At 35.8% G+C, this 144,179-nt stretch overlaps 1 protein-coding gene across 1 annotated transcript; it reads right to left on the minus strand.

The window, feature by feature from the left end:
- Positions 1–62,607: 62,607 nt before the first annotated feature.
- Positions 62,608–62,988, minus strand: LOC141682407 (uncharacterized). The gene has a single exon (XM_074487139.1). It carries the CDS (start codon positions 62,986–62,988, stop codon positions 62,608–62,610), a length of 381 nt encoding a protein of 126 aa, XP_074343240.1.
- Positions 62,989–144,179: the final 81,191 nt, after the last annotated feature.

The raw sequence follows: 144,179 nt of genomic DNA on the forward strand, positions 1-144,179 counted from the left end.
ACGGCTCAAGATCAATAACTGGAATCAGGATTTTGGGTTCATTGCTTCAAAGCACTTGCAATGTAAAACAACAATATCAATCACTACAATATCTCGAGAAAGTTCAAAACACTTGCCTGGTACTAGCTTATTACACTACACTTGCTCTCAATCACCACTGTCTTACTCCTTGACTATCTGTTTCCCTTTCCTACGCCTTGCCTCTTCTGCTCACATATCATAAGCATCTATCAATATTTAACTCATACAATTCTATTCGACACATACTTCTATCTACCCTTCGTTTCACCCAAATCCGAGTAATGGATTGAAAGATACGCAATAAACAAGTAAGTATCGAATATACAGACTGACAGTCAACCAACAAGTCACATATAACACATAGCACGTCACATAATCAATAATATATCATTTATAAATAAATCTCGGGTCATAAACAAGCTTTCTAGTACTTAAAATGATTTTTAAAACATTTTTCAGAAATAAAACGGGTCGTGGGATCAATTTTGGAGAAACAAACAAGGTTCGGTTGGCCAATTCGGGCTTCGAAACAATTTTATAATAATTATCGAGCCTTAAAAATAATTATTTATCGAGCCTTGAAAATAATTTAGAATAATATTTTAAAGCTCGAAACTATTTTTCGGAATTTTTAAATCATTTTTAAATAATTAAATCTCATTAAATAATTAATTAAAATCAATTAATAATTAATTAAATCAATTAATCAATTAAATTTCGAATTAATTGATCAACTAATCGATTAAAAATTAACTGAAATTAATTAACTAATTAATTCAGGTTTATTTTTGAATTAAAAATAATTTTTGGAATTAAAATAATAATTTTTGGAATTTTCAGAAGTTAAAAACGAATTTCTATAATAAAATAAATAGGAAATATGAATTTTGAATATTTTTAAAACAGGAATCCTAAATTTGCAAGTTCTGGAAAGTTCAGGGACTGAACTTCATCGTTTTCAAAACAACAGGGGCTAAAGTGCAATTTTACACCCCCGTCGCCGGAAAACTTCGGGGATGGCCGGAGAATACATTCCCGGCATCCTCACCCTACCACAAGCTCCACATATGATCTTCAGGCAACCAGGAATTGATTCATGCAATCAAAACACAATAATCATCCCTGTTCTGGCCGGAAAATGGCCAGGAACATCGCCCGTTTCCGGCGAATATCGGGAATTTTCAAAACACAACTCCCTTCGATTCAGACATCCTCTGTTAACGAGCTATATATCAATCGATTGCAAATTACATAAGAAACATAATCCACTATAAATCAACAGCTAATAACCCCAAAATCAAAAAGCCCCAAATTTCAATTGAAAACATTCATACGGGTTATAAACCCTAATTTTAAAATTCGAGAATTAAACCCACTTTTGAGCATGTTATTGAACTCCAAATCAGACGTATGACATATGAAAATCATCAGGAAAACAAGCTCTACAACATGCAAGCATCAAATCATACAAACAATCATCCGAACAAAAATTCATATTTTTAATAAAATTAATTCGAAAATAAATAATTTTTCAGAAAATAAACCTTGATTTCTGTAGGTGTATGGATCACAGAATCTGGTAAAGCTCTTCAAAACCTTCAGATTGGTTACTCGAGCTTTCCAAACTGAATTCAATAACACCTCCAAAAGCTTGTTTGATTCTCGAAAGATTATATGAATATAAGGTTTTTCTCTGGAAAATTATATAATTAACTAACTGCAAATGATTTTAATACGAAATAAAATACGGTAAAAGGCTATTTATAATTACGGAAAATTAGTATCCCGTTAGATCATTCCGGATATAAAATGGTACGTTTATTTATAAAGACTGATCCAAACAGTATCGGTTTTCGGGATAATTATCCAATTCAGTACAATTTGTACTGCGGTCTTGGTCTCAGCGCCTGGTTACACGTACTACGAGCTGATAATTGGGATAGTTTAATAAAAAGCTCCCGTTTATCGATAATACAAGTTTTATTGATTTACCGAAATGAATATTGTATCGAAAATGTTGCGCCGGGACCCGCACAGGACAAACTGTACGCCGGATCGAAAAAGTCGAAACATGGAATATGTTCGGAATATTACAATTAGGTTAGGAAGGAGTTCTCGGAAGAGTTTCTGGTTCCAAAAATGTAACAACGGATGACGTCGGTTGGTTCCCGTTTTTATAAAATAGATTTTAAATACCCGAAAAAAGATTTTATAAATTTCATATGATCCTTATAAATTCATAAATCAACATAAAAATAATTAAGAAGATATGACAATTATCTATATTTTATTTTGGACATATAAAAGTTAAAATACTCAATTAATAATATTTTTAAATATCCAAACATATTTAACACTTAACAATTAATTCAGAGAACAGATACGTATATTAATTATTTATTAGCAAAATACTTATACGATATATCCCGGATATTACATATTTCCCCCTTAAAAGGATTCTGTCCTCAGAATCTCCTAAGAAAACAAATGAGGGTACTTTTCTCTCATATCACTTTCCAATTCCCATGTTGACTCTTCAACCTTTGGGTTTCTCCATAATACTATTACTAGCTTTACCACTTTATTTCTTAATACCTTTTCTCTTTCCTCTAAAATCTCAATCGGACTCTCTACATATGAAAAATCTACCTGAAGCTCTATTGGCTCATATTCTATTACATGCCTGGAGTCTGGATCATACTTCTTAAGCATCGATAAGTGAAAAACATTGTGAATGTGCTCCATGTGCGGAGGTAACGCCAATTCGTAAGCTACTTTGCCAACGCGCTTTAGAATCTCAAAAGGTCTGACATATCTTGGGCTCAGCTTTCCTTTCTTTGCAAACCTCGTTAGTCCCTTCCACGGTGATACTTTCAGTAATACCAAGTTTTCTTCTTCGAATTCCATGTCTTTCCTTGACTGGTCTGCATATTTCCTTTGACGGTCTTGTGCTGCTATCAATCTTTTCTGGATTACTTCAACAACTTCCTTTGTCTGCTGTACCAATTCAAGTCCAAGTATTTTACGTTCTCCTACCTCATCCCAATATACTGGAGATCTACATTTGCGTCCATAAAAGGGCTTCATAGGGTGGCATCCCAATACTGGCGTGATAACTATTGTTATAAGCAAACTCTATGAGAGGTAAATGCTCGTCCCAACTTCCTTTGAAATCAATAGCACAAACACGTAACATGTCCTCGATTGTTTGAATCGTTCTTTCACTTTGGCCGTCCGTCTGAGGGTGATAAGCCGTACTCATATTCAATCTCGTTCCCAAACATTCTTGAAAACTTTTCCAAAATCTTGAATTAAATCTTGGGTCTCGATCAGATACGATAGACACAGGAACTCCATGACGAATTGCAATTTCCTTCAGGTACATATGGACCAATTTGTCGAGTGAAAATCTTTCATTTATAGGCGAAAAATGAGCTGACTTGGTAAGTCTATCCAGTATAACCCAAATGGCATCATGATTAGCCCTTGTCCTTGGTAATCCAACTATGAAATCCATGGCAATATGTTCCCACTTCCACTCTGGAATCTCTAATGGCTGTAGCAATCCACTTGGTCTCTGATGCTCTGCTTTAACTCTCTGACATGTATAACATCTGCTAACCCATTCCGCAATCTCCCTCTTCATATATGGCCACAAAAATTCTCCTTTAAATCTCGGTACATTTTAGTACTCCCTGGATGGATTGAATACCTCGAATTATGTGCTTCCTGTAAAATTTCATTCTTCAGCTCCGTCACCGGTGGAATCCAAATTCTTGAAGAAAACCTAAGAATACCTTGATCATCCTTCTGCGTGCACAATTCCTCACCTACCAAACGATTTATATCTTGATCCATTACATCTTCCTGACACTTCTTTATTTTCTCTAGCAACTCCGGCTGAAAAGTCATACTGTACACTTTTGCCTCATTAGGCCTGCAAACTTTAATTTCCAATTCCAGTTTCTGAAATTCCTTATATATCTCTTCAGGTACTGATAACACATTTAACTTTTCCTTCCGACTTAACGCATCTGCTACAACGTTCACTTTACCGGGATGATTATTAATCGAACAGTCGTAATCCTTGATCAATTCTAACCATCTCCTTTGCCTCATATTAAGTTCCTTCTGTGTGAATATATACTTTAAGCTTTTGTGATCCGTGAAAATCTCGCACTTTTCTCCATACAGATAATGTCTCCAAATTTTCAAAGCAAAAACTATGGCTGCTAGCTCTAAATCATTAGTAGGATATTTCCGTTCATGTGGTTTCAATTACCTTGACGCATACGCAATCACCTTATCGTGTTGCATTAGAACACATCCTAGTCTTTTGTGAGAAGCATCGCTATAAATTACAAAATTCCCTTGATCGTCTGTAAATTAATCGTTGCTTCAATTTCTGAAAACTTTCTTCGCACTTGTCGTTCCATATAAACTTTTCATTCTTCCGTGTAAGCTTTGTCAATGGTGTTGCAATCCTTGAAATTTTTTGAACAAATCGATGATAATATCCTGCTAATCCCAAGAAACTTCTTACCTCGGTGGGTGTTCTCGGTCTTTCCCAGTTTGTAATTGCCTCGATCTTTGATGGTCCACTTTGATCCCTTCATTACTCACTATGTGTCCTAAGAACTGAACTTTCTGTAGCCAAAACTCACACTTCGAGAATTTAGCATATAACTTCTTTTTCCTTAAAATCTCCAAAGCTGTTCTCAAATGTTCTTTATGATCCCCTTCCGCCTTTGAATAAATTAAAATATCGTCTTTAAACACAATAACGAACTTGTCCAGATACTCCTTGAAAATTCTATTCATCAGGTTCATAAATGCTACCGGGGCATTGGTCAATCCAAAAGACATTACTAAAAATTCATAATGTCCATACCTTGTTCTGAAAGTTGTCTTTGGTATATCTTCTGGCTTAATCTTCAGTTGATGATATCCCGATCTTAAATCAATCTTGGAGAAATACTTGGCTCCCTTCAGTTGATCAAACAAATCATCAATTCTGGGTAACAGATACTTGTTCTTAATTGTAAGCTTATTGAGCTCCCTATAGTCGATATACAGTCTCATGCTTCCATCTTTCTTTTTGACAAATAATACCGGGGCTCCCCACGGGGATATATTGGGTCTAATTACTCATTTCTCTAATAATTCTTGCAATTGCTTCGCTAGCTCTTTCATTTCAACGGGCGCCATTCTGTACAGGGCCTTGGATACTGGTTCTGTTCCAGGTGCTAAATCGATTGCAAACTCAATTTCTCTATCTGGAGGAAGTCCTGGTAACTCGTCGGGAAACACGTCTGGAAATTTATTCACTACTGGAATATCTTCAAGTTTCCCTGGCTCCTGATTTCTGTCAATCACATATGCCACGAAATGTTCGCATCCTTGCTGTAGTAACTTCTTGGCTTGAATCATTGTTAAGAACTTCTTTACTTGTTTCTGACCCTTGAACGTTACTATTCTTTCGTCTGGCGTTTTCACCATTACCTTCTTATTTCGACAATCTATCTGGGCATCGTGCTTAGATACCCAATCCATTCCTAAGATAAAGTCAAATTCTCCTAACTTAAATGGTATCAAATCTACACAAACCTTACTACCAAAAATCTCAATCTCACAATTCCCACAAACTTGATTAACAGATATTCATTCTTGATTTGCCAATTCCACAGTCATTATTTCATTTAAATACTCAATTGGACAATTTAACTTACTAACAAAATCTTGTGGAACAAATGATCGAGTTGCTCCCGAATCTATTAACACTTTGGCACCTAAAGAATTCACATTAAGCGTACCTGCCACAACATCTGTATCCTGGATAGCATCCTTCACAGACATGTCAAAAACTCTAGCCCTTGGAGTCTCATTTACTGCTGGGGTAGATCCCATAATCCTCAATGCATTACTGACTGGGGCTGGTGTCTTGCAATCCCTGGCTATATGTCTAGGCTTTCCACATTTAAAGCACGCAAATCCAATGGCTGGAACCTTCACTGCTGGATTCTGGATAGGCTGATCCTTATTTGCTGGCTCTCTTGTTGGCTGATTTCGGCACTCCCTTGAATAGTGCCCTTTCTGATTGCACTTGAAACAAACTACATTCAACTTATTACAAACTCCCTCATGCTTCTTCCCACATACTTGACAATCTGGAAAAGTAATCTCAACTGATTTGGCTGGTTCGTATTAACTGGACGGTTGCCCTGGCTTCCGTCACTTGCATTTTGTCTCCTGAAATTAAAATTCCTCCCTGGCTGAAACTTGCCCTTCTTAAAATTTGGAAACTTCCCTGGTTGTCACTGACCTTCATTCCCTTCAAATTTCCTTTTCTTGCTTTCTTTCTCCTTTTGTGACATCTCACTCCTTGTCTCTGCGATCATAGCCTTCTATACAACTCCTGCGTAAGTATCTAATTCAAAAATGGCTACCTTCCCTCTGATCCATGGTTTCAAACCTTGCTGGAATCTTTTAGCCTTCTTCCTGTCAGTATCCACATACGACGGCACATATCTTGACAATTCCTCAAACTTTCTCTCATAATCTATCACCGACATGTTTCCTTGCTTTAGTTCTAAAAACTTCAACTCCATCTGATCCTGGACAAACTGAGGGAAATACTTTTCTAAAAACAATTCCTTAAACCTTTCCCAAGTAATAACATATGTACCTTCTAATGTCTTCACCATTTCCCACCAATAGGTGGCCTCATTCTTCAAATAGTAACTAGCAAACTCAACCTTTCGTTCGTACAACAGCCCCAACAAATCAATATTTCCAATTCATACTTATTTCTCAATTATGAACTAAGAGTTTACTTAAGTTCATTAACTAATAATCAAGATTTCCAACTCCAAAAATATCACAAAATCAACCAATCTCTAAACACACAATAATCATGCCTCTCACCAACTAAACTACTCATAACAAGCTCTAAACATGATTACATACCCATTACACTAACCCATCATCTAAACATTAGGAAATCTAAACAACAAAACTTAAAACTAAGACCATGAAGAGTTATACCTTTCTTGAAGCTTTTAATCCATGAAAGGTCCTTGGAATGCCCATGGAAACCTTAATCTAACCTCCTACAAGCTTGTTCTTTCAAAGAAATCAAGAACACAAAAATTAATTTCAAGAAAGTACTATTCACCATCTTCTTGAATGATTTATAGGAAATGCTAGGAAAGGATTTTGAAGCTAAGATTTCTAGGAAGTATGTAACTTAACTAGGAGAAGCTAGGATAATTACCTTGTAAAATAGCAAGTGGAGGAGCTTGGACTTCCCAATTCTTAAGAAAGAAGCCGAGAGCTTCATGAAGAAATGGAGGGTTTGGTGTTTTGTGATTTCTTTTGCTTGGTTGCTAGGTTTTTTGTTTTGTTTTAGGTCAATTACCCATTTACCCTTGATTTTGTGGGGTTAATATTCCACCACATTTCCTTCCCTCTTATGTCATGCTTGCATCACTTTGTGATGTCATCACCCCTCCTTTGTCCTCTTTCTATTGGTTGGATGACACCATCATCTCTAATCCCTTTGATTAACTTCCTAATTGTTTGCCTAATGACCGCTGATCTGTTATACGGTTCGCTTAACTTTCGTTTTCATTTATCGTTTGAGGGATCATACCCGGGATCTTATTACTTAGGTTCCCTTAACCTTTCTCAATATATTGTATTCCTTTTATGATCCTCTCTTATAATCCTTTAATTTAAATCCTTTTTATCCTGTTACCTTATACTCAATTCTTTCCATATCTAGTGGATTTCCGGGAAAATCAAAGTGTTCGGAAATTGGATTCTGACGATCTTTACATACACTTATATACCACATAGAGTACTAATAATATCCCAGAAGATCAATAACAGAACCCCTACATAGTGTGGCATGAAAAGTTTTCTCATTCAGCATAATCTGCAAAATCACTATTCATAAGGGTTTCAAAAATTTTCCAAAAATTGGGGTTATTACAGTCTCCCCTCCTTAAAAGGATTCCGTCCCGGAATCAGATAGAAAATAAATAGGGATACTTTCTTAACATTGTACTTTCTAACTCTCGAGTAAATTTTCCCACATTGTGGTTCTTCCATCAAACTCTGACTAGTTTGATAACCCTTCCCCTAAGCACTTGTTCCTTTTCACTCTATAACCCTTCCTGGTTGCTCCATATAGGTTACGTCGGGTTGCATGTCTATGCGCTCATATGCCCCTATTTGTCTGGCATCCGAATTACACTTCCTTAACATTGATACGTGAAACACGCTATGACTTGCTACATGTTCGGGGGTAAGGCTAGCTCATATGCTAACCTCCCAATACTTCTTAATATATCCAAGGGTCCGACACATTGTGGACTTAGCTTTCCTTTCTTTCCGAATCTCATCAATCCTTTCCGAGGGAATACCTATAACAGCACTAGGTCCCCTACTTCCTATTCCTTGTCCTTTCGTGTCAAATCAACATATGTATCATGTCCATCTTGGGCTACTACCATCCATCCTCTGATTTGATTTATCATATCCTTGGTCCTTTGGACTACTGCGGGTCCGAGCATCTTGCGCTCTACAACTTCATCCTAACATAAGAGAGATCGACATTGTCTTCCCTCAAGGATCTCATAAGGCGATATCTCAATACTGACATATGATCTATTGTCGTAAGAAAACTCAATCCGCGTTAAGTGATCATTCCAAATTCTTTCAAGTCTATTGCACAGATTCTCATCGTAGCTTCTAGAATTATAGCTTTTGCTTCTTAATACCCACTCTTTTCCAGTTCGTAATCGCTATCACCTTCCGTTCCTAATATTATACTGGTTATACTTTTGCTCGTTAGCGTTTTATAACCTTTTAATAACCTCGTCAACCTTAGTATCACGAATGTGTTTCCATTCTGAATACCACCATAACTTTACTACTCCTTTCTCAGCTGTTTCCATTTTCCAAGGTTTGATCAATCATATAGAAGTAAATGAATTTGTTGAGAGATCACTATGATCATGAACACTTGTTATATCGCATAGTTAGTACAGAAGGTGGCCAGCCTTTAGTACTTGACAAACAATTAAACAATAGATGGTATCCTACTAGGCTTCTATCACACAGATAGATAGTCATTCGGCAATATCTCCCCTTCTGGAAGGGTTGTTCTTCTCAGCTTACATGAAATGAAAAGAAGAGAAAAGAACGAACTGAAGAGAATTGTATATTCGTAAAAAAAAATTTATTGCCATAAAATATCTGGCTTGTAATCTACCTCTGAACTATAGAGGTTTGTCATAGGAGAACAAAACATATATGTATTTATATCAACATCAAGTATTATAGCATCGTATCTCACATGCCTAAATATTTTTGCTATTCGGTCCATCATTCTATAGACCCATGCTCTTGCTTGAGCTTATACACAATCACCTTTGAAACTCGCTCGATATCGAAAATCGAATCTGGGATCTCATTCTAGACATCATTGTTACTAGAATTCTATGCTTGCACTGTAACCTTCCTCGTATAATAATACGACTCTCTATTGATAAGAAAGAATAAATATTCAATAGGTAGATACTCTACTTAATTAGTCTATCAATGATAACTTATACACTACCACGACCCGTTTAGTGGTACTCAATCTCAACATCCATTCCAATACAACTCTCACGGTTGTAATCAGCTCGTTACTCGCAGAATCATTGCTGCCTTACTATGGTCCACCACTGACCTACTGTCATCATTCACTTTCCATGAAATCTTAATATCTAACCATACGGAGTCCATATATATCGTATCTAATTCTTCTGAGGAGTTAACATAATCACCGTTCTTGATTCATGAAGAACACTCCTGAACTTGACGTACATATGACATGAAGCAGATAAAATTGCAGAAGAGTTTCAATCAAAGCAACGATAGCAGGTTAATACCATTCTTAATCGTATGCCTTCAATAGAAGACTTAACTCCAAGGTTCGTTTAGTCCTTTTTGAAATATGGCCCTGGATTATTCTCAAGATAGTACCTTCTAAGATAGATAGCCCGCTCATGGCGATTACACGAATTAAACCTTTACCAACTACTATTACGGTTGGGTATTGCACAGTCATCAGAAGGAATGTCAATCTTCCAAACCATAATACAACCTTCATAGCTTTAACCATCATCACTGTATTCCTTTGGCACAAGCGCCTATAATTATCCTCTTACCTTTAAAGTGTCGGCCACCTCTTTGGCCTTTCCTGATAGTAAAATTTTCCTTACAGTCAATGTCATTTTAACCACCTCCAAATAAATTTTCTACCTCATTTCAATCACAGCTTATGTGAAGATATTTTCCTTAAAATCTGATGAGTAAAAAAAACACCATTTTTCCATAAGTTATTGCCTCAGTCTTTAGAGGTTAATCACTGTCATGACTGACTCTCAATCATAATTAGAACATCTTTTATCTTAGGTCCTAATTGCCTTGAACAATTTCGACCTTTACTGGTTCGATCCATACTTTCTCGTGGTTTAACATGTGCCTCACTTGGCATCAATATAATTATATCATATTTCCTTTATCAACATTTCTATTCTTGAGAATTTTGAATATTACCTTTCTCCTTGTAAAACCTCTAGGGTTATCCTTGAATCGTTCCTCCTGTATTCCTTAGATACAGGGATATCAAAATACCATTTACTAATACCAGAATCATTGTCTATATACTTCTGAAAAATTTCTCCACTGATCCTTAAAGGTTATTATTACCTTAATCCTTTCCAAATCATACTGTCAAAACTCATACTGTCCCTATTAAGGGTGAAATGCCAACCTTTATGCATTCCCCTAAGATTCATTTTAAGTTACCGATGTTCTATCCTTAATTCCACCTTTAAAAGGTACCTGCATCCTTCCATGGATAAATCAAGTCATATATCCCTGATAAGGGTGTCTTATTCAATCATTCCCACCTCGATAGTATATGCCTAATTTCACAATAACATTTGTATTCAAAATGAGGTCAATCAATATAGCCTCCAAAAGATAACAACGGTTATCCGCTTGTCTTGCCTAATTTGGTAACGATAACAAGGATGTTCTGAAAGATATTGGTCGTGTTCAACGTGAACTTCTTCTTAATAATTCCTTATTTACTTTTGTTGTTTATCTCAACAGTCATCTCAATGTTGGGATATCTCTCATACCTGTCATCTCCCTTTCTGGGTATCGAGCCACCGGTCTTACATTTCACATTCTTGAAGGTCACTTCCTTCATCCAATTTTCCTACCTTCTTACTTTCTTGTCTCCTTAGTCTATTCGCGTCTTATTATTTATCCTTCAAACTATCTCAAGGTTTCCTTGAATCCTCCCAACTTACTAGGGATAAAATATATGTATCTCTTATGCCTTCACCCAGCAATTTTAACTCATGGTGAATCACCCTCATCCTGATGATTACATACTTTTCTATTTCTATTGCTACGAGTCTTTAGGGTTTCCTCATACCCAACTCCCTTATCAAACCTCAAACTCTAATGCCTTTATTTTCCTTTCCACTTCAGTTTCTTTTTATTTTCCTTTCTCTTATCCTTATTTCATGAACTAATTCAACATAAGTATTGATTTCAAACATCCCGTCATTCTGGATTCGTGTCCTCAGAACGAATCTTGACAACTTTTACAACTTAGATTCATAATTCATCATACTTATCCGCTTTTATTCTAGTTCCAAAGCTTTTACACTATCTCCTTATCTTTGGGAATTACTTTCCTGAAAACAATTGACTGAACTTAAATCAGTTTATTATAATCTCTTGCTTCGTGCCCTCCTTGGCCTTTCACCGTGGGTGGTCTCTCTCTTAGGAGGGTAAGTGACAAAAACAGTCTTTTGTGATTCGTCAATCATTCAGAATCTCAAATGATTCCTCTATTTCCTTTAGCCAGGCTCTTGCCTCGACTAGGTCAACCTGTTCCTTGGAACTCTGAGAGCTTAGAGACTTAAAGGTCCTGAAAGAATTTCCTACCGCATTGTTTCCTCAAGGTGGTGGTTGGGGATAATAGTCTAAGTTATGTCTAGACAGGTCCATAAATTGCCGTATAGGAGTACCGTCTCGGGTCTCCTTTCCTTACTCGACTTTCTGTTTCCTTAGTATGAAATGTTTCAACCTTCTCCCATAATCGGGGTTATCTTCTACATTAAAAACCTTGTTTTCCACTATATTATGTTATGGGTTCTTTCTTTCTTGATGGCATCCTCCCTGACTATCACATTCTGGGTTTGCTTTAAATCTTATTCCTCAAACTAGCTTTCATCTAAGATTTCATCTTTAAGCTCTTGAACGTTTGGAACTCAAATTCTGTAGGAATACCTCATTATTCCCTTATCATTTTTCTCGATATTAATCTTTTATCTAATTGGTGGCTCTCTGCCTTCATTCATCACTTTTTCTGGCACAATATGTTCTTTTCCAAAAATTCGGTCTGTATTGCAATCTCAAACAGCTTTTCGGTACCGTCTCTGGTTACCTTCACTTCTATTTCCATTTTCTCGAAATCTCTTATAAACTCTCCCAAAGACATTATTATCTTGAGTCTCTCCTTTTTACTAAGGGCATCAGCCACCACATTGGCTTTCCCTGAATGATAAAGAATCTCCCAATCATAATTCTTGATTAGCTCTAACCACCTCATTTGGTGCATGTTGAGCTCTTTCTGCGTGAAAATGTACTAGAGCTCCTATGGTTTATGTAAATCTTGCACTTCTCTCCGTACAAGTAGTGCCTCCAATCTTTAAGGTAAAACTATTGCCACGAGCCTAAGCTCATGGGCGGGGATATCGAATCTTATATTCCCTTAATTGTCTTGACACGGACGCGATTATCTTGTTGTGTTGTATAAGAAGCACCCAAATTCCTTATGCGAAGCGTCACTACAAATCATAAAATCTCCTTTTTCCATCTGGCAACGCTAACATAGGGGTCATCACCAACCTTTGCTTCAGTTCTTAACAGCTGTTCTCACATTTCTCTGTATATTCGAACTTCTCAGTCTTATGAGTAAGCCGCGTTAAAGGGGCTACTATCTTTAAAAACTTGAACGAACCTCCGGTAGTGACCGGCCAATCCTACCTCTGGGAGTTGCCCTAACCATGGTCATCAATTCCTCAGTGGTCCTTTATTCATTCTTGTCAGGATCCTTCACGGGATCCTCCTCAACAACAATCCCTTCTAGGACAACATCCTCAACCGTTACATCCTCAATATCAACATCATCCGGTCCTGCGTTAGGACGCTCTATCGGATCCACAATCCGATCTCCAATTAGTAATAAAACATCATCGCGTTGTTAGTCCTCAACCTCAGGGTTCGGTGTCCCGCTACCATATACGATAACGAACTACGCTTCTATCACGATATTTATAAGGGTTCCCATAAGGGTTTTAACTGTCAGTACTACGTTAGGTAGCCCGACTATGAACTTGGCAAGAGTTCTTATTATCTTAGTTATTATCTTAACGTCACATCATCTCTGAGGTTTATAACGCTTAGCTCTGATACCACTTCTGTAACACCCCCAAATCCGGGGTCGGGGATCCGGGTTGTCACGAGTTCCATTTCCCTTAATATCACCCAATCTTAATACACAATCAACTACTCTGTACTGTGACCCCACAATAAACACACACACCACAAGTTATAGTCTCAGAGATGAATATCCAAAAATAATCACAAGTCATTTTATTCCACAATTATATGTCAATACACCTTAAAAAGGTTTCTGAATAAATTTACATTTCTTTGCCATTATTACAATTCATAAATATACATAATCTGGTACGTCAAAAGTTGAAAGCCTAGCCTATTGGTAATTTATACCTCAGCTACAGCGGCCTCAACGCTTCCCGAAAGCTGCGGAACGTTTCCTATCCGCTTGCAAATTGGGAGCTTGGTCCTGTTCATCTTGTCTATCTGATGTTGTGTGATGAAAGAAGAAAGCAAGGGTGAGCAGCAAGCCCACCAAAATAATATGTATAATGATTAACAATATATGAGCCTTCTCATAGTACTCATGAAAATCTTGGTCAAAAGAAATGAACCAAGTTTGATATCTTAATGCGATGAAGTCACAAAATATTCAGTATATATATATACATATATACTTTTCAAAATATTGGAAGTCCTCTTCCATGCATAATACACACAGAGTTCCAGTGTATAACTGTATAAAAATATCGTTGCAAGGTGATCTCATATATCTAACCTTGTCTCAACGTTTTTCTGAAAATCTTTGTCATGCATAAGATAATCATTTACTAGATATAAGTTTAAAAGATGAAGTTACAAGATACTCCAATATACTTATATCTTTTCCAAATACTACTTGAACTACCACCGTTCAAGTTATAATTAGTTTCAAAAGTTCATCACACTGATGAGACTACAACATAAGACTTGAATAGATTCAATCTTTGAAATATATTTTGAAGGAAATGAAGTTATGATATACTTCAATAAGTCCTGATATATATATACACCTATATATATACATACGTTTCCTGAAAACCTCTGTCATGTAAAGTATGAACAGAATTGCAATATCCAATAAATTTGGAAAGGAAAGAATTTTTGGCATAAACCTGATATCTTGCTGATCAGGCAAAGATACCAATAAGTAACCTTTTCTACTAGTAGATGGACGAATTCCCCACTGGTCATCACCCTGGTCGTAATAGGACCTTATGCTGGACTGCCACTCAGCCACTTATGCATTTGATGGACTCCCACTGAGCCACTTACACTATCATGGACGCCCACTGAGCCCATGTTGCTTATGCCGACTCGATAGATGGACTTACTTCCCGAACGTTGGGTAAGTAATCAATTCATTTACCAAAACTGCAACCTTATTGCGAATATAAAATACACCATAGAGCCGGATCCCTCAGGTTTTGAGCGAGTATTTAAATCCCCTTTTTAAAAGGAAGATCTTAAATATAAAAATGAGTTTTGGGATCCGCTCTAACTTTAAAAATCATTTTGAAGACTCGAAAACATTTTTAAGAATGTTTGGAGTACTGCTGATTTATTAAAATAAATCAGTCCCGATATATTAGAAAATATCTGAATATTATTATTTAAATAATATTCTCATAAAGATAATCCTTATAAAAATAATCGAAGTAGAAGTTTTAAAACTTATACTTGAAATGGATATTAAATAACCAAAGATATACTTATATGAAAGTACTATTTTTATTTGAATAATCGAAGATAAATTTGATTATTGACACCTTATTCTTTAATAAAATAAAGAATATATTTCAGTAATAAGCGGAGTCATAATACCTCGAATGAATATTATAAATAATATTCATTAAATAAAATAAAGGAGTCATACATCCTCAAATGAATATTCAAATAATATTCAATTAATAAAATAAAAGGAGTCATAAGCCCTCGAATGAATATTCGAAATAATATTCAATAATAAAATAAAGGAGTCATAAGTCCTCGGATGAATATTCGAAATAATATTCAATAATAAAATAAAGTTATCGAATAAACCTTATTCGATTAATAGTTCTGAAAACTATAACCATATATATATATATAAATATATATATATATAAAATCTACTCGGGATCCTCGACTCCCGGTTTTAGAAAATGTTTTCACCTTTGGGTCCCTATACTAAGGGTATATGCAAATTACTGTTATTCTCTAGCATAGGTATTATCAACTGAACCAACAGATATATTTGGCAAGAATACGAAACAGGCATGCATATATATATACCATATCAGCATGCTTCAATATATCACAACATTTGCTAATTAACCAACATGCATCTATCGCAAGATAATGCATATACATATATACATCACAACAACAGTATAACGGATAGAAAACTTGCCTGAGCGACTGGGGGTTACAAATGGCTCGGGACGAGTCTGGTAACCTATAAGCAACAAGTAAGTTGGAATTAAACCAAAGTCACTTGCAAATCTATACTCTAACCAACTCAGACTCTAACGCTCGTTTTGCGCTTACTGATTCTCTTAAGTCACTCGAGTACCCTCGGCTCCACCATTTTTATATAATTTAACCATTACAAGTTTTAAGGCGATTCCTTCACGAGTGTCTTACCAACTGCCTAACACTCTTACCATAATTGTTTCATACACTAATTAACCCTTTTTGGTCTTTAACCTATGTTTCAAAGTAAGGCGAGGGGAAAAGTTTCATTCGCGAAACGCCGTTACTTAAAACGGTCGTTTCTCCTAAACCGTACATTGGAATCAAACGAACTACATATCAAAACGAAGCTCGTAACATGAACTATCTAAACATGGCAATGGTCAAAACCTAGCAGTGAGTTCTCGGGTCCTAATGTTATGAACAAAAGCAGTCTAAAGTAAATCGGACATTACGACGGCTATGTTTACGCGATTTCCCAAATTTAAACCAATTCAAAACAACCACAATTCAACCACAAATAATTCATACAACCAACATCCATCCATACCATACTACAACAGCCCCAACAATTCAATATTTCCAATTCATACTTATTTCTCAATTATGAACTAAGAGTTTACTTAAGTTCATTAACTAATAACCAAGATTTCCAACTCCAAAAATATCACAAAATCAACCAATCTCTAAACACACAATAATCATGCCTCTCACCAACTAAACTACTCATAACAAGCTCTAAACATGATTACACACCCATTACACTAACCCATCATCTAAACATTAGGAAATCTAAACAACAAAACTTAAAACTAAGACCATGAAGAGTTATACCTTCCTTGAAGCTTTTAATCCATGAAAGGTCCTTGGAATGCCCATGGAAGCCTTAATCTAACCTCCTACAAGCTTGTTCTTTCAAAGAAATCAAGAACACAAAAATTAATTTCAAGAAAGTACTATTCACCATCTTCTTGAATGATTTATAGGAAATTCTAGGAAAGGATTTTGAAGGTAAGATTTCTAGGAAGTATGTAACTTAACTAGGAGAAGCTAGGATAATTACCTTGTAAAATAGCAAGTGGAGGAGCTTGGACTTCCCAATTCTTAAGAAAGAATCCGAGAGCTTCATGAAGAAATGGAGGGTTTGGTGTTTTGTGATTTGTTTTGCTTGGTTGCTAGGTTTTTTGTTTTGTTTTAGGTCAATTACCCATTTACCCTTGATTTTGTGTGGTTAATATTCCACCACATTTCCTTCCCTCTTATGTCATGCTTGCATCACTTTGTAATGTCATCACCCCTCCTTTGTCCTCTTTCTATTGGTTGGATGACACCATCCTCTCTAATCCCTTTGATTAACTTCCTAATTGTTTGCCTAATGACCGCTGATCTGTTATACGGTTCGCTTAACTTTTGTTTTCGTTTATCGTTTGAGGGATCATACCCGGGATCTTATTACTTAGGTTACCTTAACCTTTCTCAATATATTGTATTCCTTTTATGATCCTCTCTTATAATCCTTTAATTTAAATCCTTTTTATCCTGTTACCTTATACTCAATTCTATCCGTATCTAGTGGATTTCCGGGAAAATCAAAGTGTTCGGAAATTGGATTCTGACGATCTTTACATACACTTATATACCACATAGAGTACTAATAATATCCCAGAAGATCAATAACAGAACCCCTACATAGTGTGGCATGAAAAGTTTTCTCATTCAGCATAATCTGCAAAATCACTATTCATAAGGGTTTCAAAAATTTTCCAAAAATTGGGGTTATTACAAAGGAAGAATAGAACTCTCATTGAAGCTGCACGTACAATGCTTGAAGAAGCAAAGCTTCCAACCTATTTCTGGGCTGAAGCTGTGTAGACTGCTTGTTTTACTCAAAATGCAACACTCATTAACAAGCATGGAAAAACACCATATGAGATGGTGAAGAAAAAGAAGCCAAATCTGAAATATTTTCATGTATTTCGATGCAAGTGTTTTGTTCTCAAGACTCATCCTGAACAGCTATCAAAGTTTGATCTAAAAGCTGATGAAGGAATCTTTGTTGGATATCCACTTTCCACAAAAGCCTTCAGAGTCTATAATTTGAGAACAAAAGTGGTCATGGAATCTATCAATGTCTCTTTTGATGACAAGAAGATTACTGGTCTTGAAGATATCATTGACCATGATCAGCTGAGATTTGAAAATGAAGACTCAAATTCTGATACTGAAAATCCTGACAGTCTAAGTCCTGATACTGTAAACTCTGATGGATTAAACTCTGATGTTATTGAAACTGTGGTGACTACGTCAAAGGAAGATGCATCTATGCAGGGGGAGCATACTCAAGATCCTACCACATCTCAAGAAACATCAGAACATGCATCTAGCTCTTCAAGTTCTGATTCGTCAAGTTCTGATAAGCCAAGTTCTGATAGTGCTGAAAATCTAAATACTGAAGAATCCAACTCAGAGAGCATAGTTTCAGGGGGAGCATCAGAAAATGAAAATGAAGATAGCATGAATCATGGGGGAGCATCCAGTTCTAGAGAAAACCTTCCATCTGCAAGGAAGTGGACAAAATCACATACACCTGATTTGATAATTGGAAATCCTGATGCAGGTGTCAGAACTAGAACAGGTACTTCAAATGAATGTCTTTACAATTCTTTTCTCTCTCAAACTGAGCCAAAGAAAGTGGAATAAGCTCTTCAAGATGCTGATTGGGTGCAAGCAATGCAGGAAGAGTTGAATGAATTTGAAAGAAACAAAGTCTGGACCCTAGTGCCAAGACCAAAGAATAGATCTGTTGTTGGTACGAAGTGGGTATTCAGAAACAAAACTGACAGTGATGGCATAATTACAAGGAATAAGGCAAGGCTGGTTGCAAAAGGATCTTCTCAACATGAGGGAATTGATTATGATGAAACATTTGCACCAGTTGCTAGGTTAAAAGCCATAAGGATATTTTTGGCTTATGTTGCTCACAAAAAGTTTACTGTCTTTCAAATGGATGTGAAAAGTGCTTTTCTCAATGGAGAATTGGAGGAAGAGGTATATGTTGAACAACCTCCAGGTTTTGTAGATACCAAACATCCAGATTATGTCTACAGGCTTGATAAAGCACATTATGGACTTAAGCAAGCTCCTAGAGCATGGTATGAGACTTTAGCTCAGTTTCTTCTGGAAAGTGGATTCAACAGAGGGACAATAGACAAAACACTGTTCTACCTCAACCATGGAAAGGACTTACTTCTGGTCCAGATTTATGTTGATGATATCATTTTTGGATCTATAAATGACAAACTTTGCAAGAAGTTTGCCAAACTAATGCAGTCAAGATATCAGATGAGTATGATGGGGGAACTTAGCTATTTTCTGGGCCTTCAAGTCAAGCAGACTGAGGAAGGCACTTTTATTTGTCAAACCAAGTACACTAGAAACTTGCTGAAGAAATTTGGAATGCAAGATTGTTCAAGTGCATCCACTCCAATGGCCACTGCTACAAAGCTGGATAAGGATACCGGTAAATCAGTAGATATTACTGACTACAGAGGTATGATTGGCTCTCTACTCTATCTAACTGCTAGTAGACCTGATATCATGTATGCTACCTGTCTTTGTGCAAGATTTCAAGCAGATCCAAGAGAACCTCACTTAACAGCTGTAAAAAGAATCTTTAAGTATCTTAAAGGAACAGCTGCTCTGGGATTATGGTATCCTAGAGAATCAGATTTTAAACTAATAGGTTACTCAGATGCAGATTTTGCAGGGTGCAAAATTGACAGGAAAATCACAAGTGGAAGCTGCCAATTTCTTGGAGGCAGATTGGTTTTTTGGTACAGCAAGAAACAAAAGTCAATTTCCACATCAACTGCAGAAGCAGCGTATATTGCTGCAGGAAGCTGTTGTGCACAGATTCTTTGGATGAAGAATCAGTTACTGGATTATGGGTTAACATATTTCAAAATCCCTATTTACTGTGATAATCAAAGTGCTATTGCTATGACAGGTAATCCAGTTCAACACTCTATGACAAAGCACATCAGCATCAGGTACCACTTCATCAGGGAACATGTGGATGAAGGTACAGTGGAATTGCATTTTGTTCCCACAGATCAACAACTGGCAGATATCTTCACAAAACCACTGTGTGAAGCTACTTTTACAAGATTGGTAAATGAACTTGGAATGGTTTCAGGTTCTTTCTCTAAATCTGCTTAGACTTGTTCTGTGTTATCAGACTTTATGCTCAGTATTTACAGAATTAATCTCATTGTATATTCTGTGCTTAATTGATAAATGTCTTTAAGTACTGACTGTTGTCTGATATATGTTTCTAAACTCTGATAAGTGATATGTCTGTTCTAGTACCTATTCAATCCTATGAGGATAACTGTGCTAGATACTGACCTAGTAGTCTTCAATAAACAAATGATTCCATGTCAGAAGTAATTATTTCAGTGGAAATCTTATGACACTAGCAAATTCTGATAATTGAGCTTAGTTAAGTTTACTTTGTATATCTTATTACTAAGTCACAAATTAGAATAATGCTACTCATCTGTTAAGTTCTGATACTAGTAAAACTGCTGAATTTACTAAGTGCTGATAAACCTCACTTATCAAAAGAAAAAGCAAAAAGATCAAAAAATAAAATCAGGTACTCCTTTGAGATCTAGAGTAAAAATGTGGAAGGGACGACCCAAGTGCATTGCTGGTATTAAGTAAATATGCATTAGAAAAGCAAATATTTTCTTGGTGACTTTTCACACTCTATGATTACTGGAGAAATACTCTGATAATAGCATAAATTCTGATAAACAGTCGTGACTCACTTACACTGAGAAGCCACTGTAAAATAGAATTGCAAAAGATGCATAAAATTAGAACAAAACAGTTGAGGTGGACTCAAGCATGAACTCATTCATCAGTAGGTTTCAGGACATTGACAGCTCTTTAGCAAAATTTTAGTTATGCCTTATTTCTAAGATGTACTGAAGTGAATCAGACTTTACTCTTTGTCTGTTATTTAGCTTAATGCACACACTAATCACTCCATCTGAATGATGAAAATTTCTGTGGTGGTCTATGTTATTTTAGATAAACAGTCATTGTGTCATTATTGCACAAATTCTGAGGACACGTTCTAGTTACACGATCTGATGATTAAGTTCTGACATCTATAACTCAGAACTTGTATGAGGATTTACTAAGATGGGCATTCCTTTTTCGAGTTAAGAAATTATGTTCTGATGACTGTTAAGTTCTGGTATAGGTCTAAGTTCTGATTTCTCAGTCTAATGTTTTACTTGACTTATCTGTGAATAAAATTTAATAACAGTCTCAGTTAATAATTGAATATGTTGAAGTGGAAGATTAATAGTCACTATGATTAGGATTAATGGTATTCGTACTTAAACAGTCCACTTTTTCTTGTTTCTTGTGCGTTTTAAACCATGATTCCTCTTTCCAATGACTGTTATTCTTTTTCAAAGTCTAGGGAGACGAGGTAGAATTAATTCTACCTGTCAGCATTCAATTTCTTTGCGTCTCCTGGCATTCTCTTGCCTATATAAGCAACCACTTCACATCAGCCTTCCCATCACACTTTTATCACCAAATCACTCTCATTTTTCACTTATCATCACAAATGGCTGAATTTGGCTGGTTCTACAATTATGGTGATGAGACTGTTCATGTCTTTGTGAATGGAATTCCAACTCCATACCCTATCACCAACATTCCTCACAATCTCTGGATTCAATTTCCAGAGGTTATCAAACGTGATCTGGTGGCCGTTCGAAGAGAACTTCATCTTCAGCGTCTCCGCCAGCAAGAGCGAATCATCCGACTCGCCATTCTATTTGTCGAGAGTAGGAAGAAGAAGAAATGATTTAATCTTGTCTTCTTCCTGTTTTTCTTCATCATCAGCTTTGTCAGGCTTCTTAGCTAGGACTAAGGCTGTTGATGTTAGGATTAGAAGCTTAGGGAAAATCTTGTATAAGTATTGATGTAATTTCCATTTCATAAATGTATTGTCTTGATATATTAATGAAAATTGTTTTTACTTCAAGATTTTGTCTCTGAGTTATTTTATCTTGTGTTGATAAATCCTGATTGATATTCTGATGACCATATAACTTTTGTTTTATATTAAGTTCTGATTCATTTTCAGCACTTACTTATCTAATTTATCTTGGTCATTTTCATGTGATGTATTTTCAGAATATTAATGATGCAGTGAAAAATAATTCAATCAGTGCTAACGGTTTAAATTTTGAATCAAAACTGTTTCTCTTTATAAATGGAATGGTTTTTCCTTGAAACTAGGCAACTGGGTAAGTAATGATTCATGTTTTCTCGAGCCCAGTAACTGTCCGTTATTACTGCATGTCTGACAGGTGTCCAACGGTAACATTTTTGTTCAGAGTATAAGTACAACAGAGAGAAGATTTCTTTAATCTTTTATTTTCTTTATACTTTATCTCTCTCCTTACTTTTACTCTCCTTCTCTTTCTTTCTCACGTTGGTTTTTCATACAGACATTATCTCAAACACCTAACAGGCATACTTGAATCTTATTTTTTTTTCACATGGCACCAAAGGATTTAATCATTGATGGAACTAAGTTTTTCCCTAACAACTATGCTGCAGTTCTTGATCACACTGAAGCTCCATCTGAATTGCACTTTGTGCAAGATCTTCTTGCACATAGTGAGGTTGGGTATGCATTAACACAGCCTGAATTCTTTTCAAGCCAACAAGTTCTGAGGTTTTGGAGGACTGGACTTTTTGATGATGGTGGTCAACGTGGAACTCCCAGTATTATCTTCCAAGTGGGTGATTCATCCTTTGTAGTCACTCCTGGTACAGTACGCAGGGCTTTACATCTTCCAGAAGATTATACTTTCTCAATTCCAGAGGACTCAGCCCTTCGGGAGTTAATGGCTGAATTGGGATATGACAAGAGTCTGACGAAACTTGGACAGTTAAAATGGGCTAATATCAGAAGAGAATGGAGTTTCTTCTTTGATTGCATCACCAAAGCTTTTGGAAACAAATGTTCGAATTTTGATGCCATTCCCATTATGAGTCAGCACATCGAGTATGCAATTATCAATCAAACTCATTTTGATTTTGCAACTGCTTTAATTGGTTTTATTGGGGATAGGATGACAGAGGATCGAGATGTTGTTTATTTTGCTAGATTCTGTCAACTTATTTACACTTATTGTACTGATGAACCTCAGTTAGTCAGCACCCAAACCCCACATTTTAAGGTTGCAAAACGATACTTTAATGACCTGGTAAATGCTGATACTAAGAAAAAAGTCCTTAGACCATTACAGATTCCTAAGTCTGTAAAACAGATCCTGGTAAGTGCTGATCCTGATACTTATAGATCTGTTTACTCTGATGTCCAACCAACTCCAAACACCCAAAATCCATCAACCTCAGTACCTACCTCTCATTCTACTCAACCTACCCTCAGAACATATCTCAAATCCTATCTCTCCACTTCACAGACTGCTCAACCTTCATCTTCAGCACCTACTATGAAGCCTTCATCTTCCAAGCCAAAGAGGACAAAGAATGTTCCTCAAACACCTCAAAAGAGAAGGAGGATTTCCTTGAGAGATGACTCTGATTCTGAGGAACCGGTTCCTGCTAGAGAACCTGTTGTAACTGAAGCTGAGAAAGAAGTTTCTCAGAAGGATTCTGAAATTGGGGGTTCTAGGCTTCTCAAGAGGCTTAGACGAATGATAGTTCCTGAAACTCCTAAGGAATCCAAATCAACAAGGAAGTACAAGAAACAGAGGGCACAAAGGCCAGTTTCAGATGATGAAGAGGAAGCAGCTAAGGAAGGGGATCAGGAATCTTTGATCTCACAAGACAAGGATTTTGCTCCAGTCACTTCTTCTCCATCAACTCCATCTCTGGAAGCTGTATCTGACAAGGCTAACTCACCATCTGTGTCTCTTGTTGATCCAGGCACAAGTGCTGAAATTGATATTCAGAACCTGGTTGTGCCTAAAATACTTTTCTTAGAAGCTCCAACAACAAATAATCCTTTCACAACACCTGTTACTGATGCTGTTCAAACTCCAGAGTTATCAACAACACCTTCTTTGCATCAAGATACTGATGATCAGACTTTAGGTGAGCATCAGGATTTGGCTGTTGATCAGAACTTAGTATCAGATCAGCAATTAGAGGATGCTGAAGCCTCCATTGCTACTCACACTGTTGTCTTATCCAAAGATACTGATTCTTTAAGTTCTGATGCTGCAAATGCTGGAGATACTGGTGATGCTGCTCCAACTGTAGATGCTGATGAAGCAGGACCTTCAGGACATACTCCTCAACAGACTCTTCCTAAGTCTGAACTGGTAGAGAAGTTTGTTACTGGGGCTGCATCAGCACCAGTACCTTGGAGTGAAACTCCCGCAGGTCAGGAGTGGACTAAGGAATGGAACTCAGTTTCATGTGTTCCAAATGCATTACATCTTGCTGAGCACTTGACTAAAGCTGATGAAATGTTAAATTCTGATGATTTTAAAACCCAGCTTAGAGTCACTGCATTGAGTACTAAACATCTACAAGGTCTTCATTCAACTACTCATGCAGAGCTACACAAGATTCAGGAGAACTTTATCAAACAAGAACAAGTTTGGAAAATTGATAAGAAAAAGTTCTTTCAACCTACCATTGACAGGATTGCTTATATTGAGAAAACTCAAGAGAAACAACAAGCTCAGATTGATGACATTCTGACAAATCAAGCTTCTCAGCAATCTCAACTTACTGAAATCCAATCCTCAGTGGAATTACTTATCTCTCTTTTACTACCTGCTGATGCCAAAAAGGGGGAGAAGGTAATTAAGTCCAAATGCAAAACTAACAAGACACTGCAAGGAAAGGATGATGGAAATGATGATCAAGGATACTCTGGAATGGGTAGCGATCATAGTCAAGGTAGAAGGTTTACATCAAGACAAGCTAGTCACAGGACAAGTTCTGATACTGGGAAAAGAATAAGTTCTGCTGCTGGTAAAAGGATAATGTCACAGCCCCAAATTACACTTAACAATATAAATGACTTAATAATAAAATAATATTACAAAAGGCTGTTTACAGACAATATCCAGGATCGCTAGGTTTAGTGTTTGAAGAACAGTCCAACCCTACAAACTAATACAACTTCATAACTACCGGTCCTCATAATAGACTTTCAGCTACCTACCTGAGCTCTCAAATAAGCCTCAGCATTTCCAGTGGACTTACGAGCGGTCTGCTTGAATCTAACCATAGCTGCTAGCTGTAATATCAGGGTGAAAGCAAGTAGTGAGCCAAATGCTCAGCAAGTGCTAAACAATATGATACAAAATATGAATCAAGATACATATAAAAGAGTGACAATGTGAAGATTGAGCTAATAGCAATAAGAGATGAACTTTTGGGTGATGGCATCATTTGTTTGTAACAAAACATTTCCAAAATCATTTCTTAATCCAAAAACCATTTTATGACGCTACGGATTACAGCCGGTGATCAGCCGCGAAGTAATCCCGAACCTCGCTGGGTTCTAAAACATTAATGGGATCCCTAGGCAACTTTTAAGCCTACAATTTAAGTGTGGAAAGGACTCGCGTCTCAGTCCAGATCCACTATCTAAAGAAAACATTTGTCCCCCTTTGGGACTGAAAATCCAACTTTTTAATCATTTTAAAAACTGATGCCGATTGATAATAAATTCCTTAAACAGTAAACATCTTCACTATTCTCAAAAAAAAATTTATTGTCCCTTTGACAATTTGGCTTTTAAAAACTTTACAGTTTGATAAAAATTTGATGCCAGAAATAATAACATTTCAAAAGCTCTTTAGGCATGAAAGGATCAAATACTTCTTTAAAGAATTCTATGCCAAACTCAACAACAGTTGTACTAAGTTAAGGTTTATTTCCAGACGAATTGAACTATCAAGGTGAGGAAATCAATTCAGGGTTCAATGCAAAGGAACAATTTACTGATTTAAAGGAATAATCAGGGTTGAGTAATAATAGTTTAACAGAGGGAAATTCTAGTGATTATAAGTAAGGGTATCAATCATTCCAATTCCGAAGGATTTCAAATAATAGGGTTATGATAAAAAAAAATCAAAGGATTAAGATTACGAGATTCTTATTGATAGAAGAACAATCTTCTCACTAGAGATTATCAAAGATGAATATCAATGGTTTAACAATCAAGGAAGCAAGTATTGTAAAAGAGTTCAAATCAATAAACCATAAAGGTAGGAATCTCAACTAGGGTTACAATCATAGGGTATCAAAGAAATTTCAATGTTCGAGTATCATAGTAAGGGGTAATAAGGAAGTGTACAAATGAATCGTTATCTCAGGGTTTAATGAAAAGAAATGATAAACAATCGAAAATGGTGATATGATTCGAAGGGATTAACTTTCTCAAGTTCACAAGGAAATTCGATAATGTATAATTAATAGGGATATTTAAAGACTAAGTCAAGGGGAATACAACAAGGTATATGAATGATTATTAAAGGTACAAAATGCTTTTGAATGAGTTTGGGGTGATCAAGGTATACCAATTATACTAACTCAAATCAAGCTCGGGTACTTATAACAATGGGCAATATCAAATTCAAGCAAGCTATCATGGTTCCAATAAGTATCTCAGGGTACTTGCATAACATATGATTAACAAAAGGAGTATACTTTCATAATATCAATTCAACAAGGGGGAAACACTCGCATAATGTCATTACGAAGGAAGAGTACACTTGCACAATATAAGTTTACAAGGGAAGGACACTTGCCTTGAGAGGTTTGACTACACACGACTTATCTTGGGAGTGACGGGAGCACTACTCGACCTTGATGGCAAGCTTCCTATCTTCACTTGATCCTACAAAATAATAAGAATCCCTCATTACTACGGACTCTTATGACACCAAACAACCCTAACACCAAATGCACAAATTGACTCCAAGTAACGCTTAGTGTCTTATATTGCGTAAGACACTAAGTTAACACACAATACCATGCACATAAACATATAGTAGCACCTTGGAGCACATAACACATATAGGTATACTCATACTATTATTTAGACTTGGTGCTTAATTCGGGACTTGAATGATCTCACTCTCATATCTCCACAATTCCACTTGCGACACATGACTAAACTAGTCTCGACTCTTGAAGGGCCTACACTTGGTGGTTCCAATTCTCTTAGCCAAAACCTTGGCCTAACACTCTAATGACCTATATCTAAATGTAAACACTAGGGCTCACTCATGCCTCACTCATAGGGTCCACAAAACTAAACGCTAAAAGAAAGCGTTCTCACTTGCATACTTATGGCGACACCTTAGGCAACTCTCAGTTTTTAACACCACTAAAGCTCGAATATTCCTAACCAAAATTGACCTACTGGATTCTTAAGTCTATAAGCTAACTTGTGCACTTTGAATGACACTAAGGGCCTTCCTAGATTTTCTTGGGCCTAAGCTCAAAGTTGACACAACTCTAAATGAGTGTCCTGAAAACTGCCCTGTTTTGGACTAACTTAAACTCATTGGTTCTAACTCTAAACCTCCATGGTTCGACTTAAAACTCTTCCTTAAACTCCCTAGTATCAGTAGTAATCAATTCCTAATGAGGGCTTACTCTTAATCCAACTTTTTGACCTCCAAAACGTACTAAACTCAATCTGTCCCCTGTTCTGGCAGAATCTAAGTTTTGGTGTGTGCACCTCACTAAATGGTTGGGTTTCTCTAATTAATGGCTTCTGGACTCAACTACAACCCAAGTACTAACTCCCCGTGGCTTGGGCCTAACAATGCCTAAGAAATGCCCATTCAAAATCAACACACAACTCACATGCAAATCTGGAAAAATTTCAGGATTCTATCCTAGCCTTTCCACCTTAACTCCCACTTCAAAACCACGAATTAAATCTCAACCAAGGCAAATTTACTTCTATAAGACTCTAAACTAAGGCCTCAACCAATAATGGAGATCATTCATGCCCTATAACACCAACATGCAAACTAAAACTTAACATGCAACTCACAATGATCACAAAAACAAGTTCGACTAAATAATGGGATTATTAGCTCATAAATTCCACTTAAAATACTAAATTATTTCAAGGGCTCATGCACACTATATTTTAAAAACTAAGATCAAGTATGATATCAAGGAAATAATTCGTTTTTAGCCCATATAGGTCGAATTTAATCACAAACCAAACATGCATGTATATTTTCAAAAAAGAGAGCATATATAGCTTGATCATTCTTGAAAATAATGCCCTATCTCTAACATGCAAAGTAAAACATGGCATTACAACTAGAGATCAGTAGCATGCAAGTGTTTTAAAGGAGTTTTAATCAAGGAAACACTTAGTTTAAGCACATAAAAAGTATATCTCATGGAGAACTCTTTAATCCACATGAATTAAAGAGTTTCTCCTTGGAGATCACATAAAAACAAGACATGCAAGCATTAAACTTCATCTCCTAAGCATGGAACTTCTTGGAAAGTGTATTATATATTAATGAGTAGTGAAATTACACTAGAAAGGCAAGGATTTGTTGAAGAAAAAAAATGAAGGGGATGGGGGAGGGGTTTAGCCGAGAGGGAAGAGAAGAGAGGGAGGAGAGAGAGTGAGGTGAGGGTGGAGTGTGGAGTGAAAAATGAAATGATCATGACAACTTGTGCTTGTTTTATGGTTTTGATTTGATTAAATGTGAGTGGAGTTCAGAATTTACAAGAGTGCCCTTCTCCCAAAGCTAAGCCAAAAATGCATGTAAGGTTAGTTTGGTCTTTTGGTGGATAAAAGAGAGTTAGTGGGATATGAATTGTCTTTTTAGCCCTTTAAGTTGAATGGGAGGGTATTTGCATGCATGGGTATTCATGTAAATTGCTAATTACTAAACTACTAATTTCAAAGATTTATTTTTATAAAATAAAATAAAATTTCGAAAATTATAAAAGTTGTACCATAAAATAACTCGATTTTTAGAAATTTTATGAGATCACTTTTGTGATTTGTGAATGAAATGATTTTTAAAAAAAATAATTTCCCCAAGGTAAAGAATATTCTCTATAAATCAATAATAAGAGAAATTAATAAAACTCTCGCTTTGAAAAATTCATATTTTAAATAAAGCAATTTATAATGCAGCAATTTCCATTCACACAAATATACAATCAATAAATATATTTATAGTCGGCTCTAATATTATACAGAGTTCGCAGATAATATTACACAAAATACCAGTTGTAACATTCTCTCCCCCTTAAAGGATTCTGTCCTCAGAATCTAAGAGAACGGATGAAGATACCGGGAACGCATATCAGACTCGAACTCCTAAGTTGACTCTTCGACCTTGAGGTTCCTCCAAAGTACTTTTACTAACTTTACCGACTTATTTCTAAGACTCTTTGCTTGCCAGTCGAGTATTTTGACAGGTTGCTCCTCATACGACAAGTCTGCCTGAATTTCTATAGGCTCATACTCTATTACAAGATTGACATCCGGGTTATACTTTTTTTTTTTTTTCTTTCTTTTTTTTTTTTAAAACAAAAACACATAAAAGACATTATAAACATGCTGATACTGCGGAGGCAGCACTAACTCGTAAGCCACTTTCCTCACTTGGTTAAAAAAAATCTCAACAGGACCTATATATCTAGGTGTTAATTTGCCTTTCTTTCCAAATCTAGTCAACCCTTTCCACGGTGACACGTTTAACAATACAGATTCGCCGACTAGAAAACTCACATCCTTTCGAGCAGGATCTGCATACTTCCTTTGCCTGTCTTGAGAAGCAAGCAATCTTTTCTGGATCAGTTTGACTGTCTCCCTCATCTGTTGGACCAGTTCGGGACCTAGAATCTCTCCTTCTCCAACTTCATCCCAATTCGTTGGCGATCACTTTCTTTTATACAATGCTTCGTACGGTGGTATGCCAATGCTTGAGTGATAGCTGTTGTTGTAGGAGAACTCTACCAAAGGTAAATGTTCGTCCCAACTTCCCATAAAATCAATAGCGCAACTTCGTAACATGTCTTCAATTGTTTGAATGGTCCTCTCGTTTTGACCATCAGTCTGCAGATGATACGCCGTGCTCCTATTTATGTTGGTGCCAAAACTCTCTTGAAACTGTTTCCAAAATCTTGAGTTGAATCACGGATCTCGATCCGAAACTATCGATACTGGAACGCCGTGACGTAACACAATCTCATGCACGTACATATGCACCAATCTATCGAATGAAGTCCTTTCATTGATCGGCAGAAAATACACTGACTTGGTAAGGCGATCAACAATAACTCAAATGGTGTCGTGTCCAGATTTCGTCCGAGGTAATCCCACTATAAAATTTATAGCAATATTTTATCGTTTCCATTCTGGGATCTTCAATGGCTGAATTAACCCGCTTGGTCTTTGGTGTTCCGCTTTAACCCGTCAACACGTATAATATTTCGCAACCCAATCCGCAATTTCCCTTTTCATGTTCGGCTACAAAAACTTCTTTTTTTTTTTCAAATCTTCATACACCTTAGTGCTTCCTGGATGAATTGAAAGTCTCAAATTGTGAGCTTTCTGCAGTATTTCATTATTTTCAGTTCAACTACTTGAGGAATCCAAATCCTTGATGAAAATCTTAATATCCATTGCTCATCTTTTTGCGTACATAACTCTTCTCCGGTCATTCAATTATTCTCTTGATATCAATATTCATTTTGATGTCATATCAAATTAGATATTAATATGAACTTTGATGCTCACAACATCCCATATTGAAGTCAACATCAATCATCTATATTAATACCACATTTGATTTTTAACAACAAACTAAATATCAACATCAAGTAGAAACTGAATCAGACTGTATTTTATTCAAACAACTCCTTTGGTAATGCCATCAAATTTAATCTTTCCTTTCTGTTGAGCGCGTCGGCTACTATATTCGCCTTTCCTGTGTGATAATGTATCGAACAATCGTATTCCTTTATAAGCTCCAACCATCTCCTTTGCCTCATGTTGAGCTCCTTCTGAATAAATATATACTTCAAGATCCTATGATCCGTGTATATTTTACACTTTTCTCCATACAGGTAGTGCCTCCATATCTTGAACGCAATTACTATAGCTGCTAACTCCAAATCATGAGTAGGATATTTCAATTTATGGGGTTTAATCTGTCTGGATGCATATAAAATCACCTTGTTAGCACACAACCCAAACCCTTATATGAAGCGTCGCTATAAATAATGAATTCTCCTTTGTCATCCTGTAATACCAATATCGGGGCGATAACCAACCTTTGCTTCAATTCTTGGAAACACTCTTCACAATCCTTATACCATTCAAACTTGTGGTTCTTCCTTATTAGCTTAGTCAGTGGCGTAGCAATCTTTGAGAAATCTTTTATGAATCTTCTGTAATACCCGACTAATCCTAGAAAACTTCTTACTTCTGTGGGAGTCTTGGGTCTCTCCCAACTCATTACTGCTTCGATCTTTCTAGGGTCCATCCTAATTCCTTCACTTCCAATTATAAGCCCTAAAAATTGAACTTCTTGCAACCAAAACCCGCACTTTGAAAATTTGACATACAGCTTCTCTTGTCTAAGAATCTCCAAAGCTATCCATAAATGTTGCTCATGCTCCTCTTCTGACTTTGAATACATCAAAATGTCTTCGATGAAGACCACGACGAACTTATCCAAATATCTCTTGAAAACTTTATTCATTAAATCCATGAGAGTTGCTGGGGCATTTATTAACCCAAATGGCATTACTAAAAACTCACAATGTTCATACCTTGTCCTGAATGCTGTCTTTGGAATATCTTCTAGCTTGATCTTCGACTGATGGTATCCTGACCTTAAATCAATCTTAGAGAAACACTTAGCTCCTTTTAATTGATCGAATAGATCATCTATCCTTGGTAGCGGATATATGTTCTTAATCGTAAATTTGTTTAACTCGCGATAGTTTATACAAGTCTCATACTCCCATCCTTTTTCTTTATAAACAGAACTGGTGCTCCCCATGGCGATACACTGGACCTTATATTTATCCAAAAGTTCTTGCAATTGACTTGCTAACTCCTTCATCTATGCTGGGGCCATTTTATACGGTGCCTTAGAAACTGGTTCTGCTCTTGGAGCAAGATTAATCTCAAACTCAATTTTTCGATTGGCGGTAATCCTGGAAACTCTTCTAGAAACACGTTCAAAAACTCTCTCACCACTGGAATCGCTTCTATACTAGGAACTTCCTTCTCCGAATCCACTACATAAGCTAGGAATACCTCGCAACCTTTCCTAAGCAAATTGTTAGCCTGAACAGCTGTCAGAAACAATTATTCTTGCTTTTGTCCTTTAAACACCACTTTCATTCCATTCTTTGACCTTAAACAAACTCTTTTAGACTTATAATCTATCTGAGCACTACACTCCTTTGCCAAATGTCCTTTCTTATTGCACCGATAACAAGTCATGTTGACCTTATTATAAACTCCCAGATGCTTCTTCCCACAGTGCTTGCATTCAACCCTTGGCTGCCTATTCTCACTTGCTGGTCCTTGATTCTATTGGAAATTTCCTTTATTATTCTGCTTCTTGCTCACTTCTCCTTTCTTCTGTGAGTTCCACCCCTTCTGGAATCCAATCCTCTTCATATTCTTGTCTATCTGACCTCCTGATTCCGTCCTTTCTCCTTGAAACACCTTCTCTTTTTTTTTTTCTCTTTCCTTCCTGGACTGCACTCAATTACTTTTAATCAAAGTCGCCTTCTGAACTACTCCTGCATAAGTATCAATTTCAAACATCAACACTCTATCCCGAATCCAATATTCAAGCCCTTGCTGAAACCTTTGGGCTTTCTCTTCTTCAGTTCCTACATACTTGGCCACAAACCTTGATAATTCTTTGAACTTCTTCTCATACTCCAAGACTGACATATTCTCTTGCTTCAATTCCAAAGACTTCACTTCCATCTGCTTCTGAATATACTTGGGATAATACTTCTCCAAGAATAGATCCTAAAATCTTGCCCAAGTAGCTAGCTGAACTGCTTCCATGGCCTTCACGAATTCCCACCAATAGATCACTTTTCCCTTCAGAAAATACATAGCGTAGACAGTCTTCTAATCTTCCTCTAACCTAACCAATTCTAAAGATCTCTCCATTTCTCTTATCCAGGTGTTGGCTACAACTGGGTCAGTGGTATCATGAAAAGCTGAAGGGTTCACACTTTGAAAAGCTTTGAAAGTTACTATTGGCTGAGGAGGTAATGGTAGATCTGGTTGATGTTGGTGTTGTTCATGATTCTCTGGGTTTCAAAATTGTTGTTGTTGGGATTCTTGTTGAGTAGTTTGATGTTGTTGAGCAAGTGTATGGGTTTGCTATTGCAAAGTTTCCAATATTCGAAGGATATCAGGGTCGGTAGAGGTACTAGTTTGCCTCGTCTTTTTGGGTGGCATGATTCTGAAATAAAACGGTTTAACAAAACAGTTGTAAATATAACATTTTTTTCATGTTAAGGGGGTTTACAAGTTAAGGTTCTCACATGCAATTCAGATTTTTGGTTATTAGCAATAAAGGTGATAGACAATTCTAGATATGTAAACGAAAGTGAAATTGAAACGAAATAGCAAGGCATTAATCATCAAAGCAAAGTCGGCGTACAACACAATAATTAAGGTTCAAATAAAATACAACGATATCAAAGTTCAACAAGGAAATAGGGAAACTATATAGTTCAAGAGTTTAAAAACTAGGATGATAGCCAACTGGAAAAGAAATTAGGAAATCTAGCTCCTAATCGACCTAATCTTCTGCTTCCTGAGTCTCCTCGCTATTGACACGAGCCTTTGGAATCTCGATCCACTCCTGCTTCTGAAGCACCTTCACTATGTCCTGAAGCTCATTTGTCACTAGCTGGATGGTATGCTGGCTACTGCGATCGCGGTGCGCTGGTATCTCGTTGAGCTTATTGTTGATGAGCGGCAACAAGGACTCAGGTCTCATGATCAACTACGCCCTAGGTTCATTCTTAGGTCGAGTATCATCCTCAAAAGCTACATCGAGTCGCTCCAACAATCGATCATACTTCCCCTGAAGCCTATTGAACTGAAGCCTCGAATCAGCGTACATAGAGAAAGAGATAGTGTCGGATGGCACTGAAGACGAAGATGAATGCATCCTTTGCTGAGATATAACGAAGGGAAATATTGGCTATTTACCCGAATAATATCTACTTACTCTCTCGCGCTTCCAATATTTATATTCTACACCTTATAGCCTATTTGGACTGTTTTCAGGGACTCTAAACCATAGCTCTGATACCAAGACCTGTCACAGCCCCAAATTACACTTAACAATATAAATGACTTAATAATAAAATAATATTACAAAAGGCTGTTTACAGACAATATCCAGGATCGCTAGGTTTAGTGTTTGAAGAACAGTCCAACCCTACAAACTAATACAACTTCATAACTACCGGTCCTCATAATAGACTTTCAGCTACCTACCTGAGCTCTCAAATAAGCCTCAGCATTTCCAGTGGACTTACGAGCGGTCTGCTTGAATCTAACCATAGCTGCTAGCTGTAATATCAGGGTGAAAGCAAGTAGTGAGCCAAATGCTCAGCAAGTGCTAAACAATATGATACAAAATATGAATCAAGATACATATAAAAGAGTGACAATGTGAAGATTGAGCTAATAGCAATAAGAGATGAACTTTTGGGTGATGGCATCATTTGTTTGTAACAAAACATTTCCAAAATCATTTCTTAATCCAAAAACCATTTTATGACGCTACGGATTACAGCCGGTGATCAGCCGCGAAGTAATCCCGAACCTCGCTGGGTTCTAAAACATTAATGGGATCCCTAGGCAACTTTTAAGCCTACAATTTAAGTGTGGAAAGGACTCGCGTCTCAGTCCAGATCCACTATCTAAAGAAAACATTTGTCCCCCTTTGGGACTGAAAATCCAACTTTTTAATCATTTTAAAAACTGATGCCGATTGATAATAAATTCCTTAAACAGTAAACATCTTCACTATTCTCAAAAAAAAATTTATTGTCCCTTTGACAATTTGGCTTTTAAAAACTTTACAGTTTGATAAAAATTTGATGCCAGAAATAATAACATTTCAAAAGCTCTTTAGGCATGAAAGGATCAAATACTTCTTTAAAGAATTCTATGCCAAACTCAACAACAGTTGTACTAAGTTAAGGTTTATTTCCAGACGAATTGAACTATCAAGGTGAGGAAATCAATTCAGGGTTCAATGCAAAGGAACAATTTACTGATTTAAAGGAATAATCAGGGTTGAGTAATAATAGTTTAACAGAGGGAAATTCTAGTGATTATAAGTAAGGGTATCAATCATTCCAATTCCGAAGGATTTCAAATAATAGGGTTATGATAAAAAAAATCAAAGGATTAAGATTACGAGATTCTTATTGATAGAAGAACAATCTTCTCACTAGAGATTATCAAAGATGAATATCAATGGTTTAACAATCAAGGAAGCAAGTATTGTAAAAGAGTTCAAATCAATAAACCATAAAGGTAGGAATCTCAACTAGGGTTACAATCATAGGGTATCAAAGAAATTTCAATGTTCGAGTATCATAGTAAGGGGTAATAAGGAAGTGTACAAATGAATCGTTATCTCAGGGTTTAATGAAAAGAAATGATAAACAATCGAAAATGGTGATATGATTCGAAGGGATTAACTTTCTCAAGTTCACAAGGAAATTCGATAATGTATAATTAATAGGGATATTTAAAGACTAAGTCAAGGGGAATACAACAAGGTATATGAATGATTATTAAAGGTACAAAATGCTTTTGAATGAGTTTGGGGTGATCAAGGTATACCAATTATACTAACTCAAATCAAGCTCGGGTACTTATAACAATGGGCAATATCAAATTCAAGCAAGCTATCATGGTTCCAATAAGTATCTCAGGGTACTTGCATAACATATGATTAACAAAAGGAGTATACTTTCATAATATCAATTCAACAAGGGGGAAACACTCGCATAATGTCATTACGAAGGAAGAGTACACTTGCACAATATAAGTTTACAAGGGAAGGACACTTGCCTTGAGAGGTTTGACTACACACGACTTATCTTGGGAGTGACGGGAGCACTACTCGACCTTGATGGCAAGCTTCCTATCTTCACTTGATCCTACAAAATAATAAGAATCCCTCATTACTACGGACTCTTATGACACCAAACAACCCTAACACCAAATGCACAAATTGACTCCAAGTAACGCTTAGTGTCTTATATTGCGTAAGACACTAAGTTAACACACAATACCATGCACATAAACATATAGTAGCACCTTGGAGCACATAACACATATAGGTATACTCATACTATTATTTAGACTTGGTGCTTAATTCGGGACTTGAATGATCTCACTCTCATATCTCCACAATTCCACTTGCGACACATGACTAAACTAGTCTCGACTCTTGAAGGGCCTACACTTGGTGGTTCCAATTCTCTTAGCCAAAACCTTGGCCTAACACTCTAATGACCTATATCTAAATGTAAACACTAGGGCTCACTCATGCCTCACTCATAGGGTCCACAAAACTAAACGCTAAAAGAAAGCGTTCTCACTTGCATACTTATGGCGACACCTTAGGCAACTCTCAGTTTTTAACACCACTAAAGCTCGAATATTCCTAACCAAAATTGACCTACTGGATTCTTAAGTCTATAAGCTAACTTGTGCACTTTGAATGACACTAAGGGCCTTCCTAGATTTTCTTGGGCCTAAGCTCAAAGTTGACACAACTCTAAATGAGTGTCCTGAAAACTGCCCTGTTTTGGACTAACTTAAACTCATTGGTTCTAACTCTAAACCTCCATGGTTCGACTTAAAACTCTTCCTTAAACTCCCTAGTATCAGTAGTAATCAATTCCTAATGAGGGCTTACTCTTAATCCAACTTTTTGACCTCCAAAACGTACTAAACTCAATCTGTCCCCTGTTCTGGCAGAATCTAAGTTTTGGTGTGTGCACCTCACTAAATGGTTGGGTTTCTCTAATTAATGGCTTCTGGACTCAACTACAACCCAAGTACTAACTCCCCGTGGCTTGGGCCTAACAATGCCTAAGAAATGCCCATTCAAAATCAACACACAACTCACATGCAAATCTGGAAAAATTTCAGGATTCTATCCTAGCCTTTCCACCTTAACTCCCACTTCAAAACCACGAATTAAATCTCAACCAAGGCAAATTTACTTCTATAAGACTCTAAACTAAGGCCTCAACCAATAATGGAGATCATTCATGCCCTATAACACCAACATGCAAACTAAAACTTAACATGCAACTCACAATGATCACAAAAACAAGTTCGACTAAATAATGGGATTATTAGCTCATAAATTCCACTTAAAATACTAAATTATTTCAAGGGCTCATGCACACTATATTTTAAAAACTAAGATCAAGTATGATATCAAGGAAATAATTCGTTTTTAGCCCATATAGGTCGAATTTAATCACAAACCAAACATGCATGTATATTTTCAAAAAAGAGAGCATATATAGCTTGATCATTCTTGAAAATAATGCCCTATCTCTAACATGCAAAGTAAAACATGGCATTACAACTAGAGATCAGTAGCATGCAAGTGTTTTAAAGGAGTTTTAATCAAGGAAACACTTAGTTTAAGCACATAAAAAGTATATCTCATGGAGAACTCTTTAATCCACATGAATTAAAGAGTTTCTCCTTGGAGATCACATAAAAACAAGACATGCAAGCATTAAACTTCATCTCCTAAGCATGGAACTTCTTGGAAAGTGTATTATATATTAATGAGTAGTGAAATTACACTAGAAAGGCAAGGATTTGTTGAAGAAAAAAAATGAAGGGGATGGGGGAGGGGTTTAGCCGAGAGGGAAGAGAAGAGAGGGAGGAGAGAGAGTGAGGTGAGGGTGGAGTGTGGAGTGAAAAATGAAATGATCATGACAACTTGTGCTTGTTTTATGGTTTTGATTTGATTAAATGTGAGTGGAGTTCAGAATTTACAAGAGTGCCCTTCTCCCAAAGCTAAGCCAAAAATGCATGTAAGGTTAGTTTGGTCTTTTGGTGGATAAAAGAGAGTTAGTGGGATATGAATTGTCTTTTTAGCCCTTTAAGTTGAATGGGAGGGTATTTGCATGCATGGGTATTCATGTAAATTGCTAATTACTAAACTACTAATTTCAAAGATTTATTTTTATAAAATAAAATAAAATTTCGAAAATTATAAAAGTTGTACCATAAAATAACTCGATTTTTAGAAATTTTATGAGATCACTTTTGTGATTTGTGAATGAAATGATTTTTAAAAAAAATAATTTCCCCAAGGTAAAGAATATTCTCTATAAATCAATAATAAGAGAAATTAATAAAACTCTCGCTTTGAAAAATTCATATTTTAAATAAAGCAATTTATAATGCAGCAATTTCCATTCACACAAATATACAATCAATAAATATATTTATAGTCGGCTCTAATATTATACAGAGTTCGCAGATAATATTACACAAAATACCAGTTGTAACAGATAAGTTCTGATGAACTTCTAGATCTTGATGAAGAAATGTCAAGACAGTTATTTCTTCAAGAAAATCCAGGAATGGACTTGGAAAGTTTAAAGGAAGAAGAAGCCAGACTTAAATCAGAGAAAGTTACATCTAAATCTGAAGCTTCTGGTAAAAAGTCACTTCCAAAACTTAAAGGCATTGTGATTAAAGAAAGGACACATACTGAAGCAACATTGGCTAGATCACAACAGATAGATCCAAGATCCAAGGGTAAAGAAAAGGTTGGTGAACCTATCAAGGTTTATGTACCTCCTGAAGAAGAAGAAATTGTTGATGAAAAAGATGATCTTGCTCTGACTTCAAGAAAAGTTCTTAAAACAACCTCTGACATGGCTCAAGTTGTTCAGAGTCAAGAAATTGTAAGTTCTAATATTCAGAAGAAGCAAGTAACCTCTGACAGAGCTCAAGTTAACTTGATATCAGAAAATAGATCAAAGACACTCCTACCAGGATTCACTAAAGCAAAACAGACTCAATCTTTGAAGACTACTGCAAGTGGTTTTGAAGCAAGAGTAGTTACTGGAAAGGAAGCTAGAGATAAAACTGGATTGGGAAGTGCTGATGAAAGAAGAGTACACAACACTACCAATGATCCAACTTCCTTGAGTGAACCAGGTATTGGAGCAACTCTTGAGAGATTGAATCAACTGGAATCTGTACAGATGGTTTACCATACCTACTTGAAAGAATATATCATGTTATATTTCATGACAGATGGTAGGGTTTATCATATAAGACAAAATGCCATTCCATTGAAGTATTTTGAAAAATTGGAGCATGTACTTTTCTTATTTCAAGTGGATGACAGAATAACAGGGACTGCTGCAAACTACTTAAAAGAACAGATTCAGAGACAGAAAAGGCTTTATTCTGTTAAGTCTGACAGCATATATGTTCCAAAGTACAGAGATCATAATGGTGATATTGTTGATATGAAGCCTAATACTGCACAGATCAGAACGTATCTTGGTATTAAGGGACTTGAATTCAATCTAGAGTCTGACAAAGCTTATGTTATAAGACTAGATCAGGAGTTGAGAAAAGCAAAGATCAATGATCTCAGAGCTGCAATCTTTCAAACTGGTGAAGATACTGCAGAGCTTAAAGATGTTAAAAGGAGAATGATTGATGAACTAAGATATGCTGAGAAATGTTTGTTGAAGAACTATCTCAGAACAACTCCTAACATCACAGAGATCAGAAAATGAAGAAGCCAAGTCGAAGATCTACAACTGCTTAAATTCTGATATTTATACAGACTGAAGTTGTTATCAGAAGTTGAAATTGGTAAAAACTTTAAGGACTGTAAGTTGTAGTTATCTAGTCTAATTCTCATGCATTTGTACTTAATGTTTTTGACATCATCAAATATCTGTTAAACTTGTATATTATGTTAATTTACAAGTTGGGGGAGATTGTTAGATATATTTGATAATGTCATGGCTAATATGTTTTATGTTTAGCTTTCAGATCTTACTGAACAGGATAAATCAGTACTTAACTGTTGATCAGTACTTATAATGGAAGTCAGGACTTAAGGATATCAGTACGTATGTTATCAGGAGATAATCATCAGAAGATAGATATCAGAACTTAAGTGCTGAAGGATAATCAGATAAGGACAGTAGCTGATTAAAGGAAAGAAGATTGAGATAAACATAAGAAGAGATATGCATGAAGAAGGAATTCTGTGAAGAATGGAATACTTGGAAGAAAAGATATCTGATTGATATATTTTAGGAAGCAGAATTATATTCCATATCAATTAGCGATTATCTTGTAACTGTGTAGTATATAAACACAGACATAGGGTTTACACTATAAGTGTTATCATTATTAGAGAAGATTATTCATTGTAACCCTAGCAGCTCTCGTGATATTTGTTCATCACTGAGAGGTAACAGTTCCATACTGTAATAGAGTTTATTGTTTCAATAAAGTTTGTTTTCTGTTACTTAAGTTCTTAAAGTTCGATTTGAGTGTACTATGCACTGTATTCACCCCTCTACAGTGTGTGTGTGACCTAACATGGGGAACTGAGTCCCATATCTCATCAGGAATGGCAGTGACGTGCCATTCCTGCTGCCAGGCTTAACAGCTTAACTCCATGTTAAAGGTCTCACAGTTTAAAATCATATTCTAGTTAACCATGATGTTGTGTATATGAGGGAAAAGAGAGTAAGAGTTTGAGGAAAGAATTGATGTATAGGCTGATGTGAAGTGTTGATTTATATAGGCAAGAGAATGCCAGGAGACGCAAAGAAATTTAATGCTGACAGGTAGAATTAATTCTACCTCATCTCCCTAGACTTCGGAAGACGAAAAACAGTCATTGGAAGTGTAAGTCAGGGTTTAATGCGCACAAGTAACAAGTAAAAAATTATTGTACATGTACATGTTTTACTAACCCTAATTAGATTGACTGTTAATATTCTACCCAAACATATTCTGATTTAAATTGAGACTGTTTTTAGATTTTATCCACAAATAAGTCAAGTAAAGGATCAGAGTTTAATATCAGAACTTAGACTTATATCAGAACTTAACAGTTATCAGCACATGATTTCTTAACTCAAAAAATGAAAGCCTATTTTTGTAATTCTTCACACAAATTCTGATGTAGATTCTTCAGAACTTAGTCATCAGAACATTCAACAGAACTTGTCCTCAGAATTTATGCAATCTGACACATAAACTGTTCATCTAAAATAACATAGATCACCACAGTAATTTTCATCATTTATATGGAGTGTTTAGTGTGTGCATTAAGCTAAATATCAGACAAAGAGTAAAGTCTGATTTACTTCAGTACATCTTAGAAATAAGGCATAACTAAAACTTTACTAAAAACCTGTCATTATTATGAAGCTTACTATTGAATGAGTTCATACTTGAGTCCACCTCAACTGTTTTGTGCTAATTTTGTGCATCTTTTTAAATTCCATTGTACAGTGGCTTCTCAGTGTAAGTGAGTCACGACTGCGTATCAGAATTTATGCTATTATCAGAGTATTTCTCCAGTAATCATAGAGTGTGAAAAGTCACCAAGAAAATATTTTACTTTTCTGATGCATATTTACTTAATATCAGCAATGCACTTGGGTCGTCCCTTCCATATTTTAACTCTAGATCTCAAAGGAGTACCTGATTTTAATCCTTGATTCTTTTTCTCTTTCTTCTTGATAAGTGAGGTTTATAAGCACTTAGTACATTCAACAGATTTACTAGCATCAGAACTTAACAGATGAGAAGTAGTATTCTAGTTTGTGACTTACTAAGCTCAATATCAGAATTTGCTTGTGTCAATAGATTTCCATAACAATAATTACTTCTAACATGGGATCTTTAGTATATTGAAGATTACTAGGTCAGCATCTAGCACATGTATCCTCATAGGATTGAATAGTTACATAAACAGTCATATCACTATCAGATTTTAGAAAGTCACATCAGACAACATTCAGTACTTAAGCAATTTTCAATTAAGCACAGAATACACAAAGAGAGTAATTTCTGTAAATACTGATCATAAAGTCTGATGCATCAGAACAAAACTAAGCAGATTTAGAAAAAGAACCTGAAACCATTCCAAGTTCATTTACCAATCTTGTAAAAGTAGCTTCACACAGTGGTTTTGTGAAGATATCTGCTAGTTGTTGATCTGTTGGAACAAAGTGTAATTCCATTGTACCTTCATCCACATGTTCCTTTATGAAGTGGTACCTGATGCTGATGTGCTTGGTCATTGAGTGTTGAACTGGATTTCCTGTCATAGTAATAGCACTTTGATTATCACAGTAAATAGGGATTTTGAAATATGTTAACCCATAATCCAGTAACTGATTCTTCATCCAAAGAATCTGTGCACAACAGCTTTTTGTAGCAATGTACTCTGCTTCTGCAGTTGATGTGGAAATTGACTTTTGTTTCTTGCTAAACCAAGAAACCAATCTGCCTCCAAGAAATTGGCAGCTTCCACTTGTGCTTTTCCTGTCAATTTTATAACCTACAAAATCTGCATCTGAGTAACCTATTAGTTTAAAATCTGATTCTCTGGGATACCACAATCCCATATCAGCTGTTCCTTTATGATACTTGAATATTCTTTTCACAGCTGTTAAATGAGGTTCTCTTGGATCTGCTTGAAATCTTGCACAAAGACAGGTAGCATACATGATATTAGGTCTACTAGCAGTTAGATAGAGTAGTGAGCCAATCATACCTCTGTAATCAGTAATATCTACTGATTTACCAGTATCCTTGTCCAGTTTTGTTGCAGTGGCCATGGGAGTGGATGCACTTGAACAATCTTGCATTCTAAATTTCTTCAGCAAATTTCTGGTGTACTTAGTTTGACAAATAAAAGTTCTTTCTTCATTCTTCTTGACTTGAAGGCCCAGAAAATAGCTAAGTTCCCCCATCATACTCATTTGATATCTTGACTGCATCAGTTTGGTAAACTTCTTGCAAAGTCTGTCATTTGTAGAACCAAAAATGATATCATCAACATAAATCTGGACCAAAAGTAAGTCATTTCCATGGTTGAGGTAAAACAGTGTTTTGTCTATAGTTCCTCTGTTAAATCCACTTTCCAGAAGAAACTGAGCTAAAGTCGCATACCATGCTCTTGGAGCTTGCTTAAGTCCATAAAGTGCTTTATCAAGCCTGTAGACATAATCTGGATATTTGGAATCTACAAAGCCTGGAGGTTGTTCAACATATACTTCTTCCTCCAATTCTCTATTGAGAAAAGCACTCTTTACATCCATTTAAAAGACAGTAAACTTTTTGTGAGCAGCATAAGCCAAAAATATCCTTATGGCTTCCAATCTAGCAACTGGTGCAAATGTTTCATCATAATCAATTCCCTCATATTGAGAATATCCTTTTGCAACCAGCCTTGCCTTATTCCTTGTAATTATGCCATCACTATCAGTTTTGTTTCTGAATACCCATTTTGTACCAACAACAGATCTGTTCTTTGGTCTTGGTACTAGGGTCCAGACTTTGTTTCTTTCAAAGTCATTTAACTCTTCCTGCATTGCTTGCACCCAATCAGCATCTTGAAGAGCTTCTTCCACTTTCTTTGGCTCAGTCTGAGAAAGAAACGAATTGTAAAGACATTCACTTGAAGTAGCTGTTCTAGTTCTGACACCTGCATCAGGATTTCCAATTATCAAATCAGGTGTATGTGATTTAGTCCACTTCCTTGCAGATGGAAGGTTTTCTCTAGAACTGGATGCTACCCCATGATCCATGCTGTCTTCATTTTCATTTTCTGATGCTCCCCCTGAAACTATGCTCTTTGAGTTGGATTCTTCAGAATTTAGATTTTCAGACCTATCAGAACTTGGCTTATCAGAACTTGAATAGCCAAATGTATGTTCTGATGCTTCTTGAGATGTGGTAAGATCTTGAGTATGCTCCCCCTGCATAGGTGCATCTTCCTTTGGCATAGTCACCACAGTTTCAATAACATCAAAGTTTAATCCATCAGAGTTTGCAGTATCAGGACTTAGATTTTCAGGATTATTAGTATCAGAATTTGAGTCTTCATTTTCAAATCTCAGTTGATCATGATCAATAAAATCTTCAAGTCCAGTAATCTTCTTTTCATCAAAAGAGACATTGATAGATTCTGTGACCACTCTTGTTCTCAAGTTATAGACTCTGAAGGCTTTTGTGGAAAGTGGATATCCAACAAAGATTCCTTCATCAACTTTTAGATCAAATTTGGATAGCTGTTCAGGATGAGTCTTAGAAACAAAACACTTGCATCCAAATACATGAAAATCTTCAGATTTGGCTTCTTTTTCTTCACCATCTCATATGGTGTCTTTCCTTGCTTGTTAATGAGTGTTGCATTTTGAGTAAAATAAGCAGTCTACACAGCTTCGGCCCAGAAATAGGTTGGAAGCTTTGCTTCATCAAGCATTGTACGTGCAGCTTCAATGAGAGTTCTATTCTTCCTTTCAACAACTCCATTTTGCTGTGGAGTTCCAGGAGCAGAAAATTCCTGCTTGATTCCATGGTTTTTACAGAACTCTTCCATTATCAAATTCTTGAACTCAGTACCATTATCACTCCTTATTATCTTTACCGAGTCTTTGACCAATTTATATAGTTGCCTGACATGATCAATCAAGGTAGATGCAGTTTCACTTTTTGTGTGCAAGAAATACACCCATGTGTATCTGGTGAACTCATCCACTATGACCAATGCATATTTCTTCTTTGCAATAGACATGACATTTACTGGACCAAATAGATCATCATGTAGTAGGTGATAAGGCTCAAGAATTGATGATTCAGTCTTGCTCTTGAATGAGGATTTTCTTTGTTTAGCCTTCTGACAAGAATCACAAAGGCCATCAGGAGCAAATACTGACTTTGGCAGTCCTCTCACAAGATCTTTCTTGACCAGTTCATTTATATTGTTGAAATTTAAATGAGAGAGTTTCTTGTGCCAATTCCAGCTTTCTTCAATTGATGCTCTACTCATCAGACAGATTGCAGAACCATCAGTACTTGTTGAAAGCTTAGCTTCATAAATGTTACCATGCCTGTATCCTTTCAGAACAACTTTGCCTTTAGATTTACTTACAACTTCACAGTGTTCTTCAAAGAAATCAACATGATAACCTCTGTCACAGATTTGACTTATACTTAGCAGATTGTGTTTAAGTCCTGAGACCAGAGCTACTTCTTTAATGATGACATTCCCAAGATTGATATTGCCATATCCCAATATTTTTCCAATGTTGCCATCTCCATAAGAAACATTTGGGCCAGCTTTCTCCACAAAGTCTGATAGAAGAGCTTTATTTCCAGTCATATGTCCTGAACATCCACTGTCCAGAACTAGGATGTTTTTCCTGTTGCCCTGCAATCACAAAGACCACTAATTATTAGTTTTAAGGACCCAGACTTGCTTGGATCCTTTGGCCTTATTAAGTTTGTTAACATTTACAGCGGATTTAGCATCAGAGTTTATGTTAAGATTTTTCTTATCAGAATTTACACTATCAGACTTTGAATCAGAACTTACACTAGAAGGAACAATGGAAACTTTCTTCAAAGAAGGTTTTATTTGATAATAATCATAGTACAAACTATGATATTCCTTACAAGTATAAATGGAATGCCATAAACTACCACAATGAAAATAAGGGTTTTGTGGCTTATATCTAACAGACTGACTCTTAACTCCTGACTTTGAAGGTAAGGAGTTTATGTTCTTATTCTTCCTACAAAAAGAAGCCAGATGGTTAGAACTTCCACAGTTATGACACGTTTTCCTAGGAGCTTCAGGAACAGACTTATAATCATTGCTTTTATTCACACCTTCCTTTCCATTCCTATTTTTCCTAGGTGATTTTACCTTGTTTGCATTCTTAATATCTTTCAGCTTATGCTTAAGCTGCTTCTTAGTCATTAAGCCTATGTTTACTTCAGCTGTCTTTTTCTGTTTTAGTTTGTCAGAAGTTAATTCCTTTTTAACTTCTGATTTCTCATTATCAGACCTTACAGCTACAAACTTGACAGGTTTTAACTTTGGCTTTTGTTTAACAACTACAGGTTTAATACCTTCAGTTCCTTTATCATTCTTATCCTCTCCATAACCAAAGCCCTCTTTCCAGTTTTCACTACTTAACAAATTCTGAGTTGTTCTGCTAGAGTTAGTCCAGTCCTGATAACCTCTCTTTCCTTTTCTAACTCAGTTTTTAGAGATTCATTCATTTTTAGCACTTCATCCCTAACATAAAAAGCATCATCTCTATCTTTCTGAGTTTGATGGAACATAACTAACTCCTTTTCTAAAAAATCATTTCTTTTCTTAAAAACAAGATTTTCAGAAGTTAATCTTTCACATGTTAAAGTTTGATCTCTATAACTAACAAACATGGTTTTAAGATATCTTCTCAACTCATTTATATCATCAGTATGAAAGGCATAAGTAGTTTGAGGTACCTTTGATTCAGCAGCTTCGGAACTGCTTTCAGCACTTGCCTTATCAGCATTTGCCATCAAGGTATAATTCTCCTCACTTTCAAAATCTGAGGTGTCTGTCCAGCTTTTCTTCTTTGTGACAAGAGCCTTGCCTTTGTCACTCTTCACTTTCTTGCAATCAGGAGATGTGAGGCCTTTCTCACCACAGTTGTAGCATTTGACATTTGTATAATCTCCTCTGTCAGACTTTCCTCCTCTGCTCTCAGATCTTCTGAAATTCTTCTTTTCAGAACTTGTGCCTTTCCTGGAAAACTTCTTTCCCTTCCTGAACTTCCTGTATGTAATCTTTGTGATCCCTTTCACCATAAGAGCACACAGCTTCATCATCTCCTCATCAGCATCCGTCTCAGGCAAGCTTTCAGATTCTGAGTCATCATCACTTTTAGAACTTGATGACTCAGTATCAGACTTTGTGAAGAGAGCTTTACCCTTGTCTTTCCTTGAGGTAGCTGCCTTGGGGGATTCTTCTTCAGCCTTAAGAGCAACTGTCCTTGACTTTCCATCTTTCCTCTTGCTTCTTTGTTCCATCTCAAGTTCATGAGTCTTGAGCATTCCATAAATTTCATCAAGAGTTGTTTCATCAAGATTGTAGTTGTCTCTTATTGTTGTTGCCTTCAAATCCCAGCATTCAGGAAGAGCTAACAAGAATTTAAGGTTTGAATCTTCAAGATCATACTCCTTATCAACCAGTGACAAATCATTCAAGAGTTTGACAAATCTATCATATAAATCAGTCAATGACTCATTAGCCTTTGAGTCAAAGTGTTCATACTCTTGAGTGAGTATTATTTTCATGTTCTTCTTAATCGTATCAGTTCCCTGACACCTTGTTTCCAGGGAATCCCATATCTCCTTTGCAGTCTTGCAGTTTATTACTGTTATTCCCAGTGGACTAACAATGAGATTTACAAAAGGGGGTTAAATGTAAATCTCAAAGAATTAAATCACAACTGCTTCCTAGTACAAACTAGATGATTTTCTCTCTGGATTTTTCTAAACAGCTCTGGAAAATTAACATTTAATTACTAGCTGCTACTTGGTTTATATATCACCAAGTTTACAAGTGAAGACAAAACTGTAAAATACAATTAAAAAGGCTCTTCACATGTTTCTTCTTCATTTCTCTATCCAATGCAATTTAGGCTTAGTTGTTAATCTTTGAATACTTCCTTGTTTGCACCAGAATGGAAATGCGGCATTTTCTTGATTCCTCCTAGAGGCTTCCACATTCCAGTTTGTCTCTTTCAACCCATGTGCCTCTGTCAGCTTATGAATTGTCACTATCAACTGCTAATGAACTAAGCATCCGTTGAAGCTTTCATCCGTTGAGGCTTTATCCGTTGAAGCTTTTATCCGTTGATGCATTAGCAGTTGAAGTCTTTATCCGTTGAAGCACTTATCCGTTGATGGATATTATCCGTTGAAGCTTTAGAGACATCCGTTGAAGATTTGTTTCTTATACGTTGAAGGTTTTCAATATCAGTTGATACTTCTTCACTTATACAAAATTACAAGGCATGAAATATTTACAATTAGCCCTCCTATTTGCATATCCACTAGTAGTCAACATGACTGATAATTTCCTATAACATCTAAGAATTACAACTTGAATCCAGAGAATGAAATATGCTACAATACTAAACTTATTGCTAAGTAAAGCTACTCCTTCAACGGATAGCCAAGATGGTCTTATCCGTTGAGGCTACAAACACTAGATTTTTACTTAAGTATTTTGTTTAACTTATCATCAAACTAATACACATATTCCTAACAATCTCCCCCTATTTATGTCTACTAGAACTGTAGGCATAAATTTGGGTTTAGCTTGATGATAACAAAACACTTGACAAATATAATAACTGTAATAAAGCAGAAATTCAAAAGTGCTGCAAAAATGTGTATGCTGAGATGGAATTGAAGAATTACATTATTTCCAAGGGTGCTCCTTTAGCCTGAGCAGATTAATTTCTTTTCCTTTGATCCTTTGTTTTCTTTCCTAGTCTCCTGTCATTCTCCTCTATTTGAAGTTGAAGTTGTCTGTAGAACTCAGCTTCCTCTTCTTCATTGATGTCCAACTTAGATTGCATATCCTTGAGAGTTTCATTGCTGGCAATCTTGAGCTGATCTTCAAGTCTTAAAAATCTTCTGACTCCTTTGTTGTCTCTGAACTGCATCAACCAATGAGGTGATTTGTGAACTGTAATTCCTCTTTCTTGAATGAGTAATGTTCTGGGCAAGGCATTGGGCTCCCACCAAGTTTTCCTTATTTTGGCAATCTTGTTGAGAATCTCAGTCTTGGCAGTCCTGGTAAAGCCAGAATCCCTTTGTATGGCTGAGTAGACTCTAACCAAGGTAGAGTAGCCTTCATTCAGAATCCTGTAGAGAGGCCAAGTTCTTTCCCCACTTCCTTTGTATTTGAACACTAGTCTTTCTGGTAGCTGTCTTTAGGCAGCTATTCCCCTTACTTCCTCCAGCTCATCCAGATAGAGTTCAATGTCTGAAAATTCTTTTATGTCACAAATGTGAACATAATCATCCTTAGAGGCTTGTGTCTTAGGCTTAGGCTTCTGAGTGAATTTGATTGAGGTTTTAGGAGGTGTTGATTTGATTCTTCTTTTCTGCTTCTTTGATGGTGGAGAAGAGGTTAAGAAGGTGGGCAATTTGATGGTGTCCCAATCAATTGGTTCCTCCTTAGGAATGATTGTTTCACCATGAATGTTTATGAAGGGGTCAGGCACAATGGGTTCAGGAATAGAAGGTAGTGGTTTGGATTTTGATTGGGTTTCTTCAGTCTCATCTACCATCTTTCTCTTTGCATTGGCCTTCTTTCTATTCCCTTTCTGCCATTCCTCTCTTTCCTTACTTCTTTCTTCCATATCATTATCAACCATGTCCCCCATACCTTCATCTTCACTTTTGTCTTCAATTTCTTTCTTTTCTTCAGCTTGACTTGACTTTAGCTGTTTTTCAAGCTTTGCTTGTGCTCTTTTGTCATCCTTTAGCTTTTTGGCTTCTTCCTTCAACCTTCTGGCTTCTTCCCTCTTGGCTATTGGGAATTTGGGATGTCCTTGTATCACACAAATGCTCTTTCCCTCTCTAAAGATAATAGCCATGTTCCTCCTTTCAACCACATCCATGGTCTCTTTGTGCTTTATGATACTTCCACCCAAAACCTTGTCTTCATCAGGCTTTGGAAGAGGAAAATCCACTTCTTTCATCTGAGCAAGGCTTAGAGGATTCTTTGTAAAGTCCTTATTGGATCTGTTGTTGGGCTTGAGAACCATAGGTTTCATATTCTTGGAAGAAGTCTCTCCAACCTTATTCCTCCTTATTGGTTTGAGCTCCATAATAATTGGTTCCACCTTTGTGCTATGCTTCACAGATTGTGATTTAGAAGTTGTAGAACCAAAAATTTGTTGCATCTTTTCATCAATTTTCCTCCTTTGTTCTTTGACTTGCAATTCAGCTGCTGCTATCTGGATTAGATCAATTCCATCAAGCTTTCCTTTGATTTGAATAGTTGGAGAAGTGGTGATGGCAGGAACTAGCATTTGAGATATTTGAACTGTTGTTGATGGCTCCCCTTCCCCTTCCCCTTTATTCTCCCCTTTTTTATTATCATCAAGGGTAGGGGTCAAGCCTTGTGCTTTTGCCAGCTGCATTAGTAGATTTTTCTGAGTTTGTTGATTCTGAAGAATGGTGACCATAGAGTCTTCAATGATCTGAACTCTGTCTTCCAACCTGACCAACCTCTTGTTAGCATCAGATGCTTTCCTCAGTCTCCCCAACAAATCTTGTATAGTAACATAAGGCATGACTGAATCCATCTTCTCAGCATTGTAGGATTTCAGATCAGCAATGTCTTGCTTGAGTTCATCCACACTTAGATTCTGTTTGAAATGCTGCAACTGCAAGAGATGCAGAGAGTCCTGATGAGCTTGAAGAATTGCCTTGGTACCAGCATCTGTAGTCTCCTGAAGGGCCTTCTGAATAGTCATTACTTGCCTGACCAAAGTTACACCAAACTCTCCTGGTGTAGATGCCTTTGCCCATGCCCAATCAGGTAGATCTGGAACAGAACTTGGGCCTGCTTCTCCCCCTAAGTTCATGCTTTCATCCAAAGAATTAGAGTCATCATCATTAGAATTTACTCCAAATTCTTCAGATGGCTCACCAGCTTGAGAAGGCAGCCTGTTAACAGCATCTTTGTCTCTGAGAAGAGATTCTGAAGTGTGTACAATGTTTAAAGTATGTTCTGCCTCCACATTGCCCTGAGCAGCCAATAATTGATACGCTGGAACAGGGTGAGTAAAAGTGTCAGCATCCAAGGAAATGTTATCAATTACAGCTTTGTAATGTTGCTGAAATTGTCTTTCCTTTTCTGCATCATCCACTATCATTGACTCACTAGCAATGGCTGGATCCACCCTTATAGCTTCTGTACCTGCCTTTCTCTCATTTTCTCTATTTTCTTGCATCAGGGGCTCCCCCTGGCTCACACACACCCTCACCCTCACCTTCTAAGGTGGCACTCCCCTCACTCACTTTTGCCATACTGGAAGAAATAGCATGCATATGATGACTCTCAACCTCTCCTTTTGCCTGGGAGCAACCCAGCCTCTCACTCAAATTGTCACTCCTTTCCCTCAAACCTAAAAGTGATTGTACAGTAACCATGTCCTCTACAGTTGGAATTGTTTCTGTTATATGTGTAGAGACCATCAACGGATAGGCAGTATCCGTTGAAGTGGAAACTGATGGTATCAACGGATAACTGCTGTTAAGCTTATCCGTCGAAGAACAACCACTTGTCAACGGATGAGAGATATCCGTTGAAGAAGGAAAAGATGTAGATATTGAAAGTGACATAATTGTTGAATCTGTGTGAATTGATTTTAAGTGAGGTGACACAGATTCTTCAACTATATCTGAAAGAATTGGCTGATGATCCAACAAATCATCTAAAAGATGATGATCATCAGGTTTTGAGTGGGGCTCCTCCCTGAGTTTTAATGAGGGAGAATCAAGAATTGATGTGAATATCATATCCACATCCAGAGAGGGTGGTGGAGAGTTTGATGATTGATGTATTTCTATAATGAGAGAATGGGGCTGTGACTCCACATTTGCTGGAGTCACATCAAGCTGAATTTGAGAAGGCAAAGATACAGGTGGATGTATATGTGCTGTGTGTGCCCCTTGTGCGGAAACTAGGGTCTTGGCTTTCTTCTTCCTTGAAAAGGCTTTGATTGGTGAATGTGTGGCTTTAGTGTCCCTCCCTCTTTTGTTCTGTGTCCCTGGTTGGGTACTATTTTCAATAGTTGCACCCTTTTGGGAGGATGCAACTAGGGATGTGTTAGACTCCTTTTGAACCACCACAGTCTTTTGAGAGACTGTGGCTTGGCTGGCTGGGGTACCACTCACCTCTCCCACCTTATCCTGGGGGGTTTCTTGATGTTCACCCCTCCCCTCACCACTCACACCCTGTACACTCCCTTCAGGGTTTATGATAGTTGTTACAACTGTTGTCTTTTGAGAGACAACAGAGGTGGTTTTCTTTGGTTTGTGTTTTGAAATTTTAGTTTTGGTGGCTTTGGTAGGAACCTGTTTGGACAAAGACACAGATTCCATACAACAGTGTATATCTGTATCAACGGTTAAGTAAACGAATCAACAGTTGTGACTCACTTAAAGTAACTGATGTGACACTTCAACGGATAAGGTAAATAGTTATCCGTTGATGATCAACATTATTTTATCCGTTGAGGGATAAAATTACCAGACATGTATTTGTCTTTCAACGGATAATGAACATCCATTGATAGAACAATTTTGGCTTTCAACGGATAGGGAATATCCGTTGATAGAATAAGTCTTACTTAAAGCCAACTTTGTTCTTGTAGCAAATTCATTTCAGGCTTCAAGGCAGATTATATAGAGGACATAAATTTATGAATAATTAAGCATACCTAGGTCACTTACTAATCTTGTGAATGTTGATTCATCAAGTGGCTTGGTAAATATGTCTGCAATATGCTTTTCACTTGGAACAAAATGAAGTTCCACTGTACCTTTCATCACATGTTCCCTAATGAAGTGGTACTTGATGTCAACGTGCTTGGTTCTTGAGTGCTGCACTGGATTTTTAGTAATGGCAATGGCACTTGTGTTGTCACAGAATATAGGAATTTTGTCAACAGTTAGTCCATAGTCAAATAGTTGATTCCTCATCCATAGTATCTGTGCACAGCAACTACCAGCAGCAATGTACTCAGCTTCAGCTGTTGATGTAGAAACAGAATTTTGCTTCTTGCTGAACCATGACACAAGCTTGTTCCCTAGAAATTGACAGGTGCCAGTTGTGCTTTTCCTGTCTATTTTGCAGCCTGCATAATCTGCATCTAAGTAGCCAATTAGATCAAAACCAGACTCTCTAGGGTACCAAATTCCTAAATTTGGAGTCCCTTCGAGATATCTGAAGATTCTTTTAATAGCCACTAAGTGAGATTCTTTAGGGTCAGCTTGAAATCTAGCACAGAGACATGTAGAAAACATTATATCAGGTCTACTAGTAGTTAAATATAAAAGTAAGCCAACCATGCCTCTATAACTTGAAATGTCCACAGACTTTTCAGCCTTGTTTAATTCAAGCTTGGTGGCAGTGGCCATGGGAGTTTTTGCAGATGAACAGTCCATTAAGTCAAACTTCTTTAAAAGATCATAAATATTTTTAGTTTGACTAATGAAAATTCCACCACTAACTTGTTTAACTTGTAAACCAAGAAAATAAGTTAGCTCTCCCATCATGCTCATTTCATATTTACTTTGCATTAACTTAGCAAACTTTCTACAAAGCTTATCATCTGTAGATCCAAATATAATATCATCTACATAAATTTGAACAAGTATTGTAGAGCCATTAACATTTCTAAAGAAAAGAGTTTTGTCAACAGTACCTCTTGTGAAGTGATTATCTAGAAGAAATTTTGACAAAGTCTCATACCAGGCTCTAGGTGCTTGCTTTAGTCCATAGAGTGCTTTCAACAGATAATACACATAGTCTGGAAAGTTTGGATCTTCAAATCCTGGAGGTTGGCTTACATAAACTTCTTCCTCCAATTCCCCATTTAGAAATGCACTCTTGACATCCATTTGATAGACTTTGAAATTGGCATGGGCTGCATAGGCTAGAAAGATTCTGATGGCCTCAGGTCTGGCAACTGGAGCAAATGTTTCATCAAAATCTATTCCCTCTTGTTGAGAATAACCTTTTGCAACCAATCTGGCTTTATTCCTTATGACAATGCCATTTTCATCCATCTTGTTTCTGAATACCCATTTTGTGTCAATAGAACTCTTGTTCTTTGGCTTGGGTATCGGCTTCCATACTTTGTTCCTCTCAAATTGGTTTAGCTCCTCTTGCATTGCTAAAATCCAATCTGGATCCAATAGAGCTTCTTCTACTCTCTTAGGTTCCTCCTGTGATAGAAAGCTACTATACAGACATTCATCTTGAGTAGCCCTTCTAGTTTGCACTTTAGATGTAGCATCACCAATGATCAGTTCAAAAGGGTGATTCTTGGTCCATTTCATTTGAGGTGGTAGATTAGCTCTAGATGAGGTTGCCTCAGTATTGTCATGATGTGTGATAGAATGTTGATTGGTTGAAACTCCCCCTGAGTTGCTGATCCTTTGAAAGGAATTGGGAGCTCTATCAACTGATGAAGTAAATTGATTATCTGTTGACAGACCGTGATCAACGGATGCTTCATTATGAACTTCAACGGATGATGCACTTTGTCTTTCAACGGATGCTGCATTGCTTCTTTCAATGGAAGTTGAATTATGACTTTCAACGGATGCAGCATTCTGTGCATTATCCAAAGGCAGATTTTGAATTCTTCTTGAGATGCCTTCTTCATCATTCTCATCTTCACTATCATCATAATATATCTCAATATTGTCAAATTTGAGTCCTTCATGATGTCCCTCATCTGTTAGTCCATCAATCTTTTTATCATCAAACACAACATGCACAGATTCCATGACAATGTTGGTTCTTAGATTGTAGACCCTTTATGATTTTGCAGCAGAATAACCAACAAATATTCCTTCATCAGCCTTTGCATCAAACTTCCCTTTGTGATCAGATTGATTCCTTAAGATGTAACATTTGCAACCAAAGATATGCAGAAAGTTTAAAGTTGGTTTTCTTCTCTTGAATAATTGATAGGAGTCATGCCTTTTTCCTGATTGATTAGAGAAATATTCTGAGTGTAACATGCACAGTTAACAGCCTCAGCCCAAAAGTAAGTTGGGAGTTTTGACTCTTCAAGCACTGTCCTTGCAACTTCAATTAGTGATCTGTTCTTCCTTTCCACCACACCATTTTGTTGTGGGGTCCTTGGAGCTGAGAACTCATGCATGATCCCATTTTCTTCACAGAACAATTCATGGTTGAATTCTTGGACTCAGTTCCATTGTCACTCCTAATATTCCTTACTTTGAAATCAGGATGATTGTTGACTTGCTTGATATGATTGATAATGATTTCACTAGCTTCATCCTTTGATCCAAGAAAATAAACCCATGAAAACTTTGAGAAATCATCTACAATCACTAGGCAATATTTTTTCCTTGAAATTGACGATACATTGACTGGTCAAAAAAGATCCATGTGTAGCAGTTTTAATGGTTCATCAATTGCAGATTCAAGCTTCTTAGTGAATGATACTTTCTTTTGCTTTCCTTTCTGACAAGCATCACACAGTCCATCCCTTGTGAATTCTACTAGAGGTATTCCTCTAACTAAGTCCTTTTTGACTAGATCATTCATTGTCTTGAAATTCAAATGGGACAGCTTCTTGTGCCATAGCCAACTTTCAACTGAGCTTGCTTTGCTGAGAAGACAAGTAATAGATTCTGCATGTAGAATTGAAGTCAGCTAAGTACACATTCCCTTTTCTAACTCCAGTTAGAACCACTTTATTATCCTTCTTACTTGTGACAATACAGGCTTCAGAATTGAAGGAAACAGTATTCCCTCTGTCACATAGTTGACTGATGCTCAATAAGTTATGTTTGAGACCATCAACCAATGCAACTTCATCAATAATGACATTTTCTTTTGAAATCAAGCCATATCCCATAGTGAATCCTTTGTTGTCATCTCCAAAGGTTATGCTAGGGCCAGCTCTCTCCTTCAACTCTGTGAGCAGGGTGAAATCTCCTGTCATGTGTCTTGAACAGCCACTGTCCAAGTACCATAGATTCCTTCTTTTTCCCTGCACACAACAAAATCAATCAAGTTGATTTTGGTACCCAAGTTTCCTTGGGTCCAGCCTTGTTAGTCTTTTTCCTAGACTTCATTCTTCCTGCATCTTTTGACTTAGGTAACTTTGGGTCAACCTTGATCTCAGATGTGGTTGGTTGAAGTGTAGGGTTAGTCACAGAATCATTTAGCACATTTGATTGAATTTGATAAGGCTTATATTGTGCAAACATGTTATTCTACATAGACATATTGTATGGCATTTGAGGCATACTAAATGCAATAAAATAAGGATTATTAATATATGGCATGTTTGCAAAATGTGCATGGGGATTCTGATGAGACATAACAGGCATAGCATGCAGAGGTGACATAGACATGTTAGGCATGGAGGGATTTGAAGGCATGGGAGCATTTTTAACAGATTTGCAATTATCAGATAGGTGATTAACACTTTTACAATGCACACAGCTTTTTCTAGGAGCATACCTATCAGGTGTGTAATTATTATGTTTATTAATCCCTACCTTCCCATTTCTTTTAGATTTTCTTTTAGTTTCCTTCTTATCCTCAACCAACTTAAGCCTATTTTTCAGCTGATCTAAAGTCATGTGTCCTATATTCACCTTACTGGCATCTTTGGATGTGCTAGCTCCTTCTTTGACAAAGTTCTTGAAAGTTGAATCATCCTTCTTATTGAGATTTTTATTTTTAAAATTACTTGCCTGTTTTAATTGATGAGCCTTCAACGGATGCTCTTTTTCTTCCTTCAACGGATAACTTTCATCATCCGTTGATTCCACATCCGTTGACAATCCATCAATTAATTCTAACTCTTTTTTGTTTTTCTTCCAGGCATCCTCACAGAATGATTCAATTCCCTGAACCTTGGCAATCTGAACACTAACATCCCTAGATGTTTTCCAGGCCTTAATTACCTCTTGCTCACTTTCTAACTGTTTAGAAAGAATTTCTACTTTCTTAACAGCTTCTTCTAGTTCACTTTCAACAGTCAAGCATCTAAGTTTAATCTTTTCAAGCTCAATTACCTGATCTTCTAACACAGCATTCCTATCACTTAAAAACACATTATTCTCTTTGATCCTAGTGTTTTCTTTAGCTAGTGATTTAAGGGAAACTCGCAAATGATATAATTCATTGGAAATATCATTTATGGCTTCATTGCATTCATTTTTATAAAGCTGAGAGAGATCAGTAGTAATTACCTGGTTGCTTGATGAACTAGTTTCATTTTCATCAGAATTAGCCATCAGGGCTAGGTTGACATATTCCATATCATCATCTTCATTGACTCCATCTGCTGCCCAATCATCTTGAGTGAGAAAAGCTCTTTCCTTTTGTTTGAGCAAATCAAAATACTTCTTTTTGCAATCAACTTGCTCAAATTTCTTCTTATCAGAGGTTGGCTTCCTACACTCACTTTCAAAGTGTCCACTAATGCCACAGTTATAACATTTGAACTTGGATTTGTCCACCATGTTTTTGTTTGGCTTAGTGAATTTTGTATTTTTCTTGAACTTCATCTTTGCAAACCTCCTGGACAGAAAAGCCAGATGTTCATCAACATCATCAGAGTCATCCTGACTGGAATTTTTTTCATCCTCAGCTACTTGCTCTTTACCCTTGCTTGATTCTGATTTGCTTGTGCCAATTTTGAGACTTGGCATTGTCTTCTCCTCATTCTTGGCTCCAACCTTCTCACTGTCAGCTACAAGTGTAACTGATCCTCCTTTTCTCTTTCCCTTTTCCAACAGCTCATCTTGCTCCATCTCAAGTTCATATGTCTTCAAAATTCCATATAATCTTTCAAGTGTGAAGTCCTTATAATCTTGAGAATTTCTTAGAGAAACAGTCATAGGCTTCCATTCTTTTGGTAGACACCTTAGAAATTTTAAATTGGAGTCCTTGACTTGGTAAATTCTTCCATACAGCTTCAATCCATTCAACAGTTTCTGAAATCTGTTGAAGGTATCATTCAATGATTCTCCTTCTTCAAAATGAAAATATTCATACTGTTGAATGAGAAGCTGCATTTTGTTTTCTCTAACTTGCTCAGTGCCTTCACAGATAAGCTGCACAGTATCCCAAATTTCCTTAGCAGTTTGGCTGTTAATGACATTGTCAAACATATCTTGATCTAGGCCATTAAATAGAATGTTCATGGCTTTCTTGTCCTTGTGAACCTCTTCAATATCTTCAACAGTCCAGTCTGCTTTTGGCTTGGGAATAGACTGTCCAACAGCAACTGTTGCAGTAGCAGCTGTGGCCACCTTGTGAGGGATGTGAAGACCATTTTCAATGCAGTTGATGTAGCTTTCATCTTGAGAGAGAAGATGTAAATGCATCTTCACTTTCCAGTGATGATAGTTATCTCTTTCCAAGATTGGAATCTTTACACCAATATCCTTCTTACTCATGATGTTAGCATAATAGATCTTTAAACTCTTTGTATGTTAAGAGCTTGCTCTGATACCAATTGTTATTCCCAGTGGACTAACAATGAGATTTACAGAAGAGGGGTTGAATGTAAATCTCAAAAAAATTTCAAGTTTTGAGTAGTTTCTAAGGCTAAGTGTTTTAGTGAGCAAATGTGTGTGAATGGCTTGAAGCTAATACATACAGATATATATTCAAACACAAATGTAGAGAACACAAAGAACTTAAAAACTTTTCTGGCGGATTTGTTGTTCCACCAGAGATGTGTTATTTCAGAAAATCTGTGATTCAAAGAATTAAATCACAGCTGCTTCCTAGTACAAACTAGATGATTTTCTCTCTGGATTTTTCTAAACAGCTCTGGAAAATTCACATCTAATTACTAGCTGCTACTTGGTTTATATATCACCAAGTTTACAAGTGAAGACAAAACTGTAAAATACAATTAAAAAGGCTCTTCACATGTTTTTTCTTCATTTCTCTATCCAATGCAATTTAGGCTTAGCTGTTAATCTTTGAATACTTCCTTGTTTGCACCAGAATGGAAATGCTGCATTTTCTTGATTCCTCCTAGAGGCTTCCACATTCCAGTTTGTCTCTGTCAACCCATGTGCCTCTGTCAGCTTATGAATTGTCACTATCAACTGCTAATGAACTAAGTATCCGTTGAAGCTTTCATCCGTTGATGCCTTATCTGTTGAGGCTTTATCCGTTGAAGCTTTTATCCGTTGATGCATTAGCAGTTGAAGTCTTTATCCGTTGAAGCACTTATCCGTTGATGGATATTATCCATTGAAGCTTTAGAGACATCTGTTGAAGCTTTGTTTCTTATCCGTTGAAGGTCTTCAATATCAGTTGATACTTCTTCACTTATACAAAATTATAAGGCATGAAATATTTACAATTAGCCCTCCTATTTGCATATCCACTAGTAGTCAACATGACTGATAATTTCCTACAGCATCTAAGAATTACAACTTGAATCCAAAGAATGAAATGTGCTACAATACTAAACTTATTGCTAAGTAAAGCTACTCCTTCAACGGATAGCCAAGATGGTCTTATCCGTTGAGGCTACAAACACTAGATTTCTACTTAAGTGTTTTGTTTAACTTATCATCAAACTAATACACATATTCCTAACAATTACCCTGTTTGACATTACATTATTAATGGCACTATGCAGTAAGTGTCGTACCTTAGCATCCTTAGCAATTGATGCGATATCTTCAGCAGTGTAATCACTCTTCTCCTTTGGTACAGTCTTTGCTGCTTCACCTGCAAATGCAACAGCGAGCTTGGTTGGTTTGTGAGGCCCTTCCTTGATTCTATCAAGATATTCTGGATCTGTAGCTTCCAGAAACATGGTCATCCTTACCTTCCATATGGCATATTCAGATGGTCTCAATATGGGAACTCTGATAGTCTCATATCGGCTTTGAATTTGTGTCTTTGGAGGTTCTTCAGGTTTGGTGGGCTTAGTTGGAGTTTCTGTTTTAGAAATGATTGTGTTTGGATCTTAAACTATTTGTGCGTTAACAGATAGGCTCTGATACCAATTGTTAGGTTACACACACACTGTAGAGGGGGTGAATACAGTGTATAGTACAATCAAATCGAACTTTAATAACTCAAGTAACAGAAAACAAACTTTATTGAAACAATAAACTCTGATACAGTACGGAACTGTTACCTCTCAGTGATGAACAAATATCACGAGAGTTGCTAGGGTTACAATGAATAATCTTCTCGAATATGATAACACTTATAGTGTAAACCCTATGTATGTGTTTATATACTACACAGTTACAAGATAATCGCTAATTGATATGGAATATAATTCTGCTTCCTAAAATATATCAATCAGATATCTTTTCTTCCAAGTATTCTATTCTTCATAGAATTCCTTCTTCATGCATATCTCTTCTTATGTTTATCTCGATCTTCTTTCCTTTAATCAGTTGCTGTCCTTATCTGAACGTCCTTCAGTACTTAAGTTCTGATATCCATCTTCTGATGATTATCTCCTGATAATATAAGTACTGATATCCTTAAGTCCTGACTTCCAGTAAGTACTGATTTATCCAGTTTAAGTAAGATCTGAAAACTAAACATAAATCATATTAGCCATGACATTATCAAATATATCTAACAGTGAATTATGTGTGTACGTGGGTCAAGAGTCTTGTGTTGGACTGTTCTCTTTATGTGTGGGTTATCGTATGGGTAGACGATAAGCTGTAAGATGCGTAGTCATCGAGTAATTATCCTGTAGACGATTAAGATGTATCTTTTAATGAAAGATGCAGAATGTTCGATTTGATCAGGACTAGACATTGGAAATAATGAATGAATGGTATTGGATATCTGGCTTCTAGCAATTGGATGAGCAACACATCAGTGAATTGTTGAAATAGAAAGACTGCAAGGTCATGAGATGTTATACTGAGATAATTGTGATGTTGCGAGGGTTCCTAACTGCTAAAAATCAAAGTCAAGTTTCCCATACCATTCTAATTCCACAATAGTTCAAGATATTTTACATATCAAACTGCTAGTTATGATTATACAAGTCTTCCTTCTTTATTCTAATTCTAGAATAGTTAAATGCTTTATATATCAAACTGATTAATTCTGTTTATGCAAGTACTCTTCTACTATTCTATGTTCAGGTTAGTTAAGTGTTTTTACTTATCCAATCACTGGATTTATAAATGTTTTAGATTTTGAGAAAGATGAATTTTATTGCGAGCATTCCTGCCCAAGTGAATGGGGGAATAAAATTATAAGGGTGTCGATTATTGTGACCCCTTTCAATAAAATGTTTAAGATTGGATGATTGCGTAAAAGGCCGTGGCGGCGGTCCAGTGTGAGCTATATATTATACTTGAGTATAATACCTTGCTAGGCCAATGTGTGCCTTGGGTACCCCTTTGTTTAAATGGCTATACTTTGGCATACCAGTGTTGCTCCGCGACTGATCACCGGCGGCAACACACCATCGTTCGAGGATTCTAATCTAAATTGTTATTTCCAAATTGTTTTGATTTATCATGTGTTCTATTTTCGATAAAAGGTGGAATATAATTGTGATTCAGTTTCTGATTGATGTCGATACTTAATTTGCTGTTAATATCAAAAGTGGTATCGATATATATGATTGGTGTTGACTTCAATACTTTAGTTCTGGTATGTTGTGAGCATCTAAGTTAGTATTGATATCTAATTTGATGTGATGTCAAAATAAGTATTGATATCATGATTGGAGTTTTAAGTAAAATGGATATAAAGTTTATGATTCAGTCCATAATCACTGTTTCATGTTGTTGTTTATGATATTCCCGTAAACACGTTTTTTCGAGTTTTATTCTTGTCGAGATTCAAAGTATTGCTGAAGCATTTTCGCTCAAAAAATATAAAAAAGGGTTTTGAATACATTTAAGGAACCAATTCTGGGATTCCTTAACTAAATTTTTTGATTCAACAATTATTCATTTTAAATGTTCTACTCTATTGCAGATGTCAGTTTTATATCAAAAGCCTATATATATGTTATACTGAACTTGCTGAGAATTTATTTACGCTCTTACTTGCCTGTTTTTAAATTTAACCTTCCAGTGAGGATTAACTTGCGCTGTTTAGCCGCGTAATTCGAGAAAGCAAAGAAGAAGCTTTTGGAAGATGGTTGGTCCAGGGTTTGCGGACTAGTGTAAGTTCTATTATGTAAAGTTGTTTATATATATTAGTTATGTTATTGTATATTTTGGCCTATTATACTTCCTTTCGAAGTTATACTAGTGGGTTTAGTTTGAAGTTTGTAATTTGTTGAAAAGAATTTTAAAAGAAGGAAGGGAAAAAAATATTTGTGGAAATTTCAAATTCTTGTTTCTAGAACTGTAACCTAAAAAGATCTTGAATTAGTTTGGGGTCGCAGATGTTATATTTGAATTATTAAGAACTGTTTTATATTAAACATGTTATTTTGGATTAAGGTTTCATCGTGATGACCAAATCATCTGACCCCAGATTTGGGGGCGTTATAATTTTAATCCTAGCCTTATTGATGCATGTTCATAAATGTTCAAGTATCCCATTCTTCAGGAAAAGCTCTAAGAAATTTGGTGTTAGAGTCTTCTCTATCATACTCCTTTCCAGTCAATGACAGATCATTCAGTAGTGTCAGGAATCAGTCATAAGTGTTAGTAAGAGACTCATCGAATTTTGCTTCAAACTGCTCATACTCTTGAATAAGAACATATCTTTTATTCTTCTTAATAGCCAGCGTTCCTTGACATTGTGTATCAAGTGCATCCAATATCTGATTTGCAGTTTTGCAGGCAATCACCCTGTTTGACATAACAATGTCTAAACTATTATGTAGAATATTCCTTATATTAGCATCCTTAAGCCTAACTGCTTTTTCTTCAGCAGACCATTCTGATCTTTCATTCCTGATACAGTGCCCAGGAACTATAGGAGTTAATGGAACAAGCTTCTCTGGATAGGGTGGTCCATCATTGATTATGTCGAGATAATCACAGTCAATAGATTCAAGGAACATCATCATCTTCACTTTCCATGTTGAGTAGCCAGCCTTCTTTAAAATTGGTATTTTTATACTTTCATACTTACTTACTGATATCTTTGATCTTTTCTGAATAAAATTAAATCACACCTCTCTGATAAAACTTGTCACCCAACAAAGATATAATTGTTTAAGGGGGGTTGGATACATTTATACTAGTAAATCAAAATTAGGATGTAAGATCAATAACAGTTTATTAAATCTTGATATAAATTGTTACAAAACTCTCTCAAGAAATTCTGATGTTCTTGAGAGCTGCTAGGTTTCAATGATTCTCGAGTAAAAGTTAATCAAAATGATAACCTATTTTGTGTTATATACTACACAACTAATCTATCAATTATAAGATATGTTATAAAGGTATTTATCCTATTTCTATACATATCTCAATTATCATCTACGTTTCTATAAATCAGAAACCAATTAATAAACATCTCCTCAAATACTGGGACTGTGTAAACCAATAGATACTTATTTATTCTGTTATCCTAAAAACCATTTATATCCTAATGAATGTCTACATCCTAAGCCATACAGATCCTGATTGATGGAAAATCCTGATGCTCTGTATCTTTTCAACAGATCCTGATGTTCACTTAAAGCATTCTCACCCAGCAGGGGCACAATGGTGAACTCACCAAGATGAGAGAGTTGTTCAGAACAAAGCTAAAAAAGAATGGATCTTCTACTTTGACTGCATTAGTTGATTTTTCTGAATAAGGTCACCAACTTTGATGTATTACCTTTGATTTCTTTGAAAATTGGTTATTCCTTAATGTATGGTGGTGTGGTGGACCATAGTAGTGTAATTTTTTAATTTTTGATAACAAGAAATTCTGATAAATCTGGAGTGATATGATATACTAAATTCTTGCATTTGACTTTCAATTATTTATGTCCTGACACAGCACACACTACAAATGATGATAAAATAAATCTATGATAAAATAATTACTAAATCTGGAGTGATAAGATATATTAAGTCTGATAAATCTAGAGTGATATGATATACTAAATGTTTATTTTTCAAATCTCTGATAAAACAATTACCGATCATGAAAACCGAGATGAAAAGAACAAATTTACAAGTAAGGATGTGATTCTTGTTCAGGTGAGGTGATCCCTACAAAGGGCACTACCTACTCAGTATAGGGTGGAAAATCCTGATGATGCTCCTATTAAAAATCTAGATGATATGGAACATGATACATCCAAGCATGTTCCCGGCACAAGCATTTTTTTGCCTAAACAGTCCATCGAACACACTTCTAAACATTCTTCCATCTCTGGTCTTCTAAGCAAGAATCAGTTGTAAAATAATAACAGGTAGCTCGAACTGATGTGTCTGAGAGATAAATCAGGTTCAAAATTGTTCACACTTCACCAAAATCTCATAGAAACAAGGTAGAAAAATAAGGATAAGTGGTCCAAAGAAGAGCATAGGCACAAAGCGAGGACATAAACTTGATAAAAGAAAAAGGAGGAGAGCTTCTAGGGTTGATGATAAATTAGAATCTGATTCTCATAATCAGACCACTTTTCCTTCAAAATTACACATTAAGCCAGCTGCAAATCCTGATGCTAGCATGGAGGTTTCCGAACAAACCAGCGTTGCTATTTCAAAGAAAAAGAGGAGGCTGGTCAAAATACAAACTCAGTTACATACAAGCCAACTCTTTATACTAACAAGGAAACATCATGATTACCTTCAAAACATCTGCAAATCCCGATAAATCTCATGCAAAGGTGATCACTATCACTGATGACTTAACTATTCATGACACCCCTCCATCCAAATACAAAGAATTAACTTATGAGAGGATGGCTCAATTGGAAAAGGAAGTTGGTCTTGTTTCCACTAGCAAGAGGAAAGCAGAAGATAAAGTTGTGTTTCAAAGGAAGAAATCCAAGATTCGTTCTCCACACAAGGGGTAGATTACAGAAAAAATGACAAAAATAGCCGATTTTTAAAAAAAATTAACAAAAATAGCCATTCTGAAAAAAGTGGCCAATTTTGGCCGATTGAATACTCCACTGTCAGTTGGATATCCCAATTTGTATAAGATACTCCACAGGTAGTTGGGTATTTCATATATGGGATACTCCACTGCCGGTTGGGTATCTTATATAAAGTGGATACTCCACTGACAGTTGGGTATCCCATCGGCCAAAGTTGGCCAACTTTTCAGAAATTGGTTATTTTTGTCAATTTTATGTAAAAATAGGCTAAATTTGTCCTTCACCCTAGATTACACAAGAAGCTAATTATCTAAAGGACTCAGCAACTGGTAATGCCCCTATCACACAAGAACCACTTTATCAAAATGAAAATGTAAACAAAATATCTGAAAGGATAATTCCTGATATTGCTCAAGGAGGTCTTGAAAGCGTTGACTTTGATTTGATGAACACATCAAGGAAAAAGAAGATCATCAAGAGCATATTGCTCAGTTAGATGCAATTTTTATCCATTATTTGAGGGAAGCAGCTTCAACTCAAAGGGCTGAAGCAGCTTCACTGCCTCCAGTCCCATAAGAATCATTAGTTTAAAGTACTGGTACAGACTCTATCGCAACTCCTTAAACTAAGGCAAATCTCGATGCTGCTACATCTCCTGATGATCCTGCACATCAACATAACACAACCTTTCCAGATCCCGATTTTGAAGTTGCTGATGAAAAGAATGATACTAGAGCTATTCTTGTCACTCCAATTACATCTCTACCGATGGAGTCTCCAGCTTAAGGTATAATCCATCATCTAATTCCCACTTTATCTGTCAGTATGGTATAAATAGAAGTTTTCATAAAGATACCCCTATTTTTATAATTCCAGTCCACTCTTCTTAGCCCGCACTTATTTCTTCTTTTGTGAGTGATTTGAGCTTTTCTAGTAAGCATATGAGAAAATAATCAGTAAAAATTAAAAATTTTGAAAGAAAGTCTTCTGTATTAGCAAGAGGAGTGGTAGACTTGAGTGAGAAGTTTTATACTTCAAGTAAGCAAAATATAAATATTGAAAGTAGTTTATGTGTGAGATGTAATAAGATCACTTTAAAAGAACAGAGGGATTTAGGTGTTTCTGGTTCTTCTATTTCATGTACTCATCAAGATTTACCAATTGCTAAATCTAAAGCTGATCAAAAGCATAAAGGCGTAGTTGAAGAACCCATTCCTGATGTTGTTGATCCTAACATGTCAGATCCTACTGATGTTGATGATAGTAGTGATGATGATGACGAAGATGATGATCCTGATGCCAAAGCTCTTAAACTTGCAAAGAAAGCTTCTAAGCATCCCACGTTTGGTTCTTCATCAAGACATGCTCCAGCTCCAGTTAATGCAAATCTAAATTACTTCAGAAATCATGAATGGATAAATTTTTAGAGACTGGGAATTGAAGACATACATATAAAGCTGCACACAAGCATATGTTGTCAACTCTTTGTCAAATCATGATCTGAAGACTGTTGTTGAAATAACCACTATTCTGATAAAATGACTTAATCCTTCCATAACTAGAGTTCAAAAAACAAATTTTGATCTCAAAACTTCAGTTGATTTACTGAGAGATTCTACAAAATGGTCAGAATAGGCATACTGGTCTTATTAATAGTGTTACAAAGGTTGAAAAGTAACAGTAACATTGGATGCTAGACTGTCTGCTTTAAAGGCCAATCAAATTTCTACAAATCAAAATTTGGATGATATTCTCTCCTTATTGCAAGGACTTGATGCCAAAAAGGGAGAAAGTGAGTCCAACAAAATGTGCACCTGGATCAGTCTTAAGAAAAGATCATGCAAATACTTATGATGATTATGGTAATACTCAAGGAACCTCTGATGCTACTATGGTGAATATAAGGGCTGGAATCAGGACACAAACTCACACCACACACTAAACTCATATTTCTACTGATGGCTCAAAGACTGTTAGAAATGTAATCTCAGATCCTGATAGAAAAGCAAACTCTATCTGCAATTCCTGAAGAAGATGAGGTGATCATTGATAATCCTACAGATGCCAAAAAGTTCTATCAAACTTATAAAATTACACAAGGAATAATTCTCACAATGTATCACAAAATAAGAGGGTTGTAGATCTTTTTGATAAGAAGTAATTTGTTCATCTAGTAGATGAATTTCGTGATATGTCTAAGGAAGAAATGCTAAAGAAAATGGAGGAAATCCTGAGTCAGTTTAAAGCTGCATCTAAGAGTCCCAGAGGACTTAGAAGTGCAAGAATTAGAGGAGGGGGAGGAATGACTCCTATAACTAACCAAACCATTGTTCCCTCTCAAAGAAGGACAAGATCTAGCGGAATTAGAATTGAAGAAGTTACTGAACCATTTCAAACTCAACCTTCAAATCTTTTAATTGATCCTTGTTAGATATATTTGATAATGTCATGGCTAATATAATTTATGTTTAGATTTCAGATCTTACTTAACAGGACAAATCAGTACTTAACCGTTGATCAGTACTTATACTGGAAGTCAGGACTTAAGGATATCAGTACTTATATTATCTGGAGATAATCATCAGAAGTTAGATATCAGAACTTAAGTGCTGAAGGACGATCAGATAAGGACAGTAGCTAATTAAAGGAAAGAAGATCAAGATAAACATAAGAAGAGATATGCATGAAGAAGGAGTTCCGTGAAGAATGGAATACTTGGAAGAAAAGATATCTGATTGATATATTTTAGAAAGCAGAATTATATTCCATATCAATTAGCGATTATCTTGTAACTGTGTAGTATATAAACACAGACATAGGGTTTACACTAAAAGTGTTATCATATTCGAGAAGATTATTCATTGTAACCCTAGCAGCTCTCGTGATATTTGTTCATCACTGAGAGGTAACAGTTCCATATTGTAACAGAGTTTATTGTTTTAATAAAGTTTGTTTTCTGTTACTTAAGATTTTAAAGTTCGATTTGATTGTATTATACACTGTATTCACCCCCTCTACAGTGTGTGTGACCTAACAAGTGGTATCAGAGCTATTCTGTTAACACACATACAGTTAAAGATCCAAACATAATCATGTCTAACACAGAAACTCCAACCAAGCCTACCAAAACTGAGGAACCACCAAAGACACAAATTCAGAGTCGGTATGAGACCATCAGAGTTCCCATACTGAGACCATCTGAATATCCCATATGGAAGGTGAGAATGACCATGTTCCTGGAAGCAACAGATCCAGAATACCTTGATAGAATAAAGGAAGGGCCTCACAAACCAACCAAGCTTGCTGTTGCAGTTGCAGGTGAAGCAGCAAAGACTGTACCAAAGGAAAAGAGTGATTATACTGCTGAAGATATAGCATCAATTGCTAAGGATGCTAAGGTACGACACTTACTGCATAGTGCCATTGATAATGTAATGTCAAACAGGGTAATCAACTACAAGAGTGCTAAGGAGATATGGGATGCTTTGGAAACAAGATGTCAGGGAACTGACACAATTAAGAAGAACAGGAAGACAATACTCACTCAAGAATATGAACACTTTGACTCAAAGACTAATGAGTCATTGAATGATCTATATGATAGATTTGTCAAACTTTTGAATGATTTGTCATTGGTTGATAAAGAGTATGATCTTGAAGATTCAAACCTTAAATTCTTGTTAGCTCTTCCTGAATGCTGGGATTTGAAGGCAACAACAATAACAGACAACTATAATCTTGATGAAACAACTCTTGATGAAATCTATGGAATGCTCAAGACTCATGAACTTGAGATGGAACAAAGAAGCAAGAGGAAAGGAGGAAAGTCAAGGACAATTGCTCTTAAGGCTGAAGAAGAATCCCCCAAAGCAGCTTCCTCAAGGAAAGACAAGGGTAAAGCTCTTTTCACAAAGTCTGATATTGAGTCATCAAGTTCTGAAAGTGATGATGACTCAGATTCTGAAAGCTTGCCTGAGACTGATGCTGATGAGGAGATGATGAAGCTGTGTGCTCTTATGGTGAAAGGAATCACAAAGATTGCATACAAGAAGTTCAGGAAGGGAAAGAAGTTTTCCAGGAAAGGCATAAGTTCTGATAAGAAGAATTTCAGAAGATCTGAAGGCAGAGGAGGAAAGTCTGACAGAGGAGATTATACCAATGTTAAATGCTATAACTGTGGTGAGAAAGGCCACATATCTCCTGATTGCAAGAAGGTAAAGGGTGACAAAGGCAAGGCTCTTGTCACAAAGCAGAAAAGCTGGACAGACACCTCAGACTCTGAAACTGAGGAGAACTATGCATTGATGGCAAATGCTGATAAAGAAAGTGTTGAGAGCAGTTCTGAAGCTGCTGAAACAAAGGTACCTCAGACTATTTATGCTTTTCATACTGATGATATTAATGAGTTGAGAAGATATCTTAAAACCATGTTTGTTAGTTATAGAGATCAAACTTTAACATGTGAAAGATTAACTTCTGAAAATCTTGCTTTTAAGAAAAGAAATGATTTCTTAGAAAAAGAGTTAGTCATGTTTCATCAAACTCAGAAGGATAGAGATGATGCTTTCTATGTTAGGGATGAAGTGCTAAAAATGAATGAATCTCTAAAAACTGAGTTAGAAAAGGAAAGAGAGATTATCAGGACTTGGACTAATTCTGGCAAAACAACTCAAAATTTGCTAAGTAGTGGAAACTGGAAAGAGGGCTTAGGTTATGGAGAGGATAAGAATGATAAAGGAACTGAAGAAATTAAGCCTGTTGTTAAGCAAAAGCCAAAGTTAAAACCTTTTAAGTTTGTAACTGTAAAGTCTGAAAATGAGAAATCAGAAGTTAAAGAGGAATTAACTTCTGACAAACTAAAATAGGAAAAGACAGCTGAAGTAAACATAGGCTTAATGACAAAGAAGCAGCTTAAGCATAAGCTGAAAGATGTTAAGAATGCAAACAAGGTAAAATCACCTAGGAAAAATAGGAATGGAAAGGAAGGTGTGAATAAAAGCAATGATTATAAACATGTTCCTGATGCTCCTAGGAAAACGTGTCATATGTGGAAGTTCTAACCATCTGGCTTCTTTTTGCAGGAAGAATAAGAACATAAACTCCTTACCTTCAAAGTCAGGAGTTAAGAGTCAGTCTGTTAGATATAAGCCACAAAACCCTTGTTTTCATTGTGGTAGTTTATGGCATTTCATTTATACTTGTAAGGAATATCATAGTTTGTACTATGATTATTATTAAATAAAACCTTCTTTGAAGAAAGTTTCCATTGTTCCTTCTAGTGTAAATTCTGATTCAAAGTCTGATAATGTAAGTTCTAGTGTTAACATAAACTCTGATGCTAAATCCGCTGCAAATATTAACAAACTTAATAAGACCAAAGGATCCAAGCAAGTCTGGGTCCTTAAAACTAATAATTAGTTGTCTTTGTGATTGCAGGGCAACAAGAAAAATATTCTAGTTCTGGACAGTGGATGTTCAGGACATATGACTGGAAATAAGGCCCTGTTATCAGACTTTGTGGAGAAAGCTGGCCCAAGTGTTTCCTATGGAGATGGCAACATTGGAAAAACATTGGGATATGGCAATATCAATCTTGGGAATGTCATAATTAAAGATGTAGCTCTGGTCTCAGGACTTAAACACAATCTGCTGAGTATAAGTCAAATCTGTGACAGAGGTTATCATGTTGATTTCTTTGAAGAACACTGTGAAATTGTCAGTAAATCTAAAGGCAAAGTTGTTCTGAAAGGATACAGGCGTGGTAACATTTATGAAGCTAAGCTTTCAACAAATACTGATGGTTCTGCAATTTGTCTGATGAGTAGAGCATCAATTGAAGAAAGCTGGAATTAGCACAAGAAACTCTCTCATTTAAATTTCAACAATATAAATGAACTGGTCAAGAAAGATCTTGTGAGAGGACTGCCAAAGTCAGTATTTGCTCCTAATGGCCTTTGTGATTCCTGTCAGAAGGCCAAACAAAGAAAATCTTCATTTAAGAGCAAGATTGAATCATCAATTCTTGAGCCTTATCATTTACTACATGTTAATCTATTTGGTCCAGTGAATGTCATGTTTATTGCAAAGAAGAAATATGCGTTGGTCATAGTGGATGAGTTCACCAGATACACATGGGTGTATTTCTTGCACACAAAAAGTGAAACTGCATCTATCTTGATTGATCATGTCAAACATCTGGATAAATTGGTCAAAGATTCTGTGAAAATCTTAAGGAGTGATAATGGCACTGAGTTCAAGAATTTGATAATGGAAGAGTTCTGCAAAAACCATGGAATAAAGCAGGAATTTTCTGCTCCTGGAACTCCACAGCAAAATGGAGTTGTTGAAAGGAAGAATAGAACTCTCATTGAAGCTGCACGTACAATGCTTGAAGAAGCAAAGCTTCCAACCTATTTCTGGGCTGAAGCTATGCAGACTGCTTATTTTACTCAAAATGCAACACTCATTAACAAGCATGGAAAAACACCATATGAGATGGTGAAGAAAAAGAAGCCAAATCTGAAGTACTTTCATGTATTTGGATGCAAGTGTTTTGTTCTCAAGACTCATCCTGAACAGCTATTCAAGTTTGATCTAAAAGCTGATGAAGGAATCTTTGTTGGATATCCACTTTCCACAAAAGCCTTCAGAGTCTATAATTTGAGAACAAAAGTGGTCATGGAATCTATCAATGTCTCTTTTGATGACAAGAAGATTACTGGTCTTGAAGATTTCATTGATCATGATCAGCTGAGATTTGAAAATGAAGACTCAAATTCTGATACTGAAAATCCTGACAGTCTAAGTCCTGATACTGTAAACTCTGATGAATTAAACTCTGATGTTATTGAAACTGTGGTGACTACGTCAAAGGAAGATGCACCAATGCAGGGGGAGCATACTCAAGATCCTACCACATCTCAAGAAACATCAGAACATACATATGGCTCTTCAAGTTCTGATTCGTCAAGTTCTGATAAGCCAAGTTCTGATAGTGCTGAAAATCTAAATTCTGAAGAATCAAACTCAGAGAGCATAGTTTCAGGGGGAGCATCAGAAAATGAAAATGAAGACAGCATGGATCATGGGGGAGCATCCAGTTCTAGAGAAAACCTTGTTAGGTCCCAATGTGTTTGTAGAAGGGGGGGGGTTGAATACAAACAGTACCGAATAATCGAATTAAATGCGGAATAAAAAATGTGAAATAAAATTCAAGTTAAATAAAAATATTATTAAACTTGAAAGGTGTTACAACAACTGTATCGATTACAAGGAATTAATCTCAAATTAATTATCACAAATTTAGAATAAATTCGACATGAACTTTTTCTATTTTTGCAATAATTAGAATCAAATGCTAAACGCGATTTGAGATTAAGTTCTAGGGATTTTGATCCGCTAGATTGTTACACAAGAACAAGATAATGATTTCTAGTGGTTTGGATTTAACTTTACTAGCTAGAAATTGTGATCTTGATTTTAGCAGAGAAGAGATGATATATTTTTCAGCTTCTGCTTTTCTTTGTTCTTGAACTGTTTTTCGGATGGATGATTGACTTCTGTTGCTTCTGTTGTTTAAATAATAAAACAACCACCTGATTTGTTGGCAAGAAAATCCTTTTAGCTCAGCAAGACAATCCATTGAGCTAGCAAGACAATCCATTGAGCTAGCAAGACTTTCGGTGAGACTATTGATTGAACTAGCAAGACAATCAGAATCAACTGGCAAGACAATCCTCCTCCCAGTGTAACTTTCGGTATGACAATTGAAATGACTTGGCATGACAATCGGTATGACAATCCAGATTGTCATGCTAGTTCATTTTCAATTGTCTTGCTGATTTAAACTGATTTTAATTCAAAAAACAATTCTGAGAAATCTTAATATTAATTCAGAATTAATTAATCAATTAATTCAATTAATAAATAAATTAATCTTTGCAGATATAATTTATTTTCTTAATTAAATTATATGACTTAATTAATTAATAGAGAATTAATACTAATCTTGAGCAGCAACCATTCTTCTGAAAATCTTCTGATAATCACAGTCAATTATGAATCAATTCCACCACTTCAATGTTGACACTCGATGTACTGTCTGGTTCATGAGTGACTAACTTCCGTGACGTTTCTTCATGTCTTCACTTTGATACTTTGATTTTCTTCAGATTAAATCCTTATAATTAGTGATACTCTGACGAGATCTCTGTCACTTGATTAAATCCACACTCTTGATTTATATCACTGAGGCATGATCAATTTCTTGAATTTCTTCCAGTGAATTAATTCCTCAAGTCTGTAGATGAACCTTGTTTCTGAATCCTTTGACAGATATTACTTTGCGAGATCTCTCTGACGGTCGATCCACTATTTACTTATTACATTCTTATTTGAGTTGAGTTGAATCCTCGAATATACAAATAGGCTATGACATATGACTTACAATCTCCCCCTATTTGTTTGTTAAACAATAACACACAAATACCTAGAGGATAACTCAACTAACAAATAAGAAAAAGATATAAAAAGAAATATAAAGTAAATAGTAGAAAATTTCTGGACTAGATTTAACATTTTCCAGATTCCAAGCAGATGTTCCTCTAGACTGAACATATCTTCAAGTAGTTCCATCTTCATTTGTACAACCACATTTCCTGTTAAGAAGCCCATATCTCTCTTGCTTCTCCCCCTATGAGAATCAACTGATTAAAGAAGATCACCTTCGTTTACCACCTCTCCCGTACAATAGGATCCGCAGATAAAAACCAATGGTACTCCCCTTTTGAAAACAGCTTCCTCCCTTACTAGAAAATCACCTTGTGTTTACCACCTCTCCCGTACAATAGGATCCGTAGTTACAAACAACAATGGTGTGGTGTAGTGTACATGTAGGATCTTTTTCTTGTTCCCTGCTATTTCTCCCCCTTAGTTGAGGAATCCTCCAAACTATTACTTAAGCTTTTATCTCCCCCTTAGTGAAGGAATGTATGCCGTCATCTGAAGAAGTTCTCATATTTCACTTGGTTGGAAAAGAAATACCAAGTAGTTTCTCTTTCTTCCTCACTATGAGTGTGTGATTCTGTTTAGTGTACCTCACATGTGTTTCACTCTTCTCTCCACTCGTGTTTACACTCATTCTCACAAGTGTATCACTCTTCTCTCATAGATCCATAATCTAGCTGTACCTGCAAGGAAAATCACGTTAGCCATCCTTAAGGAGGTCATAGGTGGTGCAATGGGAGTTCGCAAATCCCCATCCTTGTTAAACTCGTCAGATGAATCTGAGTCATAATCTACAAGTTGCTAGTTTCCCTTTTAGGGTTCCAGATTTGAATTCTGGGAAGGTAAACAATGATCCAAAGAATTTAGTATAAAGATCAAAGTTCCCTTCTAATGCATGTGAAGACATTTCCTTGTGACTCATCAGGTAATATCTGAATCATTGTCAACAAGTTGCCGATCTGCACCTATATCAGATCCACTATCCGGAGATGCATCCTGGGGATTTAAGCCTGGGGAGGTAGACACTGACCACTAACATATGGCTTATGGATCAGTAACCTCTCCTAACACCTATAAAGGCAATTGGTCCATTAACGAACCTTGAACAATCGAATTTGACCTTAAAATGGTTGAAACTCTTGTTTCCGTCAACTCATCCTTTGTGTGTGTAACCTCTCCTTGTGCATCAAGAATTGTTTATGTTTGAAGTGGTGACACTACATCGGATACCTTGGCCGACAGACAAAATTCAATAGACGCACCCTGTTGAGAGAATGAATCTAGTAACTGTTTTTGTGCCTTTTCAGCCATTACATCTTTTTGAGAAGATGTATGGGGGCTAGCAGTTGTCTCGGTTTAAATACTACTCATCTATGTAGGAGACATAGCTACTAGGTTGACGACAGAACCTTCCTTATGTGGTGCACTAAGGCACTATCTCCCTCACGCTCATTCATACTACATTTAGTAGTAAGAGAGTGTTGGTTGGTTCTGTTTTTGTGATTGTCTTTACAGTCTGGGATAGATGTTGTGGGTTTTCAACCTCATGACTGTCAATGAAAGAAAGTCATTGGAGACTGAACCTGTAACACAGAACATATGGTAATAGAGAGAAAATGATTTACAATAGTGATTTCAAAAGATTTTACATGAAATAAGAAATCACTAATGTAGAAAGAAGTTTGATTTTGTTTTTCAATATGAATGAGTTTTTGATAAAACATTGATCACTTAGGGTAAAGTCTAAGTAATTCTTATTCATGTCAAAAGCTTACAAATATCTGCAACATAATGTTAACAACATATCATTGACCGATACTTGTCAAGTACTTTAGATACTAATTGTTATGTTGCATTAACAATATATCACTGCACATATAAAACAATATGATTGTGCCTAATGATAAGAGAGTTAAAAATATGACGACTCTACTAGTTCATATTAAACAATAACTTCAGTTAGAGTGCCATACCATGTTCTTGACGATTGTTTGAGTAGTACACTAGTTCATACCAACCTGAAGTGAGATTGTGAAGAAGAGATTGCATAGTCCAATAGATCTGCAGCTGCAAAGTCCATGAACTGTGGTGCATTGACTTCCTCTTTTGACTCACCAACCAGGAGTACACTTGTACACATCTTACTAGAGTCCAATTCCAAGTGTAATGTGCAACAGGTGCCTGATATGTCGTAATATTCTCAAGTCTCGTCACTGGTGCTATATGTTAGATGATGCTTCCTGATAATAACCTAGCACACTATACAAAATTTTCAATGATAACATTCCCAGCTTGCGAACAGCCATATCCCTCGGATAAACCTTTGCTGTTATCTCCAAAGGTAACCAGGGGGCCAGCTTTCTCAATCCATATTTGATAGCAGGGCTCTATCTCCGGTCATATGTCCTGATGATCCACTGTCAAGAATCCACACTACCAATTACACATGTTTAATGCCCTACACTGCAAATGGATTAGACCTTCTTCGGAACCCAAACTTGGTTGGGCCCAGCATACTTGTAGAACTGTCCTTTGTCAGGCAAAATAACATTTTTAATTTTAATTGCCTCAACTTTCTCAATGACTGAACATTTGACCTTGTAAACAGCCTTAACAAAATTCTGTTTAAGCTTAGGCACAAATGTCTCCTTTCTAGCCTTAGAAGGACTAGCTGTCTTAGACCTATCATGCTTCTTGTTATTCACATGCTGACGAGGAGTAGTCTTATCATTAGAAACATGCTTACCATTAAAATAAGCATACATCATATTAAAAGTATAAGACATACAATTAGAAACATCACATGCTTTATGAGAGTGATTAATAGTAGGCAATTTATGCATGGCAGACATGGCATTTTTGTTATCCAACTCATGTGTGTCTGAGTTAGTCTCAGTTGCTTTCACAACTTTGACTAGAACTTTCGACACACTTGACTTGGAAACAACCTTCTCATTAGCATGATCTTCAGCACGTATTTCTTCCTGAATAACAGAAGAGGTCACATCAAATGGTTCAGCAATTGATGGTTTATAGAGGGGTTCATCAACACCCTTAAGCACATGTGGTACTTCCCTCCCTTTAGCACAGACACGAGGAGGGGAGTTTATGCCTAATTCTCCAATAGCAACATTGTAATCATAACCTATTCCAGATGTTTGATTAACAGATTGCTTACTGTAGAACTCTTTAGCCTTCGAACAAGAATTGAAGTAGGCTCTAACCTTAGTCTCAAGACCGGTGATCTTGTCTTTGAGAATAGTTTCAAGTTTTCTATAACAGTCAATTCTATTCTCTAGAAAAGATACTTGTGTTTGGAATTTTTACAGTTCATCACATGTCTGTTCATCAAGGGATCAAGGGAATCAATTAAAATTAACTGAAGGCTGGCATCCAAGGAGGCTTCATCTTTTTCAGCAGGAGAAAAATCCTCAGGATCTTTAGGATAGGTTCTGGCTTTGGTGATCACAACATCATCTATTATCACCTCCGGTTCAATAACCATCGGAGTTCTTATCCCCTTCTTTAACAAGTTTGTATATTTGGGATTTGCCACTTGTAAAAACAAGAGCATCTTCTTCCACATAATATAATTCTCTTTATCAAATTGTGGAATTTTAACGGTTCCAACTTTTTGTGAAGTCATTATGAATTTTTGAATGAATAAAAAATTCAAGGAGTTGAAAAATCACAAAAGTCTAGGATCTTGATTTGTTCGTTAATCAGAAGGCTCGGATACCAATTGTTAGGTCCCAATGTGTTTGTAGAAGGGGGGGGGGGTTGAATACAAACAGTACCGAATAATCGAATTAAATGCGGAATAAAAAATGTGAAACAAAATTCAAGTTAAATAAAAATATTATTAAACTTGAAAGGTGTTACAACAACTGTATCGATTACAAGGAATTAATCTCAAATTAATTATCACAAATTTAGAATAAATTCGACATGAACTTTTTCTATTTTTGCTATAATTAGAATCAAATGCTAAACGCGATTTGAGATTAAGTTCTAGGGATTTTGATCCGCTAGATTGTTACACAAGAACAAGATAATGATTTCTAGTGGTTTGGATTTAACTTTACTAGCTAGAAATTGTGATCTTGATTTTAGCAGAGAAGAGATGATATATTTTTCAGCTTCTGCTTTTCTTTGTTCTTGAACTGTTTTTCGGATGGATGATTGACTTCTGTTGCTTCTGTTGTTTAAATAATAAAACAACCACCTGATTTGTTGGCAAGACAATCTTTTTAGCTCAGCAAGACAATCCATTGAGCTAGCAAGACAATCCATTGAGCTAGCAAGACTTTCGGTGAGACTATTGATTGAACTAGCAAGACAATCAGAATCAACTGGCAAGACAATCCCCCTCCCAGTGTAACTTTCGGTATGACAATTGAAATGACTTGGCATGACAATCGGTATGACAATCCAGATTGTCATGCTAGTTCATTTTCAATTGTCTTGCTAATTTAAACTGATTTTAATTCAAAAAACAATTCTGAGAAATCTTAATATTAATTCAGAATTAATTAATCAATTAATTCAATTAATAAATAAATTAATCTTTGCAGATATAATTTATTTTCTTAATTAAATTATATGACTTAATTAATTAATAGAGAATTAATACTAATCTTGAGCAGCAACCATTCTTCTGAAAATCTTCTGATAATCACAGTCAATTATGAATCAATTCCACCACTTCAATGTTGACACTCGATGTACTGTCTGGTTCATGAGTGACTAACTTCCGTGACGTTTCTTCTTGTCTTGACTTTGATACTTTGATTTTCTTCAGATTAAATCCTTGTAATTAGTGATACTCTGACGAGATCTCTGTCACTTGATTAAATCCACACTCTTGATTTATATCACTGAGGCATGATCAATTTCTTGAACTTCTTCCAGTGAATTAATTCCTCAAGTCTGTAGATGAACCTTGTTTCTGAATCCTTTGACATATATTACTTTGCGAGATCTCTCTGACGGTCGATCCACTATTTACTTATTACATTCTTATTTGAGTTGAGTTGAATCCTCGAATATACAAATAGGCTATGACATATGACTTACAAACCTTCCATCTGCAAGGAAGTGGACAAAGTCACATACACCTGATTTGATAATTGGAAATCCTGATGCAGGTGTCAGAACTAGAACAGGTACTTCAAATGAATGTCTTTACAATTCTTTTCTCTCTCAGACTGAGCCAAAGAAAGTGGAAGAAGCTCTTCAAGATGCTGATTGGGTGCAAGCAATGCAGGAAGAGTTAAATGAATTTGAAAGAAACAAAGTCTGGACCCTAGTGCCAAGACCAAAGAATAGATCTGTTGTTGGTACAAAGTAGGTATTCAGAAACAAAACTGATAGTGATGGCATAATTACAAGGAATAAGGCAAGGCTGGTTGCAAAAGGATATTCTCAACAGGAGGGAATTGACTATGATGAAACATTTGCGCCAGTTGCTAGGTTAGAAGCCATAAGGATATTTTTGGCTTATGCTGCTCACAAAAAGTTTACTGTCTTTCAAATGGATGTGAAAAGTGCTTTTCTCAATGGAGAATTGGAGGAGGAAGTATATGTTGAACAACCTCCAGGCTTTGTAGATTCCAAACATCCAGATTATGTCTACAGGCTTGATAAAGCACTTTATGGACTTAAGCAAGCTCCTAGAGCTTGGTATGAGACTTTAGCTCAGTTTCTTCTGGAAAGTGGATTCAACAGAGGAACAATAGACAAAACACTGTTCTACTTCAACCATGGAAAGGACTTACTTCTCGTCCAGATTTATGTCGATGATATCATTTTTGGGTCTACAAATGACAGACTTTGCAAGAAGTTTGCCAAACTGATGCAGTCAAGATATCAGATGAGTATGATGGGAGAAATTAGCTATTTTCTGGGCCTTCAAGTTAAGAAGAATGAAGAAGGCCCTTTTATTTGTCAAACTAAGTACACCAGAAACTTGCTAAAGAAATTCGGAATGCAAGATTGTTCAAGTGCATCCACTCCAATGGCCACTGCAACAAAACTGGATAAGGATACTGGTAAATCAGTAGATATTACTGATTACAGAGGTATGATTGGCTCTCTACTCTATCTAACTGCTAGTAGACCTGATATCATGTATGCTACCTGTCTTTGTGCAAGATTTCAAGCAGATCCAAGAGAACCTCACTTAACAGCTGTGAAAAGAATTTTTAAGTATCTTAAAGGAACAGCTGATCTGGGATTGTGGTATCCTAGAGAATCAGATTTTAAACTAATAGATTACTCAGATGCAGATTTTGCAGGTTGCAAAATTAACAGGAAAAGCACAAGTGGAAGCTGCCAATTTCTTGGAGGCAGATTGGTTTCTTGGTTCAGCAAGAAACAAAAGTCAATTTCCACATCAACTGCAGAAGCAGAGTATATTGCTGCAGGAAGCTGTTGTGCACAGATTCTTTGGATGAAGAATCAGTTACTGGATTATGGGTTAACATATTTCAAAATCCCTATTTACTGTGATAATCAAAGTGCTATTGCTATGACAGGTAATCCAGTTCAACACTCTATGACAAAACACATCAGCATCAGGTACCACTTCATAAGGGAACATGTGGATGAAGGTACAGTGGAATTGCACTTTGTTCCAACAGATCAACAACTAGCAGATATCTCCACAAAACTACTGTGTGAAGCCACTTTTACAAGATTGGTAAATGAACTTGGAATGGTTTCAGGTTCTTTTTCTAAATCTGTCTAGTTTTGTTCTGTTTCATTAGACTTTATGATCAGTATTTACAGAATGTAATCTCTTTGTGTATTTTGTGATTAATTGAAATATGCGTTCAAGTACTGATTGTTGTCTGATATATGTTTCTAAACTCTGATAAGTGATATGTCTGTTTAAATAACTATTCAATCCTATGAGGAAAAACTGTGCTAGATACTGACCTAGTAGTCTTCAATAAACAAATTATCCCATGTAAGAAGTAATTATTTCTGTGGAAATCTTATGACACAAGCAAATTCTGATAATTGAGCTTAGTTGAGTTTACTCTGTTTATCTTATTACTAAGTCACAAATTAAAATAATACTACTCATCTGTTAAGTTCTGATACGAGTAAATCTGTTGAATGTACTAAGTGCTGATAAACCTCAATTATCAAAAGAAAAAGCAAAAAGATCAAAGAATAAAATCAGGTACTTCTTTGAGATCTAGAGTAAAAATGTGGAAGGGACGACCCAAGTGCATTGCTGGTATTAAGTAAATATGCATTAGAAAAGCAAAATATTTTCTTGGTGACTTTTCACACTCTATGATTATTGGAGAAATACTCCGATAATAGCATAAATTCTGATAAGCAGTCGTGACTCACTTACACTGAGAAGCCACTGTAAAATAGAATTTAAAAAGATGCATAAAATTAGCACAAAACAGTTGAGGTGGACTCAAGCACGAACTCATTCGTCAGTAGGTTTCAGGATAATGACAGCTCTTTAGCAAAATTTTAATTATGCCTTATTTCTAAGATGTACTGAAGTGAATCAGACTTTACTTCTTGTCTGAAATTTAGCTTAATGCACACACTAATCACTCCATCTAAATGATGAAAATTACTGTGGTGGTCTCTGTTGTTTTAGATAAACAGTCATTGTGTCATTTTGCACTAACTCTGAGGACAAGTTCTGGTTGCATATTCTGACGATTAAGTTCTGAAAAGTATAACTTAGAACTTGTATGAGGATTTACTCAGATAGGCATTCCTTTTTCGAGTTAAGAAATTATGTTCTGATGACTGTTAAGTTCTGATATAAGTCTAAGTTCTGATATTATAGTCCAATTCTTTACTTGACTTATCTGTGGATAAAATTTGATAACAGTCTCGGTTTAAACTAGAATATGTTGAAGTGGAAGATTAATAGTCACTATGGTTAGGGTTAATGGTATTCGTACTTGAACAGTCCACTTTTACTTGTTTCTTGTGCGCATTCAACCATGTTTTCTCCTTCCAATGAATGTTATTCTTTTTCCAAGTCTGGGGAGACGAGGTAGAATTAATTCTACCTGTTAGCATTAAATACTTTTACGTATCCTGGCATTCTCTTGCCTATATAAGCAGCCACTTCACATCAGCCTTCCCATCAAATTCTTTCTCACAAACTTACTTCATACTTTTTCTTTCAAAAACACAATGGTCAGATACAACATGTTTTTGAACTACCAAAACTTCAATATGGAGCTAAGTTGTGCCGACTGGCAGCAGGAATGGCACGTCACGGCCATTCCTGAGGAGATATGGGACTCTGTCCCACAGGAGGTACTGACCCACCTCCTGTTCTTCTATATGGACTACCATCACCATCTGGAGCGATTGGAGGAGGAAAGGCTGGAAGCTCTCTGCCAGCAAGAGCGAATCATCTGACTCGCCATTCTGTTTGTCGAGAGTAGGAAGAAGAAATGATTTAATCTCGTCTTCTTCCTGTTTTTCTTCATCATCAGCTTTGTCAGGCTTCTTAGCTAGGACTAAGGCTGTTGACGTTAGGTTTAGTAGCTTAGGAAAATCTTGTATAAGTACTGATGTAATTTCAATTTCATGAATGTATTCTCTTGATATATTAATGAAATTTGTTTTTGTTTCAAGATTTTGTCTCTAAGTTATTTTGTAATGCATTGGTAAATCCTGATTTATTGATATTCTGATGACCATATAAATTCTGTTTTAATTTAAGTTCTGATTTTTCTTTATCAGCACTTACTCATCTAATTTATCTTGGTCATTTTCACATGATTTATTTTCAGAATATTAATGATGCAGTGAAAAATAATTAAATCAGTGGGAACGGTTTCAATTTTGAATTAAAACTGTTTCACCTTGATTAATGGAATATCTGGATAAGTGGAACGGTTTTCCCTTGAAAACAGGCAAGTGGGTAAGTAATGATTACTGTTTTCTCGAGCCCAGTAACTATCTGTTATTACTGCATGTCTGACAGGTGTCCCAACGGTTACTTTTTGTGTATAAGTAACAGAGAGAAAAGATTGTCAAATCTTTTATTTACTTTTCTCTTTTATCTCTCTCTCTTTACTTTCATCCTTTCTCATCTAGAGACAATTTTTCATACAGACATTTTATCAAACACAATACAGGCAACCGTATTTATCTCAATTTTTCACATGGCACCTAAGGATTTAATCATTGATGGAGCTAAGTTTGTTCCAAACAACTATGCTGCAATTATTGATCATGCTGAAGCTCCATCTAAATTGCATTTTGTGCAAGATCTTCTTGCACACAGTGAGATTGGGTATGCATTAACTCAGCCTTCAGTCTTTTCGAGCCAACAAGTTTTGACGTTTTGGCGGACTGGGCACTTTGATGATGGTGGTAAACATGGCACTCCCAGTATTGTTTTCGAAGTGGGTGATTCATCTTATGCAGTTACTCCTGGTACAATACGCAGGGCTCTACATCTCCCAGAAGAGTGTACTTTTTCAATTCCAGAGGAATCAGCTCTTCAGGAGTTAATGGCTAATTTGGGATATGAAAATAGTTTGGCAAAACTTGGGCAGTTGAAACGGGCTCATATCAGAAGAGAATGGAGCTTCTTCTTCGACTGCATCACCAAAGCTTTTGGGAACAAATGTTCGAATTTTGATGCTATCCCAATTCTGAGTCAGCACATCGGGTATGCTATTATCAATCAAACTCATTTTGATTTTGTAACTGGTATAATTGGTCTTATTGGGGATAGGATAACAGAGGATAGGAATGTTGTCTATTTTGCTAGATTCTATCAACTTATTTATACTTTTTGTACTGATGAACCTCAATTAGTCAGTTCTTCAACCCCACCTTTTAAAGTTGTAAAATGCTACTTTAATGACCTGGTAAATGCTGACACTAAGAAATCAGTGGTTAGACCATTACAGATTCCTCAGTCTGTAAAACAGATCCTAGTAAATGCTGATCCTGATACTTATAGATCTGTTTACTCTGATGTCAAACCAACAACAAACACCCAAAAACCATCATCCTCAGCACCTACCACTCATTCTACTCAACCTACCCTCAGGAAATATCTCAAATCCTATCTCTCCACTTCACAGACTGATCAACCCTCATCCTCAGCACCTACTGTGAAAGCTTCATCCTCCAAGCCAAAAAGGACAAAGACTGTTCCTCAAACACCTCAAAAGAGAAGGAGGATTGCCTTGAGAGATGAATCTAATACTGAGGACCAGGTTCCTTCTTCAGAACCTGTTGTAGGTGAAGCTGAGAAAGAGACTTCTCAGAAGGATTCTGGAATTGGGGGATCTAGGCTTCTCAAAAGGCTTAGAAGAATGACAGTTCCTGAAACTCCCAAGGAATCCAAATCAACAAAGAGATACAAAAAACAGAGGGCACAAATGCCAGTTTCAGATGATGAAGAGAAAGCAGCTACGGAAGGGGATCAGGAATCTCTGATCTCACAAGACAAGGAATTTGCTCCAGTCACTTCTTCTCCATCACCTCCATCTAAGGAAGCTGTTTCTAAAAAGGCTAACACACCTTCTGTGTCTCCTGTTCATCCAGGCACAAGTGCTGATATTGATGTTCAAAACTTGGTTTTGCCTGAAGTAATTCTCTTAGAAGCTCCAACAACAACTAATCCTTCAACAACACATGTTCCTGATGCTGTTCAAACTCCAGAGTTATCTACAACACCTTCTCTGCATCAAGATGCTGATAATCAGACTTTAGGTGAGCATCAGGATATGGCTGTTGATCAGAACTTAGAACCAGATCAGCAATTAGAGGATGCTGAAGCCTCCATTGCTACTCACACTGTTGTTTTAGCAGAAGATACTGATTCTTTAAGTTCTGATGCTGCAAATGATGGAGATACTGGTGATGCTGCTCCAACTGCAGATGCTGATGCAGCAGGTCCTTCAAGACATGCTCCTCAACAGACTATTCTAAAGTCTGAACTGGTTAAGAAGTTTGTTACCAGAGAAGCACCGGTACCTTGGAGTGAAACTGCTGCAGGACAGGAGTGGACTAAGGAATGGAACTCAGTTTCATGTGTTCCAACTGAAAAGCATCTTACTGAGCACTTGACTAAAGCTGATGAAATGTTAAATTCTGATGATTTCAAAACCCAACTTAGATTCACTGCATTGAGTACTAAACATCTACAAGGTCTTCACTCAACTACTCATGCAGAGCTACACAAGATTCAGGAAGAATTTATCAAACAGGAACAAGTTTGGAAAATTGATAAGAAAAAGTTCTTCCAACCTACCATTGACAGGATTGCTTATATTGAGAAGACTCAAGATCATCAACAAGCTCAGATTGATGATATTCTGAAAAATCAAGCTTCTCAGCAATCACAACTGACTGAAATCCAATCCTCAGTGGAATTGCTTATCTCTCTTCTACTACCTGCTGATGCCAAAAAGGGGGAGAAAGTAATTAAGTCCAAATGCAAGACTGACAAGACACTGACAGGGAAGGATGATGAAAAAGATGATCAAGGAAACCCTGGAATGGGTAGAGGTCATAGTCAAGGTAGAAGATTCACATCAAGAAAAGCTGAAATCACAAGTCACAGGACAAGTTCTAATACTGGGAAAAGAATAAGTTCTGCTGCTGGTAAAAGGATAAGTTCTGATGAACTTTTAGATCTTGATGAGGAAATGTCAAGACAGTTATTTCTTCAGGAAAATCCAGGAATGGACTTGGAAAGTTTAATGGAAGAAGAAGCCAGGCTTAAATCAGAGAAAGTCACATCTAAATCTGAAGCTTCTGGTAAAAAGCCACTTCCAAAACTCAAAGGCATTGTGATCAAAGAAAGGACACATACTGAAGCAACATTGGCTAGATCACAACCACAGATAGATCCAAGGGTAAAGAAAAGGTTGGTGAACCTATCAAGGTTTATGTGCCTCCTGAGGATGAAGAAATTACTGATGAAAAGGATGATCTTGCTCTGACTTCAAGAAAAGTTCTTAAAACAACCTCTGCATGGCTCAAGTTGTTCAGAGTCAAGAAATTGTAAGTTCTGATATTCAGAAGAAGCAAGTAACCTCTAACATAGCTCAAGTTAACTTGATATCAGAAGATAGACCAAAGACACTCTTACCAGGATTCACTAAAGCAAAACAGACTCAACCTTTGAAGACTACTGCAAGTGATTTTGAAGCAAGAGTAGTTACTAGAAAGGAAGTAAGAGATAAAACTGGATTGGGAAGTGCTGATGAAAGAAGAATACATAACACTACTAATGATCCAACTTCCTTGAGTGAACCAGGTATTGGAGCAACTCCTGAGAGATTGAATCAACTGGAATCTGTACAGATGGTTTACCATACCTACTTGAAAGAATACATCTTGTTGTATTTCATGACAGATGGTAGGGTTTATCATATAAGACAAAATGCCATTCCATTGAAGTATTTTGAAGAATTGGAGCATGTACTATTCTTACTTCAAGTGGATGACATAATAACAGGAACTACTGCAAACTATTTGAAAGAACAGATTCAGAGACAGAAAAGGCTTTATTCTGTTAAGTCTGACAGCACATACGTTCCAAAGTACAGAGATCACAATGGTGATATAGTTGAAATGAAGCCCAACACTGCAAAGATTATAACTACCTTTCTGGGGTACAGGGCTGTTGAATTCAATCTTGAGTCTGATAAAGCTTATTTGATCAGACTGGATCAGGATATAAGAAAAGCAAAGATCAATGATCTCAGAGCTACAATCTTTCAAATTGGTGAAGATACTGCAGAGCTTAAAGATGCCAAAAGGAGAATGATTGATGAACTTAAATATGCTGAGAGATGTTTGTTGAAGAATTATCTCAGAACAACTCCTGACATCAGAGAGATCAGATGATGAAGCCAAGTCGAAGATCTACAACTGCTTAAATTCTGATATTTGTACAGACTGAAGTTGTTATTAGAAGTTGAATATTGGTAAAGCTTTAAGGACTGTAAGTTGTAGTTATCTAGTCTAATTCTCATGCATTTGTACTTAATGTTTTTGACATCATCAAATATCTGTTAAACTTGTATATTATGCTAATTTACAAGTTGGGGGAGATTGTTAGATATATTTGATAGTGTCATGGCTAATATAATTTATGTTTAGATTTCAGATCTTACTTAACAGGACAAATCAGTACTTAACCGTTGATCGGTACTTATACTGAAAGTCAGGACTTAAGGATATCAGTACTTATATTATCATGAGATAATCATCAGAAGTTAGATATCAGAACTTAAGTGCTGAAGGACGATCAGATAAGGACAATAGCTGATTAAAGGAAAGAAGATCAAGATAAACATAAGAAGAGATATGCATGAAGAAGGAGTTCCGTGAAGAATGGAATACTTGGAAGAAAAGATATCTGATTGATATATTTTAGGAAGCAGAATTATATTTCATATCAATTAGCGATTATCTTGTAACTGTGTAGTATATAAACACAGACATAGGGTTTACACTAAAAGTGTTATCATATTTGAGAAGATTATTCATTGTAACCCTAGCAGCTCTCGTGATATTTGTTCATCACTGAGAGGTAACAGTTCCATACTGTAACAGAGTTTATTGTTTCAATAAAGTTTGTTTTCTGTTACTTAAGATTTGAAAGTTCGATTTGATTGTATTATACACTGTATTCACCCCCTCTACAGTGTGTGTGACCTAACAATCCTGAATTTCTCAATATTGTGCCAAGGAAGGATGTGATCGGTATAAGAAATAAATCTCCATTTATAGAGGACACTAATTCAGCTGAAGAATTAGAAATTGTTCAAAGAAGAAGAAGACCAAGACAGTTATAAATCATAAATTCCGAGCAACCTAAAATTCCTGATTCAATTTCAAATCCAGATTCTAACACATACTAGTATTGAAAATTCTGACCCTCACTGTGGTAATCTTAATGCCAATCCCGATGAAGATCAAGAATGTCTGGATTCTGTGAATACCATGGTCTTTACTATTGTTGTGGATACTCACAATGCTAAGAATGATGAAGAAGAAAGAAAGGAAGAATCCAGAATTAAAAAAATCAGTGTCAAGGGTAAATGCTTATTACAAAGCTACAGTTGAAGTCTCAAGCAAGGCTCAGTGGTTTACCGAAAATCCCAAGATTGTTGAACTTGTTAAAGGCTATTTTACAATTAGGGAAAAGTACATTAAATGGAAGAAAATATACAATATTGAATGTTCTAAACCAGTAAACTTTATCCCTGATGGAGTAAGGGGTAAAAGAGTTGTGAACAAAGGGATGAGGATGTCAATATACCATCTTGATTAAGAAGATATCAGGATCTCAGACAAATGGGTACTATGGTAAGAGCTGGGCTTGGGCATCGAGAAGCTGAATTTGTTGATCCTAGAATGGTGAATTTCACTTTATCTGACAAACCTGGTGGACCAATCACAGTAGCTAATCTGAGTAGACTATAAGCTGTAAAGATTATCATAGAAAAACATGATGCTGCAGATCCAAAGGAAAAGATAATGCTCATGATGGAAAATGAATAAGTGAAGACTTCATCTACTGTTGAACTTCTGATTATGTCAACTAAGGATTTAGAGTATATTCATTATCTTTTGGAAATTGAAAATCAGACATCAAGATAGTGGTCTGAGTTTATTTTACCTAGAATCAGGAAAAGAGTTCAGGATAAAGGATTCGAGTATGATTGTAACTATACTCCTTTATACATGAATTATATGAATCAGCAAGTGGAAATGAGAAGGGGTGATGTTGTTTTTGAAACAATGTTTACTTCAAGACAACTAACTCTAAGTCCTGATAGCATGAGGGTGAGTTATATTCTGCTTGATGATCAATTGATTGAAAGAAGCTCCAATACAGATCTAAGAGTTGTTATTTACCAATTACCTGATGAATCTAATAAAGCAAGGACTTTGAAAGAAAGGTTAAAACATATTCTCAAAAAGAAAATGAATGAAAGACTATCAGCTTTTATCAGTATGTACTCAAAGATCTGTTCTGAAGCTCAGCAATGATACAGACATAAATTGATATAAATATTATGTATCCCTCTTATACATTTTCTTATTCTTATTTTTGGCATCAATGAGCGTGGATATTTTGCTTTATTTCACAAATCATAAATTGGAGGATATTGTTATATATTATGCACTATGGTGCATCATATCTTTTTAGAAGCAAGCTGTCAGGATTTGCATTGGCGTCTAAATTTAACTGATATTAGGATATGTTATCTTGTCAAGATATAAAGGCCAATTTGTATCTATTGATTGATACAGTATTAGCTGTTGATGAGAGATTAATATGTCAGTTACTAATTTGTAGGAACACATCTGTTAATTAAGATATCTATAAAAACAAGATAATTATATGTAGAACATATCCAATAATTGATAAAGCAGTTGTGTGATATATAAACACATAATATGTTATCAGTTTGACTATCTTTTACTCGAGAATTATTGTAACCTAGTAGCTCTCAAGAACATCATTATTTCTTGAGAGAGGTTGTAACAGTTTTATTAGTATTAATAAAATTGTTTCATATTTACATCCTGATTTCGATTTATATATATAATTGTTTGTAACAGTTTTATTAGTATTAATAAAATTGTTTCATATTTACATCCTGATTTCGATTTATATATATAATTGTATCCAACCCTTTAAAACAATTGTAGTATTTATTGGGCAACATGTTTTTCTATGAAAGATTTTGGTTTGCTCCATTACTTTCTACGAATTGAGGTTGCTAGTTCACCAAAGGTTTATCTTTTGTATCACTTTAAGTACATTGTTGATTTTCTTGACTGTGCATATCTTACTGATAACAAGATAATGGAAACTCTTTTAGAGATGAATGCTACATATTCGCCAGTTATTGTTATTCCCCGAGCAGATCTTAATTTATATTGTACAATTGTTGGTTGTCTTATTTATCTCACAGTTACTTGTCCAGATATTGCATATATTTTTTGTGTAGTTAGTCAAGTTGTCACTTTTCCTACTACCATCCATTGGGCTGCAGTTCTTTGTCTTCTTATGTATCTTCACATGAATCAAGTTTAGAATATTTTGACTTCTTTTACCTTAACTTTAGAGCTTCAGGCTTATAATGATATTGATTAGGCGGACGATCTTGAGGATCGTAAATCTATGACCATTTTTTTGTTTTTTTTTGTGGTGATTCTCCTATTTTATGTAAGAGTATGAAACAAGATGGTGTTTCCTGATCATCTTCAATAGTTGAGTATCGTGCTATGGTTTCCATTACAAGTAAAATTATTTATTTAAGTCAGTTATTTACAGATATGGGTATTATACTTTCTTTTCCTACTCTATTATATTGTGATAATCAGAGTGCCATTTATATTTGCATGTAATTCACTATTTCATAAGCGTACTAAATATATTGAGATTAATTGTCATTTTACTCGCCATAATCTGCAGCAAGGCACCATTATAGTGCATTATATTCCTTCTTCGCTTCAGATTTGCTGACATATTTACAAAGTCCCATTCTATTCGCACTTCTATTTCTTGTACACACTCTCAATGCCAATTGCTATAACATCGTGAATTTAAGGGGAATGTTGTTGTTGTTGTTATTATTATTATTATTACTATTATTTTTATCATTGGTATAGGGGTATTATATATTTAAAGTTAAAACCATCAACCATATTAACCAGGTAATATTGTGTGGCACCAACTTGTAAAAGGACAACTTAAGAAAGTGAAAATTTCTAGAATCTGCAAATTTGTTTAAACTTTTACTTATCGTTACAATCCTAACGAGTCATTATAAGGTTCATAATGTGATTTTAATATCCTATAGTAACTTACTTATTTTCCGTCTCCTTTTAGGTGTTAACGGGAAATTATGGTAGCAAGAGAGAGGTTTGTAAGAGGTAAAAGTTATAAGACCCTTGAAATATGATAAAATTCATTTTAATCAAGCAACCTATCTCCAAATGAAGTTTTTTTAAAAAAAAAATAAACATATTATAATGATATGTTCTTTGATTAATTAAGGATGAATACAAGACATTTACTATGTTCTTATTTAAATGCTTTCGTCGAGAGTTGAACTCAAGACTTCCAGCCTACAAGACAGACATTCTGACCAGTTGAGCTACAAAATAAATACTTGAACATTGTCTTTCATTATAGTATTTTTGATTAATACAATTTATTTATATGAATACTAGATGATCAATTTAATCCTAAAGATTCATTTTTATATAAATGATATATTACCTCTAGCAATTATCAGATTCTTGTGATGGTGTTGGTAAAATTATGGACAATATGCGTAAAATATTCTTTGTTTACTTGTAACTGGTGCTAGCATGAACTTACAAAAATATAAGATTGTGTTATTTGTTATCAAGTTTTAAAATTAATGCTTTTGTTAGTCACTGACATGTAGTCTTTCTAGCAAGGCTTTTATATGTTTGTGAGTTAATGCTCTTTTAGCACTTCTTAGATTCAACATCATAGAAAATAATATTATAATATTAGGGTAAAATCATACAAAACCATAATAATGGCTAAATATCCACAATCACGACAATATATATATTAAGCTTAAAATTAGATAAATACCAAGATTTGAATTTCATGTTCATGTGTTACAGAACTTAACAATAAAAGTAATTTTATATTTTAAACAATAAAACCATATCAACTTCAACTAAATTAGAAATAAACAAGTACAACAACATAATAAAATAATAAAGTTACATGATAATCCAAGCTTGACAGGGATTCAACCCATTATATCCTCATTGTTGGTGTTAAAAAAAGGATATATAATTCAAGGGTGTTTCTAATGTGTTTTAATAGGCGCACTCTAACTACCTATTCTATGACATATTTTATGCTTAAATCCTTCAATTATGCTACATTTTCAGCGATGAAATTTGTTGAAACAATAGAGTCATGTCCTAAAGCATCTCACTTGTTTCCATCTCTAAAAGAATTTATTGGGGTGACTTTCTTCTCTAAGTCATTTACTCTTGCCTTTTTTATCAGTTATGTGTCATGTGTATCCACTATTCAAAATAAGTGTATGCTTCTTTCTTATGTCATGAAAATATCAAACTAGTTAAAATTTCTGGGATCCAACTAAGGTTGTATCCTCTTTAATAACATTATTATTGGTTTTCTTTTTAATTTTATTCATACTTATCGTTTTAGCATGACCTTATCAAAGTCTGAATTAGACTATGTTTTAGCAGACTTCTTCGGACAAGTGTTTCATATTTTAAGCAATAAAAGTCATAACATAAGTCATCATATTCCCTACACATGCATATGTTGTGAAGTAAACTACCACATTGATAACAAAGATTTTGAGGTTTATACTCATTTTTTAAGTCTAGGGAAATCTAGACCGTTGGCCCTTAAGCTATTGCAGAATGGAGTTGAATAAAATAGAATAATCTATTGCGCTATTAAAGATAATAGTATAAGGGAAATTGGATATAATTATATAAATAAATTGACTGATAAAAAAAATGAAATAGTTTTGATAACAATGTTATAATACTATTTCAAACTCTCTCAAGAAATATCGATTTTCTTGAGAGTTGTTAGGTTACAATGATTCTCGAGATTCACTACTAGAAAAACTGCATTAGACATCACGCTTTACACATTGGTTGGAAAAGTCACTGATGTCAAAAAAAAAATTAACATCGATTTTTTTCGTACCAATGTTAAAGATTATCTTGGACATCGCTATATAAAATAGCCATTATTTATTATTTAAAAAAAATAAAAAACTCCAGCTATTCACTGTCCCCCATAATTACACAAAACTTCCACCCAACAAATATATCAGTATTCCTCGTTTTCCCTATTTTTCTCATTCTCTAAACTCACCCCATCTCTCTCTTTGTTGTCTCAATTCTCTTTTTCACAATCTCTCTCATGTCTCTCCAATCTTTCTCTCACCATGCCTCTCTCTTGTCAATCTCTAAACCTTAGTTTATTTGTATCTCCCTCACAAATTAGTACTTATCTCACAAATTGAAAGAATAAACCCTAATTAAGCACGGAACCAACTCGGAATTGATTCCATTCGTGCCAAAAAGCCTTCAAAGCAGTTTGTCATATTTGATTGGTGTGAAATATGTAGGTATAATTTTAATTTATTTTCAAATTTACCTATTTTTTTTTAAATCTAGCTTTTTCAGAGGCCTAGAGCTTTATTAATCTTGGAAACTCACTTTTAATTTCTTGAATTGATTTCATTGCATAAATTACGTCTTTTCTTGAATTTTCTTGATTTTAGCTTTTAACATCTTTAACTATTCTTTGTATATGAATGCATGTGTGTATGTCCGTTCTGGGAGATAAATTGTAAGAAAAAATGGTTAGCTGTGAATTTCAAGCCAGAGAACTTTATATGAGGATGTATAGCTATTATTGTATTTGTATTCTTGTTTGATTTAGAAAATCCTATTAAAGATTATGCAATTGCGGGATGTTTTTTAGTACAAAATACCTTTTTGTCCTTTCATAGTCAAAATGAGGAGCTTAAGATGATACCTTTTTATCCTCAGGAGTTTGTTTATTTTTGTGTGTAAAGATATTGTAAAAAATATTCGAGAAGAGTTTTGGCAGTGCAATCCCCTTTCTATTTCCTGCTTCTGATTGTAGTATTAGTAAAAATCGGCTCACTGCTTTGGGTCTGAAGCGACTGAGCTCGGGCAGGTTTGCATAGTTTTATATAATTATGGGGCTCTTACAATAATATTTTCGAAAATTAGGGATATTTTTTAACTACACGGGTTGGATTATTTTCATTATGCTTATTTACGACCTTCTTTTGATAGGCTTGGACTACAATATGCAATTAATTCCATCCTTTCCTGTTATGTTTAAACCCTCTGCAACTGAGCCCTTTGTCGAAGTGCATACCTTTCCTTCCCGGACCGTGATATACTTATATATATATATATATATATATATATATATATATATATATATATATATATATATATATATATATATATATGCTCCAGTGAGACCCTTTTTTTCAGAACTAAGAATTGGTGACATTTTTGTAATAAAAATTATAGGGTCATTTCTTACATACAAAAAAGCATTCACGGTTAGTAGCCCAACACTACTACACAATTACCAACATTATCATTACAACAACCATTCCATCATTTCTCCCATCGACATCCACTTTACACCATTACAACCACCTACAACCCATTGTTTATGCAACCAAAGTAACTGAACTTCAAATCAAATAACCAAAATAAATCGTTGTAACTACCAGCACTGCCTATATGGTTCCTTCAATACAAAATCACTGAATGCAAAACAAATCACTGAAATTTAAACTACTATGATCATATCTGTATAAAAGTCAACAAAGAACTCCTAAACAAGTCACGAAATTAAAAAGGTGATTTGCATTGAAAAAAGGTGATTTATATTAAAAGAAACAGTGATTTGTATATAAGAAAAAGCTGATTTATATCTAAAAAGGTGATTTACATGTGTGATAAATTGTACCAGTGATCTAAAACACAAATCACCAATAAAAAATTTACCGAAAAATATTCAGAATTTGTAAAATTTTAGTCCTTTCATCACCAAACCACCAACTATCATTAAATTAAACACTCCTATATTCCTGTACTTTAATCTCCATATCTCTCACTTTGTTCATATCTAAACTCATGAAATGGACGTGTTCTCAGAATCAGAGTCAACCTTCGATGTCTTTATTTCACTTTAAATCTACAACTCTGCTATTGATATGATTTTTGGTTAAAATGAGATTGTAGGCCAAAAAATAAATAAATTACGTAATTGAAATAAGGTGGGAAGAACATAAGAAAAGAGATAGATGGAATCAAACAAATCGATTGAGAAATAAGTATGAAGCCAAAGAGATTGATATTGGAATTGGATGAGGTGAGATGGGAAAATAATAGATCAGGAAGTGGGTCGATCAATATAGGTGGGAGGAGAGATAAAGAAATATAAACATATGTACGTGTTTTTATGTTAGCCACTCAAATTTTATATAATTTCTTCACTCATTTGAATAGTTAATTAGAACTTAGACCCTCAACTTCTTTAACATCCATATAAAAATTCCTTGATTAATAAAAAACAAAATAGAAGAATGTTAATTAACTGCTCTGAAAAGTTAACTTTATATACTTAAATTTTTCAATAATATTAAATGTGTGTAAAATATGTGCCTTCTTGCACAAGTATTGTATAAATTCAAATATTGATAAAATAAGATTAAATATTATTCTAGTTCAAAATGAATCTCTCATTTTTAAGTTGTACTTAACATTAAATCTTGGTAATGTTTATTTCTATGGTAGATAAAAAATGATTAGCATTTCGATGTTTGACAAATTTACAATTTCAAGTACAAAAAAGATTTATTAACAACTCTTAAATAATAATTTTATTATATTCCGATAAAATTATACATGATTCCAAATTAACACAAATCATCACAAGGATTTTGACTTCTATAGCCATTAATCTTCTATCTTCTCACTCCTGATATTTGCACCTATAACAAATAAAAAATACAAATATATGATTATTTATGTTTTTCAAAGTATATGAATATATGAAAATCATAGATGAACAAAAATGAATATAAATGTGTATGAGTTTAGATGTACTAGTATAAGGTTTGACGGCACAGAAAGTGTGACAACCTCGTACACATTTTAAATAACAAAGCTCGCTTATTTCACCACTAAAATCTCTACACTTTTTAGCGCAAACCTGGCAACATGGAACAAGCCCATTGTTCGTTTCTTCAGTTTGAACACTTGAACCACCCAAGACAAGCATGAGCGCCAATAACACGAAAAATAATTTCTTATTTCCAGCCATTACAACTTCTTTGATTATGTATAGGAAATATTATATAAGATTATGTAGTTGAAGTCAGGACACGGCTAACAAACACTCCCTCCGTGTATATATATATATATATATATAAATTTATTTTATTAAAGAGATGTATTTAATGTAAGGATTTGATTGGATTTTAAAATTTAGAATGTGTTTAATTGTGATTTTGAAATTGTTATAAAAGTCCCAAAATTTTAAATACAGAAGATACGGAAAACTTATGTAATACCATAAGACATATATTGTAATATCTTTGAAATATAATGCCATATAAGCCAAATTTAATAATTAATGTTAATTGGTTCGATGATGGTTTTATAAGTATTATAAAAATCATAAACTCTTTAAGAATAGTTTCTACTATTAATATTTTCTAAATTACATGAAAACCAAAACTTTCTGTCACGCCCCCAACTTAAACAGCAAATTAAATATAACTATTACAACATTTTAAAAAGAAGTAAAGATAACCAACTCCAAGATCTTACAGTTTAGGGTTTGGAACAGCCCAACACTACCATCTATTACGACTGATTTTAAATAGCGAGTCCTCACACAAAACTACTATCTCTTATTCTACCTGAGCTCGAACATAAGCATCAGCATCACAGGTCTTACGGGCAGTCTGCTTGAATCTAACCATAGCTGTTAGCTGTAATATCAGGGTAAAGCAAGGAGTGAGCCAAATGCTCAACAAGTGCTAACCAATACGTTACAAAATATAAATCGAGATATACATTAAAGAATGACAATGGAAAGACATAACCAATGATAACGAGGGATAAAACTATAGGTGAGGGCATCATTTTGCTTGTATCAAAACAATTTTAAAATCATATCTTAATCAAAATCATTTTATGACGCTACGGATTACAGCCGGTGATCATCCGCGAAGTAATCCCGAACCTCGCTGGGTTCTAAAACATTAATGGGATCCCTAGGCAACTTTTAAGCCTACAATATAAGTGTGGAAAGGACTCGCGTCTCAGTCCAGATCCACTATTCAAAGAAAACAATTATCCCCCTTTGGGACTGAAAATCCACATTTTATTTATTTCAAAAACTGATGCCGATTTATGACCGAAAATCTCTTTTAACAATAAATATTTTTATCAAGGGATTATAGTTCAACTCGAAACACGGAAAATATGGTACTAAATCTCAGGGCCATGATCCACTAAACTTTACTCTATTAGGGTAATTGAAAGGATTTCATATATAAAACCTGGACAAGGAAGTTTAGTGAGGCTATTGGATATTATGAAGGGGTAGTGCCAAACTGGGCTTTAAGCAATGGTTTCTCGTCAAGGTGCAAGTACTAGATCATCAAGAAGATAAGCTTCATAAATACTAAGGGTGTTAAGATATGAAGAATGATCTTTAACTCAGGATATATCAGAATTGTTAAGCTTTAAAATAAGAAAGAGGGGTATCAATCAATGAGGAACAACTTTGATAAATATCTGGCTTTTAGGTATCGAGGTGAAGTTTCTATAAGGTTCAAGCATCAGGGTGAGATATCAGCACTTTAGGAATCATTAGCATGTTAATCAAGAGGATCAATCATGTATTATAACAACCCTTTATTTTATCATGGCATTCATCTTACTTTAATATACTATCATGATAAGACAACTTTGCAATACGTACTCGAGGGTTCATGGCATTTCTATATGATTCAAAGATGAATATAAGATATGTTGATTTAAATATATTAAAATGACTCTAGATAGTTGCAACAATATATATGAACTATTTGTTACACAATTGCAGTGAATACGAAGATAGGTTGAATCACTTGCCTTAAGAAAGGCTGGTCTGGTCTGACTGGCAGGAGCAACTGGAAGCTTCACTCGACTTTTATGGCAAGTTTTCCCTCGTCTCGAGATCCTACATAAATAATAATAATCCTCATTATAATATATTCTCACCAACTTAACCTATTTACAACCCGAATTTAAACACAGATGGCACTTAGGCCTATATGCACTTAATTTATATTCACCTTATAAATATAATTGCACACACATAGCCACATATACTCACATATCATATATTAATACCAAATAACACCATATACACCATAATGCAACACTAGGATTGGATGATCTCGACTCACAACTTAAGTCACTTGGTCGCTAAACTAGACAAAGTCTTCTAATTTTGGCTTCCTAACCCGATGTGCCTTTACTAAACTATCCAAGACCAATTGACCCTCACTTGGGCCTTTTGCTCTACTGACCTTATACTATCTTACAACTATGGTGGTCAAGCTAGATCTCACTCCTAAATGTTCTAAAACTATGTGTTAAGTGAAAGTGCTCACTGGTGTAAATTTCAGAATGACAACTACGGTTTCTTGAGTGCATTAGACACTCTTAAACTACAAGTTTTCCTTCAAAACTCTTACACAAGACTCTCCTGATCTTAGGGCATCTCCCAAACTTGATGTGGCTCAAGGGCCTAGCTTGGGCCTTCTTGGGCCTATGCTTAAAGTCCAAGGTTCCCCTGTTTTCCTGGGCAGAAATCGCCCTGACTTGAATTAACTTGTGACACACGGTTCTAACTCATATCCTATGAACTATGGCTGTAAAAACTTCTCTGACACTCCCTCTAACTAAGGCCCAACAGGGCCTAATGAGGGCCTACCCATGACATGGTCAAACCTCCCTATTTCTAAGTTGCAACAAAACTGTCCCCTGCTGGACAGATTTTGTGATTCAACTTGAGCACCTAACCAAACGATATGCAAACCTCCAACCAACTCCTAAAACCTTTTATATACTCCTAATACTAACTTCTGGTGGCTTGGGACTCAAAGTGCACAACAAATGCTCATTCAAAACTTCCCCATAAACTAGTGCATCAAATCTGGAAAAAAATGAAAACACCAACTAATCCCTTTTCACCTTAACTCCAACTTAAAAACCAAGCACCCAACTCTTTCCAAAGCAAACCTAAAGTCTTAATGTTCTAAAATAGTGTCTCAACAGAAGGGAAGATCATCCATGCCCAAAAATTAACAACATGCAATTAAAAAATATGACATGCAACTCGTGGAAAACACATAACAAGATTTCGGCTAGGCATAAAGTTTTAAATGCTTACAAAATCGACTTGCACCTATTACTCATCCTTAATAATTATGAAATATAACTTCTTTTAACTATTAATAAGAAATTTATCATGGAAACAATCTATTTTAAGCACACATATTTCGAATTTATAGATTTGTAAACATAACAACATGATTTCGAAAAGAGTAACATGCAAAACATGGTTGATCATCATTTTAATGTCTTAAAACTAGCATGAATGGCTAAACATAAATATATAATGAAATTTCAGTAGCATGCAAAGGATTTTAAAGCATGATATCTCCATAAAATACTTAGTTAGCACATATACATAATATATCTCATAGAGAGCTCTTGAATTCACAAGAATTAAGAGTTTCTCTTTGGAGATCACATAAGAACTACACATGCACCCATGGAACTTCAACTTCCAAGTCACAAAACACTTGGAAAGTATATAAGATGAATGTAAGTAGAAGATTTACACTTGGGAAGATGAAGAATGAATTGAAAAATGGAAGGGGTGGGGAATTTGGCCTTCGGCCGAGAGCAATGGTGGGAGAGGGGAGGAGAAAAATTTGTGGGGTGTTGGAGTATGGAATGAGTGGAATGACTTCTCCCACTTAAACTTTTGTTTTATGCTTTTTGGTTGACAAATAATGAGTGGAAATGAGAACTTACAAAAATACCCTTTAGCTAAAGTTAGGCCATTTTGCATGCAAGGCTAATGTAGTAATTTGGTAATAATCAAATGAGTTAGTGGGGTTGCAAAAGTCTTATTTGCCCTTTGAGAGAATAGAAGGGTGATTTGCATGCAAGGTCTCTTATGTAATTTGATAATTATAACCAATAAAATTTGTAAAGATTTATTTTTATAAAATAAAATTACAAGTTCAAAAATTATAAAATTTATACCATAAAATAACTTCGATTTTTAGAAATTTTATAAAATCACTTTTGAAATTTGTGAATAAAATAAATTTTAAAAGAAAATTTCTCCAAGGTTTAGAATATTCCTTATAAATTAAAAATAAGGGAAATAAATAAACTCTCGCTTTGAAAAATCATATACTACATAAAGCAAATTTAAAATGCAGAAATTTTTTATTCCCACAAGGTACAACCATTAAGTATATTCACTTACGGCTTTAATATCACACAAAATCCACAGATAATATTACATAAAATGTCGGTCGTAACATCCTCTCCCCCTTAAGGGATTCTGTCCCCAGAATCTAAGAGAACAGATGAGGATACCGGGAACGCATATTAGACTCTAACTCCCAAGTTGATTCTTCGACCTTGGGGTTCCTCCAAAGTACTTTCACTAACTTTACCGACTTATTCCTAAGACTCTTTACTTGCCGGTCGAGTAATTTGATAGGTTGCTCCACAAATGACAGGTCTTCCTGAATTTCTTCAGGTTCATATTCTATCACATGGCTAGCGTCAAGATTGTACTTCTTAAGCAATGACACATGGAACACATTATGCACATGCTGATACTGAGGTGGTAAGGCCAACTCGTAGGCCACCTTCCCCACTTGACTCAAAATTTCAAAAGGACCTATATATCTAGGTGCTAACTTCCCTTTCTTGCCAAATCTAAACAACCCTTTTCTAGGTGACACCTTCAGCAAAACAGCTTCACCAACTTGGTATCGAACATCCTTACGCGCTGGATCCGCATACTTCCTCTATCTATCTTGAGCAGCAAGCAACCTTTTCTGAATTAACTTGACTATGTCATGCAACTATTGTACCAATTCCGAGCCGAGAATTATTCGTTCTCCTACTTCATCCCAACTTGTTAGTGATCTACATTTTCGCCCGTACAAAGCTTCATATGGTGGCATGCCGATACTGGAATGATAGCTATTGTTGTAAGAGAATTCAATCAACGGCAAGTGGTCGTCCCAACTTCCTGCAAAATCGATTGCACAACTGCGCAACATGTCTTCGATTGTTTGAATTGTCCTTTCGCTCTGACCATCAGTCTGCGGGAGGTATGCCGTGCTCATATTCAACTTCGTGCCAAGACATTCTTGAAATTGCTTCCAGAATCTCGAGTTAAATCGGGGATCTCTGTCTGAAACTATTGATACGGGTACTCCATGCCTTAGTACGATTTCGCGCACATACAGATGAACCAATTTGTCCAATGACGACTTCTCATTTATTAGAAGGAAATGCGCCGACTTCGTAAGACGATCAACTATTACCCATATAGCGTCATGACCGGATTTCGTTCGTGGTAGTCCCACTATAAAATCCATAGCAATATTTTCCCATTTCCATTCTGGAATCTTTAGGGGCTGAATTAATCCGCTTGGTCGTGTATGTTCTGCCTTCACCTTTTGACAAGTATAACACTTTGCAACCCATTCTGCCACGTCTCGCTTCATATTTGGCCACCAAAAGTTCTGCTTAAAGTCCCGATACATCTTGGTGCTTCCCGGGTGGATTGAAAATCTTGAATTGTGGGCTTCTTATAGGATCTCATTCTTAAATTCCGGTACATGAGGAATCCAAATTCTTGAGGAAAACCTTAGTATCCCTTACTCATCCCTTTGAGTATTAATCTCCTCTCCAGATAACTGATTCTTCTCTTTCTCCATTACTTCTTCTTGACATTTCTTTATCTTTTCCACTAGTGTTGGCTGAAAAGTCATTGCACGACAAACTTCTTCAACCATTCCATATTTACAAAGTTCTAATCCGAATTTCTTAATCTCTTCATACAATTCCTTTGGTGTTGCCATCATATTCAATCTCTCCTTTCTGCTTAGTGCATCGGCCACAACATTCGCCTTTCCGGGATGGTAATTTATCGAGCAATCGTAGTCCTTGATCAATTCCAACCATCTTCTTTGCCTCATATTGAGCTCCTTCTGAGTAAAAATGTATTTTAAACTCTTGTGATCTGTTTAGATTTCACACTTCTCTCCGTAGATGTAATGTCTCCAAATCTTAAGTACGAATACTATGGCGGCTAGTTCCAAGTCATGCGTCGGGTACTTCAACTCATGCGGTTTTAACTATCTTGACGAATACGCGATCACCTTACTGTGTTACATTAACACACAGCCCAATCCCTTATGTGAAGCGTCGCTGAATATCACAAAGTTTCCTTGGTCATCTGGAAGCACTAACACCGGAGCTGTTACCAATCTTTGCTTCAACTCTTGAAAGTTATCCTCACATTCTGCACTCCATTCAAACTTTTGATTCTTTCTGGTTAACTTGGTCAATGGCGTGGCAATTTTCAAAAAATACTTGACAAACCTTCTGTAGTATCCTGCCAATCCTAGAAAACTTCACACTTCCGTAGGAGTCTTTGGCCTCTCCCAACTCATAACTACCTCAATATTTGCCGGATCCACTTTAACTCCTTCATTTCCAATGACATGCCCCAAAAATTGAACTTCCTTCAACCAAAACTCATATTTGGTAAACTTGGCATACAACTTCTCTTGATGAAGTATCTCCAATACTATCCAGAGGTGCTGTTTATGTTCTTCTTCCGACTTAGAATAAATAAGGATGTCATCAATGAATACCACGACAAACTTGTCCAAATACTTCTTAAATACTCGATTCATCAAATCCATAAATGCGGACGGGGCGTTGGTCAATCCAAACGGCATTACTAGGAATTCATAATGCCCATATTTGGTTCTAAATGCTGTCTTGGGAATATCTTCTTCTTTGATCTTTAATTAATGGTATCCCGATTGCAAGTCAATCTTTGAAAAGCATTTTGCTCCCTTCAACTGGTCAAAAAGGTCATCTATTCTTGGTAGCGGGTAGCGGTTCTTGATCGTTACCTTATTCAACTCCCGATAATCTATGCATAGCCGCATACTCCCATCTTTCTTCTTTACAAACAGAACAGGTGCTCCCCATGGTGACGTACTTGGCCGTATCACTCCTTTATCCAACAATTCTTGTAGCTGGCTCGCCAACTCTTTCATTTCTGCTGGTGCCATTCTATATGGGGCCTTTGAAACTGGTTCCATGCCTGAAACAAGGTTGATCTCGAACTCGATTTATCGATCTGGTGGTAAGCCTGGTAGTTCGTTTGGAAACACATCGGGAAACTCGTTAACTACAGGGATATCTTCTATGTTGGGGTTGCCCTTTTCTGAATCCACTACATACGCTAGGAACGACTCACAACCTTTTCTAAGTAGCTTCTTAGCCTGAACGATTGTAAGAAATAGTTGCTCTTGCCTCTGCCCCTTCAATACTACCTTCTCTCCACTCTTCTCCTTTAAATACACTTTCTTGGTCTTACAATTAATCTGGGCGTTATTCTCTCCTAACCAATCCATACCTAAAATTATATCAAACTCTCCCAACTTGAAGAGTATCAAGTCGGCTGAAAACTTATACCCCGAAATATCAATCTCACACTTCGGACAGAATTGATTCACAGGAATCTTCTCTTGGTTCGCAATTACCACATTTACTACCTCGCTCATAATCATTTTATCACATTGAAGCTTATCAACAAAAGATTCTGATATGAAAGATCTTGTTGCTCCCGAATCAATCAATACTTTAGCTTTGACATTATTGAGTAAAAGTGTACCTGCTATCACCTCTGAATTCTGAACAGCATCCTTCATCTTCAGATCAAATGTCCTTGCTGTTGCTTGCGGGGTTGGTGTAGGTGGTGGAGGTAATGCCAATACCTCAGCTGGCACGCTCGCACTGGTACTTGCCACGTTCATCAGAGCTTTGACTGGTCCGGTTGCCTTGCACTCCCTAGCTATGTGTCCAGTTCTCCCACACTTGTAACATGTAACTCCTGGCTCCGATATCTTGCACTCATTTGCCAAATGTCCCTTCTGATTGCACCTATAACATGTCATGCTCAACTTATTACATACTCCAGGGTGCCTTCTTCCACAGTGCTTGCATTCCGGTCTCTGGAACCTATTTTCTCCAACTTGCCCTTGGCTTGCCTGATTGTTCCCCTTCGATTCTTGCCTTTTGCCCAAATTTCCTTTCTTTTGAAAATTTCCGCCCTTATGGAATCCAATCCTCTTTACATTCCGATCTTGTGAACTTCCTGCTTCAGACTTTTCTCCATAAAATGGAACCTTCCTCTTCTTGTTATCCCTTTCCTTCCTTGACTGCGTCCCATTATTCTCAATCAGAGCAGCTTTCTGTACTACTCCCGCGTAGGTTTTAAGTTCAAACATAGCCACTCTATCTCTAATCCAAGGCTCCAATCCTTGCTGAAATTTCTTTGCTTTTTCCTCCTCAGTGCTGGTATACTTTGTTACAAACCTTGACAACTCAGTAAACTTCTTCTCATACTCCAGTACAGTCATGTTCCCTTGCTTCAACTCAAGAAATTTAAGCTCCATCTGATTCTACATGTACTTAGGGTAATACTTGTCCAGAAATAACTTCTTAAATCTCTCCCAAGAAACCTGCTGAGTTACTTCCATAGCTTTTACTGACTCCCACCAATAGATGACTTCGCCCTTCAAGAAGTAAGTAGCATATGGCGTCTTCTGATCGTCTCCTAACTGTACCAACTCAAAAGCCCTTTCCATCTCCTTAATCCATGTGTTAGCTATTACTGGATCAGTGGTATCATGAAATGCAGGTGGATTCACATTCTATAATGCCTTGAAAGTGACAATTTGTCTAGGTGGTACTGGTGGTTCAGGTGGTTGGTGTGGTTCACGGTTATCTTGGTTTTCAATTCGTTGTTGAAGAGTTAGTTGTTGTTGAGCTATAACATTGGTTTGCTGTTGTAAAGTTTCCAGTAGTCGAAGAATATTTGGGTATGTGGTGGATGTGGTTGTTGGGTTCTTATTTTTGGGAGGCATGATCCTGAAATAAGAGTTATGTCAAAACAGATATGAATGATAAAATAATTCGAGGGTATCGCATGGCATTCTTATTTACATATGAGGTCAAGTTTCAAATTAAGCAGATATGACGATGCATATAAAAGTGTAAAATAACAGTTGAGAGCAAATGGAACAATAATGCATGATTATTGAAATTTAAAGGTCACAATACATCTGGATTAAGACAAAGTCTGATTCTAGGATCAACAGGCTTATTTAAAGGAAACAACGGAAACAACTGGAGATTCTACGGAGTCTGATAGTACAACAACATGAAAGGTAAATGGAAAGAACTAAGGCTCCACTCCATCTGAACGGGGCTTGGTAGTCTTTTCCTCTCGAAGCGTCTTCACAATGCTCTGGAGCTCATCCGCCACCATCTGAATGACATACTAGCTGGTGCGGTCCCGGTGCGCTGGCTTCTCCTCAAGCTTAGTGTTGACGTACTGAACCAAGGTCTCAAGTCTCATAGTCATCTGCTCCTTGGGCTTCCCTTCATAGTTTCGGCTGTCCGGGTACACGTTCTTCAGTCGGTCTATCAGTCGGTCGTACTTGCCCTGAAGCATGTCGAACTCGCGCCTCAACTCAGCATACACGGAGAAAACAACAGTGTCGTCCGACCCAGAGGATGACGAGGAATGCGCCCTTTGCTGATAAACCAATAAGAGGAGTATTAATAATAAATTTACTTAACCTACTCTCTCGCATATTATCTATAACCTACACATATATCCTATAACCTAATTGGGTTGTCCAGGGACTCTAAACCGTAGCTCTGATACCAAAACCTGTCACGCCCCCAACTTAAACAACAAATTAAATATAACTATTACAACATTTTAAAAAGAAGTAAACATAACCAACTCCAGGATCTTACAGTTTAGGGTTTGGAACAGCCCAACACTACTATCTATTATGACTGATTTTAAATAGCGAGTCCTCACACAAAACTACTATCTCTTATTCTACCTGAGCTCGAACATAAGCATCAGCATCACAGGTCTTACGGGCAGTCTGCTTGAATCTAACCATAGCTGTTAGCTATAATATCAGGGTAAAGCAAGGAGTGAGCCAAATGCTCAACAAGTGCTAAACAATACGATACAAAATATAAATGGAGATATACATTAAATAATGACAATGGAAAGATATAACCAATGATAACGAGAGATAAAACTATGGGTGAGGGCATCATTTTGCTTGTATCAAAACAATTTTAAAATCATATCTTAATCAAAATCATTTTATGATGCTACGGATTACAGCCGGTGATCAGCCGCGAAGTAATCCCGAACCTCGCCGGATTCTAAAACATTAATGGGATCCCTAGGCAACTTTTAAGCCTACAATATAAGTGTGGAAAGGACTCGCGTCTCAGTCCAGATCCACTATTCAAAGAAAACATTTATCCCCCTTTGGGACTGAAAATCCACATTTTATTTATTTCAAAAACTGATGCCGATTTATGACCGAAAATCTCTTTTAACAGTAAACATTTTTATCAGGGGATTATAGTTCAACTCGAAACTCGATGTGCCTTTACTAAACTATCCAAGACCTATTGACCCTCACTTGGGCCTTTTGCTCTACTGACCTTATACTATCTTACCACTATGGTGGTCAACCTAGATCTCACTCCTAAATGTTCTAAAACTATGTGTTAAGTGAAAGTGCTCACTGGTGTAAATTTCAGAATGACAACTACGGTTTCTTGAGTGCATTAGACACTCTTAAACTACAAGTTTTCCTTCAAACCTCTTACACAAGACTCTCCTGACCTTAGGGAATCTCCCAAACCTGATGTGGCTCAAGGGCCTAGCTTGGGCCTTCTTAGGTTTAAGCTTAAAGTCCAAGGTTCCCCTGTTTTCCTGGGCAGAAATCGCCCTGACTTGAATTAACTTGTGACACATGGTTATAACTCATATTCTATGAACTATGGCTGGAAAAACTTCTATGGCACTCCCTCTAACTAAGGCCCAACAGTGCCTAATGAGGGCCTACCCATGACATGGTCAAATCTCCCTATTTCTAAGTTGCAACAAAACTGTCCCCTGCTGGACAGATTTTGTGATACTACTTGAGCACCTAACCAAACGACATGCAAACCTCCAACCAACTCCTAAAACCTTTTATATACTCCCAATAATAACTTCTGGTGGCTTGGGCCTCAAAGTGCACAACAAATGCTCATTCAAAACTTCCCCATAAACTAGTGCATCAAATTTGGAAAAAAATGAAAACACCAACTAATCCCTTTTCACCTTAACTCCAACTTAAAAACCAAGCACCCAACTCTTTCCAAAGCAAACCTAGTGTCTTAATGTCCTAAAATAGTGTCTCAACAAAAGGGAAGATCATCCATGCCCAAAAATTAATAACATGCAACTAAAAAATATGACATGCAACTCATGGAAAACACATAACAAGATTTCGGCTAGGCATAAAGTTTTAAATGCTTGCAAAATCGACTTGCACCTATTACTCATCCTTAATAATTATGAAATATAACTTCTTTTAACTATTAATAAGAAATTTATCATGGAAACAATCTATTTTAAGCACACATATTTCGAATTTATAGATTTTTAAACATAACAACATGATTTCGAAAAGAGTAACATGCAAAACATGGTTGATCATCATTTTAATGTCTTAAAACTAGCATGCATGGCTAAACATAAATATATAATGAAATTTCAGTAGCATGTAAAGGATTTTAAAGCATGATATCTCCATAAAACACTTAGTTAGCACATATACATAATATATCTCATAGAGAGCTCTTGAATTCACAAGAATCAAGAGTTTCTCTTTGGAGATCACATAAGAACTACACATGCATCCATGGAACTTCAGCTTCCAAGTCACAAAACACTTGGAAAGTATATAAGATGAATGTAAGTAGAAGATTTACATTTGGGAGATGAAGAATGAATTGAAAAATGGAAGGGGGTGGGGAATTTGGCCTTCGGCCGAGAGCAATGGTGGGAGGGGGGAGGAGAAAAATTTGTGGGGTGTTGGAGTGTGGAATGAGTGGAATGACTTCTCCCACTTAAACTTTTGTTTTATGCTTTTTGGTTGAGAAATAATGAGTGGAAATGAGAACTTGCAAAAATGTCCTTTAGCTAAAGTTAGGCCATTTTGCATGCAAGGCTAATGGAGTAATTTGGTAATAATCAAATGAGTTAGTGGGGTTGGAAAAGTCTTATTTGCCCTTTGAGAGAATAGAAGGGTGATTTGCATGCAAGGTCTCTTATGTAATTTGATAATTATAACCAATAAAATTTGTAAAGATTTATTTTTATAAAATAAAATTACAAGTTCAAAAATTATAAAATTTATACCATAAAATAACTTGGATTTTTAGAAATTTTATAAAATCACTTTTGAAATTTGTGAATAAAATAACTTTTAAAATAAAATTTCTCCAAGGTTTAGAATATTCCTTATAAATTAAAAATAAGGGAAATAAATAAACTCTCGCTTTGAAAAATCATATACTACATAAAGCAAATTTAAAATACAGAAATTTTTCATTCACACAAGGTACAACCATAAAGTATATTCACTTACGGCTTTAATATCACACAAAATCCACAGATAATATTACATAAAATGCCGGTCGTAACACTTTCCGTTAATTTATCAAATTTCACAACAATTTTATAAGCTTGCGAGTACCAAAATCAAAAACTTTTAAATATTAATCTGAGAAAACTATAATTCAATACACAATCCACATATATCGATACATGTTTTAAGAACATATTATATATATTAAATAAAATAATTTATTATTATATATTAAAAGTTAATATTGATTATTAATTAATCTAATATGTTAGGCACATGACATGTCCATTCCATCATAACAAGCTTACTCAAGTGATAATATAACTTTACATGGCCAAATGAATTCTAGAATTTGGATTAGTGATAGATATCAATGTATATATATTGTTCACTATTCTAAGACAACTAAAATATAATAAGAGCTGAGGGCTTTCTATGTAACATGTTTGTAAATAATTGTCATAGAATAAATAAATTTGATAGAAGTTCAATGAAGATTGTCCAAACAACAAGTTGAAGAAAGAAGACTTTTGAAGCCAATAAGTTTCATAAATTTTTCCAAGGACAATATCTTAAAGTCCAGAAAAAGCTATGTCTTGAAGTACATCAAAGTAATATATTGAAGACCAAATTTGATCTATGTCATGAAGTCCAAATTTGTTGCATATCATGAACTCCAATTATGTACTAGATCATGAATTCTAATTCTGTACTATGTCATGAAGTCAAGAAAGATGCTATATCGTGAAGTCCAGAGTTACATTCTATTATGAAGTTCATAATTCTACTAAGTCGTGAAGTCCAAAATGAGTTGTATCATGAAGTCCGATAAAATAGAGTTCACGATATCTTTACTTAGCCATTTCACAACGAGACAAATGAAGGTGCAAATTACCAGAAATGAAAAAAAATCACCACAGCACATTGTACATGGAGATGTTCCATAGATAGGTGTCAAACCTACAACTAAAATTGGAGAGAAAGAAAATAAAATGCACAAATAAAGATACAAAGCATATAACAGAATCAAAGTGATCCTCAAAAGTTAAAATGTGTCCCCCTGTTGAATATGATAGCTTACTGTAAATGGGTGTGCACATGGTGTGGTATATTGCATTATTAAATAGAGTACACACACCATTTTTAGTTGTTTGTAACAGATAGAAGATTTTGATTGTAATTACTTTTCTCTCTTTGTAAGCCAATTTGAGAAATTATTTTTGAGTAGAAGCCAAGAAAATACCATTATTTTTTTGGAGTTGTAACAATTTTTTTAAATTGATATAAAGTGTATTGGTCTAAATATCTTTGTGTTCTTATATATTTACATCCTTACATTTGATATTTAATTTTCAAGTTTCAAAATCCAAAAAGTTTTAAACCAGTTATTCACTCCCCCTCTGCCTACGCTTGGGATCATTATATTCTAATGTATTATTTTCATTTTATGTTATTTAAAAATTTATAACTATAATAATTAAGGATTTAATCAAAGCATTCACGAAAGCTCTCGATAAGTTTCACGAATTCTTTTACATAATATCTTTTGTAATTACAAAATATAAGCATGAAGATATTTCATTATTTAATAATAATAAATTTAGAAGGGTATAAATTTAGAGACAATCCAAAATATCAAATTTCAGCAAGACATAAGGCTGACACAGTCGTTAGTACCAGAAAGACATAAGGCTGACACATCACTTTCCTGGGAGTAATAAAGATACGACTACATTACTCGTGGAGTAGTAGGTTTGATACTGCTTTGTTATATCGTAGGGTGGAGTATAAGGTGCAATACAGCTTTGTTATCTGGTGGAATAGTCCACTGATAGTGGAATATCAGAGTTAATATGCCACTAACAAGAGGTATCATCCTTGACGCTCCTCCAAGTGAAGAGTTTCACCTCTAAATCTTCGCTAGGAGTGGTGTATGTTACTGATACGACCGAAGATGGAACAAGCTTCTAGAAAGTAATAGAAGATACACCTCAGATTATCTTTCCTAATCCATTAAGACTAATAATACCAAGAAGAAGAGAGGTAAGTGAAATTTCAATTGCTAGTTTCTCTACAAGCAAGTCAAAAGCCATTTCAAAAGCACTCAATATGGTGAAATGATTAAGCAAGAAGGCATACATGATTACTCTAATACCTATTAAAGAAACTTGTATTCAAATATCAATATTCGAAACAATCAATAACGAATCTGGATTGTAGAATAATTCATGGTAGATTATTGTGTATGTATTTTTCAAGAAGGTATCTTTGGAGTTTATAGGTGTAGCTACTACCTATACTACATCTTATCCGAAAAAGATGTTAAAGTAGTTGAAAGATCTAAAACCTGAAGTTGTTGATGTGTGGTAAAGCCTAGACTAGAGGAGAAGGAAGCCCAATTGCCGGTGATGGTGAAGGTATGGCTGAGAAGGAGACGAGCCTTAGAGAGCAAAGTAGAAGGAAATAAAATTCATATTCATAAGAAATAAACATTTTTTAATGTACTAGTCTATTTTTGAAATATTGAAATGCATATGTGGTGCAAGACATGCCTATACATAACAAGACTAAGTCATATTGACAACCGTAAGATTAAGTTGTATGATAATCAATATTTGTGTTCTGTAATTGTATCCTTGAGTCTGTAAAAATGTTTAGTACATTAGACTGGGGGATTTTTCAGTGAACAACTTTCAAGCTAAGGAATAAATTCTGGAAGAAGATCAAATCCTGATCATGCCTCAACAAAAGCTGTAGCAGCTTGGATTTGAATAATAATGTTCTAGGAAAAATTTTCTAAGTCAAATATTGACAAGTCACAAATCAAGGGATATCGAGAAGTCTGTCGAGAAGTCCAAAATGACCTGTAGAGAAGTCCCAAGAGATATCGACAAGTCATTTCTGCATATAGAGATCTCGGATATCGACAAGTTAAATGAATATGTAGAGAACTGGAGATATCGACATGTTAATTTCTCATGTAGAGATCTCAAAGATATCGACAAGTCAATTTCTCATGTAGAGATCTCAAAGATATCGATAAGTCAAATTCCTCATGTAGAGATCTTAGAGATATCAACAAGTCAGATTCTTCATGTAGAGGTCTAGAGATATTGACAAGTCAATATCTTCATTTAAAAACTCAAGATGTCGACAAGTCAACAGCCTATGTAAAGAACTGGAGATGTCGACAAGTTATTCTACATGTCGAGAACTGGAGACCTCGATAAGTCATTTATTTATGTCGAGAGCTCGAGATATCGATAAGTCATTTTTCTTATCAATATGTCACTTCTCTACAAAACAAAAAGAGATCTCGATATACTATCTCAATTTCAAAATACGGCCAAGTTCAAGATTTAAGATTATCAGCCAACAAACAATTCATTCACTAAATTGAAAAGACTACAAAAGCAGCTTAAAGAATATAAGATGAAAGACCAAGATTCACTGGACAAAGGATGGTCACATACCTGCAAGATTCTGCCTAGATTTGCTAACACCAGAAAAGGAAATAGACAAGATTTCTTTAGAAAATGGTTTAGTACATTTTAGTGTACGTTTTGAAACCCGTGTTGCTAGTCTATAAAGCATGCACGAGTCCTTAGTTTAGTTGGTAACAAACAGATCTAGAAAAAACTTGTATGCTCTCTCAATATTTTAGCTGAGTTCTTATTTTCTAAGAACACCGATTTGTATCAAGACAAACTTAATCAATTCAATTAAGTGAGTTTTTGATATATTGTGTTTTGTGTGTTCACTGTTAACCATTATATCTCTACAACTCTTAAATGTTTTGTTCATCCATAATCCAAACCATTTTAAAGTTCAAGTAAAATCGAAGACACACATTCACCCCCTCTATGTGTTACATTTCTTTGCATTCAATATCTAAGAAGTGGTATTGGAGAAAAATCTGAAAGAAAATAGATAAAGATCTTGGAAGAATACTTGTCTTTGATAAGATCAACTACACACTATAGAAAAAAAATTATGATGTTCATAAGGATGGACAACCCTATGTACATTCAGATTCTTAAAAATGGACCTTTCATTCCAATGGAAAGGGTTCCAGAATCACTGATGGAGACATGGTCTTACTAGCACATTTTGCACCTAAAAATCCCTCAATCTACATAGATACTGAGAAAAAGAGGTTTCACTGGATAGCAGCTTACAACTCATATTATTTGTGTCTCTTGATAATGTAATGCATAATAACATTATTAATTGTGAGTCTACTAAACAGATCTGGGAGAAAATTGAAATACTGTGTGTGGGAACATAAAAAGTCAGATCTAATCAAAGAAGGATCTTAGTGTCATAGTATGAGGGTTTTATGGCTAAACCTAAGGAAAGTATAACTGATGTTTTTGAAAGGTTCAATAAGCTAATAAATGATTTGCAGCTTCATGACAAGTATTATGAAGCTGAAGAGGTCAATCTTAAATTCTTGCTCACCTTTCATGATCATATGGAAAAAAGCTATTTGCTATTAGAGAAGAAAGAGATTTAAGCAGAATGACACTGGAAGTCTTGCATGGGAGCTTGAAGACCTCTGAGCTGGAAATGTTAAAGAGGAAGTAATTGAGAGCTGGTAAAGGACAAGTTATTGATGAAACTAGTGCCTTGGTTTTCAATGATATCAAAACATCTCTATATGAAGTAGAAGCTCAAATACCAGTTGTTCAAGTTGTTTAGCATAAAAATAAAGAACCATGGAAGCAAGTCATACTGTAGCTAGAGGAAGATGAATTCTACATCCTTGATGAACTGGGAGATGGACCAGTAAATGGCTTACCTTGCAAGAAATTTTCTAACATGAGGGTTAAGAAGCCAAAGTATTTCAAGAGCAAGGGTCAGACATCCAACAACAACAATAATTAGAAAGGAAAAACTCAGTTCAACTCAGCTTGCAAAAGTGGCTACAAAACAGGATATGTTGACATATCAAAATATGATGTTATAACTGTGATGAGTAAGGTCACTTTTCCACTGATTGTAGAAAGCCAAAGAAGGTGAAGAAAGACAAAGCTTATTAGGAACTAGAAGTAAAGTATGAAGCACTCTTGAGAAAGTAACAGGGAAAGGCTTATATTGTAGAAGGCAAAAGTTGGGATGATAGAGATGAAGATGACGACTATCAAGAATTTGGGAATTATGCTCTCATGGCACTAGAGCAAGAAGACTCATCTGCATCCAAACCAGAGGTACCAATTCTAACCACAAATGAATTAATTGCCACTCAATATAAAAAAATTGTTGATAAAATGAATTAAGTACAAGCCGAAGTGTGCTGGAGAAGTGGAAGCAGTGTTGATAGCAAATATTGAGAAAATTGATTTGAAGCTCAAATCATACAAGAATATATCTCCATTGGTTGGAAAATATTATGAAAAAAATAAACCATGTGCTAACATAGCTATTGGTTTGGACTATGAGGCCTTGAACTCTTACAAGAAAGTTGAAGCTGACAAAGAAAAATAAAAAATGAACTATAATGTTCATGTGATGCTGAAAAATGTGAGTGCACCTTTGTTCAAAGCTTGTGAGGTGAATTTGAGTGAAGAGGAGTTAGCCATCAAGCAAGAAATTACAAATGAAGACAAAGAGAAGAATAATGCAAAAACCACTCCTATCACCAAATATGAGAACACTTGGAACAAGAAAAAGAACATGAATGGAAAAATAGGTGTAAATAAAAGAAACAATTATGCCTATATTGCAGATGCTCCAAGGAAGCAATGCCAAAAATGTGGCTCAACAAATCATCTAACTCACCTTTATAGAAAGGCTGCTAGTGAGCCAAAAATTGGAGCATGCAAGTACAATGAAGCTATGGCCGAAGATCCCTATTTCTTCTGTCATAAGTTTGACCGCATTTCTTACAATATGATGGTTATGACAAGTTGTCATAAATTGAGAAAAGATCTCAAGGAAGCCAATCTTGGATCTGAGATTAAGAACGAAAATGTTGATCAAACTCTAAATGATGTTCTTTTTAAAAATATAAATTCTACTTCTGTAACTTTTGTGAAAAAAAAGTAGTTCCCAACACTGCTTGGGTAGCTAAACACACTTAATCCTCATTGTGTGCAGGGCAAGAAGATTAAAGTCATATGGATCATTGACAGTGGATGTTCAAGGAATATGATAGGTAATAAAGCCCTGCTATCACAGTTTGAGGAGATGGATGGCCTATTGGTGACTTTTGGAGATAACAACAAAGGATTCATAATGGGATATCGCAAGTTGATTTATGAAAATATTATCATTGAAGATGTAGCACTAGTTGCTGGTCTTGAAGTAAATCTTCTAAGTGTCAGCCAGTTCACAGATAGAGGTTTCAAGGTCATATTTGAGAAAGAAGATTGTTCGATTGCTAGCAAGAAGACTGGTGAAGTTGCTTTGAATAGATCAAGAAAAGGAAGCTTGTTTGTTGCAGACTTAAACTCAGCAAACAAGGATAAAATATGTTGCTTCTACAACGAGGCATTCATTGAGCAAAGTAAGCTATAACACAAGAAACCCTCTCACCTAAATTACAAAGCAATCAATACCTTGGTGAAAAAGAAATTAGTGAGAGACATGCCAACTCTGGATTTTTCTCAAGATAAAGTTTGTGAGGCTTGTCAAAAAGGAAAAATGAAGAGGTCCAGTCACAAGAGCAAGACTGTAAATTCAATAAGTACACCATTTTACCTTATCCATATGGACCTTTTTGGACCAATTAATGTCTTATCTATTTCTATAATGAAATATACACAGGTGATGGTGGATGACTACTCAAGATATGATTGGGTGGAATTTTTGCATTCAAAGAATGAAACACCACACATCATCATTGAACACATAAAGAAAGTTGAAAAGAAGGCTTAGGATCAAAACTGTGTGAAAAGATTTAGAAGTGATAATGGCACAGAATTCAGAAAATCTTTAAGTGAATTTTGCAAACACAAGGGCATTGTTCAAGTGCTTAGCTGCAAGAACACCCCCATAAAATGGTGTGGTTGAAAGGAAAAATAGAACTCTAGTTGAAGTTGCAAGAACAATGCTGCAAGATGCCAATTTTCCAACAAGTTTTTGGGAAGAAGCTATTAACATTGTATGCTACACTCAAAAGAGATATCTAATCAACAAAAACATTGGCAAGTCACCTTACTCAATTTTATCAAAAAGAAAGCCTATTGTAAAGCATCGACATGTGTTTGGAAGCAAAATCTTTGTGCTCAAAGACAACTCCGAATGTGTTAGAAAATTTGGCTATAAGTATTTGAAGCTATTTTTCTGGGATATTCATTGGAAAGAACTGCCTATAAAGTTTATGTTCTTGAGAAAAAGAAAATTATGGAAAGCACAGATGTGACCTTTGTTGATGACAAGTGTCCAGCCTTGGAATGCCTTGATAAAAATAAAGTGAAGCCCTTAAATTAGAAAATATGAACATTGATAGTAATTCTGAAGATGATCCTGAAATCAACACAAATAATAGGATGGATGAAGAATCAAATGAACTAGTGAACTGTGAAAATAAGATTTCATCTCAAAGTAGAAATACACCAGAATTTGATGGTACAAACTCAGGGGAAGAATGATATGATAGTTCTGCAAGTCATGCGAATAATAAAGAATATGTATACAATTCTAATAAAAAAGATCACACCAGAAAATGGGATATGAGTCACACAAGAGATGCTATAATTTATGATCCAAATGCTAAAGTGAGGACTAGGAGTGCAACTGCAAATGAATGCTTGCATGCATGCTTTCTTTCACAAAATTAAGCGTAAAAAAACTGAGGAAGCTCTACTTGATCCTAACTAGATAACTTTCATGCAGGAAGAGCTAAATCAATTTGAAAGAAATAAAGTTTGGGAATTGGTTCCTGCACCAAAGAACAGAAGTATCATGGGAACAAAGTGGTTGTACATGAACACAATGGATGAAAATGGAATTGTAACAAGAAACAAAGCAAGACTTGTTGCCAAAGGCTACTCACAAGAATAAGGAATTGATTATGATGAAACTTTTTCTCCAGTTGCAAGACTTGAAGCTGTTGGGAACCACGGACTTAGGGTGTTACTACGTTTTACGATAAAGATTACGAAAAGAGGATTACCTTCTTAATGGTTGATTCCACGCTCTTCTATTGTATTCCCAAATTCCCTTGAGTGAAGTGTGACCTCCGTCTTCTCAAGTTATCCTCTCTTCTTGCTCCTTGGTGGCTACAATATGTTTTCACACAAATTGCCAAGCAAGAAGAGAATAAGAATATATATAGGCTACAATAGGGACCATGGATAATTAGGTTGGGCCTTCTAATTACATCTTGAGCCTAGCCCAATGTAATTAAATATTAATTCAATCCACTAAAGAATTAATATTTGCACTACCTTTCCTAATACCGTAATTTAATTAATTCGGTTCCAATATTATTTGCTTATTAAATTCCCCATGTTTAAAATATCATATGTCCATTAATTAAATAAATTACTGATAATTTATTTAATTAATATCTTTTATCCTTGATCATCCACTCAACCTTTATTTAATTATGCCAGAATAAATTCCACCTGCAGGGTTTCACATAATTAAATCTTTTTGAGCTTTCAAGGGGACATCATTAACCCGAATATTATCAGGACATGGATTCCTTCAATAAATAATATCCACCATGTATATAATTCCATCACCCAAAATATAATGATATAATTCAAAAGAATTATTTCATATATAAATCAAAGCATGTAAATAATATACACGTGTCAATTACTATTTCCGGATTAAGAACCTAAGCATTAATAATAACATAGAATCTTAGTTCTCCTTCTTAATCAGTATTAAGGGAACAATTCTAAATTTGATCCTATTCAATATACACAAAGTATACTAGCATTATTTATTAGTCAATATAAACTAATCTAAATAATACTACAGCCATACCAGTGGATTGTCCAACACCACCTGTGCTGTGAACTTTATTATATTATATAACCGTATTTAACAATCTAATATTCTGTATCCCATTTGATACTAGATTGTTCACAATATATAATATTAGACAACATGTAAACATTCAAATGATTCTCAAATAAACTGGCCAGAAATAAATGTACATACTTCAAATAAATATTTGCAGTATACACTAACAGAAGCAATAAGAATTTTTCTTGCATTTGCTATACAATCAAATTTCAAGGTGTGTCAAATAGATGTGAAAAGTACATTCCTTAATTGTGAATTGGAAGAAGAAGTCTTCACGATTTGTATTATGATTATTATGAACTAAAACCCTCTTTAAGTAAAACCTAAGTTATTTCTGCATGTGTATACTTTGATATTAAGAATGTTAGCATAAACTCTAATGTAAAGTCTTCTGCAACAAATGCTAAATAACTTAAAAAGGCCCAAGGATCCAAGCAAGTCTGGGTCCTTAAAAACACTAATTAATTATCTATCTGATTGCAGGGTAACATAAAAAATTCTCTAGCTTTGGATAGTGGATTTCCAAGACACCTGACTGGAAATAAATCTCATCTAGCAGAGTTCAAGGAGGAAGCTGGACGAAATGTTTTTTATGGAGATGGAAACTTAGGGAAAACTTTGGGATATGGCACAATCAAACTTGGAAATGTCATCATTAAAAATGTAGCTCTAGTTGCAAGACTCAAGCATAATCTGATAAGTGTGAGTCAAATCTGTGACATGGATTATCATGTCACTTTATATGAAGAACATTGTGAAATTGTCAGTAAATCTGATGGCAAGGTTGCAATGACTAGTTATAGATATGGTAATTTATATGAAGCCAGAGTCTCCACAAATACTGATGGTTCTGAAATATGTCTATATAGTAGAGCAATTATGGAAGAAAGCTGGAACTGGCATAAAAGACTTTCTCATCTCAACTTCAACAACATCAATGAACTTGTGAAGAAAGATTTTGTGAGAGGATTGCCCAATATAGTATTTACTGTTGATGGCTTATGTGACTCATGCCAGAAAGCAAAATTAAGGAAATCATCTTTCAAGAGTAAAAATGAGTCCTCGATTCTTGACCCATATCACTTACTTCATATTGATCTTTTTGGTCCAGTAAATGTTATGTCTATTGCAAAGAAGAGATATGCACTTGTGATTGTTGATTAATATACAAGGTACACATGGGTGTAATTTTGCACACCAAGGATGAGACTTCATCCATTCTTCTTGATCATATAAGGGAACTGAAAAAAGAATCAACTCACAAAGTAAAAATCATTAGAAGTGACAATGGAACTGAATTAAAGAAAAGCGCTATGGAAGAATTCTGTAAGTACAAGGGGATAAAAAAGGTGACCCCTGAAACTGCACAGCAAAATGGAGTTGTTGAAAGAAAGAATAGAACTCTTATAGAAGCTGCAAGGACCATGCTTGAAGAAGCAAAATTGTCAACCTACTTCTGGGAAGAGGCTGTGCAAACTGCATGCTTCACACAAAATGCAACACTAATCAACAAGCATGGAAAAACACCATTTGAGATGGTGAAGGGAAATAAGCCAAATTTGAAGTACTTTCACATATCTGGCTACAAATATTTTGTTCTCAAAACTCATCCTGCACAGCTCACCAAATTTTATCTAAAAGCTGATGAAGGTATATTTGTTGGATATCCACTGTCTACAAAAGCCTCCAGAGTTTACAATCTGAGAACAAGAGTGATCCTGGAATCTATTCATGTATCTTTTAATGACAAGAAGATTACAGGTATAAAAGATGTAGATGATAATGAATCGTTGAGATTTGAAAATGAAGTATCATATGCTGAACAACTAAATCCTGATAATCTGACAAACTCTAGAACTATAAATTATGATATTTCTGTAAACTTTGATGAGCCACATCTCAAGGGCAGTGCTACAAATACCGAAGCACATGTTGTGGGGGAGTAACATGTAACGTCCCGTAAGAGGGCTATATTAAGCTAGAAGGGGGGTTAATAGCTTAATTACTAATTTAAAAATTATTATGGCATTTTAAAATATTTTAACCCTTTTTATAACTTTATCGAGTAGTTATGCAGTTTATATGTTTGGAAAATAAAGTGCAAGAGAAGAAAATACCACACAGTGATTTTATCCTTGTTCGCGATAGCGCAACCTCTAATAGATTCACTCACCCCTACGTCCAGTCCCCAAGCTCCTCTCCCGGAATCAGAATTTTCCCTAATAATAAACTCGCTCCTTTAGTAGGCGGAGAAGCCTTTAAACCCTTACAAATATTTGTCCTGGTGCGTAACACAAGGGTTACCACCTCAAAATAAATGTAATACCTACACAACTTATCTTAGACAATAACTCCGCGCTATTTCTTCAAAGTTGATGTAGAATTCTTGTGTGGACTTGGCTTCCTTAGCTTTTATCGGTCTTGGATCTTAGTGATCCGGTCTTGGGTCTTTCCTCTTCTTCATGGTGCAAATACTACCAACTCCCCGTTAGTACGTATAGGACTTGGGTCTTAGAACGAGAATCACCTCACGTCACTTCGCCTCACTGCAAAACTAATAAGACAATCCACAAAACAAAATTTATAGAGAAAAGATGGGTTGAACTAGTATGTTACGGTACTAGCCCAAAAGATAATGTAATATTCAAATAAGAATATTAAATATCAACTATGTATACTTAACTTGAGATATAGAATAATGTGTCAAGTATACTTTCGATTACTCCGTCTTTATAGATAATGTTTATTGGAGTAATACAAGAAGTCTTTTGTATATATATATAATGTAATAACCCCCAAAATTTTCAACTTTTTGTAACCCTTGTGAATAGTGTTTTTGCTGAATGAGAAAACTTTTCATGCCACACTATGTAGGGGTTCTGTTATGGATATTCTGGGATATTATTAGTACTCTATGTGGTATATGAGTGTATGTAAAGATCGCCAGAATCCAATTCCGAACACTTTGGTTTTTCCCGAAAATACCCTAGATGCGAAAAGAATTGAGTATAAGGTAACAGGATAAAAAGGATTTAAATTAAAGGATTATAATAGAGGATCATAAAAAGGAATATAATGTATTGAGAAAGGTTAAGGGAACCTAAGTAATAAGATCCCGGGTATGATCCTTCAAATGATAAACGAGAATGAAAGTTAAGCGAACCGTATAACAGATCAGCGGTCATTAGGCAAACAATTAGGAAGTTAATCAAAGGGATTAGAGTTAGTGATGTCACCCAACCAATGAGAGGAGGACAAAGAGGGAAAGATGACATCACCACATGACATGGGCATGACATGGGAATGAAGGAGATGTGGTGGCTTTTTAACCACACAAAATCAAGGGCAAATAGGTAATTGACTAAATCAAACACAAAAACAAATCAACCAAGCCAAGCAAATTCATTCTTCATCAAAATCAAAAAAAGAAACCAAGGCATTGTTCTTGAGAGCTCTCGGCTTTTTACTATTGCAAAAGGCAAGAAAATTCAAAATCAAAGATCCAAGCTTCCTAAATTGGTGAGTTAATTCCCTAATCATCTTCATGCTTAGTTAAGGCTATATCATGAGTTTAAGCCATCAATTCCTTCTCAATCTTCTTCATTTAATCAAAGAAGAAGACTATGAATAGTGTTTTCAAGTTTTTAACTTGAAATTTTTCTTGTTTTCCTTGAAGATCCAAGCATTCCTAAGACTTCTCAAAGCTTCTTAAGGCTTCCTAGCTCCTCCCACCACTTCAAGGAAGGTATATCATCTCCAAACCCTAGATTCCTATGTATTATAAGATGATTTTGATTAGTAGGGTGATATTGTAGCTTGATGTTGTGATTTAGAGTTTGGGATTTGAAATGGTAGTGAAATGGAATGGTAGATGTTGTTGTTTTGATTAAAAGAACTTAAGTATGGTTAAAGTTAAGCTTAGGCATAAGTATGAATGTTAAAATTGAATTGGTTGGGGTTGTTATGATGTGATAAGGATGGATGTTGGTTGTATGTTGTATTTGAGGTTGAATTGGGTTGGTTTTGAATGGTTTAAAATTGGGAAATCGCGTAAACATAGCCGTCGTAACGTCCGATTTTCTTTAGACTGTTTTTGTGCATAACATTAGGACCTGAGAACCCCCTGCTAGATTATGACCATTGCCATGTTTAGATAGCTCATGTTACGAGCTTCATTTTGATATGTAGTTCGTTCGATTCCGATGCACGGTTTAGGAGAAACGACCGTTTCAAGTAACGGCGTTTCGCGAATGAAACTTTTCCCCTCGCCTTACTTTGAAACAAAGGTTAAAGACCAAAAAGGGTTAATTAATGCATGAAACATTTATGGTAAGTGTGTTAGGCAGTTGGTAAGACACTCGCGAAGGAATCGCCTTAAAACTCGTAAAGGTTAAATTATTAAAAATGGTGGAGCCGAGGGTACCCGGGTGACTTAAGCAAATCAGTAAGCGCAAAACAAGCGTTAGAGTCTAAGTTAGTTAAAGTATAGATTTACAAGTGACTTTGGTTTAAATCCAACTTACTTGTTGTTTATAGGTTACCATACTCGTCCCGAGCCTTTTATCACCCCAAGTCACTCAAGCAAGTTTTCTACCCGTTATAACTGTTGTTGTGATGTATTTGTGTATATGCATTATCTTGCGATAGATGCATGTGGGTTAATTAGCAAATATTGCAATATATTGAAGCATGCTGCTATGGTATATATATATGCATGCCTGTTTCGTATTCTTTCCATATATATTTGTTGATTCAGTTGATAATACCTATGCTAGAGAATAGCGGTAATTTGCATATACCCTTAGTATAGGGACCCAAAGGTGAAAACATTTTCTAAAACCGGGAGTCGAGAATCCCGAGTAGATTTTGTATATATGTATATAAATATATATATATATACTTATATATATATATATATGGTTATAGTTTTCCAAACTATTAATCGAATAAGGTTTATTCGATAACTTTTATTTTATTATTTGAATATTATTTGAATATTCATTCGAGGGCTTATGACTCAGTTTATATTATTTAATGAATATTATTTGAATATTCATTTGAGGATGTATGACTCCTTTATTTTTATTTAATGAATATTATTTATAATATTCATTCGAGGTATTATGACTCCGCTTATTACTGAAATATATTCTTTATTTTATTAAAGAATAAGGTGTCAATAATCAAACTTATTTTCGATTATTCAAATAAAGATAGTACTTTCATATAAGTATATCTTTGGTTATTTAATATCCATTTCAAGTATAAGTTTTAACACTTCTACTTCAATTATTTGTATAAAGATTATTCTTTATGGGAATATTATTTAAATAATAATATTCAGACATTTTCTAAATATACTGGGGACTGATTTACTTCATTAAATCAGCTTTACTCCAAACACTTTTTAAAGTGTTTTCGAGTCTTCAAAATGATTTTTAAAAGTTAGAGCGGATCCCAAAACTCATTTTTATATTTAAGATCTTCCTTTTTAAGGGGATTTAAATACTCGCTCAAAACCTGAGGGAACCGGCTCTGTGGTGTATTTTATATTCGCAACAAGGTTGCAGTTTTGCTAAATGAATTGATTACTTACCCAACGTTCGGGAAGTAAGTCCATCTATTGAGTCGGCATAAGCAACATGGGCTCAGTGGGCGTCCATGATAGTGTAAGTGGCTCAGTGGGAGTCCATCAAATGCATAAGTTGCTGAGTGGCAGTCCAGCATAAGGTCCTATTGAGACCAGGGTGATGACCAGTGGGGAATTCGTCCATCTACTAGTAGAAAAGGTTACTTATGGGTATCTTTGCCTGATCAGCAAGATATCTGGTTTATGCCAAAATTCTTTTCCTTTCCCAAAATTTATTGGATGTTTCAAACTTTGTTCATACTTTACATGACAGAGGTTTTTAGGAAATGTATAAAGAAGATGTATATGTGGATATATATATATATATATCAGAACTTAATGAAGTATATCATAACTTCATTTCCTTTAATAATATTTCAAAGGTTTAATCTATTCAAATCTTGTCTTGTAGTCTCATCTATGTGATGAACTGGTAAAAGCTCATTATACTTTGAACAGTGGTAGTTCGAGTAGCTTTATAAATGATATAAGTGTAGTGAAGTATTTGGTAACTTCATCCCTTGTTTTTACTTATATCTAGTAAGTAATTATCTTACACATGATAAAAAATTCTAGTAAGTATCCATTTAGATACTTATATTATTGTTATCACTATATATTATCTTGCGAGCTGTAAGGCTCACTCTTGCTTTATTTCTTCATCACACAACAACAGTTAGGAAAGATGGCCAGACCCCAGCAGACCCAGCGCAAGCGCGTGGGAAGCGTCCTGCGTCTTCCCGATGATGTTGTAGCTGCTATAGCTGCAGAGGTAGATCTATTGGTAGATCAGGCATTCTATTTTTGAGAATCAAATTATGTATAATTATAACTTGTGGCAGATAATGGCAATTAACTGTAAATTTATCAAGTAATCATTTTGGGTTGTAATAACTTTTAAATTGTGGATTCAAAGACTTGTACTTATTTCAATTTCATCTCTGAGACTATAACGGGTTGTGGTGTGTGTTAGTGTGGGGTCACAGCATAAGGTTATTATTATTAATTAAGTGAAGTGATATTATGGAAAGAAAGACCGTGACGACCTGGATCCCCGACCCCGGATCTGGGGGTGTTACAGAAATGGTATCAGAGCTAAGCGTTATAAACCTCAGAGATGATGCGTCGATATAATAACAAACTCACAAAGATAATAAGAACTCTTGCCAAGTTCATGGTCGGACTACTTAAAGTAGTGCTGACAGTTAAAACCCTTACGGGAACCCTTATAAGTATCATGATAGTAACTTAGCTCGTTTAATGTGTAGGCGCCTGAGATAGAGGACCCTGAGATGTTCGAGCGTGAGCATGATGAGGCACTGCTAGATGTTGAGGATCAGGAGGAGCCTGAGATGGAGGAGGATGAGGAGGACCCCTCACAGGAGTCAGAGACGGAGGTCATTGCTATTTCAGATGAGGAGGACCCCTCAGAGGAGTCAGAGACAGAGGTTATTGCTATTCCAGATGAGGAGGACCCGGATGAGGTCCCAGTAGCTGAGGAGCGTGTTGGACCTATGGTAGTGTATGCTGGTACCCCATTACCCACACTTCCGGTGGTCAGAGCCCCTACCCCTCCACCACTATCCTGGATTCCCGATGATGACAGCTCAGAGACCCATACTTCCGAGCCTAGGCAGACCGAGGAGGCACCCTCAGCGGCTCCGGATTCACCACCTCTTGACCCTGCCCACAGGCAGTCTTCGTTAGCTCATGGATATGTTCAGGATGTTCTGAGAACCCGAGTGGCTGTTGCCGAGGGCCGACTGGATGAGGCCAGGAGGGAGTTGGATGTAGAGAGGGCGGGTAGGCGTATCCGAGCTTATGAGACTAGGGCTTCTATACCCCGATCCTTGAGGAGGGAGCTTACGGGGATAGAGCTCACGTCCCGAGCGAGGCTCAGATCGCTCTAGGGGGACAGGCATGGTAGGATCTCCAGGCGGCAGGCCGACTATATCTTCCATCGTGCGATGGAAAGGGTATGGGAGCTGACCCACTCCGGTGTATGATTCAGGATTGATGATGGAATAGTCTAGTTGTCTAGTTAGCCGAGGCCTTAGTAAGAGCCAATTTTCTGGGATAGTTGACTTGTATATAGCATCCCTTTTTCTGACTAGACAGATAGACTCTTGTGTATCACTTTTGGGACAGATGACTGTAGCACTGTTGTACTTTTGACCAGATCAAACTATGTATTTCTCGCATTATGTATATATTTGTTTCCTTCGGTTCAGTTCATTAGTAACGAGGACACTATTTTTATCATTATTATTACTGCACTTCGTATTAGAACTTTCTTAAAATAATTGAATTGTGATATACGTTCTCCCCATTATAAGAGCTGTGCAAGGCACAATGTTGTATATGATTGTGACCTAACGTTGAATTTCCCAATAATTTTTTTTTTATTATCAGAATCATGCCGCCAAGAAAGATTGGGACTAGGGCCAACCCTGGATCTGAGGACCAGGGAAGCCATAACCAGGATGATAGGAACCAGGAACACAGTGAAGAGGAAGATGAGGATTATGTGGAACAGGATGACTCCCTGTATGAAGAGGAAGAGGAAACATATGATGTTGAGGGATTTGAGATAGAGGCTGAAGAAGGAGAAACTGAGGTTGAGCAACCGGTACCAAACCCAAGCATGGATCCCATGGGCCAGTTCATGCAACTCCTAAGGCAGAATTTGGAACGTCAACCCAACCCACCCCCTCAAGGAAATAACAATACTGTGGCAAACTCTTTCAGGGTTTTTAAGTCCCTTAAGCCCCCTGAGTTCCACGGATCAACCGACCCAGTTGAGGCAAGGGCATGGTTAAAGGAAATGGAGAAATCCTTTGAGATTTTGAGTACCGATGAGGCACAGAAGACTGTATTTGCTACCTACCTTCTGAAAGGAGAAGCTAACTACTGGTGGGAGGCCAAGAAAAACATGGAGACAGATGCTATTATAACCTGGGAGAGATTTAGTCAGTTGTTTCTGGGAAAGTATTTCCCGAGGTTTATGGAAAACCAGATGGAGCTCAAGTTCTTGGAGCTAAAGCAGAATAACTTGTCTATAGCAGAGTACGAAGCGAAATTTACTGAGTTATCAAGGTTTGTGCCGGAGTTTGTGAGCATCGAGGAAAAGAAAGCTAGGAGGTTTCAGCAGGGACTGAAACCGTGGATTCAGAATAGGGTGGCAATCCTTGAGCTTACGGACTATGCCACTCTGGTGCAAAAGGCAACAATTGTAGAAGTTGGAAGTGAACAGATGCAGAAGGAAAGAGAGAAGAAAGGAATAAAGAGGAAAAGTATGAGCATGGGTGGAGGTTCCGCAGGAAGGAGCTTCCCAACTAGATTTAATCGAGGAGCAGTGTCCCTACCAGGAAGGAACACTGGGTTTAAGCGGCCAATGAGTGTGAGCGTGAGCCAGGGCGGCCAGAAGTCAAGAATGTCCTATTTCAACCAGTCTCGACCCCCATTGCCAGCCTGTAACATATGTGGAAGGAATCACACTGGGGAGTGTAAAGGAAAGCCAGTAACCTGCTTTAAGTGCGGTCGGGAAGGCTACTATTCAACTAAGTGCCCATCATCAACCCCTACCGTCATTCCAACCACCACTTGTCATCAGTGTGGACGCCCGGGTCATTGGAAGAGGGAATGCCCAATGAACAAACCAGCAGCTTCGGGAGCAAGCAGGGCTGCTTCTAATAAGCCACCTACTGCAAGGACTTTCAACATGACAGTCCAGGATGCTATGAAAGATTCAGATGTGATAGCAGGTACCCTTTCTCTAAATTCAGTCAGTACAAACGTTTTATTTGATTCGGGAGCAACTAAATCTTTTATATCAAAGGACCTTGCGCGTAAGTTAAGACTTAAGGCTGAACCCTTGATAGAACCCTTACAAGTAGAAATAGCCAATCATGAAATTATTCCTGTTAACCAGATTCACCCCGCCTGTGAGATAGGAATAGGGGAGCAATCTTTTAGTGTTGATCTGATTCCTTTTAAATTAGGGGAGTTTGATGTAATTTTGGGAATGGACTGGCTATCTAGCAATGATGCTCAGATAGACTGTAAAGGGAAGAAAGTTAAGCTAAATGTCCCAGGGAAGAAAGAAGTTATATTTAGAGGAAAGAGGCAGACGCAGAAATTTTTGACCATGGCCCAGGCCAAAAGGATGCTACGAAAAGGAAGTGAGGCCTACCTAGCCTATATGGTGGACACGCAGAAGGAGGTGCCTAACTTACAAGATATTCCAGTAGTCAACGAATTTGAAGATGTATTCCCACAAGACCTTCCGGGATTACCACCCAATAGAGTGATTGAACTTGCTATTGAGTTGGCCCCGGAGACGGCGCCAGTTTCAAAGGCACCTTACCGGTTAGCCCCGTTAGAAATGAAGGAATTAGCTATCCAATTGCAGGAACTCTTGGATAAGGGTATGATAAGACCCAGTGTGTCTCCATGGGGAGCACCAGTTTTATTTGTTAAGAAGAAAGATGGGAGCATGAGGCTGTGCATAGACTATCGAGAGTTGAACAAGCTAACCATAAAGAACAAGTACCCATTACCTAGAATAGATGATCTGTTCGACCAGCTAAATAATGCTGTTTATTTTTCCAAGATCGACCTGAGAACTGGATATCACCAACTAAAGATTAAACCCGAAGATATTTCCAAGACAGCGTTCCGTACCAGGTATGGGCATTATGAGTTCTTGGTAATGTCCTTTGGATTAACCAACGCCCCAGCGGCTTTCATGGATTTAATGAATAGAGTATTTAAGAAGTACTTGGACAAATGTGTGATAGTTTTTATTGATGATATTTTGATCTACTCAAGAACTGAGGGAGAACATGCAGAGCATTTGAGGATAGCTCTAGGAATACTCAGAGAGGAGCAGTTGTATGCCAAATTCTCGAAGTGTGAATTCTGGCGGAATGAAGTACAGTTTTTAGGACATGTGATCAATAAAGAAGGAGTATTGGTCGACCCCTCCAAGATAGAGGCGGTCTCAAATTTGGAAAGGCCAACCACCCCCACAGAGGTAAGGAGTTTCATAGGATTGGCCGGCTACTATCATAGATTTGTACAGGACTTTGCGAAGATCGCAGCCCCTTTGACACGACTTACTCGTAAGACAGAGAAGTTTGAATGGACGGAGAAATGCGAGAACAGTTTTCAGGAATTAAAGAAAAGGTTGATAACGGCTCCGGTATTGGCATTGCCGGATGGAAAAGGAGATTTTGTGATATATAGTGACGCGTCGCACAAAGGACTAGGTTGTGTGCTTATGCAGCACGGTAAAGTGATTGCGTATGTGTCAAGACAATTGAAGGATTACGAAGTTAGATATCCTACTCATGACCTTGAGCTCGCGGCAATAGTATTTGCCTTAAAAATTTGGAGGCACTACTTGTATGGAGAGAAGTTCGAGATTTTCACAGACCATAAGAGCCTCAAGTACATATTTACGCAGAAAGAGCTCAACATGCGCCAGAGGAGATGGTTAGAACTAATCAAGGACTATGATTGTGAGATTCTCTATCATCCAGGGAAAGCCAATGTGGTGGCTGATGCCCTTAGTAGAAAGGAAAGACTTAGAATGATAACGACTTCGGAAGAATTGATAAGGGATTTTGAGAAAATGGAAATAGAAGTAAAGGTAACCGGAACCGGAACAGAAAAGCTTTTTGAGATCTCAATGCAGCCCGAGTTATTGGAAAAGATCAGATTGTGCCAGGAGAAAATAATGAATGAAGGCAGAGAGTCAATGACTGGAGAGGAGATCCATACTGAGAAAGATGATAAAGGGATAATGAGGTACTCCTACCGGATTTGGGTTCTGAATGTTCAAGAGCTTAAAGATGAGATATTGGATGAAAGCCATAGTTCAAGGTATTCCATTCACCCGGGAAGTACTAAGATGTATAGGGATTTGAAGGAATATTACTGGTGGCCCAACATGAAGAGGGATGTAGCAGAATGGGTAAGCAAATGTTTGACTTGCCAAAGGGTAATGGCAGAGCACCAGAGACCCAGTGGACTCTTACGACCCCTGGAGATTCCCGAATGGAAATGGGAACAGATAGCGATGGATTTTGTTGTAGGATTGCCAAGGACGAAAGCCAATCAAGACGCCATTTGGGTAATTATAGACCGACTGACAAAGTCAGCTCATTTCATTCCTATCAATGAGAGATACACAGTCGATAGACTGGTGGACATTTACCTTAAGGAAATAGTAATGCGACATGGAGTCCCAGCGTCCATTGTCTCAGACCGAGACCCCAGGTTCAACTCCAGATTTTGGAGGAGCTTTCAGGAATGTGCGGGGACCAAGTTAAATATGAGTACCGCGTACCATCCCCAGACGGATGGGCAGAGTGAAAGGACCATCCAGATAATAGAGGATATGTTGAGAGTCTGTGCAATAGACTTTAAAGGGAGTTGGGATGATCACTTGCCGTTGATCGAGTTTTCTTATAACAATAGCTTTCATGCTAGCATCAGAATGCCGCCTTATGAGGCCCTGTACGGAAGAAGGTGTCGATCTCCCTTATACTGGGATGAAGTGGGGGATCGGAAGATGCTCGGACCCGAAGTGGTCCAAAGGACAAAAGATATAGTGGATCTTATCAGAGGGCGACTTGTAGCAGCCCAAGACAGACAGAAGAAATATGCAGACCTAGCCCGAAAGGACAAGGAATATGAAGTAGGTGACTTAGTACTGCTAAAGGTATCCCCTTGGAAGGGATTAGTGAGGTTCGGAAGGAAAGGAAAACTAAGCCCAAGATACATTGGACCTTTTGAGATATTAAGACGGATTGGAAAGTTAGCTTACGAGCTAGCCTTACCCCCTAATTTGCAACAAGTTCATAATGTGTTCCATGTGTCAATGCTAAGGAAGTATCATCAGGATGCCAGACACATAGTGGAGTACGAGCAGGTGGATATGCAGCCAGATCTAACTTACGTGGAGAAGCCAGTAAGGATTATAGATAAGAAGGAGCAGGTGCTTCGGAACAAAGTAATCAAGCTAGTCAGAGTACTATGGCAGAATCATAATGTGGAAGAATCAACTTGGGAACTAGAGAGCACAATGCTAGAAAAGTACCCCCATTTGTTTTCTGTTTGATTCCGGGACGGAATCCTTTTAAGGAGGGGAGACTGTAATAACCCCCAAAATTTTCAACTTTTTGTAACCCTTGTGAATAGTGTTTTTGCTGAATGAGAAAACTTTTCATGCCACACTATGTAGGGGTTCTGTTATGGATATTCTGGGATATTATTAGTACTCTATGTGGTATATGAGTGTATGTAAAGATCGCCAGAATCCAATTCCGAACACTTTGGTTTTTCCCGGAAATACCCTAGATGCGAAAAGAATTGAGTATAAGGTAACAGGATAAAAAGGATTTAAATTAAAGGATTATAATAGAGGATCATAAAAAGGAATATAATGTATTGAGAAAGGTTAAGGGAACCTAAGTAATAAGATCCCGGGTATGATCCTTCAAACGATAAACGAGAACGAAAGTTAAGCGAATCGTATAACAGATCAGCGGTCATTAGGCAAACAATTAGGAAGTTAATCAAAGGGATTAGAGTGAGTGATGTCACCCAACCAATGAGAGGAGGACAAAGAGGGAAAGATGACATCACCACATGACATGGGCATGACATGGGAAGGAAGGAGATGTGGTGGCTTTTTAACCACACAAAATCAAGGGCAAATAGGTAATTGACTAAATCAAACACAAAAACAAATCAACCAAGCCAAGCAAATTCATTCTTCATCAAAATCAAAAAAGAAACCAAGGAATTGTTCTTGAGAGCTCTCGGCTTTTTACTATTGCAAAAGGCAAGAAAATTCAAAATCAAAGATCCAAGCTTCCTAAATTGGTGAGTTAATTCCCTAATCATCTTCATGCTTAGTTAGGGCTATATCATGAGTTTAAGCCATCAATTCCTTCTCAATCTTCTTCATTTAATCAAAGAAGAAGACTATGAATAGTGTTTTCAAGTTTTTAACTTGAAATTTTTCTTGTTTTCCTTGAAGATCCAAGCATTCCTAAGACTTCTCAAAGCTTCTTAAGGCTTCCTACCTCCTCCCACCACTTCAAGGAATGTATATCATCTCCAAACCCTATATTCCTATGTATTATAAGATGATTTTTATTAGTAGGGTGATATTGTAGCTTGATGTTGTGATTTAGAGTTTGGGATTTGAAATGGTAGTGAAATGGAATGGTAGATGTTGTTATTTTGATTAAAAGAACTTAAGTATGGTTAAAGTTAAGCTTAGGCATAAGTATGAATGTTAAAATTGAATTGGTTGGGGTTGTTATGATGTCATAAGGATGGATGTTGGTTGTATGTTGGATTTAAGGTTGAATTGGGTTGGTTTTGAATGGTTTAAAATTGGGAAATCGCGTAAACATAGCCGTCGTAACGTCCGATTTTCTTTAGACTGTTTTTGTGCATAACATTAGGACCCGAGAACCCCCTGCTAGATTATGACCATTGCCATGTTTAGATAGCTCATGTTACGAGCTTCGTTTTGATATGTAGTTCGTTCGATTCCGATGCACGGTTTAGGAGAAACGACCGTTTCAAATAACGGCGTTTCGCGAACGAAACTTTTCCCCTCGCCTTACTTTGAAACAAAGGTTAAAGACCAAAAAGGGTTAATTAATGCATGAAACATTTATGGTAAGTGTGTTATGTAGTTGGTAAGACACTCGCGAAGGAATCGCCTTAAAACTCATAAAGGTTAAATTATTAAAAATGGTGGAGACGAGGGTACCCGGGTGACTTAAGCAAATCAGTAAGCGCAAAACAAGCGTTAGAGTCTAAGTTAGTTAAAGTATAGATTTACAAGTGACTTTGGTTTAATTCCAACTTACTTGTTGTTTTTAGGTTACCAGACTCGTCCCGAGCCTTTTATCACCCCAAGTCGCTCAGGCAAGTTTTCTACCCGTTATAACTGTTGTTGTGATGTATTTGTGTATATGCATTATCTTGCGATAGATGCATGTGGGTTAATTAGCAAATGTTGCAATATATAGAAGCATGCTGCTATGGTATATATATATATATATGCATGCCTGTTTCGTATTCTTTCCATATATAATTGTTGATTCAGTTGATAATACCTATGCTAGAGAATAGCGGTAATTTGCATATACCCTTAGTATAGGGACCCAAAGGTGAAAACATTTTCTAAAACCGGGAGTCGAGGATCCCGAGTAGATTTTGTATATATGTATATAAATATATATATATATATATACTTATATATATATATATGGTTATAGTTTTCCAAACTATTAATCGAATAAGGTTTATTCGATAACTTTTATTTTATTATTTGAATATTATTTGAATATTCATTCGAGGGCTTATGACTCAGTTTATATTATTTAATGAATATTATTTGAATATTCATTTGAGGATGTATGACTCCTTTATTTTTATTTAATGAATATTATTTATAATATTCATTCGAGGTATTATGACTCCGCTTATTACTGAAATATATTCTTTATTTTATTAAAGAATAAGGTGTCAATAATCAAACTTATTTTCGATTATTCAAATAAAGATAGTACTTTCATATAAGTATATCTTTGGTTATTTAATATCCATTTCAAGTATAAGTTTTAACACTTCTACTTCAATTATTTGTATAAAGATTATTCTTTATGGGAATATTATTTAAATAATAATATTCAGACATTTTCTAAATATACTGGGGACTGATTTACTTCATTAAATCAGCTTTACTCCAAACACTCTTTAAAGTGTTTTCGAGTCTTCAAAATGATTTTTAAAAGTTAGAGCGGATCCCAAAACTCATTTTTATATTTAAGATCTTCCTTTTTAAGGGGATTTAAATACTCGCTCAAAACCTGAGGGATCCGGCTCTGTGGTGTATTTTATATTCGCAACAAGGTTGCAGTTTTGGTAAATGAATTGATTACTTACCCAACGTTCGGGAAGTAAGTCCATCTATTGAGTCGGCATAAGCAACATGGGCTCAGTGGGCGTCCATGATAGTGTAAGTGGCTCAGTGGGAGTCCATCAAATGCATAAGTGGCTGAGTGGCAGTCCAGCATAAGGTCCTATTGAGACCAGGGTGATGACTAGTGGGGAATTCGTCCATCTACTAGTAGAAAAGGTTACTTATGGGTATCTTTTCCTGATCAGCAAGATATCTGGTATATGCCAAAATTCTTTTCCTTTCCCAAAATTTATTGGATGTTTCAAACTCTGTTCATACGTTACATGACAGAGGTTTTCAGGAAATGTATAAAGAAGATGTATATCTGGATATATATATATATATCAGAACTTAATGAAGTATATCATAACTTCATTTCCTTTAATAATATTTCAAAGGTTTAATCTATTCAAATCTTGTCTTGTAGTCTCATCTATGTGATGAACTGGTAAAAGCTCATTATACTTTGAACAGTGGTAGTTCGAGTAGCTTTATAAATGATATAAGTGTAGTGAAGTATTTGGTAACTTCATCCCTTGTTTTTACTTATATCTAGTAAGTAATTATCTTACACATGATAAAAGATTCTAGTAAGTATCCATTTAGATACTTATATTATTGTTATCACTATATATTATCTTGCGAGCTGTAAGGCTCACTCTTGCTTTATTTCTTCATCACACAATAACAGTTAGGAAAGATGGCCAGACCCCAGCAGACCCAGCGCAAGCGCGTGGGAAGCGTCCCGCGTCTTCCCGATGATGTTGTAGCTGCTATAGCTGCAGAGGTAGATCTATTGGTAGATCAGGCATTCTATTTTTGAGAATCAAATTATGTATAATTATAACTTGTGGCAGATAATGGCAATTAACTGTAAATTTATCAAGTAATCATTTTGGGTTGTAATAACTTTTAAATTGTGGATTCAAAGACTTGTACTTATTTCAATTTCATCTCTGAGACTATAACGGGTTATGGTGTGTGTTAGTGTGGGGTCACAGCATAAGGTTATTATTATTAATTAAGTGAAGTGATATTGTGGAAAGAAAGACCGTGACGACCCGGATCCCCGACCCCGGATCTGGGGGTGTTACATATAAGCAATATGGGTTATGGCTTCTTTAGTATTCTTCTTCATTTGATTATGTATTTATAGATCGAAGAATACTTTAGTTACAATCTCTGAATTGTAACTTATTCTTTTTAAGTTCGCAGGCTTAAGGATTTTAGTATACTCATATTTTTCCAATTATAAAGCCAAAGTATACTTTTAACTTCGTGCACAATTTATAGGTTCTATATAAGCCAAGATCGAGATAAAAGAAGTGCAAGTAATTGGCTTTGGATTTGTGCTTTTGAAGTTCATGGATGATTCCGAAGTTTACTATTTATCGATTTATAATCCCAAGGAACACTGAAGATGTTAGTGGGGATTATACGATACTTTTCATAATGATTCTATATACACGAACTATGCATTGGCCAAGATCCAAATAAATGAAGTGCAAGTAATTGTCCAACTCGTGTGATTAAATCCACCTTTGAAGCTTAGATGGATGATTACAAAGTTTACTATTTATCGATTTATAACCCCATGGAACACTGAAGATGTTAGAGGGGATTATACTATACCTTTCGTAATGATACTATTTACACGAACTATGCGTTGGCCAAGATCGAGAAAAATAAAGTGCAAGTAATTGGCCAACTCGTGTCATTGAATCCGTCTTTGATATTTGACAAAATTATGAAGCTTACTATTGATAGAATTATAATCCCACGGAACACTAAAGATGTTAGTGACAATTATACGATACCTTTCGTATTTATTTCTATATTCACGAAATATGTTGGCCAAGATGGAGATAAATAAAGTGCAAGTAATTGGACAACTCGCGAGGTTTGTCAAATATGAAATCTGACTCATGAGGAGTTATAGAGATTTATGAAATCTCACTCGTGAAGAGTTATAGAGATTTAAGTACTTGTATTTTATAGATCTTCTTCTTTTAAAGCTTCTTTTTGAAGATCAAGTACTTATTCGAATTCTGAGTTCGAATCTTTGTTCTCTTTTGTTTAAGAACCTTCTTTATAGGAGATCTAGTATTAAAGCTTGCGATGAAGTAGAGAAATTAAGTATAAATCTCAAATAAAAGAAATTTAAAGAAGAAGCTAAAAATTACCACTTTTGGAAAATGGTCGGAAATGTTCGCCGAAAAAATTCGCCGGAGGTTCGGCCGTATTTTGGCACTATGGTCGAACTTGGGCAGTCCTTCGGGAGGCCGGAGACTGGTAGTGGATGAGTTCACTTGGTGGGAACAAGCTTGGTTTGGTGAAGCTAAGCTTGGGTTTTAAAAACCTTGTATATATGTATATATATTTAAGACAGAGAAGGTTTTTCAGAAAGAAGTGTGTGTATAGAATTTGAAAGAGATGAAGAGAGGCACTTCTTCAAAAAATCCCAGCAACTTTGTGGCTCTTTAGCTTAGTTGAAATGGGTTGCGGTGGGGGTTTATTTATAGGAAAACTGAGGTGGATTGAATGGTGGAGATTTGAGGAAAATGGATGGTGGATGTTGTATGTCACATGGATTGATGACATGGCAAGTAGGTTGTGTTTCTTTTCTAGCCATATAAGATAAAAAACTTTAAGGGATTCAAAACTCATATGATATTATTGATTAAATATATATATTCCTTTTCTTTTAATCATTTTAATTAAGCATTAAGCACCATTAAATATGACCACCCTAAAAACTCTTAAATAAATACCATAAAAATATGATAATTACCTAAATATTATAAAATGATGTCCTAAAATTTTCGGTCAACTTTGGTCAATGGTTACTAGATTAAACAGGGTCAATTGTGGGACCAACTACCTCGAAATTTGTGCCCGAACAAAAATTATCGAAATATAACAAAATTTTTACCATGCATAGAAAATACTATTTAAATTATCCATAACAAATTTCAAGTCATTCTAGTGAGTGAAAGTATTTTATTTTAAATATAGACTGTTCTGTTAGCCTTTTCTTCCGAGTATAAATATCATTGGTCTTGATATTAAATATATGGATCTTTTGACCAAAATTTTGACTTGAATAAATACTTAAAATATATTTCCTAATATATAAAATATATATGGATGATAGGAAATATTTTAGAGTATTTTTGAATAATTTTCTCCGTGAGATGCTGATTTTACGAAATGAGAGAAAATTACTTCACGTATACATGGAATGAGTTATAAAAATGGATATTAATATTTCAGTCATGAATATTAATAAAATTTGGATAAAAACTCTTTTGATGGATGTAAAAATATATTTTGGAGCGAAGAGTACAATATCTTTGATATAGCACGAGCCTTCTAAGAAATATTTCTGATATATCCCTTTTGCGAGCTTGTTGCCTTATTGATGTTGCAAATGAGATCTAAGAAATATCATGTCTTGATATTTCTTCTTTGATCATATTACCCTAGAGATATATTCCATAATGATATAATTTTGATGTTTTAGAATATTGGAATATCTCTTTTATATGAATATACTTGAAAATATTTTTGATAGTTTGACCATTTGACTTTGATTTGGATCAATTAAAATCATGTCCTAATGGAGGATCTACATGCATTTAAAATTTATTTTTAATCGTACAAATGCCAAAATAAATAATATATCGAAGATATCCTTTCAATCTTCCCATTTTTGGTATTTTCCAAACAAACATAAATTATAAAATTTTCAAGTGTGTGTTTCCCCTTGGTGTATGCATGAGTTTTAAAAAAAAAATTGCACATACAGTTTGTGGGACTTAGCTTGATTCCTCTCTTAGGATAATTCCTGCAAAAACTTTATTAGATTTATCATATATATAGAAGCACATTGTTTTAACTAGCAACATCTAAGTTTTTGAAAAAATAGGAGGGGTCTAACTTCGCTTCCCCTTTTGTTTGGAAGATATCCAAAAAGTAGTAACAATTTTATCAAGCTAAAACATTATATATTGGGCATGTAATGATATTCAAGTAATTTAGCTAAACATGCAATTTCAAATTATTTCTTCCTCTTTTATTTTACCACATTTGATGGCTAGAAGTTATATATTACTTGTGAATTTTTAGTAGCATAAATTGATGAAAAGCAGTTTGTATCTTAAGAGATATAAGGTTCATGCAGAATATTTTAGTTTAATCATGGCAATTGAATTCTGCTAAATGTGCATATATCATTTGAAATAATATGTTATTGGCAGTTATATCAAAAATACAATGTGTTTATACATTTCTGTTTGGATCTAAAAGATACTATCATAATTGAGTTTGTAACTGTGGATCTTGTTTTAAGCATACTATGACAGTTTATATAAAGGCAGAACTTCTTTTTATTTGAAAAATCATGTTAAGTATTACTAACTTATGCGTGTTTTATATGGCCTTGTTGCATGCATGTTTTTCAAGATTGAGGAATTGACACCTTCTTATTTGATTTTTTTGTAAGTTCATACAAGTTGGTGTAGATAATATTTGAAAAATATATCCTGGGCAGATAAATGATATACACAGGTTCATGATTTTGATCAGTTATATCGACTGAAGTAACAAAAGTCAATCCTAACATAATCTAACTAATGTTTTAACAACTATTATATGTCAAATATCCTAATACATTCTAAGCCAGTGCTTTTTATCAGATATAAACAAGAGAAATAGTAGTTTACATGAGTTTGAGCTAATACATTCTAGTTGATACACTATTATCATTCTATCACACAAACTATAACTTTTCATAACATACTCTTTACAGATTTAGACAAGCTAATACAATCTATTTGAAACTGTCTAAATAGCAAGGAGACTTAACTAAATTATACAAACCTCTAATCATCCTAATACACACAACTAAGTACACAAATTTGAGAAACTATACATGTTTTACCTTATCAGAGCCAAATACTTTGGGTTGGTTTGAAAGGAAGGAAAATAAGAAATAAATTGTATACCTTTCTTTACCTGAAGTCTTATTCGTGCATCTTTTTGTCTTTGGGCTTCAAGTTGGAAATTTTTTCTGATCAACACTGATACTAGCTTTGAGTACTAGTTGAAGGTGAATAAAGACTTCATACCCGCATATTGTTAGAAGTTCAAGCTAACAACATGGTTAGTGTGACTACATTGATTTGGATCATAGTACATGCCAAGTATATATAAAAAACAGTTTCCTGTTTATCCTCAATCTTTATTGTCTAAATTACATAAAATAACAAGCAATTACACAAGTCAGGAGACTTCGGTTTATCCTGGTAAGCTAAATTATTTTGCATTTTTAGATTCAACCAAGTCACATTACCATAGATTATCAATTAAACTAACAAGCTTAAGAATATAAAAACAGTTTGAGAATAATGAGTCTCAAAACATATTATGAGTATCTAATGGCAGTAATCATCATGTCCCTGCATTGGTTAGTGACTTATAATAGCAAACAAGAATTTGACAAGTATGATCTTGTTTGCACCATTCAATAAACAAAATGCATATTATTTTAAATTGAACAAAAGTGTTCATATCAATCAGTGTGGTTCACTGATTGAATAGAACAAAGTTCTGCACCTGTCTTAGAGATTACAAAGCATTAGGAGTGCATACACTCCATTACGTTCAACCAAATTCAAAACAAAGTTAAGGTTACAGTCATCAAACCAGAAATCCAAAAGTACTATTCAAATTACACCAACAAAAGTACAACAAATCAAGCACATATTGCAGCATAGTACAAATTCATCCAATTTCAGCAAAAATACACATATCACTCAATCACATTTCCATCAGCATCACGCACATGAACCAAATCAGGAAGATTTTTAATAGGTGGTCCCCTTGCATCCATACCTATGTCCTCTAACTCATGAACCATATCTAAGTCATCAGAAATTAGAACTTGGAAGGCATTCACAATCTCTTGGTCAGACATACAGTGGTCTCCTAGGGTAGATGCAGCTAAGTTCTCAAGATATGCAATTCTATTCTTACAAGACACCGTCACACCCTCTAGGTAGGTTACTTTTTCCTTAATCTCACTATTTTCATTTTTGACCCTCCTAAGTTCATATTTAAGTTCATTTATCATGACTCTGACAGACTCATAATTAGAGAGGAAGACATCTTCTTCTCTAATTACAGGAGGAATCACAGTAAGTTTAACCTCTTATGGTTCATAGTACATGAGAGGAATTTGTGACCTAATGTGCTCATTTGTGATGTGTGAATCACCTAGATTAACAAATTTATCAGGAAGATGAATATTGCACATAAGAAAGAAACAAGTGATGAGGAGCCCATATGGCATGTATCCTACCAGATTAACATTTATCATATTGAGAAGAATGACATAAGAAATGCTAAAGTTGATTTTCTTGTTGTAAAGAAGATAAATGAGTTTAACATCATAAAAATCAAAGTATTTACTTTTATTTGGTTTGGGCAGGACATTTTCCCTTATGATAAGTGCAAGATGATGAAAAACTCCTTTAAAATGCTTAAAATGGATTCCATGATTAACATCACAAAGAGCAGATGGAACATCAGACTCACACAAGACACCAAGCATAAGTTCATACTCAGCTTCGTTGAACACAAACAGGGAATAGATATCATGATATGGCAATTCACATAAGTGCAATGTAAGGTGTAGTACTCTATTAAGACTCTTATTATTAACACAAATTACTTTCTTGTTCACTGTGGTTATAAAATACAAGACTCCCTCTACACCCTTAATGATATTCATGTTACAGTAAAACTCACCTGTGAGATGTATGAAATACTGTCTACTCAGATGAAATACTAATCCTTCCCACATAGCATGCCTAATGACCCTCTCTACTTCACCAGTTAGGTTCACACAAATACCAGGCTGAACATTCTTGACTAAGTCAAGGAATTTCTTAGAATTAGAAGGGTTAGCAAGGTCTGGTGGTGGAGGCTTAGAGGTGTTAGTGTTTGTGTTTGTGGTTGGTTCCTGTCTTAGGTTTTTTTCTGGAATAGAATCTGGCTTGAAAGGGTTTGGCAGGTCTAAGGTTTGGAGAGTGAGGAACTTGAAATTTCCTACTCTTATAGAAGGGGATAGTGTGATTTTTGAAACCTTTTATTTGGTTTCTTGGAAGGGAAGGCCTTTGGTGACTTTTTCTTGGGTTTGAAAGGTTTACATGTTTGAAGGCAGAAGATTTGTGGTGAAGAAACTGTTTCTTTTCCATATCCTTCAGCAAATATGGGTTTGTGATGGCTGGTCTTGGCTTAGGGTAGAATGGCCTAGCATTTGGGTTCATAACTGATGAAGTGAAGTATGCAAATGAACTGTGTTTGTGTGTGAATGCAGCAGATGTAAATATAAGTATATATGCATGTACATAGCACATAATTCGTTAGGTAATGTGTTACGACCGGCATTTTGTGTAATATTATTTGTGGACTTGGTATAATATTAGAGCCGAATGTAAATATACTAAATGGTTGTATATTGTGTGAATGAAAATTTCTGCATTATAGATTTGCTTTATGTAGTATATGATTTTTCAAAGCAAAAGTTTATTTATTTCCCTTATTTTTGATTTTTAAAGAATATTCTAAACCTTAGAGAAATTTTCTTTTAAAAGTTATTTTGTTCACAAATTTCGAAATTGATTTTATAAAATTTCTAAAAATCCAAGTTATTTTATGGTATAAATTTTATAATTTTTGAACTTGTATTTTATTTTATAAAAATAAATCTTTACAAATTTATTTGTTATAATTAGCAAATTACATAGAAGCCATTGCATGCAAATCACCCTTCTATTCTCTCAAAGGGCAAAGAAGACCTTTCCAACCCCACTAACTCATTTGTTGATTACCAAATTACCACACTTACCTTGCATGCAAAATGGCCTAACTTTAGCTAGAGGTCATTTTTGTACATTCTCATTTCCACTCATTATTTTGTCAACCCAAAAGCATAAAACCAAAAACCAAGTGGGAGAAGTCATTTTCACTCACTCCACACTCCAACACACCTCATTTTTTCTCTGCTTCCCTCTCTCCCTTGTTGCTCTCGGCCGAAGCTCCCAATCCCCTACCCCCTTCCATTTTTCATTTCATTCCTCATCTTCCCTAGTGTAAATCTTCTACCTACATTCATTTTATACACTTCCCAAGAGTTTTGTGACTTGGTAGTTGAAGTTTCATGTTTGCATGTGTAGTTCTTGGGTGATCTCCAAAGAGAAACTCTTGATTCTTGTGAATTCAAGAGCTCTCTATGAGATACATTTTATATATGTGCTAACTAAGTGTTTAATGAAGAAACCATGCTTTAAAATCCTTTGCATGCTACTGAAATTTCATTATATATTCATGTTTAGCCATGCATGCTAGTTTTAAGATATTAAAATGATGATCAACCATGTTTTGCATGCTACTCTTTTCGAAATCATGTTGCTATGTCAAAAAATCTATAAATTCGAAATATGTGTGCTTAAAATAGATTGTTTCCATGATAAATTTCTTATTAATAGTTAAGAGAAGATATATTTCATGAATATTAAGGATGAGTAATAGGTACAAGTCGAATTTGCAAGCATTTAAACTTTATGCTTTAGCCGAAATCTTGTTAAGTGTTTTCCATGAGTTGCATGTTATATTTTTAGTTGCATGTTATTGTTCTTGGGCATTGATGATCTCCCCTCCTGTTGGGGGACTATTTTAGGACATTAAGGCACTAGGGTTGCTTTGGTAAGGGTTGGATGCTTGGTTATTAAGTGGGAGTTAAGGTGGAAAGGGCTTAGTTAGTATTTGCATTTTTCCAGATTTGATGCACTTGTTTATGGGGAAGTTTCGAATGAGCATTTGTTGTGCACTTTGAGGCCCAAGCCACCAGACGCTAGCACTAGGAGTTTATAAAAGGTTTTAGGTGTTTTTTGGAGGTTTGGAAGTCGTTTGGTTGGGTGCACGAGTGGAATCACAAAATCTGTCCAGGAGGGGATAGTTTTGTTGCAACCTAGAAATATGAAGTTTTGACCATGTCATGGGTAGGCCCTCATTAGGACCTGTTGGGCCTTCATTAGAGGGAGTGTCAGAGGAGTTGTTCAAGCCATAGTTCATAAGATTTGAGGTAGAACCATGTGTTGCAAGTTAGTTCAAGTCAGGGCGTTTTCTGCCTAGAAAAAACAGGGGAACCATGAACTTTAAGCTTAGGCCCAAGGAGGCCCAAGCTAGGCCCTTGAGCCACATCAATTTTTGAAGATGCCTTATGGTCAGAAGAGTCTAGTGTAGAAGTTTTGGAGGTAAACCTGTAGTGTAAGAGTGTCTAATGCACTCAAAAAACCATAGATGTCATTCTGAAATTTACCTTAGTGAGCACTTTCACTTATCACATAGTTTTAGAGCACTTATGAGTGAGACCTAGGTTGACCACTATGGTTGCAAGGTAGTATAAAGCCAGTAGAGTAAAAGGCCCAAGTGAGGGTCTATAGATTTTGGATAGTTTAGTAAAGGCACGTCGAGTTAGGAGGCCAAAATTTGGAGACTTTGCCTAGTTTAGCGATCAAGTGACTTAGTTGGGGATCGAGATCATCCAAGCCTAGTGTTGTATTATGGTGTGTGATATTATTTGATATTAAAATATGATATATGAGTATATGTGGCTATGTATACTATTTTATTTATAAGGTGATTATAAATTTCGCGCATATAGGCCTAAGTGCCATTTGTGTTTAATTTCGGGTTATAAATAGGTTGAGTTGGTGAGAATATATTATAATGAGGTTATTATTATTTATGTAGGATCTCGAGACGAGGGTTAACTTTCCATAAAGGTCGAGTAAAGCTTCCTGTTGCTCCTACCAGCCAGACCAGACCAGCCTTTCTCGAGGTAAGTGATTCAACCTGCTTTTTCTTTTGCACTGCGAATATATGATAACTAGCTTTTATATATGTATGATGCGAGTATCTTGAGTTATCTTGTTATACGTGAAACAAGTGATTCTCAAATCTATCTTAGTAATATATAGAAATGCCATGAACCCTCAATTACTTATTGCAAGTAGATCAAAAGTTGTATCATGCTAGCATATTAGAGTCATTGGAATGCCTTGATAAAATAAAGATTCGTTATAATACTTGATTGACCCTTTTTGTTTAACATGCTATTGATCCCTGAGAAGTCCTGAACATCTCACCCGGATGCTTGAACCCCAATAGAAACCTTTCCTTGATACCTAAATGCCAGATATTCTTCAAAGTTGTTTTTGATTGATTGATAACCCTATTCTTACCCTAAAGTTTGACATCCTGATATACCTTAAGCTAATGAACACTTTCGGTATACCTTAACACCTCTAGTATACTTGTAACCAGTGATGCTTATCTTCTTGATGTTCTAATACCTATACCTCATCTAAAACCGTTGCTTTAAGCCTAGTTTGGCATTACTCTTATCCAACAGCCTTGCTAATCTCCTTGTCAAAGTTCTTGTAAATGGAAACCTTTCAATCTCCCTAATATAGTAAAGTCTAGTGGATCATGGCCCTGAGATTTGGTGACATATTCCCAGTGTTTCAAAGTTGATCTATAATCCCTTGATAAAAATGTTTACTACTTAAGAGATTTTATTATAAATCGGCATCAGTTTTTGAAATGATTAAAATGTGGATTTTTAGTCCCAAAGGGGGATAAATGTTTTCTTGAATAGTGGATCTGGACTGAGACGCGAGTCCCTTCCACACTTATATTGTAGGCTTAAAAGTTGCCTAGGGATCCCATTAATGTTTAAGAACCCAGCGAGGTTCGGGATTGCTTCGCGGCTGATCACCGGCTGTAATCCGTAGCGTCATAAAATGATTTTGATTAAGATATGATTTTGAAAATGTTTTGATTCAAGTAAATGATGCCATCACCCAAAATTTCATCTCTTATTATTAGTTATATCTTCACATTGTCAATCTTTAATATCTCGATTTATGTTTTGTATCATATTGTTTAGCACTTGTTGAGCATTTGGCTCACTCCTTGCTTTAACCCTGATATTTCAGCTAGCAGCTATGGTTAGATTCAAGCAGACAGCACATAAGACTTGTGACGCTGATGCGTATGTCCGAGCTCAGGTAGAATAAGAGATAGTTTTATGTGAGGACTCGATATTAACATCAGTTGTAATAGATGGTAGTGTTGGGTTGTTCCAAACCCTAAACTGTAAGATCTTAGATTCGGTTATATTTACTTTCTTTTAAATATTGTAATAGTTATATATTGTGTTTGTTAAGTTGGGGGTGTGACAGGTTTTGGTCTCAGAGCTACAGTTTAGAGTCCCTGGACAGCCCAAATAGGTTATAGGATATATGTATAGGTTATAGATAATATGCGAGAGAGTAGGTTAAGTAAATTTATTATTAATACCCCTCTTATTGGTTTGTCAGCAAAGGGTGCATTCCTCGTCATCCTCTGGGTCGGACGACACTATTGCTTTCTCCGTGTATGCTGAGTTGAGGCGCGAGTTTGACATGCTTCAGGGCAAGTACGACCGACTGATAGATCGATTGAAGAACGTGTATCCGGATAGCCGAAACTATGAAGGGAAGCCTAAAGAGCAGATGACTGTGAGACTTTAGAC

The sequence above is a fragment of the Apium graveolens genome, chromosome 1 (assembly GCF_009905375.1).
Source record: "Apium graveolens cultivar Ventura chromosome 1, ASM990537v1, whole genome shotgun sequence".
Taxonomy (NCBI): Eukaryota; Viridiplantae; Streptophyta; class Magnoliopsida; order Apiales; family Apiaceae; genus Apium; species Apium graveolens.

Coding starts and splice junctions, on each gene's coding strand:
- LOC141682407 (XM_074487139.1), bottom strand. CDS start 62,988: ATGATGATGTTCCTTGAATCTATTGACTGTGATTATCTCGACATAATC.